We start from the raw sequence: 130,854 nt of genomic DNA, 5'->3' as shown, positions 1-130,854 counted from the left end.
ATAATGCGTGTCACAAGGAACAGTGTGGGAGTGTGGGTATTATGTGAGTCTCAGAGGAGAGGCCAAATTGAGAATGTTATTTGAGTATTTGAGGTCATATTCATATTATTAAATAAATGTAAGGGTACAAAATGGGATATTACATCAGTGTCATAGGACACAGCAAGGATAGTAAATGAGTGTTCAGTGTCACAGTGAGTACATTTGTTAGTTGAAGAGGTCATGCTAAATTATTATGTAATGTCAGAACCCAGTGAGTTATTCTAATAGTTTCAGGGGCCACTGTTATGCAATTATGTGAGTGTCAGAGACCAGAATGAGGGATTTATGTGAGTGCCAGGAGCAACAGTGAGGACTTCAATGCAGTGTCAGATGCCCCAGGTAGGATATTTTGTGCCAGGGGGTGCTGTGAATGTATTGTGTCCATGTCTCAGATCACTCTGAGATAATTATATGAACATCAGAAGTCACAGTAAGGATATGATATCAATTAAAGGACACATTGAGGGTATCAGGTTTGTGTCTCAGGTCACACTAAAGAAATAATATGAGTGAGACATGTCACTGTGATGGTATTATGTCAGTGTCAGGGATCAGAATGAAGGTGTTACATGAATGTCAGAGAACACAGTAGGGTATTATGTAAGTGTCAGCAGGCAAGTGAAGATATTATATGAATGGCATAGGATAAAATGAGGATATTATATGAGTGTCACTGGCCACAGTATTTGAGATCAAGCTGACTATCCTGTGTTCATGTCAGAGGCCACAGTGAGGATATTTTTCAGGTGACAGAGGCAATGTGACAATAATATATGAGTGCCTGAGGCTATAGTGAGAATTTTTTTGTTGTTGTTATCAGAGTCTGCAGCAAGGGTGTTATGTGAGTGACAAAAGAACAGTAAGGATATTATGTCAGTATCAGAGGACAAGCAAGGATATTATGCAAAAGCCAGAGGCCACCTGAAGGTATTAAGGGAGTGTTTGAGTCACAGTGTGTAAATTATATAATTTCAGAGGTCTGGTAAAAATATTGTGAGACTGCAAATTGAGGATATTTTGTAATTGCCAGAGGGCAAAATGAAGGTATTTTGTGTTGGACAATAGAAACAGTGAAGGTATTAATTAGCTGAGTGTCATAAGCCCCAATGAGAATATTCTGAGTGTCAGAGGCCGCATTTTTTGTCTTATGTGTCAGAGAGCATATGCAGGTGTTATATTAGTATCTGAGGTCACACTGAGGGTATTATATGAGTGTGAGAAATCAGCGAGTGCATTTTTTGAGGATCAGAGATCACATTAGGGTATTTTGTCAGTGACAATGGTTATACTTAGGGTATTATTTGAGTGCCTGAGGTCACACAGAGGGTATTATGTGAGTGTGGTCATACTGAGATAATTATGTGTCAGAGGTAACAGAGTATAATATGTGAGAATCAGAGGTCACTGTGAGAATATTATGTCAGTGTCAGAGGCCAAGTTGCTGAGGGGTTCAGTCAGCAGGAAGAGAGGATATTTTGTGTTTTTCAAATCACTTTGATGGTTTTATATCAGAAGTTCCAGTATGGTAATATGTGAGTGTCAGAGATAACAGTGATCAAATTGTATGAGAGTAAGAGGACACAGTGATTTTATTATGTGAGTATAAAATTCAGAATGATATGTCAGTGTCAGATGGCAAGTGAAGATATTATATTAGTGTCATAGGCCACATTTAAGGTATTATGTAAGATTGAAAGACCTGAGTATAATCTGTGTGTAGGAAGCAACAATTCTGGTATTATGTGTGTCTGAGGTCACAACAGGGATATAATGTGTCAGTGGTAACAATAAAGAAATTATATAAGTGTCACAGACTGATTGAGGACATTCTGTGTCACAGGCCACAGCATGGTATTATATCAGTGTTTGATGTCACACTGAGTATATTATGTGATGAACTTATGTAACAGTGAGTATAATATGTGAAAGACATTTTGTAAATGAGAAGATATTTTTTAAATGTCAGAGGGCACAGTGAGGAAAAATTTTCAATCTCAGGGGTTATCCTGAATAAATATATTAATATATGTGAACATTGTAAGTATATTTGAGAGCATCAGATGCCATAGTGAACATATTTTGTGAATGGCAGGGACCATAATGATATATGACTCTCAATGTCACAGTGATAATATTGTATGAATTTCAACGTAAGAGAGAATATTTTGTGAGATTCAGAGGCCAAGTGAGGGTATAATGTGAATGTCAGATATCACATTGAGCATAATATGTGAGAGTGAGAGGCCCAAGTGATGACATTAGTTGAGTGTCAGGAGTCAGTGAAAATGCTATGTGTGATAGGCCATGGTGAGGGTGTTATGTGAGTGCCAAAGGCCAAGTAAGAATATTATGTGAATGTCAGGGGCAACAGTAATGTAGAATAGCAGTGTAAGAGGTCACAGTGAGGGTATTATGTGAGTGTAAGTGATTATATGAATGCATTATGTGAGTGAACCAAGCCATGTCAGGATATTATGTGAGTGTCAAAGGCCACATTGCTCCATTTTGGAAATTGAAAACATGTTTACCTTGAAAGATTGACTAGGAAGTTTAATGCACATACCATGGATTTCATGGATGCCCAGTACACAGCTGTCTTGTCCATGATGATAAGAAAAATGGATGTGTGGTAAGAAGAAATAGAGCCAAGAGGTACAACAGAAAATGCAACATGTTGGCACCAGGAGCCACACATTCCCCCATGAAGTGTAAGCTAATGGTTGCCAGGCATGGTCTTCAGGTCTTGATATGAGAAATGGGCCACTTCCCTAGTTAAGACCATTTTCCAAAAGACCATTTTCCTTGCTAAGCCAAACTTAGACTGGTAAGCAATAAGCCCAAAGACCTTCCAGCCATGGGGCATGCCATGTCCCTCTGGAAGTCACAACTTGAGGTCAGTACACCCTTGGCTAATTGAGATTTAATTTTGCAGCCATTTCTTCTGGGCACATTGGGCTAGGTGGTGAGTTGAAGGCTAGCACAGACTCTTGGCCATGTCTGACATGGTCCACAGTCTCCTACGATTTTCTAGCCAGTGCAAATACAAACCTTAACAAGAAGTAATGACATTAAGGGGACCAGGGCTCTAGTTTCATCCTAGTGGTAACAAGAAGCATATCAACAAATCAACTTCAACAGTGCTGATGAAGGAACTTCCTTGTGGAGTGCTGCTGAGAGGGTTCATGCAGCAGGGAAAGAGAGAAAAAGACTCACAGAACTGCAGCAGTGGCTGACAGCATAGTCTGGCACCCTTGAATTCCCTTAGAATGCTAGAGGACCAGCCAGAAGCAAAAGATTTACTTGTGAATATTCACCCTGGATGGTAAAATCCCTGAGATGAGGGTCAGGTTCAAAGCCCAGACAACACTGTCACATTCAGTCCCATGGAAATGCTCATTTTAATTCTGGATATTTAAGGTAAAACCCTCAAGATGACTTGGATTCTGCAATATCCAGTGCCATTATTCTTGGCATGGCACCTTCCATGGGGTAGGTCAGGTTAGGCACACCTAGATGAGCTTCTTGACATAAGTTACCAGTGGCAGCTGTGTAGGGTTTGCAAGAGAGAGTTGGGTGTCCCAGGCAGCTCTGAGGCTATAAGTGAGGATAGTGAGTCTAATCAGGTCACATATCTCTATATTTCTGCACACTAACCCACAAGTTTACTAGCAGCACTATAGTTGAATATGTTTGAGACCTTTTGCTCAACAAGTACATTATCAGAAGGCACAGTAGTACTCTCATCATACATGCAATTTTCAATTTTTTTATACATTTGAGTATTTTCTGAGATTCTTAAAGAACCATATGTTTAACTATTATTCTTAAGTCTGCATAAGAGTTGTGCAACAAATTTCCAATTGATTCTGCCATATTGCTCCTCTTGAATATTTATGTTCCTCTAGTTTTTAGCTAGTTTGAAAATAATCTGTAAAAATTAAAGATCTTACCCCAAATATAAATCCAGTGTGAGTGTGAAGGATTTTTGGTTGGGGAAGGAATTCTGTTGTCTCCCATTCCTTTCCAACAAGACCTTGGTATCTTGTTTCCTTGGCACAAGCTTGGCCCTTGTATTGTTCAGACCTTTGCCCCTTAGACTGTGTCACTTGCCCGTACTCAAATCTCTTCCTGGTGAAGTTGTGCTGAATCTTGGATGGTGGGAAGCAGCCTCCCCTCTTGGTTATCCCACACCAACTCTGTGAGAGGACCCAGCGATAGCCAGACTAAAGCTCAGTTGTAAAATAGGACTGAGCAAGAGGTAGTGGAGTGGCTGACTGTGAGAAAAAAGGGCACAGGCCACAGCCTGACTATTTAAAGACACAATGACTCCATAGTGCTAAGGAAGATAAAATTTAGTCCATGTGCAGCATCTGGTTTAAGCAGTCACTTAAAACCTTTCCCATTCACAGGATGGAAAGTCTAGGTGTTTTCCGGAGGAGGGTGGGGTGGGGTTGGGCTTTTTAGATATTTTTAGGTGACCCAAGCCTGTGATTTCTATTTCTATAGAATCATTAGAGTCTAGCATATCACATGGTTAACCACCCAGGTGAGAGAATATCATTGTGACTGCATTGTCATATTACACAAACTAGATTTTTCTAGAGTGAAGGGTTAATAATCTGTCCATTGGGTAAAAGCCCAATGTAATTTGTGGTGGAAATTTTTTCAGTTGAATAAATGATAAACATGTGCCAGGAGTCAGAGTACATTGATTCAAAATAGCTGTGCCCCAGCTGGTTGTGCAATATGGGGACACAAAAGTCCTCAGTGCTGGCTTGCTTCTCTGTACACTGAGACTATTTTCATGCATGCTCTCACAGGCCTTTTTTCCTTTGGTGGCTCCTCTGTTTTTCCATGGAGATTGGTCTCTGGCAGACATTTTAGAAGCAGATGGACAGAACAGTGGGAAAAGATGTGACTGCTGAGCCTAGTACTGCCAGATTTCCTAGGGACAATGTGCAAACATGGTTTCTTCTTCTTAGAGCTCTTAGCAAGAAATAAACAGAATAATTAAATTGTGAATTATGACATGACTCAATAGTCAGAAAAGAAGGTGCTGGAAAGAACCATGGCTGCTGAATTAGATCACATGGGTATGTGTTTTGAAACTAAGGATGCAGTGACCAGAACCAGGAACCTGGTTTTGAAGTGTGTGAGCTTGACATCACTTGGGGTAGGATATCTTCCTGGCCTCCTGGCTGAGAGAAGTAGGGACTTCCCTCACCTTGCACTCAGAGTAAAATGGAGATTAAAGGAGTGCCTGGATGACTGCATGTGGCACAAGAGCACAGTGGTCATTTGTGTTCTGGTGTGACCCAGTAGCTCCAATTCTCCAAGCTCAGTCTGAAGACCCTGCCTCAGATGAATGATTTTGAATGTTGCATATCTGACTAGTAATTAATTGTAGTTCTATGGGATTTTGGAGTTAATTTTTATTTGGGGCAAATGGTACTCATTTTTATTAAAAATTGTCATAAACTACTGAGGTTTTAAATTCATTTTTGTAGGTAAAACAGGCAAGGTGATTTAAGAAAAATAGGTAAGCAAAAAATAATTCAAGTGCAAAAATTACAACAGCAATGTGGAAATTAATATTTGTGGAAACAACTAGAAGATGTGAGCAGACAGGAAGTCTTCCAAACTCAGCAACAAACTGCCTGATGTGGGGCCTCCATGAGGTGCTATCAGGGAGTTTTCATCCATTCTGATTCCCCTCTTCCTTCTCAAGATACATGATAATATTTCTATAACACAGGGAGACTATTAGTGAACTGTAGACAAAGAATGATTTAAAACACACCTTTGGAGACTGGATTTATTTTTATGTTCTGATCTTTCCACTTTCAAGGCCAGTGGCCTTGAGAAGGAAGTTTAACACCCTCTGAGCCCTGATCTCCTCATCTCTGAAGTGGGGATGTTCTGATACCTGGGTTCTTCAACAGTGCCATAGCTGACATAGAGGCTTCCCAGCTCTGTGGTGTAGTCAGCTATTCCCTGTAGATCAGAGGGGAGTGTGGAAAGTGGTGGCAGAGAATGGGAGAGCAGTGATTGAGACTGGGTGTCTCTGATGACCTCATGGTTGTGGCATGCTTGGATGTTCAGCAGCTGCTGTGGCAATGCCCTGCATGAGAAGGATCTATGTAAAATCCTATCAACTTGCTTCTTGATCTCAGGCTTTTACTCCTGGGAAGGAAGAAATTTTTATGCTAGACAATGACAATATTTCACCAGCTCCACTTCTCATGTGTCTGCACACTGTGGAGTAAGTTTTAACAATGGACTTTCTTGAGAGATCCACAAAGCTTCTAACATTAAACTTTGCCACTGTGGGTTGCAACTGTGGAAAAGCTACGCAGATGTCCTAATTTCTGTGACTTTCCTGAATACAGATAATAATGATTTCATAGTCTTTAACATGATAATGGGACATATATAAATAAGAATTACTTGTATAACTCTTCAGAGATCCATTTCCATCAAAGAATAGAGCTCCACCTGATCCCAGTGCAATCTTAAAAATCTGTGTGAATCTTCATTTTATAATCCCCTTTTGCCTCTCACTGAAACTGAAAGTTTGGGCACACTGTTCACAGCAAGGGAATCTGGAGTGATTTTATCTGTCTCCAGTGTATGTTTTTTCTTCTTCCAGAAGTAACTTCTAATTTTTCCTGTGATCCTTCCTCTGCATTTCACCATATGTGGGGCAAGGTGGGAAGATAACCAAGACTGAGAAAGCAGAGCATGGAAACCCCCTGAAAAAGGAAACACAGCCTGCCATGTTGGCTTGAACAGGTCCAGACAGACTGTTTCAGAGATCCACAAATGACTGGTAGGAGATGAGCAAGGAAAGCTTAGTGACATCTTGTGGCTACAGGGGAGGCCAGAAAGCGGGATGGAAAGTAAGAATAAAAGACAAAAAAAAAAAAAAAAAAAAAAAAAAAGGCATCACTGAAACCAGCTGTGCCTGCAGTCAGAACTACCTCCAGGGTTTTCACTTGTAAAAGAAAACACTGCCCCCACCTTTGTCTATGTTTGAGTTGATTTTCTTTCACTTGAAAACAAGTGTGCTTACTGACCTACTGTTTTTCTCAATTCCCTTTCATTTGTAGTAATAAAGGAACAAGAGAATGGTAACAAGGAACAAAAGAAGCTTAAGTATCCAAAAAAAATTCAATTACCTAATTAACAAATAGGCAAGTGCACTAAACAGACACTGCTCAAAAGAAGAAATATAAAGGGCAAAAAATATATATGGAAAAATGTTCAACATCATTACTAATTAGGAAAATGTAAATCAAAACTACACTGATTTTGTTGAGAATTTTTGCGTCGATGTTCATTAAGGATATTGGTCTGAAATTTTCTTTCCTTGATGAGTCTCTGTCTGGTTTAGGTATCAGTGTGATATTGGCTTCATAGAATGAGTTTGGGAGGGTTCCCTCCTCTTCTATTTTATGGAATACTTTGAGAAGTATTGGAATGAGCTCTTCCTTAAAGGTTTTGTAGAACTCGGCTGAGAACCCATCTGGTCCCAGACTTTTCTTTGTTGGTAGGCTTTTGATGACTTCTTCTATTTCAGTACTTGAAATTGGTCTATTTAAATTGTTTATGTCCTCCTCATTCAGTTTAGGCAATTCATATGTCTCTAGAAACCTGTTGATGTCTTCGAAATTTTCTATTTTGTTGGAGTATAGATTTTCAAAATAGCTTCTAATTATGTTTTGTATTTCCATCCTGTCTGTTGTGATATTTCCTTGTTCATTCCGAATTTTAGTGATTTGGGTTTTCTCTCGTCTTCTCCTTGTTAGTGTGGCTAAAGGTTTATCAATTTTGTTTATTTTTTCGAAGAACCAACTATTTATTTTGTCAATTTTTTGTATTGTTTCTTTTGTTTCAATTTCATTGATTTCAGCTCTGAGTTTAACTATTTCCTGTCTTCTACTACTTTTGGTGCTGTTCTGTTCTTCTTTTTCTAGGGTTTTGAGCTGTAGTGTTAGGTTGTTTATTTGTTGAGTTTTACTTCTTTTATTAAAGGCGCTCCATGAAATAAATTTCCCTCTAAGTACTGCTTTCATAGTGTCTCAGAGCAAATCGCATACAAAAACATATTAAAAAGATAGTGCACCATGATCAAGTGGGTTTCATCCCAGGGATGCAAGGTTGGTTCAACATCAGGAAATCAATAAACGTAATTCACCATATTAATAGACTTAAAGTCAAGAATCACATGATTATTTCAATAGATGCAGAAAAAGCATTTGATAAAATACAGCACCCCTTCATGCTCAAAACACTAGAAAAAATAGGGATAGTGGGAACATTCCTTAACATTGTAAAGGCCATTTATGCTAAGCCCATGGCTAATATCATTCTAAATGGTGAAAAACTGAAAGCATTCCCCCTAAAAACTGGAACAAGGCAGGGATGCCCTCTTTCACCACTTCTATTCAACATCGTTCTTGAGACTCTGGCCAGAGCAATTAGACAAACCAAAGAAATTAAAGGGATACGAATTGGAAAAGAAGAACTCAAACTATCCCTGTTCGCTGATGACATGATTATATATTTAGAGGAACCTGGAAATTCCATCAGAAAACTCTTAGAACTCATAAGTGATTTCAGTAAGGTAGCAGGTTACAAGATCAATGCCCATAAATCCAACGCATTTTTATACATAAGTGAGGAATCTTCAGAAAGAGAAATTAGGAAAACTACCCCATTCACAATAGCCTCGAAAAAAATAAAATACTTGGGAATCAATCTCACAAAAGAGGTGAAATACCTCTACAATGAGAACTATACAACACTAAAGAAAGAAATTAAAGAACACCTTAGAAGATGGAAAGATCTTCCATGTTCTTGGATAGGAAGAATTAATATTGTCAAAATGGCCATACTACGTAAAGTGCTATGCAAATTCAATGCAATTCCAATTAAAATCCCAATTGTGTACCTTATAGAAATAGAGCAAGCAACTATGAAATTCATCTGGAAGAATAAGAAACCCAGAATAGCTAAAGCAATCCTTAGCAGGAAGAGTGAAACAGGGGGTTTTGCAATACCAGATCTTCAACTCTACTACAAAGCAATAGTAACAAAAACGGCATGGTATTGGTACCAAAATAGAAAGGTAGATCAGTGGTACAGAATAGAGGACACGGACACAAACCCAAATAAATACAATTTTCTCATACTAGACAAAGGTGCCAAAAATATGCAATGGAGAAAAGATAGCCTCTTCAACAAATGGTGCTGGGAGAATTGGAAATCCATATGCAACAGAATGAAACTAAACCCATATCTCTCACCATGCACGAAACTAAACTCAAAATGGATTAAGGCCCTCGGAATCAGACCAGAGACCCTGCAGATTATAGAAGAAAAAGTAGGTCCAAATCTTCACCTTGTTGGTCTAGGAGCAGACTTCCTTAACAGGACTCCCATAGCACAAGAAATAAAAGCTAGAATCAACCACTGGGATAGATTCAAACTAAAAAGCTTTCTCTCAGCAAAGGAAACTATCAGCAATGCGAAGAAAGAGCCTACAGAGTGGGAGAATATCTTTGCCAATCATACTTCAGATAGAGCACTAATCTCCAGAATCTATAAAGAACTCAAAAAACTCTACTCCAAGAATTCAAATAGTCCAGTCAACAAATGGGCTAAGGAAATGAATAGACACTTCACAGAAGAAGATCTACAAGCAATCAACAAACATATGGAAAAATGTTCAACATCTCTAGTAATAAGAGAAATGCAAATCAAAACCACCCTAAGATTCCATCTCACCCCAATTAGAATGGCGATTATCAAGAATACGAGCAACAACAGGTGTTGGCGAGGATGTGGGGAGAAAGGTACACTCATACACTGCTGGTGGGGCTGCAAATTAGTGCAGCCACTCTGGAAAGCAGTGTGGAGATTCCTTAGAAAACTTGGAATGGAACCACCATTTGACCCAGCTATCCCACTCCTTGGCCTATACCCAAAGGACTTAAAATCTGCATACTACAGAGATACAGCCACATCAATGTTCATAGCTGCTCAATTCACAATAGCCAGACTGTGGAACCAACCTAGATGCCCTTCAATTGATGAGTGGATAAAGAAACTGTGGTATATATATACAATGGAATATTACTCAGCCATAAAGAATGATAAAATTATGACATTTGCAGGCAAATGGATGAAATTGGAGAATATCATGCTAAGTGAGAGAGGCCGATCTCAAAAAGCCAAAGGACGAATGATATCGCTGATAAGTGGAGGATGACACATAATGGGGGGGAGGGAAGGGTTAGAGTTAGGATTAGGGAGGGGGGCAAGTATGGAGGAAGGAACTACTCTATAGAGGGTAAAGAGGGGTGGGAGGGGTGGGGGGAAGGGAAAAAATAACAGAATGAATCAAACAACATTGCTCTATGTAAATTTATGATTACACAAATGGTATGCCTTTACGCCATGTACAAACAGAGAAACAACATGTATCCCATTTGTTTACAATAAAAAAAAAAAACAAAAAAAAACTACACTGATATTTCATCTCACATCAGTCAGAATGGCATTCATCAAGAACACAAATAATAGATGCTGGAGAGAATATGAAGTAAAAGGAAAATTCTTACACTAATAGGACAGAAAATTAATGTAAGTATAATGGAAATCCGTATCGAGGCTCCTCAAAAGACTAGGCATGGAATGACCATATGACCCAGTTATACCACTCTTTGGTATTTATCTTGAAGAATTAGAGTCATCATACTACAGGGATACATGCTTATCCATATTTATAGGGGCACAATTCACCATTGCTAAACTATGGAACTGGCCTATGTGTCCATCAATTGATGAATGGATAAAGAAAATGTGGTACAGATACACAATTGATTTTTATTCAGCCATAAAGAAAAATGAAATTGTGTCCTTTGCAGGAAAATGCATGTAACTAGAGAAAACCACCTTAAGTGAAATAAGTCAAACTGAAAAGGTTGAAGGATATATGTCTCCCTAGGGAAGCTAGAGAGAGGAAAAAAGAAAAACAAACCTGGGGGTGGATCTCCTAAAAATCAAAGGGAGATCAGTTAAAAAAATGGAACCAAGGGGTGGGGAGGGAGGGGGGAAGAACTAGGAAACCATATTGGTTAAATAATATTGTTTGAGTGTGCATGTACAAATATGTACCAAATCTGAGCACTATGTACAACTATAAAACACTAATAAAAATGTGGGGAAAAGAAATTCAATCCATAGAAGTCTTGAGAATGACCCAATTCTGGCCACGTTTTGGACCACAATTTTCAAGAGTCCTAGAGACTTGTTTCTGTCTTCACATGCCCTTCCCTATGCAAAGAAGGTTAAAATTTACATTGCTCTAGTGGCTTCTATGAAGATGAATATAAACCAGGACATATTAAATTCATTTATTTTTCTTTAGATTTTAAAATAAAACATTTCTATGGGATGTATGCACTGTGCCTATTTTGTCCAATGGAAAAATTGATTCTGAAAGTCCTTGCTTTTATTCTGTATTATATGTAGCAGTTTCTCGGTAGGCTTGTTTGTAAACAACTATTTTTTCTATTTTCAAGAAAATTATATTTTAATAAATCTACAATGCATATTAAGAACTACATCAACTGAGGCATCCACTGTGTGGAGGAGAAAGACAGTCCTGGTGTTCAGCTCTATATTATACTTTCTCCCTTTGAGTTTTCCTGGAGAGATGGAATAGCCAGAAAGCTTGACAAAGTAGCTGAAATAATATCAATGTAGATCTTGAGAACTCTCTAAAATATTTAGTGCTTACAGGACTGGTGACTTCTGAGAAACTGATGCAGTGCAAAGATCTACCTTCAAATTCTGATTCTTGCCATCAAATTAGAAAGATTTCAGTCATGTCACTCAAAGTAACAGACCTGAGTTTATTGAAGTGATAGTACAAGGGAAAGGGGACACTCCCAAAAGAGCAAATTATCTCAGAGAGGAGAGACAAGTTTTCCTCTCCTGCACTCTAGTTTTATTGGAGGATCTCAGGGAAGTTTCAAGAGAGTCCTGCCTAGGTCTGCATTTGACTTTTGATTGACAGCTGGATGACATCAGACTGTCATGACCACACTGCCAATGACAAGTTTAGGTCACCTTGGCCAAATCTGTTTCTAATTGGATTCTTAACCATAAATTCTGATAGATTATCTTTATCACCCCTAGTTTCATAATCTGGTCTGTGGAAAGAGTCAAAATTTGCCCTCTTCAGTGTAACTTAAATTCCTCTTATCAACATTATTTCAGGCCTACATTTTTCCTGCAGAATATAGGTAATTTCTAACGAATGTGCCATAGCCCATCCACTTAGTCCAGGCAGGGATGCAGGTAAATTGTTTCTTGGAAAATAAAGCATGTGGGGATCATCACCGTGGGCCCACTTTATAAAATAATTATCTTAATTGGACTGGGGTTCTCACCACTCAAATCTGTCTGTCCCTTCTTGATATGGGAAATCAGGATTGGGTCCCCAGGTGTTGAAGATTGACACCTGAGTGAGCCAAGACATGCACAGAAAACAAGTTTTATTTAAAAGTCATAACAGAGATAGCAGACATCTCAAGAGAGGAGCTGGGACCCCGACCTGGTGCTCCTGGGTGTGGGAATACCTTGCTTTTTGATAGACCCTCACCTCCCTTATGTCTGTGGATATTCCCAAAGGCAGAAAAGGGTAACCACAGGGGGTAATTACTTGTGTTGAAACGTGTGATCCTTCTAACCTAGATGTATTAGCTATCGGTTGAGTTTGAGCTTGAGTAAGTGCTATCCAGAGGTTAGTTCTTAGCAACTCATTTTCTTTTCTTTGATAAACATTTAAAGGTCCTTTGCTCTTGCACTTTAGCAGCCCCATCTAAGTCACATTATGGTTAAGGATGTGGGCCCCTAACCAGCATCTGTTTCATCAGAATAATTGACAGCAATGCAGATACTCAGGCCACAACCCAGACCTGCAGTATCTAATTCAGGGTGGCTCGGGTATCCTAAATTTTATAATCCTTCCAGGTGCACACTTGGGGCTAAATACCTATGCCTTGCTTTGGTATCTTCTCCAAGAAAAGAATCTTTTTCACCACTTTGAAAAAGTGATTTTTATGAAAACCACTCTCAACCATGAAAGACAGGCATCCAGTATTAGCCAATTACAACCAAGATACACAGACCCTGACATACAAGGGGCTAGACTCATGGTTCCTTAGTGCTCAGGAATCCAGGGAATATTGTTCCCATGTTCCCCTTAAGACCTTCAAACACAGCTAAGACTAATAGTCAAAACCCTGTAAATGTTTTGAATTTACTTCTCTGGAGACGGGGGCAAAAACCAATTAATTGTTTAGTAAGTTCTGGAAACCATGTCGCTGTTCTATGACCACTATTGAGAGGACTAGTTTGGGAGGACCACATCTATTTTATATGGAAAATCCTGGGTCGTGGTGCACAGATCCCCGCCATTGCCACTCATGACCACTAGATGGCGGGGATGCACTTAACCTGCCAACACCTAGAGGATCTCCGCAGTCAGTCTCCCTGTTTCTCTGAGTCCCATCATAGTCCCTGAAATGTCAGTGTGCTGAGTTCAATTGTAGTGAGGTGTCCAGGAAGTGATATGCATCCAGGGGCTTTGATTAGAGGGAGCAATGGCCATGATACTATGGCCGAAAAGTCCTTTAGAATTTTACAGTCTTCCTACCCATGCGGGGCAAGCTGATTATTTTCTCACAGTCCTGAGTCCTGAGAGATGACAGAGCTCTGGTCACAAGCTTTAATACCAATCAGGTGAAGGAGAGCTCATAAAGTGGTGACAGGCCATTTTCTTCTCATAGGAAGTCTAATCTGTTTGTAAAGAGAAAAACGACCTGTTTTGTTGATGCCTTCCACTGGTAAGGTAATTGAGGAGGTGGAAAGAAAACTAGCATTTGAATCTTGAGTTCAAGTCAGGCTCTACTCCTGACTATATGTAGGGGGGTTTTGACCTGCTCCATTTCCAACCTGGGCCGGTTCACTCCTCCTTAGGCATCCTGGTAGCCCCCTGCTCCCAGGAGGTCACCATATTTATGCCGAACTTAGTGTGGACACCCAATCGGCATAGCACACTACAGCACAGACCTCCTGGACTCAAACAATCTTCCCACATCAGCCTCCCAAGTAGCTGGGACTACTTGGCACCCACATGCCTCATTACTCATCGTTTCTTGGGATTGGCGAGGCCCCCCAGGTTCCTGATTTGGTAAGAGCCTCTTCATATTCTGTGTGCTGACAGTCTTGTGAGGGTAATCATAGGACCTCTTTCTTCTTTGTTCATCCTAATTGTCCTAATCCCCAAGAAAAGGCACACACTGCTGCTGACTCGAGTTACATGCCCCCCCTGCCAGCGGCTGTACCTTCCCCTTTGGTTCTCTTGGTGAATTCATATAAGGGATTGATCCTCCCAAATTCAGAATCAGGTCTCCCTCTGTGAAGATTTTTACGTGAGACACCATGCAGGACAAATGGCTGTGATGTAACAACTCACAGAATTTCCCCCGTGAAGAACTAAAATATATTGGATCCTAAACACCTCTTTGTTTGTCATAAGATAGACTCCCTTTGTCCTCCCATGGGGCCCCTATCTTAGGCTTAGGGATACTCATTGCAAGTTACTTTACAGTCCTTCCCTTTGTTCTTGAAAGATTTGTTTACTCCAATCTCCCCCCTAGGCAGAGAGCTCCGCAGCTCACAGCTGTAGAGGCACATCTCTCACAGAGTGGGCTTAAGGTGGAACCAAAACACAAGAAAATACCCCCCCAGGTCTTCACTTCAAGCATTATAACTTCTGAGGATGAGGAGACAGACACCAATAATAACAAAGGGCTTCCACTATCTGCTCCTCCCCCTCTATACCCTTGGAGTGAATTGCCCTCTCTCGCTCCCTCTGGAGTTTCCTCCATAAAGCACGGAGCTTTAAAAGGGTCTTCTTTTTCTCCTGAGAATCCATTTGCAGTGTACCCCATCAATTTGGTCCCTGATGGGGTGGAAGGTCTTGGATTCCCCACCCCACTCCAAGACATGGCCCCCCTTAAGAAGGCAGAAGGGTTTAGTGCCACCAGCACCCTTTATCCTATACTAACAGTGATGTATGCCTGTTTAAAGGGAGTTCCAACAGAGAATGTAGATCCAAAAAGTTTACTCTCTCAGACTATAGAAGAAAGTGAAACAAACCCTGTAGTTCCCCCCACCCTGGGGAAAATGGTGAAGAAAATATGGCAGAGATAGCAAAAGGTGATACCTCTCCAGCTACTTCTCGTTCTCTGTAAGTAACTGGAGAAAAGGACATTCCTCAGCAATAAATATAGGTGGAGAAACCTAATCATACTCCTCATGGCCTCTTCCCCACCCTAAATGACCCTAAACAGCCCAACAGCCTGTGGCCTGTTGCAGTAAGGGGTATAATATAGCATCCCCATTCCTCAAAAGTAGTGGCAAATAATGTTTCATGATTTTCTACATTCAAACTTAACCTGATTTCTCAACCAGGAAAGAGGGTTAAAAGGTCCTAGGAAATTTCCCCTGCCTGCCCTTGCAGAAGACTTCATTGGAATATAAACTGCAGCAGTCTCAGCATGGGACCAACCTGAGAATGAAGAAAAAAGTGTCCATTTTAAACTTCTTCTGGGCTGCAACACAGAACTAACTCACTTTCTCTCTCCCACTCCCTTCCTCTCATCCCTTCTCTCTGCTTTCCTCTTCCTCACTCTTTTATGCTACAATTGATGGTCATTGTTATTTTTTCTAGGATTCTTATTTTGTATTTTTCTTAAATGCTATATTTTTGAGCTCATAGATTTGATCCTACATACCTAGGTTAATAATTTTTTGATCAGTTTTATTTCCATCCAACTCAAGTAATTTTTAAACCTCTGTTACATTGCAATGGAGATAAATGTTACAAAAGCTTTGCTTTTGTGTTATGTGTATATGTTATTGTCTAATATTGTATTGTCTATGTATTTACCTGAAAAATTGATATGAATAATAAGTGTGCATAAAATTAAAATTTAAAAAATGGATCCAAATACTTTTAATTTACATGATTTAAAAAGGTTCAATTTAATATGGGTAAACTAATAAAAGTTAAATGTATTTGAAATTAACTTTCAAATCTCTAGGTGGTCAAACTAAGAAAATGTTGATGTGTATAAATGTCTAACACCAGTTGTTTCTAGGACTTTTCTTCAACAGGAAAGAGCCAGCAAATATTGTTCAATACTCTTCTGATACATTGGTCTTACAGTAAAATAAGTAAATTAGGCTTAACATATATAAGATTACTAAAATGTGCTTGTTAGCGACATCTGATTAATTTGCAAAGTTAAAATGCTAATTGTTAAATAACATCAAGTACTCTTAACTCCTTTAATTCCATGGGTATCGTACTTAAACATTGTTGGTGTTTTCAAAGATTGGTGAATAAAAAAGGTTTAAAATTGTTTGTGTTAACACTATAAACAATGTAACTGAGAGTTAAGTCCCAACAGGTGCAATTCTGTATACAAAGAACTCCAAAAGTTTCAACTATGTTTCAATTAGAGTACTACAAACAACAAAGTGTTTAATATTGTTCAAATGGAGTAATTTAGCTAAATTCAGAAATTTCAGGATCACCTTTCTTTTAACATCAGGCCCCTGACCCTTGCTCCCTTTGTTTTTCCTCTTACCATCACTGTGGAGCCAGCACTTGTTTTGAATCTTGGTCTGAAATGGCCAGGAGCAGAAGCATCTCTGGTTGCCAAGGGAACCGTGACACCACTGCACTGTCTGTGGTGCAGCCACAAGGTCATAGAATCCACTCCTCAACCAGGTGGCTGGCCTAAGGCCTGGAGAAAGCCTCTGGGGAGACAGAGAAAGTATTTTCTCCAACGGGACCCTCAGGGCCCTTCGCATCCACCATGCCCAAACCCTGCCCCATCCACTTCAAAGAGAGTCACTCTCCCATCTTTTGCTTTCATGGCACAGGATCACTGGAAATCTACTGAGACCATTTTCAGAGTGGAACGGATTGAAGTTTAATGATTGAGAGACCCCAGATATGACTCTCAGCCACTTATCTCACTCCATTTAATCATGAGAGAAAGAGCTGCAAACGTAACTAGCAGCAGATGGACATTGGATGAGGATTTTTTTTTTTTTCCTACCAGCAAATATCAGTCCTGGGACCCCAGACCCCTTGAGCCATCACCACTTCCCTTTGCCTGTTTTGATTTATTGAAAGCATCTGGCTGAGTTGCTGAGGCATTCCCTATTTTAGGAAAAAAGCTTTGCCAAGGAGAAACACCTTCCTCTACCTCCTCCATCAGTGAGATGGTAGGCAAGATCCAGCACTTCTAATGGGTTGTGGCTTTTGCCCAGATATCTCCTGCTTAGAAATTTTCCAACGAAAATGACAGGAGGAAACAGGACTGAGGAAGGAATCAGCAGATTGTGATTGAAATGACTAGGGATCCATGTGCAAATGATCCCAGAATTCCCCCTTCCTACTCACCACCTAAGCATATTCTGTTTCCCAAATATGCCTGCCTCTCCTCCTGCCTCCTGGCCTCCATGCTCACTGTCATCATTTTCTGCTCAGTGATGAGCTGCAAGTCTTTTCCACTTTCAACAGACAGGGGTAAACTTTTCCCCTCACGACGTACCCCTAGATTGTGGGTCCTGACGTGCACAAAAGGTTTCTTGCAGGATTGCTGTGAAAATGAAGATGAAGAATTTCTTAGAAATTTGTTGTTTTGTCTGGGGATGGGTTTTCTGCAGAGAATTTGACAGAGTCAGACCAGTAGATGATCTATAGGGTAGCTAAAAGGGGTTCCACTGAAGCTGAAGAAGTAGCTCCTTTTGGAGAGGCTCACCTAGTATGTGCAAGGTCCATGGTTCAAATCCCTGGCCCCTTAGAGGGGGGAAAAAGTCTTATTTGTAGGCTAACCCTCCTTCATCTCAACTGTTTCTCCTCTTTTCATCAACTCAATCAGGACGTTTGAAAAAGTACCAGTTGAAAAAGTACCAGATGCAAGTCTTTTCCTATCAAACTTTCAGCATGGAGCTGTGGTGAAAGTTAGTAGTGCTTCCCAGATCACCTGCAGTTCTTAAGAGGAGGTGTTCCTTGAGGTGAGTCAACTCGCAGGAACTGATAGGTCAGATCGATCTTATGAGTGTCCTCATGGGGGTATATCCTCAGCAAGTTCTCGAAGATGATGATGCTCACCAGGTTGCAATGGCAGAAACTTCCAATGACAACCACACTTGTCTTTGTCAATGACCAGTCTTCTTGGGCACACTCCACACTCTGTGCAAGTGAAGTGAACTTGCACACCTCAGCACTTTCCACGTGAAACTCAATGTCATCTGAAAAAGCAAGAGGTGAGGACCAAAGATAGCTGCCCTTGGCCCTGGCTTTTCCCAGTAAGTTTTTCTTTGCATTGGGTTGCAAATGACTTGAAGTCAAATTCTATGATTTGGGGATAAATTTGTGTTACATCTTGCTGATAGAAACGGGGACTTTGCAACCTAGTCTCCCAGTATTATTGGAGGTCCAGTGTCAACAGGAATGAAGCCCTTTCACAGACTGTTTTTAATTTTGATGGAGATTCTCAAGAGATGCAGTGTAGAACTGGGTGAAGGATATGGTGTTCTCACGTGCACCATGATTCTGGGAATGAGTGGATTGTGCTTTGCAGGGTCAGGAATGACACAAGAAGTCCTATTTGAAAGAAGTCACACTGAAAGAAGGCAAGCAGAGACATTTGGCCTGTGGTGTATTGGTGGTGGATATAAAGAAGTCCATAAAATAATAAGGACATGAAAATTTGAAAAAGCTTGATGATACACACTTTCTGCTCACTAAATCTATCACACTTTTGGATGTTCTTTAATGTATTCTGTTTTGATATTCAGGTTTTGCCTGCAAATATCGATCCTAGGACCCCAGACCCTGTGAGCCATCAGCAGTTTCCTTGGCATATTTTGATTTATGGACAGCATCTGGCTGAGTTTCTGAGGCATTTCCTTATTTAGGGAAAAGGCTTTTCCCAGGAGAAACACTTTCCTCTACTTTGCCTGTAGGAGGAGCAGCTAGCTCTGGTGCAGGTAAGTCCTCCTGAGTGAAGACCCCCAGACTCTGGGAGTTAGGGGGGAAGCAGGTTGGTGGCGAGCACCCTGCAAACTAGTTTATTGCAAGTTTCTTGCCCATCCACAATGTGCCATGGGGGATCAGACCACTAGGATCTTATACAGTTTCCCTTGGCAAAACTAGGTCAAATTGGGGCAGTTTGATACACTCCTAGGTTGGAGAATTGGAATGCTCCTCTCTGTAAGTTTACACACTTCAGACCTTAACTGCTTTTAGACAAGGATTTCTCCCAACATTGCATGACATTTCATTGAAGAAAAACTAAAAATTCTTCCAATAAAGAATAGTGGTGGCACAGACACATACAGTGCTTCCTGATGTTTCCACAGATGAAGTCACACTGACTGGAGTATGGCTGCATGTGAAAATAGGGGCTGGGGGACTCAGTGGAGAGTCAGCACAAAGAGTCTGCTGCCAGATAAAACCCAGAAATACTGGATTTTAGAATGAGAAAAACATCCACAAAGGAAGAGCACAAAGATATGGCAATGAAATCTGGCTGAGTGGAATATAAAAATCTCCAATCTAGTCAGCTGTGAAGAATCCCACCAAACCAATTAGTCAATTCAGAAAAGAAGTGGGCCATGAGCCATGCATGTTGGTCAAGTTCAGTGGGGATCTGACATGGAGACCTCACCACTGCTGAAGCATATCACACAGAGGAAGCTATACCCCAAAAGGACCCACACCAAAGAGGGTATCCTTCTAAATGCATGCAAAATTTCAGCCTATTAACACACACAACATGAGAAAACAATAAGACCCCTACAAAATTTTCATAGTTCCCCATTAACTGCATCTAAGGACACTTTTTTTCGAACATCCACTAAGGAAATGAAATGGAAAATTACTGATTATACCCTAACCACAAAGGTCCCATTCTAGAAGGTAGCTATTTGGTTAAAAGTTAAATATAAGACTCATTTGAGACTATTATCTGCCTCAATATAGACAATGATTTCAAGGGATGATGGAAGCTTTATCCTGGCATTAATGACTGGTACTATGAAAACAGAATTTTGCACCATTGGGAATAACCACTCTTGGACATAAATGATATCAGTGGCAATCTCACTTACATATGTTCATAATTTTAACTGTTTCTTTATACATCTTATAGTCAATGTTCTCATAAGTGAGGTTTTACCAATGAAATCATAAACAATATTCAGAAAAAAAATGCTTTGGAGGAGATCCAAGATGGCAGACTAGAGGGCGACTGAATCTCCCATCACTCCAGAACCCAGGATTCAAGAAGAGGAGGCAATGAGAGACTCGGAATAACATAGAGCTGTGGGGTGAGTCTCTCCCACCAGGTGAAGCTTGGTCCAGGTGGCAGGCCCAGACAGGGACAGATTCTCTGAGCAGGACAGGGCAGGTAAAGTCTTCCCCAGGCAGCCCTACACCCTCTGATGGCAGGCTCCTTCCACCACAAGCTTCTTGGAGCAGGCAGCCCAGTGAGAGCCTTTCTGCACAGAGCCAGCTCCAAGCCCCAGACCCAGTGGTGGGCCCAGGCCCGCAGGGGCTTCTGGGACCAGGGCAGGACATCAAGAGATTTCCCCAAGCAGCCCTGCTTCCTCCCACAGCAGGCTCCTTCCACCACCAGCTTCTTGGAGCAGGCAGCCCAGTGAGAGCTTTTCCACACAGAGCCAGCTCCAAGCCCCGGACCCAGCGGTGGGCCCCAGCCTGCAGGTGGCTTCTGGGATGAAGGCAGGACAGGGAAAGGATTTCCCCTAGCACCCTGGCTCCCCCAGGCAGGGAAGACCCTGTCTATAGCCAGCTTCTAGGAGCAGGACTGTCAAGTGAGAGGATTCCCATGCAGAACCATACCCCAGCCATGGACCCAGTAGCGAGCTAGAGGCAGCTTTCTTTGGAAACACTGCATTATCAAGTTCCTCCAAGACTTCAGGCTACTGAAGGCTGGGAGGTGATATGCTGGAAATCTACAGGGATACTATAAGCCTAAGAGGAAATCTGCAATATCTCAGAGTCCCACTGATATCTGACCAATATGAGAAAACAAGGGAAGAAAATATTCCAAACAAACCTAGGTACTATATCAATAAAACCCAAAGACAGCACAGCAGAAGAAATGTCAGAAAGGGAGTTCAGAATTAAAACAATCAGGGAAGTAAACGAGGAGATGAAAGAGCAAATGCAGGCATTGAAGGAAGACATGAAAAAGCAAATGCAGGCATTAAATGACTGCAACAATGAACAGTTAAAAGACCAAATATGGGAAGCAAAACATCATTTCAATAAAGAGTTAGAGATACTGAGAAAAAAAAAAAACAAGCAGAAATCCTTGAAATGAAGGAAACAATAAACCAAGTTAAAAACTCCATAGAAAGCATAAAAAATACGATATAACACCTGGAAGACAGAACCTCAGACATTGACGACAAAATATTTAATCTTGAAAACAAAGTTGACCAAATAGAGAAGATGGTAAGAAATCATGAACACAATCTACAAGAATTATTGGATATTATGAAAAGGCCTAATTTAAGAATTATTGGTATTGAGGAAGGCTTAGGGAAACAAACCAAAGTAATGAACAATCTGTTCAATGAAATAATATCAGAACATTTCCCGGATCTGAAGAATGAAATGGAAAACAAGGTACAAGAGGCTTATAGGACTCCAAACAAACAAAATTACAACAGACCCACACCAAGGCACATTATTATCAAAATGCCCAACATACAAAATAAAGACAGAATATTAAAGACCATGAGAGAAAATAATCAAATTACATTCTGTGGGAAACCAATAAGAATATCAGGAGATTTTTCAATCCAGACCCTAAAAGTTAAAAGGGCCTGGAACAACATATACCAAGCCCTGAAAGAAAATGGATGCCAACCAAGAATTTTATACCCAGCAAATCTTACTTTCAGATTTTATGAGATAATATCCTTCCATGACAAACAAAAGCTAAAAGAATTTACAAAAAGAAAGGCAGCATTACAGAACATTCTCAGCAAAATATTCCATGAGGAAGAGATAAAAAACAATGGTGCAAATCAGCAATGGGGGAAACTAGTCTATAACCAAATAAAGGAGAAACCAAATCATGTGAAAAAACAATAATGAGTCAAATGACTGGGAATATAAATCATATCAAAATAATAACCCTGAATGTTAATGGCCTAAAATCATCAATCAAAATATATAGACTGGCAGATTGGATTAAAAACAAAAATCCAATATGCTGCCTGCAAGAGACTCATCTCATAGAAGGAGATACCAACAGACTAAAGGTGAACGGGTGGGAAAAAACATGCCATTCACATGGACACAGCAAAAAAGTTGGAGCATCCATCCTCCTATCAGATAATGTGGACTTCCAGTCAAAACTAGTCAGAAGGAATAAAGAAAGACATTACATACTGCTTAAGGATAGCATAAATCAGCAAGACATAACAATCATAAATATCTATGCCTCAAACATTGCCTAATCCATGTACGTCAAACAAATCCTTCTCAATTCCAGAAATCAAATAGAACACAACGGAATTATACTAGGCTATTTCAACACAACTCTCTCACGACTGGATAGATCTTCCATCAAAAAACTGAACAAAGAAACCATAGATCTCAATAACACAATCAACAATTTAGACTTAATGGACATATATAGAATGTAAATCCAATAAAGAAAGAATATACTTTCTTATAAGCAGCACATGGATCCTTCTATAAAATAGACCATATTTTTTGCCACAAAGCTACTGTTAGCAAATACAAGAAGATAGAGATACTACCTTGTATTCTATCAGATCATAATGGATTGAAATTAGAAACAAATGACAGAATAAGAAACAGAAACTTCTCCAATACCTGGAGATTAAATAATATGCTATTATATGTTGAATGGCTTACAGAAGACTTCAGGAGGGTAAAAAAATTCTTAAAAGTAATCGAGAAACAAGACACATAATATCAAAATCTCTGGGACCCTACGAAAGCAGTACTTATAGGAAGATTTATTTCATGGGGCACATTCAACAAAATAAGTACAAATCAATAAATAAATGACTTAAAACTACAGCTCAAAGCCATAGAAAAAGAAGAGCAGACCAACACCAAAAGTAGAAGACAGGAAATAGTTAAATCAGAGCCAAAATCAACAAAACTGAAACAAAAGACACAATCGGAAAAATTAACAAAAAAATGGTTGGTTCTTTGAAAAAAAAATTGATAAACCCTTACCCACACTAACAAAGAGAAAGAGGGAGAAAACTCAAATTATGAAAATCCTGAATGAACAAGGAATTATCACAAGAGACACAAGTGAAATACAAAACATAATTAGGAGCTATTTTGAAAATCTATATTCCAACAAAACAGAAAACCTTGAAGACATCAACAAGTTTCTAGAGACATATGAATTACCTAAACTTAACCAGGAGGACATACACAACTTAAATAAATCAATTTCAAGCAATGAAATACAGGAAGTAATCAAAAGCCTACCAACAAAGAAAAGCCCAGGTCCAGATGGGTTCTCAACCGAGTTCTACAAAACCTTTAAAGAAGAGCTCATTCCAATACTCCTCAAATTGTTCCATGAAATAGAAGAGGAGGGAACCCTCCCAAACTCATTCTATGAAGCCAATATCACCCTGATACCTAAACCAGACAGAGACACATTGGGGAAAGAAAATTTCAGACCAATATCCTTAATGAACATCGACGCAAAAATTCTCAATCAAATTTTAGCAAATCGCATACAAAAATATATTTAATAGATAGTGCACCACAATCATGTGGGTTTTATCCCAGGGATGCAAGGTTGGTTCAACATCTGGAAATCTGTAAATGTCATTCACCATATCAACAGGCTTAAAGTCAAGAATCACATGATTATTTCAGTAGATGCAGAGAAATGATTTGATTAAATACAGCATCCCTTCATGCTCAAAACACTAGAAAAAAGAGGGATAGTGGGAACATTCCTTAATATTGTAAAGGCCATCTACGCTAAGCCCATGGCCAATATCATTCTAAATCATGAAAAACTGAAAGCATTCCTGGAACAAGGAACAAAAACTGGAACAAGGCAGGGATCTCCTCTTTCACCACTTCTATTCAACCTCGTCCTTGAAACTCTAGCCAGAGAACTTAGACAAACCAAAGAAATTAAAGGGATACAAATAGGAAAGAAGAACTCAAACTATCCCTGTTCACTGATTACACGATTATATATTTAGAGGAACCTGGAAATTCCACCAGAAAACTTTTAGAACTCATAAATGAATTCAGTAAAGTAGCAGATTACAAGATCAGTGCTCATAAATCTAATGCATTTTTATGCATAAGTGATGAATCTTCAAAAAGAGAAGTTAGGAAAACTGTCCCATTCACAATAGCTTCAACAAAAAATAAAATACTTGGGAATCAATGTGACAAAAGAGGTGAAAGACCTCTACAATGAGAACTACAGAACACTAAAGAAAGAAATTAAAGAAATATTAGAAGATGGAAAGATTTCCCATGTTCTTGGATAGGCAGAATGAATATTGTCAAAATGGCCACACTACCACAAGTGCTATACAGATTCAATGCAAGTTCAATTAAATCCAAATGACATACCTTACCAAAATAGAGCAAGCAATTATGAAATTCATCTGGAAAAATAAGAAACCCAGAATAACTAAAGCAATCCTTAGCAGAAAGAGCAAAGCAGGGGATATTGCAATACCAGATCTTCAACTCTACTACAAAGGGATAGTAACAAATATGGCATGGTATTGGTACCAAAATAGACGTAGATCAATGGTACAGAGTAGAGGACATGGACACAAACCCAAATATATACAATTTTCTCATACTAGACAAAGATGCCAAAAATATGCAATGGAGGAAAGATAGCCTCTTCAACAAATGGTGCTGGGAAATCTGGAAATCCATATACAACAGAATGAAATTAAACCCCTATCTCTCACCTTGCACAAAAATCAACTCAAAATGAATCAAGGACCTCAGAATCAGACCAGAGACCCTGCATCCAATTGAAGAAAAATTAGGTCCAAATCTTCAACTTCTTGGCTTAGGATCAGACTTCCTTAACAGGACTCCCATAGCACAAGAAATAAAAGCAAGAATCAACAACTGTGATAGATTCAAACTAAAAAGCTTTCTCTCAGCAAAGGAAACTATAAGCAATGCGAAAAGAGAGCTTACATAGTGGGAGAAAATCTTTGCCACTCATACTTCAGATAAAGCGCTAACTTCCAGAATCCATAAAGAACTCAAAAAACTCTACACCAAGAATACAAATAATCCAATCAACAAATGGGCTAAGGAAATGAACAGGCACTTCACAGAAGAAGATGTGCAAGCAATCAATAGATATATGAAAAAATGTTCAACATCTCTAGTAATAAGAGAAATGTAAATCAAAAGTACCCCAAGATTCCATCTCACCCTGATTAGAATGGTGATTATCAAAACACAAGCAACAATAGGTGTTGGCGAGGATGTGGGGAAAAAGGTACACTCATACATTGCTGGTGTGTTTGAAAATTAGTGCAGCCACTCTGGAAAGCAGTATGGAGATTCCTCAGAAATGTTGGAAAAGAACCAATATTTGACCCAGCTTTCCCATTCCTTGGCCTATACCCAAAGGACTTAAAATGAGCATACTACAGAGATACAGCCACATCAATGTACATAGCTGCGCAATTCACAATAGCTAGATTGTGGAACCTACCTAGATGCCCTTCAATTTATGTATGGATAAAGAATCTGTGGCATATATATATACAATGGAATATTACTCCACCATAAAGAATAATAAAATTATGGCATTTGCAGGCAAATGGATGAAATTGGATAATATCATGCTAAGTGAGATAAGCCAAGCTCAAAACACCAAAGGACAAATTATCTCACTGATTAGCAAATGATGACACATAATGGGGGGTGTGAGGGGTTATTGTTAGGGTCAGGGTTAGGTTTAGGGTGAGGGTTAGGGAGGGAGGCAAGTATGGAAGAAGGAAGGATCATATAGAGCTAGAAGAGAGGTGGGATGGTGGGGGGAAGTGAGAAAAATAACACAATGAATCAAACAACGTTCCCCTATGTAAATTTATGATTACACAAATGGTAGGCCTTTACTCCATGTACAAACAGAGAAACAACATGTATCCCACTTGTTTACAATTAAAAAAAAAACACTGAAAAAATAGAACCATAAAAACAGGAATAAAATTAAGCAGTGAATTGGCACTAGCCTTCTCTCAATCACCTGTGAGGCTCCAGAGGACTCCCATGTGATTCCTGCAACATTCTGCTTTTGTGTTCCGGTTTTTTGTTTTTATCTCTTTCCTGGAATTCATCCCCATATATACACCCAATTTATAAAAATATTATGCTATGGCATCATGTTATGAAAATGAACAGCCAAAGCCTCAACAAAAGATGCTTTTGGGAAAGTAAGCCCAGCTAAAATATTACATACAAAAGTAAAGAACATGGCAGAGCTTCCTCCTCAACACATAGAATAGTAGATGACAGCCTTTCCCTCATTCTTCCTCACTTCCTCAGATGCACTTTGGTTATCCTGAAGACACAGTGACATCTCACATGTAGGTACCAAGGAGACGTGGTCTCCAGGTGCTCCCAGTAAAGGCATCTATCTCCCTCTATGAGTCTCAAGGAGGAGGAGGCTTTTGTCACCAGAGTCATAGCCTCAAAGTGTCCTCAGTCTTAGTTTCTTTCCCCTGTGGGCACAGGACATCCATCCCTGGCAGGCAGATGATTTGAGAGGATCAGGAAAAGTCACACTGAGAACCACTTGCTGGTCACTGTGGGCAAAACAGGACACTTGAGGCTCACTGTTTACCGGTGCCCCTGCACCCCCTTGTGGCAGTTTGATAAAGCTCTGAAATTCATGGTTTTGATTTTTCTAGGCCATGATTTTGGTAACTTGGGGATAGGAACGACAGTAGAGTAAAACAGACATTCCTTACCTACATTTATGACTGCGATGACCAATGTGATCCTACAATATGTACAATCAGAAAAATAAGAAATTATATTCCATTTTTGTATGATTTACCAAAATGCATAAATGCATTCTACTGCCATGTGTAAATAATTAGAAGAAATTTTAAAAATTTAAAGAAAACAGCAATAAAGCCCACCATTCCATGTTTGATGAGAAAGTATGGTGATATTAAAAAGCAAAACATATGGTAGACAGACCAAAGTTCATTGATTTCTAATATTTCAGCAATAGTTTTTTGAAAAAATTGGAATTTGAAACTAGATTTAGAAATAATTATAAACAGTAACATTTATAACACCCCCAAAATTGAAAATTTTAAATAAGTTATAAATTAGAATTATGCTTTCAGATAACTAAGAAATGAAATTAAAAAAAAAAAACAAAGCAAAATATAAATAATTTTAGAGATATTCCTTGTTCAAGTCTCTACATAGGATGATATTTACTCAAATTTGATTAATGAATAGGTGCAATCACTCTCAAATATCCAGTGAACTCTTTCTGAATTTAGAATAGATGGCCAGACTGCAGAAGGATCAAAAATGAACTTCCACATCTGGATCCCAATGGCTGTTAGAAAGCTGAAGCAGTGACACATGCCTGTAGTTCCAGTGGCTCAGGAAGTTGAGGTGGAAGGATTGAGAATTCCAAGCCAGAATCAGCAAAAGCAAGATTTTAAGCAACTCAGTAAGACTCTGTATCTAAGTAAAACACAAAATAAGACTGGGAATGTGACTCAGTAGTTGAGTGACCCTGAATTTAAACCCTGGTATGAAAAGAAAAAAAAAAAAAAAAAAAAACAGAAAACAAAAACAAAAACAAAAAACTAAAATAACAACCACAAATACCCCACAGCTTGGATATAATGCTGCCCAAAACAGAATGGACTTTGTCTGGGAAATAAAACACAGAAAGAGTTTGCTGAACCCCAGGAGAGGGGTGAACCCTGAGCACCTGCCAAAGAACACGATGCTCAAATCTGCACTGGTGTTTGGTACATTCTTCTCTTTGAGGGTAAAACTGCATACTTTAGGCCAGGTACACTAGTGAACACATATAATCCCACCAAATGTGAGGCTGAGGCAGGAGGATGGAAATTTCAAGGCCAGTCTCAGTGACCTTGTCTCAAAATAAAAAAATAGAGGGTTGGACATATAGCTCAGTGGAAAAGTGCCCTTGGACAGATACTGAAACCCCAGTACCAAAAGAAAAAAGAAAAGCAGTGCTGTTTTTAGAGATGCAGTCTGGAGGCAATATTACTGTTCTTAGAAATCCATAGGACAGGCCTTGACTGGCAAAATCTGAGGTAGTGGATCTGTAAACCAGGCACTGCCCTACTTTGTGGCCTACACACAGCACCATACAATCCAAGTGGCTCTTGGGGCTTACCTCTCCAGGAGGAAAGGTTCAGGAACCTATGGTGGGGTCTGTGCCACCAGGAAGCTGCCTATCTCTGCTGACACAACACTTGCACATAGACCTTCCTCCAGGTACAATTCTGGGGACTGCTGCTCAGGTGGGTTGGTAAAGCCTGCAAGTAAAGAAAGTCCAGAACCCACTGGTGGGATCAGGAGTGTGGTCCATGTGTGACACCACACAGCCTCAAGTGGGGAGGCAGACACAGCATCCAGCCCACTATCCTGGGCCCCTAGAGACAGAATCAGCATGTTAGGCCTCCACCTACCTCTCTGGAAGGATCTGTACCAACATTGATTCCAAAAGTTTTCTCAGGTTTCCAGAGGCCAAGTGATCATGGGATCCACTGACTTCAAACTGTGTTCTGCCATCCCAGTCTCTCTCCACCAAGTGCCACTGAGCCAGAATCTGCTGTGCACTCCCTTCCACCACCATGAGGATGTGCAGTACATTCTGCATCCTTCTTTGGCAGGTGCACAGGAACCTGACCACCAGCCACTGATGTTTCCTTTTTCTCCACTCATACTTGGTCTCTCTGAGGTAAAAATATCACTACCTCACCCTACCTCAACCTGTCTTTCTCTCCCTATAAGATGTGACTGAGAATATCTCAGAATTTGCTTCACTATTAAAGATTATCTGTCATAGCTTAGTCAGCTCTAAGTGTACATAGGTGTAAGAGGAAAGGGCTGGAGAAGGCAGGTTTCTCTCTGTCCTGAGCATATAAGGCAGGACAACCACCTTTGATCTTGTGGCCTCAGATACAGAACCCAGATCTTGGGTGGAGATTGTGCTGGCCTCTCTCCTGCCACAACTGTGAAAAGATTCCCCTGTGTCCAGCTGCCCAAGCCCTGTCTGACCACCTTGTATGTGACTCTGCTCCTGCTTTTTCTGCCTCCTCATTCATCAGAACTTGGAGAGTACTCTGAGAGACAGAAGCAGCCTGTAGTTTGGAAGCAGAGACAGGCCCACAGCCTTAGGGCAGCTGAATGGGAACAGTACAAAAAGACACCCAGGGATTATAGGTGACTTAGTTCTGTAAACTGAAAGGTGTAACAAGAAGAAAATTCAAAAGTCCAAGCCAGGACCACCAGTGTGAAGATTCAGAACAGCAAGAAGAGTAGAAACCCAAAAGTTCTGAGCAGGCAAAGCAGGCAAAGGCAGGCTGTCTGTCAAGAACTGAACACCTTGCTCAACCACACCAACTTCTTTTAAAAGGTGACTTTTTTTTTTTTTAACATTTCTGAAGGGAAGTGTTTCCAGCTCAGAATTCTGCCCCTGGCAATTGGTTAGTCAGGTTGAAGGGTTAATTTCAGACATTTTTAAGACATTTAACAATTCAGAAAATTTACCTTCTTGGTGTTTTGTTGTAAAAGCTAATTAAGGATGTTCTCTAAGAAAACAAGGGAGTCAAGGAAAAAAGAACAAGATTTCCATTCAGGAAGCACTGGAGTCAACCAGCAAAGCAGGGATGAAAGCTCCAGCCATGGCAATGCCACCACACTCAAACCTGGAAGCTACTCCTTGCAATGGCAACAGGAAGAGGAAGCCCTATGCAGAGAATTCTCAGATGGGGTTCTTGAAACCCTGGGAGATGTAATGGGTGTGATAAAAGCAGATGTGCAAAAAAAAAAAAAAAAAGAAAGAAAAAGGCATATAGAAGGTATGCCTGATGGTGTGCACCCATAATCCCAGTGTCTGGGAATGCAGATGCAGAAGAATCTTGAGTTCAAAGTCATCCTCAACATTTTAGAGATATCTTTAGCAACTCAGGCTGACAGCACATGCTCAAAAAGTATCTTTTGGTGCCATTGGTAATAGGCAAAACAGCTGTACACCTGCTTAGTGGTTAAGCTTGTCTCTGAAGGAAAATTCTCCTGCCCAACAATACTTCTAGCTCTGGGATACAGAAAGGCACAGAGCTGGCTGGGGCAACTCATGTCCACCAAGTAAGTGGTGTAAGCCCTGCTAAGCTTTCCAAGGACTGCAGAGCAATAGGCCATGCAGTTTCTCACTGGAGAGTGGGCTGAGTTTTGAGCATGTGCTGGGGAGGGAGAGCAGGTCCATGTGGACAGAACACATGGGCCCCAATTTCTGTGCTGACCCCACTCCCAGTCAGATGTAGAACCTGCCTCTCAAGCTGACCCCAACCCCTCCCATAGCACCCAAAAGACTAGGTGTGGAACATCCTGCACCCCTGGAAGGGCAGGGCCTGCAGATGCTCCTGGCCAGGCCACTTCTTTGCCTGTAATGACCATAGGCCTAGTTTTCTAAGGCTCATCTCATCTCTGGGAACCCCTGCAGATTAGCCAGAGTGAGAAGTGGGCACATGCCATGTGAGAAAGCAACCCTGGGGGGAAGAATTCAAGGGGACATGGTACCAGTAGCAGGGGGACTGATAATTGGAAGGGACTGAGGGACAGGGGACGGTACCCAGGACAGAGAAAAGAATGGACCAAGGTGAGGGAGCCACTGGTGGAGTGGGGGCATTCGAGGAGAGGAGCAGACACCTGGGGGAGAGAAAGTACAGGAAGGAGTTTAGGGAGCCCCCTTGGGATTGAAGAAGCCACAGTGGGAAGAGCCACCTTTTGCTAGGAGGAGCACCTGTGGAGTGGGAGAAGTAACCTGAGTGGAGGAGGGGAGAGCCTGTGCGGGTAGAGGTAACTGCTTGGGGCTGGGGAGAGTTGCCAAGGGGGAGATGGGGAGCCATCTGCTGGTCAATGTACCTGCCTGAGGTGTGAGAAAAGCCCCCTATGGTGCTTGGGGAACTTTTGAGGGTGCCAGTGGATTCACCTGGGGTGGCCAGTAAACTTTACCTGCTGAACCTTGCTGCGTTTGGTGGTCATGGATAATGCAAAGTCCTCTAGCCTCTGGTACACCTCTCTGGGATAGTGCCAGCTCTTGAGTCCTTTGGAGCAGATGGAGTAGGGTGGTGGGTTCCTGGATGAAGACAATGAGGATGGTGGTTTCGGACCAGGATCCTCCACATTTTTCCTGATCAGGACCAGCTCTCTGAGGATGATGGCACTTGTCACCCTGAAACCCCATACTCAAACCTCCTTCTAGGGGACATCTCTCCTATCCACAGCCTTTCCCACAGGAATGCACATTCCCTGACACATAAGCACAGAGCGCTGCAAGGAGTCTGCCTGAGGAGTCCGCTGGGCCATGCACCCTACTGACCCACCACTCTTCCCAAATCCAGAATTCCTCCTCAAGCCCAGACCTGATGCCGTCCATCAGAGTCAATTTGTCAAACAAATAGCGAGGCTCTTGAATTCAGAACGGTTTATTGTTGATTAAGGAAACCGGGGAACCCTGGCATTCGAGAAGAGCCAGTTTATATCCCCTCCAGGAGGCAAAGGGTAGGGCTGATGTCAATTATTAGGCAAGGAGCTAGCCATCCAATGACAGAAAAGGTCAAAATGAGCAGTCACAATCAGGAGCACTCGGGAACACATGTGCATGCATTGTGTGCATGGTCTTAATTGAATATGGCCAATGAAAAATCACCTGGGTGTGCTTATGTTAATCAACCTCCTCACCACTGATATGATCAAAACAACTTCTGACTGGCTGCCAGGCGCCATCTTGGCATAGTCCATATGGCATAGCTCCCAGCACAGACCTGTGGGACACAGTGGTTCACAAAACACTGCCTGAGACTCATTTCCTGTTCACCCAACTGCAACTTGTCTTGCCTTCTCATTGCCTCCCAGTACTTCCTTCCATGATTTACTCCTGTTCATTCCTTGCCACACTTCCATTCCTATCACCCTGAGAGGCTCCCTGAGGACTAGATATGAGATACACTTGCCATCAGGTCCACTGTCACTAACCACAGGTTCTATCATCCACCCAGGCTCAGGTGGCAGATGGGAGGAGATGGTCATGAACATGACCTCAGCCACCTACTCCTGAGGATGCAGGGGGAGTGCAGCTTGGGCCTGGCTCACAGCCAGCAAGAAACACTGAGGCCATACTGCTTATGGTGTTGTGGCTGTAAACTCTTGCTCTTCCCACCAGTTCCTCACTGGGGCCTTGGTGGTACATGCAACCCCTTGGAAACACTGGTGGAACCAGTGCAGACATATGCCCACAGAACCTCTTATGCAGCAGTAGCTCTACAGGTTGGTCAGCACCACCACACTCAGCATCCTCCCATCCATGCTGTAGTGGATGTCATTCCAGAGCTGCACCAGCTCCTTGCTGCCTCCTGGCACATGGCAATTCTGGAAGAACATGCTGAGTCCTGGATGCTCTAAGCTCCCTGGCACATAACCCTGCAAACCAACCTTGATGAAGGGATTAATATCTGGGATTGAACACAATGATCATCACATCCACAGTGTGGTGAAGCAGGGCAGGTACTACAGTGCCCACAAGTCTCTGAGGAATTTCCCTGAACACCCAGGCACTTTTCAAGTCATGCTGAGAACCTCACCTCACTCTTCAAGTAGCTAGATCTGTCAACCCACCTTGACACCCTTCACCTTTCCCAACAGAGGATGGTTCTCAGCTGCAGAGGTGAAGAAGTTAAGGCATAAAGAGAGAGGCCTGACAACCCATCTTTGGGTGCACAACTAGGGTGACACCACTGTCAGTTCCACAGGTTTTGGACCCAAGGGGCCAGTATTGACCCACAACTTAAGTGAATGACTACCCAATAGGGCCAAGCCTTTAGATGCTAGAAATGTTCAAAGTTGAGTAGGATAAAGGGGACTCTATCCTTGTCCAGTAACAGCTCACTCATCCTGAGTCAGATTTGACCAACAACTAAGGATGACCAGGCTGGCACTTCTAGTACCCTGTGTGGTCCCTCCATTTACTAAACCCTGACAGCCCACCCTGTTGCTCTGGTACCATGTTCACAGAACTGGCAGAAAGTACTGGAAATTACATGCCCTGGCTTTCTGAGGTTGTGATTTCATGGACCCCTGCCATCTCAGAACACTATTGGCAGCCCTGACCCAGATGCAGGACTTGGCTCTGGTAAAGAGTCCCTGCACAGGACAGGTTCTGCCCTGTGCTAGGTGAAGTGGTCATGTTCCCTCAGATCTCAGATACATGTTACATCATCAAACATACCTGTGAGCCATCATGACTGAGGTTATAATCCTCTATGGGGCTTCTCCTCAGCAAGATGAGGTAAGGCAGGCCACAGACTCTGGCAGAGGGAGAAAAATATCAACAGGTCCTAGAAAGAAATATCTTGGGAGTTCTAGGATGAGGAAGATATCACTTATCCTTTAAGGGACCTGGGGGCTCAGACAAAGGACTGAAAAGTAGGTAGGCCCAGAGACAATCCCTGGGGATCCTGCCAGATGTACACCTTCTCTTTACAGATCCCTCTGGCTGTTGGTTGGACTTAACAAGGCCATAAGCAACTTAGTGAGTTCCTGTCTCAAAATTAAAATAAAATAAATGAATAAAAATTTTGGGACGTGACTCAGTGGTTGAGTGTCCCTGAGTTCAATCCCTGGTACCAAAAATATCCCCTTTGGGCAAGATATATCACTATTTGGAAACTGCCCAGCATCACCTGGATACACTTTAATCATATACACCACTGTTTAGAGAGGAGCTTGAAGCACAATCCTCATAGTAGATGGGCAAATAAAGATTACAAGTGGCTCTCTATCAATAAGGTCAGGTTGTGATCTCAAAAATGCTGAGATCCAAGGTACCACCAGATGACTGGAGAGACACTTCTGGTCTTCATAGTGTGAGCAATAGAAGGTCTGGTAGTTTATTTTCAGAATCTAGTATTCAGCCTTAAGATCCAATTGTAACCCTTCTCTTTTTCCTGCCCTAATTGTAAAATTAGTCAATTAAGTAGACTATAACGAACCACAAACTCCTCAAGTCAGAGTGAAGTGCAGCACTGCATTAGGTTAGAGATAAAAGCAGGTGGACAGCCTACCCAGACACTTACTAGGCAGGTTCTGGTAGCATAGCCTACCCGAAGTAAAGGTTTGCCTTGCCTACTCCCTTTTGGGCATGGTATCATTTTGTGTGCCACCTCCTTATTTCTAACAAGACTTACTGCAGATGGAGATCCTGGGTTTACAAGACAAGGACATAGCTCTCCAAAGGTGGATCATGTCTCATGATTTGATTTTTTTTTTTCATTATTTAGCACAGTGCAGCACAGGATGACCACTGAACATGGACTTATTGATTAGGAACTTTTACTTCCTGTTTCCAAGCCAGTTAAAATTGATCCAGTGAGGGTAGGTCACCCTGACTGAGCTCATGTCCTTCTGGGTATAGTGGAAGCAGTCTTCACCTCCCTCTGCATCCTGCCTCACCACCCAGGCTTAACACTATAAGCCAGCAGGCTGCTTGCAGTTCTCCTGCTAGACCTGGACACATGCACACATGAGGACCACATCCACATTGACCAGGAGGTGCAGGTGGAGTTGGCTTTCCAGAATGGCAGCAACCAATGGCTGTGACTTGGCAAGGTCATCCTGGATGTCTTAGCACAGCATGCCTGCCAGGATCACCAGCTCTGTTGGGGGCTATAAGCAGCCCTCACACTCCTTCAGTTGTGTCAGGAATTTCTGCATCCTCTCCATCACAGAGCTTCTTCTTTCCATCTATCTATCTTCAGAACAAGTCTGTGTGATATGTGACCCTGAGGACAGCAACACCTGCATAGAACAGTAAGAGCAAACCTTAGAGAGGAGACCTACATCACACACCTTCTAGAATTTTCTTCTAAAAACCCTAATGGTTGATAGAGCAAAGCACTGACCTGGGTGCTGTGTAGAGCCATCCACCTGAGGTCTGAGCTTCTCATCTGTCCCTTGCACTTATCAACAGGTCCACTGGCCTGGCCATCTCCTTTCTTTTGACCTCTTCTCCTCCAAGGGCTAAACCTTTCCTCTAACTCCTGGTGTGGCTTCTGGCTCACCAGAGGCCCTGGGCTGCCAGATGGGCAGCAAGGGTCCACCTGACTTCACATGCCTACACCCTATTCACAGCAGAGACACAGCTGTTGCCAGCACCAGTCCCACTAGTATGATAAACACATTTCCTGGATCAAACTCTCTTACTGCAGAGCACCCCACCAAGGGGGGATATCTCCATCTGGGGGTTGGAGGAGTTTGCTGGTGATGAATTTTGAACATAAGATCTTATTCACTGCCTAATTTGCTTCTGGGGAATACTCTCCTGAAAGTGATGATTGAATGTGCCTTCTGGAGGCAGGGAATTCTGCCTGTTTGTGATCCCTGGCCATGGGACTGGCTTGGTGAGGTTGTCCCTAGCAGGGACTGGGCACACTCTCATTTAATCTTTGTACCCCAGTCCCTTGACTGAAGGAAGCTCCAAAGGTTCTAGGATGGGGTGCAGAGCCCTCTCAGGATACAGGTTTCCTCCAGCACACCATCGTCAGCTGTTGGGGAAGACAGGGCTGGGTGCAGATTGAATGGGACCCTTAATTGAGAAAAGAAATCAGTTTTTTCTAAGAGAAAGTGCACAAAAGAGGGACTTGGTGGAGACGGGAAGGTTGGCTTCCTGACTGCAACAGACCCTGCCATGTGCTCCTGACTTTTGTGATGCATTATACTGGGAAGCAAGGCCAGGCACCAGTACCACGTGAACACATGGGGAAGGTTCTGCTCTTCACACCTTAGGCCCAACTCCCAAGCCCTTGGAGACTCCCACCCAGCTGCTCTTTTGAGGCTCCTGATGCAAAGTCCCCTTGGCCCCACCCCACATGACAGACTACCCCTACATCCATGGAGCCACCAGAAACCCAACCCCCACCTGCCTCCATTGGCAAGTCCATTCAGACACACCCTGCAGGGAAAGAGGCACCAGATGGGCAGCACAGGGCTTGGATGCTACCAAGATGCAGCCAATCCACACAGGCCTGAAGATCTAAGGCCAATCTCAAAAAGGAGGGACAACCAACAATACTGGGTGTGATGTTTCCCAATTCAAGAAGCAGCTAAGCCAGGGAGCTGCACTGCATGCACCCTGGCCCTGAGCTGCCAGCAGTCATCATGCCATGTGGTTGCTAGGGCCCAATGCCAGTTACCAGACTTGGCCAAAGCCCACGTGTGCCCAGACCTGGAGGAGCAGTTTTGGAGGGCAATGTCACTGAGCCAGTGCTAAGCTGGTGACCAACATGTCCTCATGCAACTCTTCATCCCTTGCTTGTCCCCTAGACCTTGGGGGTGCTCACTACCCTCAGCAGAACCTAGGTGATCAGGCTGTCATGATGCCCAGGGTGGCCAAAGCAGCCCAGCACCACCTAGAAGTCCTGGAGGGTAGTGTGAGCTGTCAGGCTTTAGTGGGGTCCCCTGTCCTGCCTGGACATGGAGCAATCCATGGCCTGCTAGGCTGTGCCCTGCACACACCATTGACCTTCAACTGGGTCAAAAGGTTAGGATCCCATTTCTTGAAACATCAGGCCCCGGTCCTTTCTCCCTTTGTATTTCTTCTTACCATCATCACAGAGCCTGCACTTGTTTTGAATCTCAGTCTCAAGCAGCCAGGACCAGAAGCGTCTCCAGTTGCCATGGGAAACGTGAAGCCACTGCACTATCAAGCCGCCCATCTGTGGCATTAGGCGCTGTCTGCGGTGCAGGCACAAGGTCATGGAAGCCACTCCTCAATATCCAGGTGTCCCAAGGTACAGAGAAAGCCTCTGGGGAGAGAGAAAAAGTGTGTGCTCCTACCAGAGCCTGAAACCTCCACACCCGTCACTCTCGCCATGCTGGAAGCCAGCCCCTTCCATTTGGAATACATTTGCTCTCCCATCTTTTGCTCTCATGGCACAGGGGTACTGGAAACCAAATGAGGCCATTTTCAGAGTGGAATGTATTGCAGTTGAATGATTGAGAGATTCCAGATATTACTTTCAGCCACTTTTCTCACTCCATTGAATCTTGAGAGATATAGCTGCAAACGTAGCTAGCAGCAGATGGACATTAAATGAGGAATTTTTTTTTCTTGCCAGCAATTATTGGTCCTGGGACCCCAGACCCCATGATCCATCACCTCTTCCCTTGGCCTGTATAGATTTACTGACAGCATCTGACTGAGTTGCTGAGGCATTCCTTAATTTAGGGAATAAATCTTTGCCCAGGAGAAACACTTTTCTCTTCCTCACCTGCCAGGCTAGTTCTGGTGCAGGTTAGCCCCACTGAGTGAAGACTCACAGACTCAGGGAGTTCAGTGGAAGCAAGCTGGTGGCAAGAAGCCTGCAAACTCATTTATTGCAGGAAAAGGTATACACTTTATATTTCTTGTCCAATCACAATGTGCCACAGGGGATCAGGCTCCTATACTGTTTCCCTTGGTAACACTTGGTCAACTTGGAGCAGATATTTATATTCCTCAGTCAGAGAATTGGAATGCTCCTCTCTGCAAGTTTACACACTTGAGACATTAACTGGTGCGAGCCAAGAACTAGGATTTCTCCCAAGATTGCATGACATTTCATTGAAGAAAAACTAAAAATTCTTCCAATAAAGAATAGTGGCAACACAGATACATATAGTGCTTCCTGATGTTTCCACAGATGAAGTCAGCCTGAGTGGAGTGTGGCTGCATGATAAAAAATGGGCTGGGGGACTCAGTGGAGAGTACTGCTGCGAGATAAAACCCAGAAATACTGGCTTTTGAATGATGAAAGAATACACAGGAGGAAGAGTCCACAGCTGTGCCAGGGAAACCTGGCTGAGTGGAAGATTAAAAGCTGCCCTCCAGTCGACTGAGAAAAAATACCACCAAACCAATAAATCAATGCAGAAAAGAAGCAGATCACCAGCCATGCATGTTGGTCAAGTTCAGTGAGGATCTGACACTGAAACCTCACCACTGCCTAGGCACATCACATGGAGGAAGCTATACTCCAAAAGGACCCATACCTAAGAGTGGATCCTTCTAAATGCATGCAAAATTTCAGCTTATTAACACACACAGCATGAGAAAACAATAAGACCCCTACAAAATTTTCATAGTTCCCCAATAACTGCATCCAAGGATTTTATTTTCTAATATCCACTAAGGAAATGAGATGGAAAATTACTGATTGTACCCTAACCACAAAGGTCCCATCCTAGATTGTTGCTATTTGGTCAAAAGTTACATGTGAGACTCATTTGAGACTATTATCTGCCTCAACATAGACAATGATTTCAAGGGATGATGAAAACTTTAACCTTGTCATTAGTGACTGGTCTTGTGAATTTAAAATTTTGCACCATTGGGAATAACTGTTCTTGGACTGTTCTGAGATCAGTAGCAATCACAGTTATGTATGTTCATAATTTTAACTGTTTATTCATATGTTTTATATTATTTTCATCAGTGAGGTTTTACCAATGAAAACACAAACAATATACAGAAAAAAAATGCTTCAATTACTAGAATAAACCTCATGTTTATGTTGCCATGATTTCTAACATTATTTTCATACTCATTAGATTGCTTTAGATCTAAATATTAATTTATGACATTTAAATTCCTAAAGAGTATTGTAAAAGGTCATTTCATTTGAACTAATTTAAATTCTGGATGTGAGAAAAAAGGATGAAACTATGAATTCAACTTCCCATGTTTACATACCTGTGACTGCTTATTTTCAGTGCCACTAAGCCTTTCCTCCTCTTCCTCTGATGTTACATCTAACAGTAGCCTGTTGACAAATGAATAGTTTACTTAAGTTACTTAGTACTCCTGGATAGAGTAACAGCCTATCAAATTAAAAACTAATAATAGGCTTTATACTAGATCATCATTTACTTTAGAAACAATCTTACTCTGCTGTGTGTGTTTCTGTGTGCTTGTGTGTGTGTGTGTGTGTGTGTGTGTGTGTGTGTGTCTATATTCATGTTTTGTGATTTTATCCAGGGACTTTGGCAATCCTAGCAATTACTCTACAAATGAGTAGTTTTGCCAAACTCATTTTTCTTTGAAACAGAGCCACTCTTATTTGTTCAGAGTGTCATCAATCATGCCATTCACCCCTCTCAGCCTCCTAAGAAGCTATGTTTATCTGTGACCAGCTAACCCAGCAAATATTTACTATGTTATGCATACTTTTCCTGTTCAAGAACTTTAAAACTCATCAGGGAAAAACTACATGTGAACAGGTTTAATGCATAAAAAAAAAAACACAAAGATTTATCCTTCCAGAAAAATTAAAAGTTCCCTAAAATAAATTTATAAAAATATCCACAAAATATCCAAATTTACAGTTTGCTACTCTTTTCATAATAATGACTTTCAACATGCTCTGTTCATCAGAATTGTTTTCCTAATACTGATACTTCTTACTCATTTGTCAATGAATGCCTTCATATCTAAAATGTATTTTCCACTATTCTTATGAATTGATTTTCTTCCTTTAGAAGGCAAACTATTTGTTCAGTCCTTCAGGACTATGGTTATCCTTCCTGATATAGTGTTTTCCTCTCTTGGGGCTACCTTAGTTAACCAGCAACTATTTTACTTAGGACCTAACAAATTTATCTATAAAAATTTTCTGTACAAATCTAATAAATTTACTCCCAGATTGTTGGGGATAATTTTTATATCACCATGGTGTCCACAGTTCTAGTTATTTGAACCAATAACTGAATAAGTTTTTGGTAAGAGGTAGTTGAGAAAAAAGGTACCATTTCTGGAGAATGGTATGAAGAGCAGCTTAAGGAGTGAGACTATCATCCAGAGGCAGAAAATGGGAAGAACAGGGAAGGCTGTAGCATGACACAGAAAAGCACCAAATTGATCTGTATGTGTATGACAATATAGGGATAGGTGAGAAGTAATGAAAGAGGACATCACAGGTAGAAAAAGGGATAAAGGCTGATGGCTACATATGCAGTATAACTAGACCAATATCAATGCTGTGAGTGGTAGACATGAAGGGTCTTTGTGAGAATACAGATGAATAATGAAAAGGCAACAGTGCAGTGTGACATTCATGCAGGCCTGAATGGAGGGAGTGTTTCCAGAAATACAGAGGATAGACAATTTTCAGTGACCTGTGAAGAATAAAGTTTAATTAAATGAACAAGTTTTAAGAAGCTGGACCAGCTGAGATGCTTCCTCTTGTTTCCTTTGCATTTCTTTCCAGAGTTACCTAGTTCATTTCCCTTTCCTGTGAGCTATTCAAAAGCAATTTCTAGAGTTTGGTCTTCAATTATTCCTATTACAATTTCTTCCTTTCCAGTAGTTGTATATTAAAATACATATATTTGATACCAGATATATACCCCAGGAGACCTATATGACTGAGCCTCATCTTCAGCATTATTTACTTTCTTAATAACTGACTGACATTTATTTATTTATTTCTGAGATAACATCTTGTTAAATTGCTATGGCTTCACTCTTTGCTGAGGCTGGCCTAGAATCTGTGATCCTCCTATACCAGTCTCTTGGTTCACTGTGATTTCAGGTGTGTCAATGTACTTCGTTGCCTAGGAATATAATTTTTGTATCCTTCTTGTTTTTATCCTTTTCCTCTCCCCAGAGATATGCTCAGAATAAAAAAAAAATATTGTGCTTTCACTGGATCTGGTTATGACTGAATTAACATGCAACAGCTCTTCATTTGGACTTCCTCAAGGCAGTTACCTCCCTTGCAAATCAGAATGCAGTCTGTGGATCAGGATCATTGGAAACATCTTTACATGTTTTAGAAATGTGGATGCAAAAACCTGTTGAGTAAAATGTGCATTTTGAACATGGTCACCAAAATTGGATTCAGTAAAGTTTGAGCATTCTTGGGTATAACTACTCGTCTACCAGTTCCTCTAACATAATTTGCCTATTTGAAATCCTCATATTTTGTTTCCCAAATTGTAGGTGTATTAGTATTTATTATCTTTCAGTGAACATTTTATCAGGGTAGACTTTACTGATCCTTTCATAATAGTCCTACCTTTTTTCATTTCCAGATTATATTATCCTGCACCATATTTACATTTCTAGGAAATCAGAAACTTTCACATAGCAATAAATTACATACATCTCTGGTGGATCATTGTGTTCATATTTATTATTGCAAACCAAATATAGCACTGCAATATGTGGCATGCATTTTTTAATTACTTTCCATTGTTGAAAAAGGAAAGAACTGTTGGAAATTTTTACTCTGTCTCTCAGACCTGTGTTATTACAGGAAACTCACTTTTTCTAATCCTGTGCTCTTCCACTTTCTAAAGTTTAATCTGTTTTTACCTCCCTTCACAATGTATGCCCACTTCTTTTGCTTTCTTTTGTTGTCTGTTATATTTAACTTTCTTATTCTTTGTTCTCTCTTCTTCTCTCCACTTTTTTATTTACCAACTATCCTCTGATATAAGCTATGGGAAGCAATCCTTATTTAGCAGAATCAAACTAGGCTGAGCCATGGGATGCAGAGATCTGATTTCTAGGAACTAACAGGCACAAAGGTCTGTCCTAGATTACCAGGCAACATGTTGTTCTGCATGCCAGTGGTTCCCTGTCTCCTTCAGGAGTATCTCCCCTAAGAGGATGGCTTCCTAACTCCACTCTATCTTATTGATCACAGAAGAAACTCCTCCATGTCTTAACACCATTTACTTGTGAATTAAAAATAAAAGAGATTTCCACAATCCCACAGTGCTGGGGACTCAAACCCAGGCCTCCAGCATGAGAAGCAGGCACCCTATGAGATATTCTTGCCAGTAATACTTCAGATAGAGTGCTAAATTCCAGAATCCATAAAGAAATCAAAAAAATCTACACCAAGAATACAAATAATCCAATCAACAAATGGGCTAAGGAAATGAACAGGCACTTCACAGAAGAAGATGTACAAGCAATCAACAGATATATGAAAAAATGTTCAACATCTCTAGTAATAAGAGAAATGCGAATCAAAACCACCCTAAGATCTCATCTCATCCCAATTAGAATGGCGATTATCAAGAACACAAAAAATAGATGTTGGCGAGGATGTGGGGGAAAACGTACACTCATACGTTGCTGTTGGGGTTTCAAATTAGTGCAGCCACTCTGGAAAGCAGTATGGAGATTCCTCAGAAAGCTTGGAATGGAACCACCATTTGACCCAGCTATCCCACTCCCCGGCCTCTACCCAAAGGACTTAAAACCAGCATACTACAGAGATACAGCCACATCAATGTTCATAGCTGCTCAATTCACCATAGCCAGATTGTGAAACCAACCTAGATGCCCTTCAGTTGATGAATGGATAAACTGTGGCGTATATATACAATGGGATATTACTCTGCCATGAAGAATGATAAAATTATGGCATTTGCAGGCAAATGGATGAAATTGGAGAATATCATGTTAAGTGAGATAAGCCAGTCTCAAAAAACTAAAGGATGAATGATCTTGCTGATAAGTGGATGATGACATATAATGGGGGGTAGGAGGGTTTAGCATTAGGGTTCGGGTTAAGTTTAGGGTTAGGGATAAGGAGGGTGGTAAGAATGGAGGAAGGAAGGACTGTATAGAGGAAAAAGAGGGGTGGAGGGGTGGGGGGAAGGGAAAAATAACAGTATGAATCAAACAACATTGCCCTATGTAAATTTATGATTACACAAATGGTATGCTTTGATTACATATACAAATAGAGAAAGAACATGTATCCCATTTGTTTAAAAAAAAAGACCTTTGATTTTAAAAACAGAAAATTTTAAAGGAAAAAAAATGAAAGAGAGTTGGGTGAGTAGTTGTTGTTAGAGGCCAGAGAATGTAAGGCCAGACCCATCATGCCTCCTCTCATTTAAAAAGATTATTGGCTCTTTTGTGTTTCTTAAGTGCATAAGTTTTTGGTAAATACACTGAAAAACAGCCAACATCCTCCTCCACCAGTTAAACCTTTCCTTATCCATATGGGACATGGCAGAGAGGACTTCCACACTAAGGAGATCCTGAAATGTAATTCAACTCCTTTATTGACATTCTCAACTAAATCAGTCACTGAAACTTAATAAGGTAGGCCACTTATTACCATTTCACTCTTTTTAATTTCTATATGTTTCTTATGTTTAATTCTCCAACTATTAGATCTACTAGTATCCATGTTTTAAATAAACATTATAGCCAATGTGATTTTATAATATGTGGTTCTTACCTTCTATAGGTCCTGTTATGCCATCTTTTTCTCTTTGATATGCATCACAATATAAATGACCAGTGCACTTCTGAGGAAGACTCAGAGAGATGCCCTGGCAAAATAAACATTAATAATGACGTGCATAAAGGTTTATTAATCACTAAGGTAACACCTAATTTTCCAGTTTTGAAATAAATTAAACTTAAAAACTAGAAAATTACACTTTGAAATCTGACACAATTTGATTTCATAAGGTTGTATATCTTCTGCAAATAAATTAAACTTTACCTTCTTTTCTTCAGCTGGTAAGGGTTCCATAACACATCCTGGTAGGCAAGGATGAGTTTTTCACATTAAAGTCTCCAGATGAAGCATTAGCCTGTTTGGGATCAAATTGAGAAGAAAAAAGTAGAAATATTGTTGCTCTGCAGAAACCTCCCCAAGCTGGTACTTTGTACATCTAGAAGTTGTGGGAACAAGTGTTGACATTTTAATGATATCAGGAAGGAGAAAACCATATACTCCTCTTAGTCTTGCAATTTTTAAGTGTCTTCCATATTTTTGCTTATCATTTAGGTTTTTACCTTTCTATTTCTTATGCTCTTTTCATTGTTTGTTTTCTTGGCACTTGTCTTCTTTTCTCTCATCTGTATCTGCTCAATATTCCATTTGTAATATTCATCCACTTTCTCCCTCTTTTTCCCTTCCACCACTTACTTTTTGGTACCAGGGATTGAACCGAGGGGTGCTCAACAAAAATATACAAGAGTTCTGGGACAAGTTTAAAAGACCCAATGGAAGACTCAGATCTTGAGGAAGGAATGGAGATATAGTCCAATTTCATAGAAAACTTATTCAATGAGCATATAACTAAACAGTTTCTTACTTATGGGAACAATGGACATCCAGGCACAGGATGCAGAAATAAAGACAAAGACAAGAATAAACTGAAAAAATTCATTATAAGTAAGTAAACATTATGGAAGATACACAGAGGAATCTGATGTGCTCAAAAAGAAAAGCAAAATCAATCATGAGAGCATAGGAAATGATATATTTTACTAGAATAATAGATAAGCAGATGAGAATTAATAGTGAATCCAATATTTAAAAGCAACATACATATCAAGATTTTAACACTGCATGTAAAATATCTTAATTCTTAATTCTCCACTTAAATCATATAGCCTAAAATACACCCAAATGTATATTGTCAGCAAGAAACAGTGCTAACTTCCAAAGATGTTCACATACTAGAATTGAAAGGATGAAAAATGATATTCCATGCAAACAAAAACCAAAGGCAAGAAAGGGTTGTTATTCTCATACTTGATGAATTCAAGCAATAATTACCCTCAGGTGACAAAGAAGGTAACTACATACTGATAATGGGAAACACCAAAAAAGAAGATAAATGTCTGTAAATATTTGTGCTTGAATAATAGTGCACCCAATTTTATAAAATAAACACTACTTATCCTCTAGGGACAGATAGGCCCCAATGTTGTAAGAGCAGGTGATTTTAATATGACATAATTAGTGAAAAGGTCACCTGAATAAAATAAAGTACCTCAAATTTAATTCAGAATGACTTAACACTTGTCTACAGAATGTTTCATCTGATAGCAGAAGAATACACCTAGTTTTAATTAACACAAGGAACTTTATATTATATCAATTGTTAGAATACAAATCAAGACTTAGTAAATGCAGAAACAATTGAAATAAAGAAAAGCAAAATCAATCCTGAGACTGGACATATTACAATGGAATAATAATAGAAAGCCACACACAGTCCTGGGAAAACCATGTATCCATATGAAGATGAATGAAGTTTGATCCCTAACTCTTTCCTTTCACATAAGTCAACTGAAAATATTCAAGCCCTATATTGCATTCTGAGATCCCAAATTTTAAAACTTATTTGCTTAGTTTTGTAACTATTACTTTATAGCTTTTGATTTTTAATGAGCTTTTCAAAGTTAACAAATATATTTTAATATTTTTTGGAGCAGCTACAAAAAGGTTTCAAATGTAAAAAAACTTCTTAATTTTTTGAAAATGAATAAATTTGTAGAAAAAATTGCTATATAATGAAGTGTTCTAAATAACATACATGAAATGACTGTTAACTCTACTGAATTCTAAAAATTATTCTTTAAGTTTGTATTCACTTTTGATTGCTGGGATATATAAATTCAGGTGAGTTTTCTTGAATTTGTGCCATAAAAAGAAGCAAACACGTTAAAGAAATGTCATAAATATGAAAGTAGGAACCAGAATATCCTCCAAGCATCCTCTAATGATGAAGCATATATTTGGACTTAAGATGAAGATTTGCTTATTTTTTTAAATGATTTACTCCAAGACTCAGTATTTCCTTGCAGAAAACATCTCTCCAATGTCTGTTCTTTGAGCCCTCTCTGTCACCATTCTTTGGTAATTTAGTAAATCCTTTCTTTTAATAACTGAATATGGTTTCCATTCACTGCCCCCACAAGATTGTGGCATTCCACTCTGGAAAGCAGTGTGGAGATTCCTTAGAAAAGTTGGAATGAACCCACCATTTGACCCAGCTATCCCACTCTTCCGCCTATACCCAAAGGACTTAAAGTCAGAATACTACAGAGATACAGCCACATCAATATTCATAGCTGCTCAATTCACAATAGCCAGATTGTGGAACCAACCTAGATGTCCTTCAATTGATGAATGGATAAAGACACTGTGGTGTATATATATATAGTGGAATATTACTCAGCTATAAAGAAGATTAAAATTATGGTGTTTGCAGGCAAATGCATGAAATTGGAGAATATCATGCTAAGGGAGATAAGCCAATCTCAAAAATCCAAAAGATGAATGATCTCACTGATAAGTGGATAATGACACATAATGGGGGGTCGGAGGGGGGAAAGAATGGAGGAATGAGGGACTGTATAGAGGAAAAAGAGGGGTGGGAGGGGAGGAGGGAAGGAAAAAAATAACAGAATGAATCAAACCTCATTAACCTATGTGAATGTATGATTACAAAAATTGTATGATGTCACTCCATATACAAACAGAAATAAAATGTATCCCATTTGTTTACAATAAAAATAAATTAAAAAAAACTATGCAGAGGATAAGGCATATATTATCTCATTAATATAGATTAGGAAGCTCATGATTAGGGAAATTAGGTAATTCAATCAGGTAAACCAAAGAGCCAAGAGTTAAATTCATGACTACTGATTCTAGAATTTGTGCTTTCTTGACCATATGACATTGCACAGGGACGAGCACCCTTAAGTCATGATTTAGACTCATCTTCTCCATTTCTTGGCATCATAAAGACTGAGGCACACTCCCTGTCCCATTTGTTATACATATACAGTGCACCATGAGAGCATCCTCTGTCACTGCCTGAGGGTACGTGACATCACCACTAACATATTTGATGGATGTTGAGTCTGGGTCATTGTAACCCAGTTAGGAAGCACTCTCATCTTCCCCATCCTCAAGGTCCTCAGACTCACTCTTCTCAAAGGGCAAGCAGAAGGACTGGTAATTGTTGGTCTCCCGCCAAGCCATCCTTTAACTCAACAGAGAGAAAAGAAAATTAACCTCTCCTCAGAGCACATTTTGCACTGCTATTCACAAAAAATAACTACCAAGTAAAATGTAATTAAAAACTCACACTGATTGAAGTTTTGCCATGTCTATTTCCTGCCACTCCAACATTTGATATGGCTCTGTTGGAGTAGAGGATCCAACACTTGACATGGTCTGTTTGAATAGAGGACTCAACACTTGACATGATTCTGCTGACCATCCACCCTCTTGGGGGCCATAGGCATGGCATGTCTCCATCTGTAGTTGCTTTTTATTATTAATAATCAATATATCATTAGAAACTTATTGGAAAACATCGAGAAGTTTTTACTGTATTGGGACACAAAATAGTGTGCACTGAAATTTTATCAGTAATACATAGATAAATATAAGAAAATAAACAATTGTATCTGTGCTTGAGATTAAAGGAGACTGTGATTGCTTTAGTATAATAATAGATGGATAAAGAGGCATTCCTCTGAGCTTGGATGCGTGTTTGGCCTTTGTCGCTTTCCTAGTTTTAATAATTGATTCCAGAGATACTTTACATAATAAAAACATTCAGGTTAGTCATAAATATAACTTGTGCTTTTCCTATGTTTAATCTAATTCTTTGAGAATGAGAATAAGATTGTAGTCTGCCATTATATAAAATTAGAATAGACTAAATATTAACCATAAATTGATTTCTTTGCCCTTCAATAATAGTAAAAACTTTTCACTATTAAACACTGGAATTCATGGTGGGGGTGGTTTCTCAGAAAATATAGTGATGTGTTTGTTCCGAAGATTGAAGGCTGGCACATCATGGTACCCTCAGTTTAGCTGGGATACAAGTTTGTTTCAGTTTAGCTGGGAGACAGATTGTTTTAATCTAGCTGGGAAATAAGGTTGTTTTGGTCTGACTGTCATAGAGAGAGAATGTGTACTTTGAAAAGAAGCATAGATTGTAGTTTTGAAGGTTTTCCTTATTTTAAACTAACCATAAAATGATATAATCATTACTAAAGAAAAATATCTATAAAAAGACTGGCAGAAAAATAAAGATTCAGATTCAGCCTCAGAACACTTGGTGTCTCTGTGTGCTGTTTCTCCACTGTGCTGAAGCCTCCTATCCACCTAGGATCCCCGACCCCTGCTAGGGCTGGACTCTGGCAAAGATTTTTGCTCATTTGTAAATAAACAAGTTTTACTGATTAGCCTATCTCCTACACTTCAATTATGAGCATCCACCAAATGTCCCTGTTTTTAAGAGCATGACTAAAAGGGACTGTTCAAATAAATAGTTCCTCATTGGCTACAATAAAACCTTTAAAATTTCTTGTTTAAATAGAATGCATCTTCTCTGCTTTAGGCACTCAAGACTTCTCACTAAAGTAGACTAAATGTTAAAGGTGAATCATTTAAAAAAGTGTTATGTGGAGCTGGGTATGGTGGTGCAAACTTGCGATCCTAGCTACTCAGGAGGCTAAGGCAGGAAGATCACAAGTTGGAGGCCAGGTAAACAACTTAGTGAGACCCTGTTCTAAATAAAAAATGAAAAGGACTGGGGACATAGATCAGTGGTAGGGTGCCCCTGGGTTCAAACACTAGTCCAAAAAAAAAAAAAAGTATTCTGTTACCAACAGGAACTAGCAGATTGATAGTTTTTGAATTTTTAAGTGATTCTAGTGGGGAAGACCAAAATATCTATGTCACTGGAAATGACAGTTCTCTCTAGACATACTTTTTCTTATGTTCAGCTTCTTCCTTTTCCCTATTCTTTTCCTCTATTAGTCTCTTTCTCTTGGCTGCTGCTTCTTGTCTTTTTTTCTGTCTTTCCTCCATTTCTTCTGGGCTCAGAATACTCTTCCTTTTGTTAGACTCCTCCAAGAGGCCTGGGATAAGAACCTTTAGGAAGGACAAGATCCAAATCCAGGAACATCAGGAACTTCCTGTTCCTCTATGAGTTTCATTCATCCCCAAAGCAGACTCTCTACAGAGACAACATACTTAGGCTTTCACAAAAACTGCATCCCTGTGTGGTGGACACTGGCAGCAAGACACTTCAATTTACTGTTCATATTACGAATTTCATTGGCATGGTGGTCACTGTGTTCTAAGTTCAGCCAAAGTACTGGCATGGATAGTACAGTCATTTTGATTCATTTCATGAGCAATAAGGTAATTCAAAATAGATATTTTTTTCCTCGATTGAAAGCATACACTGTAGGATACCATTTAAAGTTTAAACAATTTTAACATAAAACTTTCTATAAATGTATAATTTATTTTAATACAGAGTATTTTAGCATGATTATCTTAATGATAGATAACATTTAGAAAGTACATTTTAAGCACCAAACACTGTGAACATTACATATATCATTTTCAATTATCATCATCCCTTAATGAAACAGAATCAGGATTATCAAAAACAGGATATGGTATTTTGATTTAATATGGTGATCCCTTTAGGGGTGGCTTAGAAGAGGGACAGGGCTGCTTTTACCTACTCTAAATTGTATAATATACTCACCTTATTAATGTTTTTATGCTAGATTTTTACATAACTTTTATACTAGTGTTCAGTTAATTTGTTACATTTCAAGAGACACTTATTTCTTAAATCATTCTAAGAGAAAAAAATGATACTGGATCATGTTTGGTTCTTTTATAGAAAGAAAATTTGAAAGAATTTATGATCTCACCCAAATTAACAGCACTTACACTGCTTTTATTTTGGAGTAACCAGCCCTCTTGACTTTTTTTTTTTTTTTCAAAAGAATTTTCCAAAGATTCACCAGTAGTTCAAAGGATTTTCTGTCTTCCTTACTGGGCTCTTTAGAATAATCTTTACCATCAAATAAATACATATAGTTCTCTAAGAATATAAAACACAAAGTGAGAAATATTAAGACATTGAAAAATAGGTTAATGCTATTCAAAGCAATGACTAGGTGAATAAGAGAATAGCCCATACTCTAAATGGGTGAAGACCAGCTTGTGGTGAAGGCATTTCATTTCCTGATGCACCAATACTGATGAGTTTGAGTTTTATACATGTTCACTTTTCAAAGGACAGAGTATTGGCTTAAACCCTTTTGGTACACCCTACATGATGTGGGAATCTTTGCTGAATCCCTCTATACTGCTGAGTCTCAAATCATTCATTCATTCCACAAATATTCCCAGTGCAAATCTCACTGACTTTTAAGGTCCCCCAATAAAATCTCTACATTTTTAGTCCAAACACACTTTTAATACTCAACTCTTTTTCCCTTTTTCTATAATAGTAAAGGAACAAGGGGCAAATCTATGGTAATATATTTAAAAATCACAAAAATTGATTCCTTACATTTATAATATTCTCTGTAGATCTCAAAAAGAATCTTCATGTTTCTTACCTCAATCCTGGTATAACTAACCCAACATATGAAAGAGGAAACTGAGATTCACACAAGGATTACAGGGTTCCTTAATTCTCTCTGCTACAAAATGAACAAGGTAGGTTTGTCTGATTCTAAGATCAGTATGTTCTTTTCAGTAGATTAGTGTGTATAGAAAAGTAGAGAGAAAACAGTCTTGCAATTAATTATGGTGAAACAACAAGGACAATAGTATGATTTTTTCCTTAATTTTTGCAGTACTTGGGATCAAACCCAGGGACTCACACTTGCTAGGTAAGAGCTCCACCACTGAGTGACACCGCCAGCTGATATAGTACTCTTAAGTAGCACTTTGTGCTTTCAGAGCAATTTCACATCTATTACCACATTTGATTTTTGCAGCTGTGTAAAAGATTAAAGAAGACATTAATAGCACTATTTTACAGATGAAGACACAAAGTCCCAATGAGGTTGGATGATCTGCCAAAATAATGAATCAAGTGATAAACAACCAAGACCAGTAACCAAAGATAGGTAAGATAATGATTCAAAAGTGAAGTGTATTTAATAGTACATGTTACCAAATAATGTACTTTCACAGCATTATGAAATAAACTCTAAGTATGTTTTCCCTGGAGAGTATGAAAGCAAAATATTTTCATTCTCAAGAGATCAATTGCTTCACACTTGTACCAAATCTAATCAGTTGTAATTCTAATTGGCATTTGCTACTTAAATCAACAGGGGGCTTTTAGTGAGGCACTCTATCAACAAGTGGAAAAAATAAAGAGCTGATATGTGTCAAATATGATCAACATATATAGCATCAAACTGCATGAAATTCTCAATTTACCATGTAAATGTTCTTTTTAAAAAAATTTAGCATTAAGGATAAAGCAACCTTACATTTTACTTAAATTTTATTGGGCTGCTCTAATTACTATGCTTTAATGTTTATTTACATTATTTTTAATGATGCTCCATGTCTTCAGTCTCTTTCTATTAGGCAGCTGGAGCCCACTGGTCTAGACCCTCATCTGTATCCTGCCAGAGGAACCATTTATCACAAAGAGAACCAAGACATGGTCATTGAAGACAGCATTCCAGATTTTAATCAAACTGGATAATTTTTTGGCAATTAGATTGTCTGGAAAAATACCTCTTTTTAGGCAGGTGAAGATATGCAATCATCTTTTAAAAACACTGCAATTTTATTTTGTTCTAGCAAATAAAATTAAATTAATATAGATGATTACAGAAAAGGGTGTAAACTTGATACTAAGGTCATCAAATATCACTTAAAAATATGACCACACACATTTATTTTTTTCTCTCACCTGAAACAGTTAAATGACAATAAATGGATTACTAAAACACAATATGAGTAATGGTGTGTTAAAATGTTCACAAACTCTTTGGAAAATAAAAACAGTTTAAGAAGAGCTGTGGAACCGAAACACAGGTATCCAGCTGGGACTAGCTAGAGAAATAGAAACCCTCTCAATACTCCAAAAGCCTAGGACTCATGGTCCTTACAGGGTACCACAATGTGGGGGAACTGAAGGGATCCACACATCAAATAATGAGAGCACCATGAGCTTTTGGATCTCTGTCTTTACAATTTAAACAACTTTGCCATAATGGTTTATCTTCCAAGGATGATAAAAGAGGACTCTTCTAAGGATAAAATGAGTTGTCTAGTGATGTCTTCAAATATGGGTGTCTGGAAAGACTCCCCCAGTGCAAAACATGACTTGCCAACCAGTGCTGTTGGCATGAGGCCCAAAGGCTGTCCACCTGCTCACAACAGTGCTATCTGTCAGCTTTGAGGCATTTCACCAGCACCCTGATCAGACAGTCACAGGACATCAGATGTTTCAGGAAAACTGCTAATAAGAACAAGGGATTCTTTCTGAAAAAAGAAGAGGAAGAAGAAGAAGCAAATAGAGGAAGGAGGAGAAGCACATGGAGCAAAAGAGACAATACAGTGGGCAGGGCAACATTTTTGAAAAGACATAATAAATATTCTCCCTGGGATATATTTTAAAAAGCTATAATAAATGTCCTCAGTGAGGATTTAACATCCTTGAAATGAGAACAGGATACAAACAATAAGCAGAGAACAAGAAAGAGTTCTTGAATACAAATATGATACTATTGTAAGAATTTTTAAAGACAAAGCACAAGAAAATGTAAATAAACAGTGTTCTCTAAAATAATGCCAGTCACCTGAATTTTGAGTTCTTCATATATCCTATAAAAATCACACCAATTAACAAGGATAATGAACCCACCCCTTATCTAAGCCTTCAACAAAATTAGGAATCAGAAACTACTCTAAACTTCCATTTGCAGGTAAAAAGAGACATGAACATCCCAAACAAAATGAGCCATCTCTGAAGTGCTCACTCATCTCGGTAGACATACAGAGATTGCATAGGAGAAAGGACAGTGGGGTTCTAGTAGTGCCAGACAGAGAAAATTTATTCTCCAAAATGAGGATCACACTCCAAATGGGAAAACAATGAGGATGGTTCTGCATCCTTGTAGATCACAGCATTGGCTACTAAGGAATCAAAAGGGAAGGGCCAGAAAGTAGATGCAGTCAAAAATTTGAGGAAGAACTGCTTTTAGGTGAGAAAGAGGTAGTTTAGAAAGGGAGGCATCCTTTGACAATTTTATGGCAAAGAGAAAGAAAGGAGCAAGTAGTAAAAATTGAGAATGACAAAACCAAAAGCCTTTCTCAGCCCACTCCCTACCAGTAAAGGAAGCACCACCTACTGAAACCATGGTGCTTCTCTGTATTGGTTGGAGAAGGAACTCGTTTTTGGGGGGTTGGGTTCTGGGATTGAAATCAGGGGCACTCAGCCTCTGAGTCAAATCTCTAGCCCTATTTTGTATTTTACTTAGAGAAAGGGTCTCACTGAGTAGTTTAGTGCCTTGCTTTTGCTGAGTCTGGCTTTGAATTTAGATCTTTCTGCCTCTGTCTTCTGAGCCACTGGGATTACAGGCATGTATCACCATGCTCAGCTAGAAGAAACTCTTGAATTAAGAAGCTCAGTAAGAACCCTCTCACTCCAGACCATATTGACTCCCTATTGCTGCTGATACAGGAAAACAGTCATTTTAAAAATTAAAATCATGCAATATTAGGAAGCATGATACAATGCTGCTATGTGAAAAGAAGAAACAAATACCAAAAGTCCCTTCAAATCCAAATTTCAAAAATTTCAGAATAGAAAAGGATAAAAAGATAAATATTGGGGTTAGGGCTCTAGCTTAGTAGCCAAGCATTTGCCTAGCATGTGTGAGGCATTGGTTTTGATCCTCAGCACTGCATTAAAAACATAAATAAACAAAACTAAAACATACTGTCCATCTACAACTACAAAAAATACTTTAAAAAAAAGATAAATATTTTAACCAAATTTGGAGAGAAAAGAAAAAGGAAGACAAAATGCTCTACACCTCATGGGTCTTATGAAGGTTAAATGGAAAGAAGATATAAAGACATTACATAGTTGGTGGCTCTGTTGATGAACCCCCAATAAATGCCCATAAATATTAGCTACAATTTAAAAAAAAACTACTATCAAGAAAAGGAATCACTGTGCAAAGTGTCATCATAAAGATGACATGTTTCTCCAATACACACCAGATAAGATGTCTGCATCGAGAGAGAAAAGCTACAAATTTAACCCTTGATGACAGGACCATAAGCATACATATCATGACTTGGATTCAAAGTTTATCCACAAGAGAACAGACAGATATATTTTCAATTTCTTGGATAAGAAGCCTAAAGAATGTGCTCAAGATGACAATAGGGCTGGGTAGGAAAAAGAGGTCCCAGGGAGTAGGATGCAGGACTTCCTATGGTAATGCATATCACTCATGCACTAGCTTGAGGTGACTGTGCCATTTGCTCACCCTAACCCCCAACTCACTTCCTTCCCCCTGCTCTCTTCTCTCTCCTCCAGCTGCAGGCAAGGCACCAGAGACCCACTGGCCATTTTTTGTCTCTCCCAGAATGGACTCCAGGTCTATCTCACCCATGGTGCTCCCTTCAGAACACAGCAGTTTATCGAAGCCAAATTTGAGCATTTCACTCAAATTGAATGGAGAAAAAAAATCCAATTACTTCTCATAAAAACAAAGATCAGGATGTGGTAATCTATTGAGTGTCTAACTGACCCCAAGAACATTCCTTCCTTTGTGAACTTTCTTCTGTCCCATGGACGATGACTTCAACCAATCTATTATGGGGTTAGATGAGCAATAAGCAGAAAGTTGATAAATGACAACCAGAGCTATTGATTTTGATAATTATCTATAACTGCAATAAAAAAAAATTTAGCCTCTAATTTCTTTTATTTTAGGGTGACAGTAAGAATAAAATGATTTACTGCATCTTCTATAGCACCTCTCACCAGCATTTTTTTACAGGTACTTCCAGCAGTCCTGAGAAAAATCAGAGACCCTGTTAGCTACCTTTCTACCTCTCCCACTGTCAAACTTCTTAGAAAGAGAAGGTGTCACTCAGTACCTTGCCTCACAATAAGCTGACATCTTTCCTTTGCCAAGTTGCTTTTCTACCACAGTACTTTATGGAACCCACTTGGAAAAACCATAACAATCCTGATGACCAAGGATCTTTCTGAATTTAAATCTCCTTGGATAGTCCTGTGCACTCCGTATCCTGCCTTTTCCTCTCATTCCTCTCTAGAGGATGCTTCACCTATTTCCTAAGGCTACAAGAACCACCCAGAAAGCTTAGATAATACTATCTGGCTTTCACTTGCTACTTCCAACTTTACACCTCTCTAAGCACTATCTCTTAAGAATTCTGAAACAATTGTGATCCACATGATGGGCCCTCATTTGTATTTTGCCCTTTTAGTTTATTTAGTTATCTCTATACTGTCTATCTAGTAACTTGGAAACTTAAAGGTATTCTGTAGCTTGAAAACACCTGAGATCAAAACTACGCAAGAACATACTTGGATATATTTATATTTAGCCTTGGTAGGTATGTGTGTGTGTGTGTGTGTGTGTGTATATATATATATATATATATATATATATATATATGCACATACACAGACATATACATAAATATGTATATAGATTACTTACATTAATATATATACCTGTATATAAACATAAAATATATAAATAAATATATATTTATATATAAATATAAATATATAATAAAATATAAATATATAAATGAATATTATATATATGTAAATATATATATATATAAATAAAAAAAATATATATATATACATAAATCAAGGCAAACACCTTTGGCATTTAGTAACCAAAGCAGAAGAAAGCCAAGTATTTATGATGAAGCTCAGTTCATACTGGGGTCCTCCCTTCCACTCCCTTGGACTTAAGTCTTCTGGCTTTCCTTGCTATTGAGTACTCACAATGTGTTCTTAAGGAACTACTTTTTTTAAAAAATGAAAAACAGTATATTATAGTAATTAAGAGCATGTAATTGGAAGTTACAGGGTGCTTGGATTAGAGTCATGAATCTGAATGATGTTTGAAAATTTTCTTAAAATGGGGATAAAGACAGTATCTACATCATTCTTCTGTTACTCTTCATTATGAAACAACTGGAAAAAGTACACCTCAGACAATGCTTAGTACACAGTAAGCATTCAATAAATGTTCACTACATCTATATCTGTCCCTCTCTTTCTGTTGTGTACTCCTTGCAGGATAAGGAACCTGCTTTCCTTTGTCAGGACTTCACAACTCTACACTGCTTAGATTTATCAAACCAGAACCATGGCTTTTACTATTAGATTCTTTAATAATTTAAAAATAACCTGCTTTCTTTTGAGACAAGGCAGTGTGTTATTATCCTTGTCCTTGGCAACCATAAATAACTCACTGACTAGATGGGGAGGAAAACAATCATACAGAACCAGAATGAGATCTTTTGCCCCTGGCCTGGGCAGGTAGTCCCAAAATAGTCCTCTCCAACAGCCAGTAGTCTATATTGGGTTCTAATTTTAACTCAAAAGCTGCTGCTATAGAATAACTTTAAGTCTTTTTCTAAAAGGGAGCTTTCTCTAGAATCTTCCAAGTCAGCATTTGACTCCTATCTAATTTTTGTTTCCTCAAGAAAATTAACCCTATATCTTTCATCTATATATCCTATAGTATAATTTTGAATTCCCAGTCTTATTCACCCTCCTCTGGGTATGGAATCAGTACTGTAAGCCATTGCACAAAGGGTCTGGGATTAGGGAGGAAGTATGGAATTAATCATTACTGATTAAGTCAAGTTCTTTAAAAACTAACAAACAAACAAACAAACAAAAAACCCAAACAAATTGTCTCTGAGAAAACTAGTGGCATACTTATTTTTAGAAACCCCAAAGAGATTATATCCCTGATGTTAGGTTACCTGCTTAAAGTCATATATCCAGTAAGTGATAAGGTATAAATCTGATTCCAAGTTTGATGGTTTAAAGTCCATTCTCATTATTCTATTTTCTCTGCCTTTTAAGTGCCACACTCATTTAGCTTCTATGGCACCTTGCATGTAGTATGTACTGAGTGTGTATAAATTAGGCTAATGAACTAATGTGTAACTGGGGACAAAGGGTGGTTAATGATGGTACTTTTTATTTGCATTCACATCCACAGAGAGTACTGATTATAAATTATTTGACTTTAAAGAAAAGAACATATTTTACCCGGAGGTCAGCATCAGTGAAAAGTTCCTGGCCTCAAGAGTAAAATGGCCTCCTTCTATGATTATGTTGGAGAGCTGCAGTTTGGAGGCTGCTCTCCTATAAACTACTTCTTCCACAGTGTCTCAGGCAATCAGTCAAATAACTTTTACAGCCCTGTACATAAGTCAAATGAGACCGTAGACCATATTCAGGAAACAATTCAAAGGACATTGCTCATTTGGACCTGAGCATTTCTTAGAGAGATCTGGCCTCAACTACTCTCTGAACCTATTACAGAAGAGTCAGGGAAAGGATGATGAAGTGACCACAGTTGGAACTTCATCTATAGCCAAGGACAACCCCTGGCAGGCATGTTATTCTGAGGCAAAAGGGTAGTTCTACAACCCATGAACACATTTTTTTTTCCTTTCATGGTACTGGGAAACAAATCCAGGGGAGCTTTACCAATGAGCTATATCCCTAGCCTTATATAAAAAAAAAGTTTTATTTTTATTTATTTATTTAATTTTTTTTTTGTAGATGTTGATGGACCTTTATTTTATTCATTTATTTATATGTGGTGCTAAGAATTCAACCCAGTGCCTCACACATGCTAGACAAATGCTCTGCCACTGAGCCACAACTCAAAATATTTTGAGACAGGGTTTTGGTAAGTTGCCAAAGCTGACCTTGAAATGGCAGTTCTCCTGCCTCAGACACCCAACTTGCTATGATTACAGGTATGTGCCACCATACCAGCTTTCACTCCATTTTTAAACTGTTAGGTTCTAACTAAAGCCTAAAAGTTTCTTCTAATCATTTTGCAATTTAACTGTTATTTATAACAAAGTGAGACTGAATTGATTATGTGATCCACTGAACACAACTCTGCAAGTCAGTGCCAAAATGGGGTTAAAACCCAGAGGTTCTCAACTCCCAGTATGACACTGTTGTCAGAACTACATTCTTCACCTTGCTTCCCAATCCAGAACTACAAGCCAAAAGAACAGGAAAATGAAGATGTCTAACTCACTCACTTGATGTGGCCAATTTGGTGAACTCTGGCAGCTGCTTGTAAGTAATTTTGAGGATTAAAATCACTGTCAACAAAAATAACAGTATCTGCTGCTGTTAAGTTCATGCAAATTCCACCGGAAAAACATGCAAAAAAGAAGCATGATCAGCAACACACAAATAAGGAACTGGAAAACAGACACAAGGCTAGACTGGGTCATACTGAACACCTGAAAGGAGGAGTGGTTTCCTCCTTCAGCCTGACATCTTTGCCCCCAACTCCAGAGCCCTGGAGTGGTCAAAGGTGCCACCTCATGTTATGTTGCCTGACCCAGAAAAATTTAATTATCAAATATAACAGAATGAGAGGTAAGGGGCAGAAAAGAATGCCTAATTTAATGCTGTGAAGCCATGTTTGAAATGTTTGATTGGATTTTGCTTAGAAAAATCTGTGAATAAGGACACATAGTCTTTCAGAAAACAGCTCCAAAAATGAGAGGTCTGGGAGCTGCCGTTATAGCTCAGTGACAGAGTGCTCACCTAGCATGTGTGAGGCAATGAGATCAATCCTCAGCACCACATAAAAATAAACAAAATATAGATATTGTCTGTTATGGTTTAGATGTGGTGTCCCCCAAAAGCTCACATGTGAGACAATGCAAGTTTTGGAGGAGAAATGATTGGATTATAGCTTTGGCCTAAAAAGTGAATAAATCCCTAATGGGATTAACCAAATGATTATTAGAGGCAGGTGTCATGTGGATGAAGGAACTGGTTCATTGGGGCATAGATATGGGATATATAGTCTATATATGGAGAGTGGAGTCTCCCTCTGCTTCCTGATCATGATGTGAGTTGCTTCCCTCTGCCACACACTCTCATCATGATATTCAGCCTCACCTTGAGTCCCAAGGAATGAAACCAGTCTTCTATGGACTAAGACCTCTGAAACCCTGAGCCCTCAAACTTTTCTCCTCTAAATTTGTTTGGGTCAGGTCTTTTGTCACATTGGCAAAAAAGCTGAATAAAACAGTGTCCATCTACTACTAAAATATGTAAGCAAAAAAAGGAGAGGTCTGCAATACACATTAAGAAAAGTACTTAAACACACTTGCAAGCAACAAGATAGGAAGATGCTGACACTAGTTAATGAGAAGAGGGAATGATACATGCCTCTGACTAGAGAACACTTCAATGCATCTTCCTGAATTGGTTTCCACATTAATCAAAGACAATGTCATAAAATGAATTTAAGACAAGAACACTAAATGCAACAACTTTCTGGTCTTTTTTCAGTGGTGCAGAAAAGGGGTCAAGGAAGTACCTTGGGTTACAGGAATTTAGACTACTATGAAGGCAAATTACAGCATTCTCTTTGATTAATGTGAAAACTAGTATAGAAGAGATTCATTCTTCCAAGGGTTGTTACAGCTCATTGCTGAAACAAGTCTAAAAGGACTTGTTCCAAGAGTTGAATGAAGGGTTCCTTTTCATAAGGACTACTGACTCCCAGCTGAATCTCAAGACAAGTCAGGAAGAAACATTCTCAAAGCCTTCATATAAAATTAAAGTTGCGTTAAAGAAATAATAATGACTGATTTCTCAGATGCTAAATTACATCCAATAATGACAGTTATACTTCTACTTTACTATTCACCAACCATTGTTCAAAAAGGTTTACATAAATTAACTCTTTTAACCCTCAGAACCCTGCATCCTTGCTGGTATAATTCTCATTTTGCAGATGCTGAAATGGAAACACAGCTAGATTAAGGGACTTATTTGAAGTTGCACCACTAGAAGATGAAAGAGTCAGGACTCCATCCCATATTCCAGAATCTGTTGTAATTACTCCTGGGTTTGAGACAGGGTTCTGCTGTGTTGCCCTCACTGGCCTTGAACTCCTGGTCTCACACCATCCTTCTGCCTCAGCCTCCTGAGTAACTGGGACTGTAGTCATGTACTACTGCCTCTGGCTCCAGAAACATTTTATCCACTTTATCTTACTACTATCTAGGCAATCATTTCATTTAAAAATGTGTTCCATAAAAATTATCGTCCTCTTTGGTTGAAGTTGGCTAGTGCAGCCCTTCTTTACTAGGGAATATTTTAAGCTGTATCTAGTTGTTTGGGACATAGTCATAAGCTATCACTGCCACCTGCTGGCAATATGTGGTAATAACCTCAACTCTTGAAATTTGGAAGGAAACCCATTAAATGAAAATGCTGCAGAACTATAGCAAAAACATGATAGCAAATATGACAATCAGTGTTTGGAAAGGTTAACATCCAGGACTGCTTCAGATCCTAGATAATCTACTAAGGTCTCCAGGGAGATGAATGTAAAAGAAGAGGTTTCTTTCTTGCTAATTTAGGTGATTCAAACATCTGCCCTCTAATAATAAATAATAAAATCTTGAATAATAAAATCTTTAAAACACAAATGGAATTTCTCTGCCAACCTGACAATGCATTTGACCACATCCTTCAAGTTTTCCCTAAGACTAACCATGAGACAATTGAATGAATGTCTCTGATGCAGGGTGTGGCACATGACCTTGGAAGAGACTGAGGCCAAAGTAGTCTGATTATATCTTATTATTGAGTTTATTAAACAGATAAGATATGCTGGAGAAATAGTCTCCTTATACTCAAGGATTATATCTAACACTTTTTTTATATACCCATATCATGAAAAGCACTTAATAAATGCTTTCTAAATAAGTCTGAACTTTCTTTTCATAAAGGTATTAATCTCTCCGTTATCAAGGACACATGTCCTTTTTGTATTTCTATATGTATTCCATACAAATTAAGATCTATAAAAAATAGAATAATGAAACTCAGATTATGAATTCAAAATTAATTTAAGGTCTTTTTTATTCAGTATGTAAGGATAATTCCATCTCCCAAAACTGATTTCAAATTATTTAATAGTATATGAGAGCATTCCATAACTGACAAAACACCACAGATGTCATATGATATTTATGGTTTAAGTCATATGGACAATTCCATAATAATTACAAATAGCTGGCAGTTTCACTATTATCACATTTTAAATAACAAAATGTTTGTTAAACTTTACAACACTATTCCAGGGGTACTTGTGGAGGAGGGGCAACTATAGAAGAGATTATCTTATTTTCCAAATTCACGGCTGGGAAGGAGAGCTGCCTCCACTGAACATAAATAAAACTTCCTCAAAATTACAAAAAAAAAAAAAAAAAAAATCCAGGTCATTTCCAGGTCAGAGATCAAAGCAGATCAGAATTACTTTCCAATAAGCTCAGGTTCCAGCCTCACTTCTTTGTTAAATCACAGCTTAGATAGATTGGACAGAAAAGAGCTCCAATGTAGAAGTCCAGTACTATGCTATGTCAACTGCCTTGATTTATTATACTCCTTTGTAATAACCTCACCTTTCAGAAAATTATGAAAAAATGTACCAATGGATGTAAGAGTACTACACCACTCCTTCTTGGTCTGCTTTCATCAATAACTATGTGGCTTACCTGCCCTGGTATTCAGGAGATAAATAAAACTGGTATGCTGTCCAAAGTTCTTTATAGCCAGGTGTCTCTCTTCTCTCATGTAACCATCCACATGCTCAAAGCTCTAGCCTTTACATAGAGAAGAACAACAACAAATGAACAGATCTTAACTCTTTTCAAGGACTCTTCAGAAAATAAAAAAGTCAAGTCATTCCTAAACCAAATGCCTATATTGTCCTTTCCATATCCAGGCATGGCCCTACTTTAAATAAATCCTATGGGAAAAATCTAAATTTAAGGGACAATACATCACTTTACATAAAAATTCACCATAACACTTTATCCTGGATTTTTAAAACACATGCAGCCAAAGTTTTGGCACTTAAAACAGAGTTAACATTCAGTTTTGACTATTCCTAGACAACCCTAAATATCCACCCTCTATGTCAGTTTCCATTTGCTGAGACACAATCCTTACTTAGGCAAGCAGTAAGACAACACTTAGGAACCTGATTTCCCAGCATCTGCTTTTCAATGAAGCTTTCGGGCTCTCCACTTACCACCATGCATCAGGTCAGGAAGGGGAATTATAAACTCATCATGTTTTGGCAGTGGAGATTCCTCAATGTGTCAATTGCATTTCTGCATGTATCCATACTACTGCAGTACTTAGAGGGCATCAAGTGGATCTGAGAGACCACTCTGGACTAAATTTTAAAACTCTTAGTTCTGCAGCTGATAATCTACCAAAGGCTCAATAATCATCCACTGTTTAAACTTTTTCCCATTATCCCACATCAAATTTGTTACATATGAAACAGAGTTCTCAGGTAATTGCCTACATTCCCTATTTTCCATAGAAATAATTGGTCCTACCTTCCCCTGCTTGATTTGTGGGATCTCTATACTATTGATAATATTCATTTTCTTACTTATCCTTAATAAGTACACAAGTTTTGAGCTAAATGTTGTAAGACACTGAAAGTTTCTGTCACTGAAACTTGACTTATCATACATTTTTGAAGATACTCAACATTTTTACATGTGCTTCACATAGTGCTGTCCCCTCTCCTCATCTTCTTTTGGTTCTGAATAATGTTTATGAACTTTTTTCCTATGTAACATTCCCACACCCCTTATTAGTCTTCATGGACATATTTGATTAATAAATCTAAACAAAGGCTTCAGTAATATGGTGCCACAGGGGAGTCACCTCTGTAATCCATATAGTCTTGGAGAATATCCAACATCTGGGTCATTTGGGAGAAAAGTAAACCCAATGGCCCCTGGCAAGGAAAATAAAAGGAGAAACTCTAGTAGTATTTAGGATGACTTACCATCACACAAAATATATCAAAGAATACAATTTTGTAAGTAAGTCAATTAAAGTAGAAATATAAATATCACATAACTTTCTCAGAAACTCTACATATTTAACACAAGAATACAAAATGCCTCCACATGTAGCTGCATCCTTCAGAGCAGTTTTAAAACCACAGCAGAGATATAATCAGGGCATGTGTCAATTCGCCAGGAACTATGAAAGCCCTAGAGCAACCAAGGAGCCTATTTCTGGAATGTCACTTCACTCAATAAAAAAATATAAACTTTCACTTTAATAGTGAAATAAATAAACATGTGAAGAGTAAAGGGCAAGAGTTGTTTATATGTGTATCCCTTCCCCAAGATCCTAAAGAGCTGTGGTCAGCTACCTACTGCTCTTCCCCACTTGGGGGTGTAAGTCATTATCATCTTGAAAAGTCTGAGGAGCATCACTTTAGAGAAGCAATCCCCTATGATACATGAGGAAACTTACATATAGATAGTGAAGAGAGGAAATCATTCAAAATAATGCATTAAGAACAAAATCAAGCTGAGAGCTCTTTGTTATCAAATATTGTTTTAAAACTTGCCTAAACAAAGAAGTACAGTGTTGACAAAACAATATTCTTTTTAAGAAAATGAACGTAATTTAATCTTACCACAAAGATAAGATCAAGAGTTAGGGAGAACACCTGACAGATTCTAGCCCAAAGCTTGGGGAAAGCATTGAGCTTGAAGGTGAGTACCTCAATTCTTATCTCATCTATGACATTTGCTAACTATATGATTTTGGACAAGAACTTTCTTGGTCTGTGACATAAAAAAACTTGGATGGAAGGTATTTATGAGCTCTTCTACATCTCTAACACACCCATAGTAGATATGTCAAAGAAAATTAAGCACAGTAATACATGCAATTATTTAACTTGCAAAAGATTGGAAAATTTCACCAAATCTGAAGTTTTAGGTTAGTTCAGGCCACACTTGGGGCAGTCATCCTAAAGGGACAATTTTGAAATTCTGGTCTTCTGATGCCCAGCTCACATTTCTGGGAAAGATTATTCCAAGTACCCCTTGAGTTTAAATCAAACCCCACAGATTAACAAGAATGAATGCTTGCTGTGCCTTTATTATGTGTCAATTCAACACAAGGTACCAGCAGGCAATTATAAAAGAAATGCTCAATGCTGACTCTGTCCTTGTGGCTCTAAGCAATATAACTGGACTGATGAGGTGAACATACACTGATAAATCAGGCAGTAGATTAAGGTAGGGCTTACCAAGGACTGGAGTGGGATCCTAAATGCTATAGGAATTCAGGAAAGAAAGGATAATGGTGGGGAAGAGTGGGGAGGGACGAGATGTAATGGAGTGGGTGTATAATTTCAGAAAAAGTAGACCCTGAGTTAGAGTCTTGTAAAAGAGAAAAACTTGAATCAATCTCACAAAATAGGTAAGTTCCTCATTAATTAGGTTTTAACCAGTCACTAGCTCAGAGCAGTACATATGCCTGTACCTGGAATGCAGGAAGTCCAGCAGGTTATCCAGCAGGTGAAGTTTCCCAGTAGCCTCAATCAGATGGTCTTTAACTTCAAAAGGCTCTGGCTCTACACCTGGAATAGAAAGGGCCTATTTCCAATCATGTGCCCTGACTCAGGGCAAAGTTCTTGAATAGGAAAGTCAATTGGTAGGCAACAGCAAGAGAACCGTTGCTCCTTTTAATCAATTATGTCCCTTAGTCACATCTATTTGAGGCATTTTATAACTATTTGCTTACATCACTATCTCAGTGCAGCTTAACACCACTTGTAGAGCCTGGCACATCCAAAAAGCCTAATAAATACTTGCCTAGGAATCAAACACACTCTTTAGGAAACTGAGGCAAAGGGAGATGCCAAAGGTCAGAAAGATCCAAAAATAAAATTCTAAGGCTCTCACTCTACAAAAGGAATCAAGAAATAGGCTTAGGTGTATATAAATGATTCTTAAGGTATGCGGTGGCAGTCAGAATATTCTGGATGGAGTCATTACCTGGAGGTTTTCTCTTAGTTGGGGCACAACTGCCCCTGAGGCCAATGCCCCAGATAACTGGATGTGTTTTCTCTGGGTGCTACTGCTGCACATGCTGCTTCCGCACACCAGAGTTCTTTTCTCTGGGCACACCTGCTGTTAACACTGCTGCCACTGACATTCCTGCTGCCAAAGCTGCTGCTGCTCCCCAGAGGTTACCTGGAGGTCTTCTCTCTGGTTGCCACTGCAGCTGCAGTCACAGCTGCCACCACTGCAGCTAATCCCCCACCACTGCCAACACTGACAACTGGGCTGCTGCTGAGCACCTGCCTGCTGCCACCAACCCCCTGTCACTTATCGCTTCTACCACTGCCCAGAGGTTCACTGCCAGGGAACTCCAGGTTTGGTTGCACATGATTGCATCCATTTTGAGACACCAGTCAGAGCCTGAAGTATGAGATACTGGCAGGTTTTCTGCTACTGCCATTTGGGGAGACAAGGTACCCCTGTCTGGGGACACCCACCAGGACCTGGAGGTTCAGCGTCAGGTGCCTGTGGGTTTGGCTGTACCTGGGGTCTTCCTCCTGGGGGTGCTGGTTGCTGCCATCTAGCTATTGTCTCTCAGGATTGCTTATCCCTGCTGGTCTATTTCCAAATTGCAGTATCATTGAGATCTTGGGACTGCAACATGTTTGAACCTAAGACATCTGAGATCCAGATTGGTGGGATAGTGACTGGGTCTGTCAGGGCCTGTCTGGGTCAGGCAGTCTTGTGGGAAGTCAGAGGCAGTTCTGAGAAGTTTTTGGATGCTGGCAGAGACAGTTGTTCAATTTTCCACTGAGATTTATTTTACTTTTTCCTCTGGCATCTCTATCCACCATATTTGGAGCATGGTGTTTTTCATGCACCAGTCTGTTGAGGATGGAGATATATGCATGGTGTTTTGCAGTTCTGCCATATATTCTTATATTTTTAACTTTTTTCTCTTTATATGTATACAGTTCCGCTTTCTTGTCTGTTTCTCTGGATTCCTTTCTAAATTTTCTCCCCCTAATACTCAATCTCTGTTGGTTCCTCTTCCACTCTTCCTATGGAATTTTGCTCCTGGTTTCTCTCTTTCTCCTTCATGAACATCATGTCCTGCACAATTTCTGATTTCTCAGTGTCCAATATTTGAGATTGTAAATTCTTTTGGCAAATTTTCTGTTCATATTCTGGACTGTGATTGAACTCATCATTGCTATTTATAGCTAGAGGGCAGTAGACACCTTGGTGGAAGCTATTAGATTTGAGACTGTGTATTGTTTGCACTGGATGCTGTTGATGTTGGTCTTCCTCTTAAAGGTGGGATACTAGAAAACTTCAGGGACAATATAGTTCTCCAGGGTTGAGTCTGCAGTACCTCAGATTAATACAAGTAGATGGGGAAACATATAATCAACATGAAAAAACAAGAGAACAAAGTGTCCCAAACAAATAAAGATGCCCCAATATGAGAATCAACTGACATCACATAGAAGAAATGCCCACAAAGGAGAATGTACATAAACTGATCTATGAAGTAAAGGATGGTATAAAGAGTGAAATCAAAGTGAAATTACAGGAAGTTAAAGATCACTTCAATAAAGAGAGATTGTGGGGAGAAAAAGCAGAAATCCTTGAAATGAAGGTATGAATAAACCAAATTGTACTTGCAATGGAAAGCATCACCAATAGACTAAACCATTTGGAAGACAGAACCTCAGACAATAAAGACAATATTATTTACTATTGAAAATCAAGTTGATCATGCAGAGAAGAGGCAAAAATCCATGAACAGACCTTCCAAGAATTATAGGAAAACATGGAAAGAACAAATTTAGGAGTTATCTGTATAGAAGAAGGAACAGAGGTATAAACCAAGGGAATGCACAATCTTTTCAATGATATATTATCAGAAAATTTCCCAAACCTAAAGAATACAATGGGAAATCAAATACAGGAGGTTTATAGGACTCGAAATGTACAAAATTACAGCAGACCCACACAAAGACACATTAAAATGAGAATGACTAAAATACAGAAAAAGGGCAAATTCTAAAGGCTGTGAGAAAAAAAGCAAATTATGTATAGGAGAAAACCAATTCAGATCTCAAATGATTTCTCAACCCAGACCCACAAATCTAGGAGGTCATGGAACAAAATATGTCAAGCTTGGAAAGAAAATGGATGCCAACCAAAAATTTTAAATCCAGCAAAATTATGTTTCAGATTTGAAGATGAAATAAAAACCTTCCATGAAAAACAAAAGTTAAAATAATTCACAATTAGAAAGCCTGCACAGAACATTCTCAACAAAATATTTCATGATGATGAAGAGGAAAAAAAAAAAAGTGCAAACCAGCAAAGGGAGGAACTACACTAAAGGAATAGTCAAGGAAGAAACTACATCAAATTAAAAGCCAGAAATAAACCAAATGACTGTGAATGCAAATCACATCTCAGTAATAACTTTGAATTTTAATGGTCCAAATTCATCAAGCAAAAGATATAGACTTGCAGATTTGATTAAAAAAAAAATTCAACAACATGGTGTCTCCATGAGACTCACTTCATAGGCAAAGACATCCACTGACTGAAGGTGAAAGTATGGGAAAAAATATACAAATTGTGGAAACAAGCAAGGGTTTCCATCCTCACATCAGATAAGGTGAAATTCTAGCCAAAGTTAATCAGAAGGGACAAAAAAAGTCATTTCATCTACTGAAGGGATTTATATATCAGCAAGACATACAATTATAAATACTTATTCCCCAAACAATGGAGCATCTATGTATATCAAACAAACCCTTCACAAATTCAAGAATCAAATAGACCACAGCACAATAATACTGGGTGACTTTAACACATCTCTGTCACTACTGGACAGATCTAAATAAAATCTAAATAAAGAAACTATAGAACTCAATAATACAATAAATAACTTAGACTTAACAGATATATATACAATATTTCATCAATAAATGAGCAAATACACATTTTTTCTCAGCAGGACATGGATCCTTCTCTAAAGCAAAACCACATCTTATGACACAAAGTAGCTCTTAGTAAATACAAAAAAATGGAAATAATACCCTACAGTCTATCAGATCATAATGGACTGAAATTAGAAATCAATGATAAGGTAAAAATAGAAGCTATTCTGCATATGGAGACTAATACGTTATTGAATGACAAATGGATAGAAGAAATCAAGGATGAAATGAAAAAAAAATACCTAGAGTAAATGAGAATATAGACACAACAAACCAAAATCTCTGGGACACAGAGATTTGAAGGGAGTACTAAGAGGAAATTTCACTGCATTGAGCTCATTTATCAAAAGAATGAAAAGTCAACAAATAAATGACCTAACATTATATCTCAAAGCCCTAGAAAAAGAGGAACAAATCAACACCAAAAACAGTAGAAGATAGGAAATAATTAAAATCAGAACTGAAATCAATGAAACTGAAACAAAAGAAACAACTGAAAAAATTGACAAAACAAAAAGTTGGTTCTTTGAAAAAAATCAATAAAATTGATAAATCCCTAGCCACACTAATGAAGAGAAAAGGAGAGAAAACCTGAATTACTAAAATACAAGATGAAAAAGGAAATATAACAATAGATCCAACTGAAATACAAAATAATTAGAAACTATTTTGAAAATTTATACTCCAATTAAAGAAAATACAGCAGACATGGACAAATTTCTAGAGATATATTACCTATCTAATCTGAATCATATCATACAAGATCTAAGCAGAATAATTTTAAATAATGAAAATAGAAAATGCCATCAAAAGGCTACCAATTAAGAAAAGCCCAGAACCAGAAGGATTCTCAGCTGAGTTCTACAAGATCTTCCAAGAAGAATTAAAACAAATGTTCCTCAAATTATTCCATGAAATAGAAGGAGGGAACCTTTCCAACTCATTCTATGAAGCTAATATCACCTTGATACTAAAATCAGACAAAGACACTAAGGAAAGAAAACTTCAGACCAATATCCCTGATAAACATAGATGCAAAAATTCTCAATAAAATCCTGGAACATTGTACCAAAAATATTAAAAAGAGAGTAAACCACTATCAAGTGTGGTTCATCCCAGGGATGCAGAACTGGTTCAACATATGGAAAAAAATAAATATAATTCATCATATCAATATACATAAAAACAAGAATAATTATCTCAATAGATGCAGAAAAAGCATTTGACAAAATACAGGACTACTTCATGTTTAAAAAACTAGAAAAAACTTAGGAATAGTAGGAACATACCTCAACATTGTAAAAGCCATATATGCTAAACCCAACGCCAACATAATTCTAAATGGAGAAAAATTGGAAAGCATTCCCTCTAAAATCTGGAACAAAACAAGGATGCCCTTTCATCACTTTTATGCAACAATGTCCTTGAAACTCTAGCCAGAGCAATTAGAATACAGAAAGAATTTAAAGGTATACAAATAGGTAAAGAAGAACTCAAACTATCACTATTTGCCAATAACATGATTCTTTATTTAGAAGATCTAAAAATTTTCACCAGAAAAATTCTAGAACTAATAAGTAAATTCAGCAAAGTAGCAGGATATGAAATCAATACCCATAAATTAAATGCATTCCTATACATTAGTAATAAATTAACTAAAAAGAGAAATAAAGAAAATTATGTCCCTCCCCTCAAAAAGAGAGTAAAGTATCCCATTCACAGTAGCCTCAAAAAATAGGTATCAATCTAACAAAAGAGGTGAAAGATGTCTACAATGAAAACTACAGAACACTAAAGAAAGAAATTGAAGATGACATTAGAGGATGGAAAGACCTCCCATGCTCCTGGATAGGCAGAATTAATACTATCAAAATGGCCATACTACCAAAAGTGTTAAACAAATTTAATGCAATTCCTATTAAAATCCCAATAACATTCTTCATGGAACTAGAAAAAAAATCATGAAATTCATTTGGAAAAATTAGAGATCCAGAATAGCCAAAGCAACCCTTAGCAAGAATAGTGAAGGCGACATCAAAATACCAGATCTTAAACTATAGTACAGAGCTATAGTAATAAAAACAGCATGGTTTGGTGCCAAAATAGACATGTGGAGCAATAGTACAGAATAGAAGGCACAGAGACAAACCTACAAAAAAACAGGTATCTCATAGTAGACAAGGGTGCCAAAAGTATTCACTGGAGAAAAGATATTTTACAAACGGTGCTGGGAAAAATGGAAAGAACATGTAACAAAATGAAATTAAACCTTTATCTCTCACACTGCATGAAACTCAACTCAAAGTTGATCAAAGACTAAGGTCTAATAGAAGAAAAACTAGACCCAAATCTATACCATGTCAGCCTAGAATCTGATTTTCTTAACAAGACCTCTAAAATGCAATATGTTAAATCAAGAATCAATAAATGCAATGGGATCAAACTAAAAAGCTTCTTCTCAGCAAAAGAAACAAAAAATAATGTGAAGAGAGAGCCTACAGAGTGGGAGAAAATCTTTACCACAAGCACCTCAGATAAAGCAATAAACTCTAGGATATATAAAGAACTCAAAAAACTTAACACCAAAAACAAATAACCCAATCAATAAATGGACTAACAGACACATCACAGAAGTTATCAAATCGATCAACAAAGACATGAAAAAATGTTCAACATTGCTAGCAATTAGAGAAATACAAATCAAAACTACTCTAAGATTTCTTCTCACTGTAATCACAATGACAATTATCAAGAATACAAGCAACAATAAATGTTGACAAAAATATGGGGAAAAAGTTATACTCATACATTGCTGCTTAGAATGCAAATTGGTGCAACCATTATGGAAAGCAGTATGAAGATTCCTCAGAAAACTTGGAATGAAACTACCATTTGACCAAGCTATCTCACTCATTGGTTTATACTGAAAGGACTTTAAATCAGCATACTACAGTGATGCAGCCACAACAATGTTTATAGCAGCTCAAGTCACAATAGCTAAACTATTGAACCAACCTAGATGCCCTTCAACAGATGAATGTATAAAGAAAATGTGTTATGTATATATGATGGAATACTACTTAGCTTAAAAAAGAATGAAATTATGGCATTTGCTGGTAAATGGATGGAGTTAGAGAATGTCATGCTAAGTGAAATAAGCCAAAGACCCAAAATTAAAGGCCAAATGTTTTCTCTGATATGCAAATATTTATTCACAATAAGGCGGGGTAGAGGAAGAATAGAGTTACTTAAAATTAGGTAGAGGGAGTGAATAGGAGGGAAGGGGTATGAGGGTAAGAAAGATAGTTGAGTGAAATAGACATTTTTACCTTGTGTACATGTATAACTGCATGATCGATATGATCCTACATGTATAATCAGAAAAATGAGAAATTGTACTTCATTTATGTATGATCTATCAAAATGTATGAATGCATTCTACTATCACATACAACTAATTAGAACAAATCTAAAAAATTTAAAGAAAGAATATCCTTGATGTTTTCCTTCAAAATCTATATTCCTAATGCCTCTTCTTCCTTAAAAAAAAATCTAATGTGAATTTGATTAAGATCCTGCTAAACTTTTAAATAGTTCATGGTGATACTTGGCAAAAAGTATTTGAAAGAAGTACAGCAAACCTTTCCCATTCTTTCTATACTGGAGCCTCCATGGCCAGAGAATTGCCTATCAGAGTGTTTAAAAAAAAACATTACTTGAGTGAAAATGAAAACACTACACATCAATTTTGTAGGCAAGCACTAAAGCAGTGCTTAGAGAGAAATGTACAGAAGTCTGTAAGATGAAGGGGAAGCAGCAAAGGATACTAATGAGCATGTGGGCAGGAGGAAAAGCAAGAGAGAGTTCTACTCCAGAAGCTGAATGAAGAGTATTTCAAGGAAAAATTGATCTACTGTATCAAGGGTTTCTGAGAGGTTAAACGAAATGTGAATTGATGATCACTGGGCATCACAGAGATCACTGGTGAACTTGGCATAGTGGTTCAGTAAGTTCAAGACTAGAGACAATCTAATCATGAAGACATTGTCAGATGAATCCAGATGATGACACATTCTGTAAAACTACCAGTTTTATTCTCCATAACTGTCAACATCATGAAAGACAAAAGTCCCCTTCCCACCCCCACAAGAAAGCTTAAAAACATTTCTAGATTGCAGAAAAATAGAGGCATGGTAAATGCAATACAGAATTGATGAATATTGGATTAAGGGAGAAAAAGAAAAACAGAGCCATAAGGGATATTACAGGAACATTTGAAGAAATCTGAGTAACATTAGATAATATTAATATAGAGAAATGAGAATAAGCAAAATACACACAGTAAATACAGGTAGTTTTTTTTTTTTTTTTAAGAATTCTGCTATGATTTTGGACACAGAACTACTAAAGAAATATAATGTGGGGAAAAATTACAGTACCTCACCATCAAATATAGGTGATCCACACATTTTTGAAGCTGGGATAAGATATTCTGAAGTTTAAATTTCTTTGCCATCTCATTTCCAAATGCATCTGTAATTTTGAAGACAGAAATAAAAATGGACTAACAAATCAAAAACAAAAACAAAAATCAAACCCAAATCTTTATAAATAACCTTACTCACTTTATTGGACATTCCTCAAATTTATACTAACACACAATGGCTCATCTGCACCAAGAATTAACAGCATATCCACGTGGAACTTTCTTATACATCACTTTGTTTTGGGGAAAAAGTCTATAAATTGAACTTGGTGGTGGTTTGTTATAATGACTGGAAATTTCTGAAATTTTCTTCTTTAACTGCTATTGTGGATTTAAGAGGGGGGAAAAAACAAATCGAGGACAAAAGGCATGAATGGACATTTAAAAGTGTTTGCTTCATTGTAGGGAATAAGAAAAAACTAGGCAAGGGAAAAAAAGGATATTTCATCAAACAACAACTAAGTCTGATACACTTAACACTGCCATTGTCTCACTGCAGCTAACCTGACTATCATTCAGAATATAAAATCCTACCATACTCTTGTTATACAAAGTGAGTGTAGTTATAAAATATTTCCCTGCCCCAAAATCACATTCTCATTTAGTTTCTAAATGGATCAAGTGCCCTCTGATTACCTAGGTCTTTCATCAAAATAGCCTTGTAGTATATTTTCTGCAAAGTCAATGTGTTATGGTATATCACTATTTCTGTCTTCTTGGGAAGCTCTGTAGCTACCTCAGCTTTTACTCTCCTCAGCAGAAATGGCTGCAAGAGGTTGTGTAGTTCACTTGCTGTATAAGGAAAAAAATACAAGAGAGTGGGTCAGAAATACAACAAAAGCACTGAATTACTAGAGAACATATAGCAATTTACTTCCCTCATTTTCAAGCTAATTCTGCATTCTTGGTTAGTATAGCAATTTTCATAGTACAGACACTCCTGGATTTACAAAGTGGTTGCATTCTTATAAAGCCATCATGAGTTGAAAGTATCATGTAATAAAAAAATGTATTTAACAGACCTAACAAACCAAACATCACAGCTTAGCCCACCCTAACTTAAATGTGCTTAAAATGCTTATAACAGTCAACTCAGGCAAAATAATCTAATAAAATAATATTTTATGAAAAACTGTTGAATACTTCATGTAATTTATTGAGTACCTGCATCTAAACAACACTGACAACACAGAATACTGTGGAGTATCAGGTATTTACCTTCATGATCACCTGGGGGACTGGGGAGTTGTGACTTGCTGCTCCCACCCACCCTCACAGGACAGTAATTTACAACCTATCTCTAGCCTGGAAAAGACTGAAACTCATGTTGTATTATGGCTGAATAGTATCCCATTGTGTACATACACCACATTTTCTTTTTTCATCTACTAATGGACATTTAGGTTAGTTCCAAATTCTGGGTAATGTGAATAGTGCTGCAATAAACACAGGAGTAGGGATATCTCTGTGACATGTTGATGTCCCTTCCATTGATGGGACTGCTGAATATTACAGCAGTTCTAGTTTTAGTTTTTGAGGAAACTCCATCTTGTTTTCCATTATGGTTGGACCAATTTACTCCTGCCAGGAGTATATCAGAGTTCCCCTTTTACCACATCTTTGCTAGCATTTGTGAGTTTTTCTTTGTCTTTTTGTAATAACCATTCTCACTGACATGAGTTATTTTCTCATTGTGGTCTTCATTTGCATTTCCCTGATGATTAATGACATTGAACATTTTAATATAACTAACAATAATGCATTATATATCTCAAACCAGTTAGAATTCAGACACAATTTTGAATATACTCAATATAAAGAAGTTTGAGTATATGGTATGCTAATTATCTAAATTGATCACTACCGAATGTATACATGAATCAGAACACCAATACCACATATCTCAAAAACAAGCACAAATATGTACATCAATAAAAATTCAAAATCCAAAGTACTGTTTCTGTTGAATGTGTAATGATTTTGTAGAATTGTAAAGTCAAAAAATTGTAAGCTGAACAAGCATAATTAGAGGACCATCTGATTTCTGCCTTCACTGGGTCCTTCCCTCTTTCTTCTGGACTTGTTCCTGGCTTTTGACCCCCAAAATACTAACACTCAAAGAGCTTGATTCTTCTTACTAATAATCTCAATTCAAGAAACTATTTTCCAGGGTATTCTTGCATTTTAATCCCACTGAGCAGCATAACAGACTAGAAATGTACAGCAAGTAATGCTGTTACCATTTTTACAACAGTTAAGTGAGGCTCAGAGGAATTAAGTAACTTAACCAAGGATACACAGGTGAATGTGAATATTGCCAGTATTCAAGCTTGAGTTTTTGACTTCTAATCCCTTGTGCCTTGACCAGGTATTCTGATCTTCAAAAATTATGCAAAATTATAATTATAATTAACATAGGATTATCAGAAACAGAAAATAAAAATACAAGAAACCAGTTAAATTTGAAATTCAGATAAACAATTAATAGTTTTTATATACAAGTTTGTCCCATGTCACATGTAATTGGATGTCCTATTTTTAATCTGGCAACTCTAAACATGGGAGAAATCAATCAGAGCAGGTTCTTGAGGTAATCTTTATCCTGTGGTATGGGAATTTTTGCTATAAGAAGTCTTTGCAACTCATACCTAACCACAACATACATAATCACTAGTTGGCCTCCTGCAATTTGTTTTGGACAATCAGCCTAGGATATTCAGATATTACAGGAATATTCAGAAAATTCCACAAGGCAGAGGAGCAAAGGTGTAAGAGAAAGTTACTGGTTATATGGATGAAGGCTTACCTTTTCACTTCCACTCCCCACTCATCTCAGACTTTTGGTTTCTGTGAAGTGTTACAGAAAGAAACCAGTGTTGCAGAATTACTAAGGTCAGTTTGGGACTACAGCATGCACTTACTTTTCTACACTGGGAAGTGGCATGGAAAGTAAAAGTCTGTAAAAATTTACAATTTGAAGCCAGGCATGGTAACATATACTCAGGAAAGGAGGATGGCAAGTTGAAAGCTAGCCTAAAAAATTTAGCAAGTCACTGTCTCCAAATTTTCACTAAAGCACTGGAAATGTATCTCAGGGGTAAAGCACCCCTGGGTTCAAACTCCAATACCACAAAAAGAAAAAAGTTTAAAAAGAAATTACAAGCTGTTTTTTTTATGAAAGCATGCAGATCAGTAAATACTTTCTATCTTCTTCCAAAAATGAACCAAGTGAGCTCTATTGTAGAATCATGTAACAAACAAATAAGAATCATGAATAGCAGACAACTGGACACAACACGAGGGACCCAACATCTGCCTTGTGTTTGTGATTCTTTGAAGAACTGCAGGTATTCCCTGGTTATCCACTCTCTTTCTTTTCTATCTGTAACTGTTATTCATTAGGGAAGTTTGTGTGTCAATATCACCTAGGGATGATTTGTTAAATGGGAATTAGCCTTATTTGGACTTTTTCAATATCCTGGTAACATTAAACAAAATCTTCCATTTGTTCCTTGGAAAACAGATCAGGTTCCACAAAACTGAGGAGAGAGTAGAACTCCTGGAGTCTGTTTTGGAAAGGAGTTCCAGTCAACAAGAGACTGAAGACCACTGAAACTAGAATATGTAAATAAACACAATTAAAAATCTCTAACATTGGGAAGCAAAACTGAGTTACTCATGACAACATTTATTGAAACACAGAGTGGCATGATTTAATGGAATGAATTAAGGCCATGAAATCAGGAGTCTCAAGTTCAAGTGGTACACTCTGTTTAATGTAGGAGATATTATCTCTTCAGTTTCAACTAAAATAAAGTGATAATAATCTGTAAAAAAGACTCTGTCATAGGAATGTAAGTAACATTACTTTGTGAACTCTGAGTATTACACAATTATCCACTATGGTTATTGTTATTCAATCTATATAAGGATTCAAACTATGTAATGACCCACAAGGGGGAGTTAACTGGGGCATCTGAGTAAACACGTACACTCAAGAAGTTTGAAAAGCCAGAGCTATAGCATCAGGTCTCTCTGTTACAAGCAAGAAACAAGATATACACTAACAAAATAACTGTTTATAAAACTTTGCAGTACATCAGATGCAAGACAACAAGATTTCTCAATGTTTCTGGACATTCTGCCATAAGAAGTACAATACAGAAAGGATTTCTTTAAATTTTTGAGAAACAGGGCAGGAAATGTGGCTCACTGGCAGATCACTTGACTAGCATGCGTGAAGCTCTTGGTCAATCAGCAGCAGCACCAAAAAAAAAAAAAAAAAAAAAAAAAAGAAAAACACTGAGAATAGGAGAGACTAATGAAGAAAGAAAAACAACAATAACAATATTAGGCCAAATAAGGTCAACCTCTAAACTGACACAAGAGCTTATTCCAGGAGAAATAAATAATACAGCAAAGTGGAAAAGTCATATCCTATTTATGTATATTATTTTAAATATTAAAGTACAAACTTATGGCAAAGAGACACAATCAAGAATTCCTACAAAGAAGACAAAGAGGACACCAGAGAGAGAGAGGATGTTCTATCAGGCAGGGGATAAAAATATTTGAAATTAATAAAAACTGATAACATCTTCAGTAAAACTCTAAAAACTGCAACTTCTAGGCCATTAAATATAGAATTCAGATCTAAAATTTTTCAATAAATGAACTCAAAGTTAATTGATTATAGGATGAGGACCAAATTTCAATTATCATCTCAGAAATTACCAAGTGTGGTCTCCTGTGTGAACGAACTTTCACCAGGACAACAAGGAGAAGGTAGTTCACATTCCATTGGCTTCTCAGAAAGAAAAGGGCAGCACTAGGTTACAATTATATTTCTCACCTACTTTACCAGAATGATATAAGAGATTGAGATAAGGGAATGAAATCAAGGGTATCATAACAAAAATTATGACAGATGAGAGATTGGAGGCAATGTTCTCTAAGAAATTGTTCTTTTCATGAGTCCATGTGAATGGTCAAAGTTTTTAAATAGATTAATGGGGGGGCAGTAAGGTATGTCCAATATGTCTGTGACTGCAGGCAGAACTATAGGATCATTTTTGCCAAGAAATTAAAGACACTCAAAAGAGAGTAGAAACATCTCCAAAAATACAATGTATTTTATTGGAGTAGGTTCTTGCTCATTTGATAACTGGATTTTAGTAAATATTTTCTCCTATATAAAAGAGAAAGGAAAAGTAATTAGCCATGTTCAATACTACTTTTGTCACTACCCCAACCCCCCAAAAAATTCTTTAGCCCTGAGAAATATATCTAAAAACATATCAATTTAATTGACTATGTACAGGCCTAAACTACGTGTTTTCAAAGGGGAGTTAGAGAGGAGAAGAAATGAAGAATAGATTGAATATAGGATTTTTAGGCCTGCAAAACCATTCTGTGTGATACTATAATGGTGGTTACGTGTCACTACCTGTTTGTCCAAACTCAAAAAATGTGCAATAGCAAGAGTGAATCTATAAATTATGGACTCTGAGTATTCTGATGTTGTCAATGCAGGTTCATTAGTTTTAACATCTCTGTTCAGAGAGATGCTGAGAATGGGGGAGCATGTTTGTAAAGGGGCAGGGGACATATCGGAATTCTCTGTACCTTCTACTCAATTTTTTTGGAAATAACTTGCTCTAAAAAATAAAGTCAATTAAAAAATAAAGGAGGGTTTTATTAAAAGCTAAGACTATCCTTTGAGTTTACCTTTGAAAGTGTCTTATGCAGCAGAGAACTTTGGTTTTTCAATCTGTGAGCTTCATCCACAACAAGGATACTCCATGTAAAGCTGTGAGAGAAAATCCAAACTTTCATTTTCAGGTAGCTCAAACACATGTCTCACAATCACAACTTACTACAAAATTGTGAATTGTTAGAAAGACTAACAGTAAGCCCACTCTGTTAGAAATATACCTGGAATCATGGCTTTCCCATTTCAGAGGTTACCAAGTGATTTTTTTTTCTTTTGTCAATATGAGAAAGACCTATACAAGAAGTAAGTGGCCAGAGAAAGAAAAGAAAAGGATACATTTATAATCTTGTACTATGTACCAGACATTGTGCTTGTGGCTACATGTGTTATTTAACCTAAAAGAATAAGATAAGTGACCATAACTTTGCCAAGAAAGAGACTAAAACTCAGAAAGTTTAGGTAAATAGGTCAAAATCATAAATGTAGAGCTAAGATTCAATCCCATAAAAAAATAAAGAGACTTTAAAATGGGGGAGTGGTGAACAGGATCACAGAGATGTTCAGGAAGATGCTGCCACTGGACTTGTTAACATGGAGGTCATCCCTGGCTGTTGTCAGAGCATGTTTTGTAGTATAACAGGTTATGACAAAAATGTCTCAAGAAGTTCAGTCATAAAATCATATTTTAAACAGATGCTATTGGTGGAAAGCTGTTAAAAGCAATCCAAAATATGGTAAATGATTGGATGATATTCTAAAGTGCAATATTTATAATATAAAACAAAACTGAAAAATAAACTAAATATCCAATAATATGTGATTAGATAATAAATACTATGCTGCAAAAATACTTGTATAACTAAAAAGATATAAATATTGAGTATTCTTTCTAAAAATGTGAAATCATGCAAAAGACAGTAAAATATAAGTTATATAATTTATAACTTTCAATTTTTTATGTAACATTATGTAATCCCATTGCATTGTTTTTGTACTTGTAAAACTAAGTGGATCAAGCAAAACAGTAAATAAAGAAGGACAATTCCTGAAAGATTAAAAGAAAGATCTGTGTAGAGGCTGGCCTACAAAAAGGAAAGCTTCTTCCTCTGAGGCTACAGAGAAAATTCAGAGTAATAGAGGTGCCTACTGCCATTCACCTAATGAGAGTGGTATAGGTGAAGAGTGATATGAGGATCCAAAGAGAGGGCAGAAGTCCAAGGAGAGTACTGGGCAGCGGAAGCAGAGGATGAATTTAAGAATTTAAAGGAGATAGGGTCCCAGCGAGGTTGGATGTTGCTTATGAAATAGGTGCTGAGTGTCCATACTACAGTATCATTCAAAATAGATTAGATCTTATTCCATTGGAAAAACTAGACACAGGCTTGTATATACACAAACATCTAAAAATGCTTATTCAATGCAGAAGGCCAAGTGAGGTGGATTTGCTTCAATGAATGAAAGTGGCTGAATCACTGATCAAAGGAAATGATTTTCAGAATGTACATATAGTAATGGAGAAATATAACCTTAAATATACTGAAAAAAATATATGTATGTTGTTGGGATTCTTAATATGAGTAAACATTATAAATATCCCTTTGTTAGTAAGGTTCTTTACTCCACTCAGAAATGCATTCAAAAAGACTGAGATATAAAAATGTATTTCTGCTGAATAAGGTGACACTCAAGTACTTCTAGATACTTAGAGAAGCTCTCTTAGAAAGAAGGACCATGGCAGCAAGTGATGGGTTTGAATGTCTGCTCAAATGTCTGCTCTGCCTTACTGGGATAACTGATCTGTTAATTTACTCCTTTGTAAAATGAATGATAATACCTGCCTACAGGGTTTTCATGAAATCTAAATGGGACAATTTATATAAAGTACTCAACAACATTTATGTACCAATTTTATTATCTTTTGAGACTTGCCACATATTACCTTGTATCATGGATATCTTTATAATTCTTATCCCTCTACTGGCTCATGGTATAGCTCAATGATTTACTTTCCTGGTTATTACCAGTAACTCAACAGTTCCTTTCCATGGAGAGAATTTGAAAAAGTTAAATTGGATATTAAGAATATAAACTAGAGCTGGGGGAATAACTAGTGGTAGAGCAGTTGCATACCATATGGGAGCCCGAGGTTCAAAGCCCAGCACCACAAAATGAAATGACATATAATTAACATGACATGACATTAAAGAAATAAAGTAAAAGAATGAAAAAGAGGAAAAGCATATACTCTTCTAAAGGAAAGATAATATACTCATTTAAATGTAAATTAAATAAAATACTGGACAAAGTCATAAAATCTATGACCTAGTCTTTAGCACTTCAAAATAAGATTACAACAGAAATCCATGCACAATAACCTGGATGAGCAAAAATATATTTAAAATATTGATGAGGCACTCTGAAAACAAAACCTTCTGAGTGGCAAAGCAGCACAAAGGGCAGGATGGTGCACATCAATAATGACAACTACTTGTGAAGCTGGAGGATGGCAAATTTAAGGACAGCATCAATAACTTTAATGAGACTATCTCAAACTAAACAATGAAAAGGACCAGGCATGCAGCTCAGTGGTAAAGTGCCCCTGGGTTCAATCCCTGCTACAAAAATGTAATTTAAAAGGATGAACTAGAAGTATACTTCAAATATCCTTTCTAAAATGTTAATTCTACAACACTACTACTTTGTTATTTCTTTTTTTAAAGGTCTTTTTAAAAAATTTTATAGACTGCATTTTAATTTATTGTACACAAATAAATGGGGTACAAATTTTGTTTATATGATTGTACACAATATAGATTCACACCATTAGTGTAATTATACGTGTACACAGAGTAATGATGTCTATCTCAATCCCCCATCTTTCATATTCCCACCCCCCCTCTCATTTCTCTCTACATAATCTAAAGTTCCTCCCTTCTTCTCTTACCCCCCACCCCCCACCCCTATTCTGTATTATCATCCACTGATCAGGGAAAATATTTGACCTTTGGTTTTAGGGGATTGGTTTATTTTATTTAACATGATATTCTCCAATTCCATTCATTTACCTGCAAATGCCATAATTTTATTTTTCTTAATGGCTGAATAATATTCCATCATGTATATATACCACAGAACTTTGTTATTTCCAGGGAAAGCCTCCTATATTACAGTAAAATCACCAAATAGCAGTCCTGAAAGATGTCTATGAAAGTTACAAGGTAATGGATCTAGTGTCTAGGCAGGATGCAGTGGAACCCACCTGTAATCCTGGAGATTCTGGGAACTGAGGCAGGAGGATTACAAATTCAAGGCCATCCTTGGCAACTCACAGATACCCTTTCTGAACATGTTAAAATAAAAGAAATAGGAGTAGAGATGTAGCTCAGTGGTAGAGAACTCCTTCATTCAGTCCCCAGTACCAAAATGAAAACTAACAACAAAAAAAAAAAAGAAAAAACTAGGAATCTACTAAACACCAACCATGTAGATGTAATCTCAGTTCTCACAATAGTCATCCAAAGACTGTTATCCCCCTCTTTACCATTGAGGACACAGAAGTTCAAGGACACATAGCTAATGAGTAGAGATTAGAATGCAAGACTTCCACTATGCCTGCCTATGAATAAACATGACCCAAAGAAGACAGACCAGACATATCATGAAAGTGGCAAAGTACCAAACAATGTAAGAAGAGAAGACTTCCACACACAGCAGTTTCTTTTTTTTTTTTTTGGTTGAGTTGTGAGAGGTTTTATTTTATTTTATTTTTTTATTGTAAACAAATGGGATACATGTTGTTTCTCTGTTTGTACATGGCGTAAAGGCATACCATTTGTGTAATCATAAATTTACATAGAGTAATGTTGTTTGATTCATTCTGTTATTTTTTCCTTCCCCCCACCCCTCCCACCCCTCTTTACCCTCTATACAGTACTTCCTTCCTCCATACTTGCCCCCCTCCCTAACCCTAACTCTAACCCTAACACTAACCCTTCCCTCCCCCCCCATTATGTGTCATCCTCCACTTAGCGATATCATTCGTCCTTTGGCTTTTTGAGATTGGCTTATCTCACTTAGCATGATATTCTCCAATTTCATTCATTTGCCTGCAAATGCCATAATTTTATCATTCTTTATGGCTGAGTAATATTCCATTGTATATATATATATATATATATATATATATATATATATATATATATATACCACAGTTTCTTTATCCACTCATCAATTGAAGGGCATCTAGGTTGGTTCCACAGTCTGGCTATTGTGAATTGAGCAGCTATGAACATTGATGTGGCTGTGTCTCTGTAGTATGCTGATTTTAAGTCCTTTGGGTATAGGCCAAGGAGTGGGATAGCTGGGTCAAATGGCAGGTCCATTCCAAGTTTTCTAAGGAATCTCCACACTGCTTTCCAGAGTGGCTGCACTAATTTGCAGCCCCACCAGCAATGTCAGTTTCTGATACAGTAAAATATACTCACGATTTTAGAAATGGTGCATTTTTTAAGCAAATCTGAAAAATAAAGGAAGACACATTAAAAAGACTGGTATTGTTGGGAATGGTGGTGCATACCTACAATCCCAATGACTTTGGGACACTGAGGCAAGAGTATGACCAGTGCAAAGCAAGCCTCAGAAACTTAAATGAGGCCCTAATAAACTTGGTGAGACCTGGTCCTATATGAAAAATAAAAAGGATTTGGAGATGTGGCTTACTGGTTAAACACCCTTGGGCTCAATCCCTGGTTCTAAAAAAATAAGAAATTAAAATAATAAAAACACTGGAATTGATAAATTCTGATAATAATAAGCTAGATTTTTATTTCTTCTTAACTCTCATAAACCACAGGATCTAAGTCTTTTAACTTGTTAATTCTGTTAAAAAAAAAAAGTAAGCCCAATTCCTAAAGCAGCACTATCATATGAACAGAAGGGAGGTATGGTTAAGTGGAAAGTCTTACAGTTACCCAGTCTTAGTTTAAACAAGGATATAAAATGAGACTGGAATTAAAAATCCTCCATTCCTATCATCCCATTATAAGACATGATGCCTCTATATACAAAACCCTCTCACCTGCCTCCCTGTCTCCTGCTAGACATCAGCAGAGGAAGCTAAAGTGTCACTTTCCAAGGAAGTTTTCCCCCTTGATCAACCAGAGGAAAATGTATCCAGCTAAATTGAAGCACGGTGATCCTTCACTTTGTTTGGTAATAGTCCATCTTTTATAATGTGATGTAGGTAGACTGTCCCCCTAGAAAAATGTGTTCTATTAAAAAATTTAAATATAATTTCAGTAGATTTTACAACTTCTAAGGATCCAGGTTAGGAATTCTTGTTTTACAGAAACAAATGAATACCTCATAGGTAGTCAGCAGCACATGAAAATGTGACTCCTGCTTTAGGTCTTGCTGAAGATGTGCTCTTTCCTCCTTGTCCCCTGCATATGTTACACAGGAAAGAAATGGCACAATTTTAAATCCAAGAAAAGAGGCAGACGAATCCAAATGCTAAAGCCATGAGATGGTGTGTGCATGTCATGAAAGGACTTCAATGTGCAGACATCATTCATTAAGTGCTGATACCATAAAGAATACTGGGAGTCTGAATTGTTATCTAGAATAATTATTAAAACTCAGGGGAAGTTCTGTGGTAAGCAGGGAGAAGGATCAGGTCTAAGATGCTCTTGTGCTAACTGAAAATGCAATGATGTTTCACATTTTAGTTACTATGTTTCTATGGGAAGGATAGTTTCTCCTTTTGATAAGTAAAATTTATTTGATACATAAAGATGCAATTTATATGACAATAAGAGCACTAAGAAGGGAGAGAGAAAACTATATTGAAGCAAAGCTTTGTATACTATTGAAATTGTTGCCATCAATCTGTACAAAATGTTATTAAGTGAAGATGTTTATTATAATCACTAGGGCAACAATTAAGAAAATATTTTTAAAATATATAAAAGAAAGGAAACAAAGATATCAATTGGTATGCCAGAGGATATCTCTTTATCTCAAAATCAGGCAGTAATGAATAAATAAAGGAACAAAAAAAGTGAGTACTAGCCTTGAAATTTCAGAATGGTAACAGTAACAACCATTAGGTCCTCCCCCATCAGATACTGTGTCTTAACCTATGCTGTTTTGGTTCAAACATTCTGGAATAAAAACGTTGACTATGACAAGATTTTGATCTATGCTATTTTACACTTCATCTAGAAAAATATCAAGATAAATAATACAAGTCCAAGTACATCTACTCTGTACTTTTTCATATCTTCTTTCCACTTGTTCAAAACAGATAGGGGACAGAGAATCATAAATGGTCCTTCATCTTCTTCCTGCCAAATAAATGATGAGAGCAATTGTCTGGAACAAAGCAAGAAGGCAGTTTTTGTCACATTTTCCCATAAGAAACAACAAAGTTCCCACAGCTGTGGGTTGAAAACACAAACTCTTATATATGACTTGCTTCATAAAGAAATTATGTACAATCTTTCACACATTAGGACACTAGTATGTTCCTAGAGCAAAATCAGGTACGACTCAGTGGACTTCCCAAGGGAATTGATGGCGTTAGATTACTTCAGGAGTTAACAATGAATAAGGCTCAATATTTATGAAATTGAACCTCTAACACAAACAAAAGTCAGGAAAAACAGAAATCAATGAAACCAACACAACTGTTGGAAAAGAGAAGGCATACTTGGAAACATCAAGCCAGAAGTACTAAGACCTGACTATAAACAGGACTCACACATTGTGGCCTCTGTCAATGGCCTAGCTGCCCTGATGAAAGTGCTTTCCTTCCTTCCCAACTGTCTCCCACCTTCTGGGTTTTCCTTCCTTCTGTAAAAATTTATAGAGTATCTTCTATTGGCTCAAGTTCTATGTGAACAATACAGATAAAGCCCTTGATCTTTTTTAGTTGGTGCCTTATGATTATACTGAAGAGGGGAATTTGTTATGCCATATTTGTATATGCTATATCTAGAAGACACATTCAAATGGGGAAAGTAGAATTTATTATCATTCTCATAAGAATTAAGGGTATAAAATGTAACTTTGTAAAGTCAAGTGGGCATACTTCAGGAGATGCCTGAAGGCACTTATGACTCTAAAGTTGTTGTGATATACAAGAAAAAAGAATACTATCAATAAACAAAAGCACTTGAAGAGCTTGCATCCCCAAATACTGTGCTATTTCTGAGGAAAAAAATATGCCTTAAGGATCATATTCAAAATCCTGTGAAAACTGTAGCTCAAAGATGTTCACCTCAAAATTAACTTAAGTAACCCCCTAAAAAGGGGGAACTCATGTTTCCTCATCAATAGAACATTTAGGTAAATAATATATTCTCCTAATGTCATTTTATGCAGCCAGTTGAAACTGATCGTGAATATAATAATATGCAACATTACAGTGGTAGTGGTACATTACCAAATAGAAATCATATGAGCTATAAGTGCACTATAATTTCATTGATATAAAACATTCCTTGATGCTTGCAGGTGGTTAGACTGCTGTGATGAGAGAATGGCAGTTCACTTTTTTTTATATATGATCATATTAATTTTATAAAGGACATGATTTTCTTGTAACTATCCCAGCCCCAAGTGTACCAAGAGCAACCCTGTATTAAGTACCCTGTATTTAACTGTATTAAAATCATTCTGTTTAGCATTCCCTGAGAATACAATTTAGAAAAAGGTTTACCTTTTATTACCAAAAATCAGATGTATCTACAAAATAAATTTGGAGTCATTAGTGAATTCTATCAAACATCTAAAAAAGAAACAGTAACAATTCTACATAACTCTTCCTGATAATTGAGGAGGAATACTTTTCAATTTTTTCTATGAGGCCAGATTTACCCTAATACTAAAACCAGACAACAACATATAAGAAGGGAAAAATGCAAACTAATATGTTTCATAATGTAGATTCAAAAATTCTAAACACATTTTTACCAAAACAGATTGGGAGTTGGTATATATTTAAAGAATTTAAACTACAGCTGGAAAAGCAAAAGACAAGTGGAATTTTCTGGCTCTCAGTGCAGTCAGTAGGACAATTTCAATGACTGAGACAAAAGAGATTATAGGGAGGACATCTCTGGGAATCTGAGATTTATTCTAGTTTCATATTTCTCAGTACAGGAATAAACCAGGAACATTTTCTTTGCCCAAGAATTCTAAGAGGAATCACTGATAAATCTCAGGGGACCTTACTGAGAGGTCATATTGTGTTCTGAATAATGCCAAGATTGATGAGGTACACCTGGCCTAAGTAAAGTAGCCTTCAACATATGGTCAGAGAAGCCTCCATATAGCACTGCTCAAGCTCAAACTTTATATATGTAAGGTGAGCATTGAAGGGGACATTGAACTTCTAAAAAGATGAGACCCTTGCTCATTTCCACCAGTGACCAATGGTGAAACTTTCTTGGGATTAGGAAGTTTTCATCTTCCTAATTTCTGATCAAGATGCCTGTGACCTATATCATAATTACACCAGGATATCTTTGCAATCCTTCAGGTAAGTAATCCTTGTGTGATTGACACAAGGGGTGTTGTGACTGATTTTCCATCAATCCAAGCCCAAATACATCAACCCAGGGCAGTATTGCTGATTATCCTGACAGAAGCATCAATTTCAACACACCACCTACTGATCAATGCCCAAGGGGGCCACATATGATTGTCCAGGTTTCTAGGCTGTAACTCACCTGCAACACTTTATTTAAAAAAAATTTCAGTTTTCAATGGATCTTTATTTTATTTATTTATATATGGTGCTAAGAACTGAACAAGTTTCCTCACACATGCTAAGCAAGTGCTGTAATGGAGACAAAACCCCAGAACCATACCTCACCCCCTTTTAAGGCCATTAGATGGCTAAGTTGTATTTTGGAAAACAGTGTACTTCCTCTTCATTTCTCTATCACAGTATAAAAAGGGGAAGCAGCCCCACCCCAACCCACTCCCACTCAGGAAGGGAGATTAAAATTAGAAGCAATAGAGTTAAGTCCATAAAGTGTTACTAAGGAGGTTAGAGTCAATTTGATCCTTGGGTAAGTATACATGCTTAACACAGAGAAAAGTCCTAAACCTGGGCCCATTAACTGCACTTCTAACTCAAGTAATTAACTCTTTTCACAGATACATGTCAAAGCTCAGATAAAATAAGGGTAATGACATGATTCTTAACCACTCTTACAACTGGAAAAATCAATTTCAAGTTTGTGATCTCTTAATAAAAGTAAGACATTTCACATCCTAGTGTAAAAATAGATCTTGTAGCTAACAGCTAAGATGGTAATGAAGTGTGAGGAGGTATTTCAGTGGAGGTGAAAAGTGCTTGTTCAATACTAACATACTTGGCAGGTCTTAGCAAGGCCCATCTCATCTCCCAGGATGCAGCCATTCTGACAGAGGAAGTATTAGGCCAGCCAGTTGACTCCCTCCAGTTGATAAGGGCATAGATGAATTTCTAAAAATAAAAAATACAGCAAAACCAGAGAGTAGACATATATGTGGGCTAAACTCTAAGAATTTGAATGAACAACATGGCTTACATTCTCTTAATCTCAAACTTAAATCTCAAACTGCCCATATCATTTACTGGGAAATTCTATGTATAAAACCAGCTGATTTCCAAATTACTTTATGTGCAGATTGGGTCACCAATGAAAGACCTAAAATAGTCTGTCAGTGTTATATAATCAGTGTTAATTGATAGATGAGAAACTCAGCTTGGGATTTGTTCTCTAATACCCAGCTCATGCCATTGTCCTTTTCTGGAAATGAAGTGCTCCCAGTAATGATGCAACTTAACAAACAACACATGGATTGTTTACGTGATTGCTTAATGGCACCCATTTTAATTTTCCATTTGTGCTGTGTTGTTACTAAAGAAAAGGAGAAGAGTAAAACACTATGACCCCAAATGTTCCCTTTCTGTTTCCATAAACCTACCAAAAGTAAGAGAAGAATGAGAGCAAGCCTGATCTGGAAAGTCCAGAAACATACTATCTTGAAGAACACTGAATTTCTCTCATGCACACTCGGAACTAGGGCAAGTTAGTGTTATGTGTAAAAAGCTAGTTTCTTGCATGTACACTCGGTCAGTTGCTCCTTGGAATGCTGATCAAACAAGCAAACTAATACTTTTGTCACTGCTTCTTCAGTCTAACATTTAAACCCCCCTGAATGGGGATGAACAAAGAACTGAGGACATTGGGTAAAGGATACATGTCACTCATTTGGCCAGTGCCACTAGGCAAAACACCACAAGAAAGAAAGGTACTGCTTGGAGAAACACCTTAAGGGACACAGATGCTCTCAGTCAGTCTGTTGCCATGGAACTAAACCTGGAGCTGCCACTGATCTGCTATAAGATTTCCCCAAAGAATCATGTCTCCCATGCTGTCCTCAAGCACCTTCTCTGGACTTTCCACAACCTAGCACAACTGGGCTGTGGAGTGACACATGCTAAAGGACAACATGAAAATAGGACTGTATGCTTCAAAAGAGAAGCAGAGATAAGAATGGAAATGTGGGAGTCACGAAGACTTCTGGGACTGTTCGCTCGCCTTTGGTTTGCGTAGGCGTGGCCCTCCGAGTGGACATTTTGGTCTTTGTCCACGGGTCAGTACGGTGTCTTGATCCACGTGGCGCCAAAATAGGAGGCAGGACTATCACTAAAGTAGATTTCTCCAAGTGGAATTGCCCAGTGGGTGATAAAGAGACCAAACTATATGATCCTCCATTGAAGCAAGAAGATCCACTGGATGGTGGAGAAAAAAGTGGAAGTCTTGTCAGAAGAAGACAGAAGATGATGAGCAGATAGAGAACCAACAAGACTTGGGAGGCAAGTTGTATCCATTGAAGTACAGACTGAGGAAAAAAAGGACGTGAATATAAGAAAACTGGAAAAATCCTTTATTTGTTCACAGATCTTGTTTCTTTTAAGGAAACATATTTTTGAAGTTTTGAGTTTGAAAACATTTAAACTTAACCATGAGGGAAGGTGTGTAGTACAGTCACTGATTTTTTACTAGCTCTAAGTCTTCTATCACTGCTTATTTCTTATGGTAATATTCCCCATAAGTGTAAATCAGTGTGGAAATGCCTTCAGTATAAAAAGTGTGTCTCATCTGATAGTAGAGGAGTCATACTGGAGAAAAACCCTATGAATTTATTGAATGTGGGAAAATTTTACCTACACATCCCATTTCACTGAATGTAGAAGTCATGCTGAAGGGAAACATTGTGCTTCTAAAGAATATTGAAAAGCCTTTAGCTAGATGACAGATCTCATCAAGCAGCAAATTCATGCTGGAGCAAATCCAGTGAACATAGCAGAATATCTTTGAATATTAGAAAGTTTGTATTGGCGAGAAAACTGAATGAACTGAGTACGATTAAATTTTCTAACAAACTTTATCCCTTCCTCTGCATTTGAGAGGTCATACAGAGAAGCCTTGTAAATATAAGAAATGTGGAAATATCCTCAGGCAAAAGTAAATTCTCGTCTGTCAAAAACTTCATAGTGGAAAGAAACCTTGTGAATGTGGAAAAGCTTCCATTCAGATGTCACACCTCAGCCAGCAGAGAATTTATAGTGGGCAAAGCCTCTTTGCCTGTAAGGTATGTGGGAAAGTCTTCAGCCACAAATCCAATCTTACTGAGCATGAACATTTTCATAATAGAGAGAAACCTTTTGAATGTAATGAATGTGGGAAGGCCTTCAGCCAAAAGCAGTATGTCATTAAACATCAGAACACTCATACTGGAGAGAAGCTTTTTGAATGTAATGATTGTGGAAAATCCTTTAGTCAGAAGGAAAATCTTCTTACCCATCAGAAAATCCACACTGGAGAGAAACCTTCTGCGTGCAAAGATTGTGGGAAAGCTTTCATTCAGAAGTCCAACCTCATTAGACACCAGAGAACTCACACAGGAGAGAAGCCCTTTATATGTAAGGAGTGTGGGAAAACCTTTAGTGGGAAATCAAATCTTACTGAGCATGAGAAAATTCATATTGGAGAGAAACCTTTTAAATGTAATGAGTGTGGAACAGCTTTTGGCCAGAAGAAGTACCTCATAAAGCATCAAAACATTCACACTGGAGAGAAACTCTATGAATGTAATGAATGTGGAAAAGCCTTCTCTCAACGAACATCACTTATTGTGCATGTGAGAATTCATTCAGGTGATAAACCTTATGAATGCAAAGTATGTGGAAAAGCCTTCTCTCAGAGTTCATCTCTCACTGTCCATGTGAGAAGCCATACATGTGAGAAACCCTATGGATGTAATGAATGTGGGAAAGCTTTCTCTCAATTCTCAACCCTAGCTCTGCATTTGAGAATACATACAGGTAAGAAGCCTTATCAGTGCAGTGAATGTGGGAAAGCTTTCAGCCAGAAGTCACACCATATTAGACACCAGAAAGTTCATACTCATTAAAGACCCTATGAATATGAATATATTCAAAATGGGAATGCATACATCAGAAATTATATCTCACAGTGCATTGGAAAGTCATTCTGAAACCATGCACCACAAATGAGGTGAACTTATACAAGTGCTCACGATTTTCAGGACACTGAAAATTCATATAGAAGAGGAAGCCATTGAGGAAAAGACTGTCAAAAACAAAAATCCTGCAGTCAACCATAAGGGTAATGCTGAAACTATAAATGAATTTCCACTAAAATTGAACAAAAAACAGACCTGTTACTCCATCAACATAGATGTGAAGTTGTTCACCAGTTTAATAAAAGAATAAGTTGTGTTAAAAAGGAAGAGAAAACATGGTACGATCATCTATAAGTAATAAAACTGTTGGTTTCATTCAGCAGAGGGAAAGAGATTTTAGAAAGAGACCTATGCATTTAGTAGAACATGCAGTATTAAAAAAATCCATCAGATGAAGAAATATGGAACAATTAAAAAAATTTTTTTGAAAGTGATTGTTCTCTGAAGGGGAAAGGAAATAGACCATGAACACACAAGCAAAATTCATGGGTATTGAAGATAGATATACAAAAAAGCCACGTACTAAAAAATGGCTGTGACCTTGGGAGTAGGGAAACATTTCTTCATCTTAACGAATTTAAAAATATTTAACAGTTTTACTTGTGAGTGTGTATGCTCAGGAGATAAGTACCAGGAAATTTACTGTAGCTTGATTTGTAGTAACCAGATGTTGGAAACAAATGTCCATCAGGAACAAAAAGAAAAGTTCTCATGGCGGGATACTTTACATCTATAAAATGCAACAAATGAGATTCACATGTTAATGGAAGAATGGAAGGATCTAAAAACAATTGCATTGAGGGGGAAAAAGGATTTGCAGAATTATGCATATTAGTATAGTGACTTTTTGTAAATTTGAGTTAAAATTCATGAAATTCAGTTCTTTATATTGGTAATGAATACTTCTGCATATGTAAATGTTTTTGAAATGGAGAAATACAGAGCAAACCCTTGATAGCTATGGCCTATGAAGAGTGAGAGGGGAAGGGAATGAGTAGGGGTGGCAGGGTGGGGAGGGGGCTTCAGCTTTTATATATAAACATCCATTTCTCTTGAAGACTGCAAGCAAATATATGAAGATACTGGCTAATTCTGGATGTGGTATATGGATATCTTTTCTTATTTTTTGTACTTTTCTGTATTTTTAAGATTTCTCAAAAGTTAAGAATGGGGGTGAGGATGGGAACTCTGTATGTGTAGAAATGTTATAATGAACTAATTCCCAAACAAATACTAAACTTTTATAGAAGATATTTCTAAAATTTTATCAACAATGAGTGTGGATGGACTTGCTCTCTATGTAATATGAAATTATCGATTTTATTAAAATTAAAATAACAGCAAAAAAAAGAATGGAAATGTATGAGCATCTATCTATTTATCAATAAATAGTGTAAAAGTAAAAGGTCGGAGTGGTAGATAAAGAGTGGCCTTCAAAACGTTCATGTGTAGACCCTAAAAACAATGAGTATGTTACTTTATTTGGCAAAAGAGACTCCACAGACAAATCTAAGGTTCAGGGTCTTGAGATGGAAAGATTGTACTGAATTATCCTGGACTACCCAATCTAATCACATACATCTTTAGTAAAGGGAAACTTTACCAGTTGTGATTAGAAGGAGGTGACTATAGTGAAGTAGAGTAGGTATCCCCACCCAAAAGACCCTTGCCATAATTAAGCTTCTCCTCTTGTCAGATCAGCAGGATGTCTTGGGGTTTGAAGCTTCCTCTTTCTTGTAAATGCCAGGTTTGTACACAAAAGGTGTGACAGAGTTAGTCTGCAAGCTTATGTACAAAAAGATATTATCTCTGTTTTCTTGATAAAAACTTATGAAACCTAGTCTAGGGGATGGATCAGAAAGCAATAGTCATGTAAAACCTCCAACTCTCTCCTCCCACTGGATATAAAGTTCAAAAATTTTCCAAAATCTTTGTTCAGAGGAACAATTCTTAGGCAAGAGCCACCCTGGACCCTGTAGTCAATTAATCTTCTTCCTGAAAACTCCTCAGGTGTCCAGTCTCTCCTGTCCTACATCAACAAAAGGATTCAATATATGCATGTTGCAAGATCTAAAAAAGGAGGATAGAGGCCCTGGCATGTTTTTCATAATTACCTTTTATGTTTAGTTTTATGGAAGAGTGGTCACACCTGATCTGTTGTATCTTCAGAATTAGGCCTCTGTCCCAGGACTCCAGTAACAGAAATGGTCTGGCTCTTGATTATATCAAGTAAATGTCTGGGCTATAATATTCTAAATAGTTTTGTAAGATATTACCATTGGAGAAACTAAGTTAGGTTACATGGGATCTCTATTATGTTTTTTAAACACAATGTGAATCTGTAATTACCATAAAAGACATTTAATTAAAATATGAAACTATATCCATAAAGATAACAGTATTTAATACTTGAGACAACTGCAAAAATATAAAAAAATCAAGAAAGTTAGGCAGGAAAGAATTTAATATAGGAAATTAGGTCACCAAAAAATTGTTGGAAGGGCTAGAAGAGTAGCCTCCAGGTTTAACTTCCTGGTACCACCACTGAATAACTACCATAGAACTGGCTTATTAAGGTATCATCATGACCAGGAATCAAGGAAACAACCTGAAAGCACTGGCACAAAAATATAGATTATTTCCCCAAATGCTTTACAAAGAACACAAACTACTTCTGGAATTAGGAAAATAAAAAAAATTTAACTCACAAAGATTAATTTCCCAAAATGTTAACTTATTTTGGCAAATAGGAATTAAAAGTTACAATATTCAATAATTATGCCTTGTGCTATTTCTACTTTCTGTTTCTTTCCCTACACTATCAGTTTATAAACATCAGTTGATAAATGCCCCCACTAATTTTCCTATATACTTCTGCTTTTACTCATTCTATCTCATCCTCTTCATCTTCAAACCACTTGTCTACTCAATTTCATTACCTCATATCCACATGTGGGCTTCTCTGTAGCTGGATATCAAAGTGCACACACTGTTGATAGCAAGCAATTAGCTATTTACACTTTAGTCGAGATACGCTGAACACAAAGGCCAGTCCAAAAATTCATACTTAGATTGGATAAACACTCTGACAGACGCCTACTCTTCAAACATGCACCCTCTCCATACATCTGCATCTATCACTTTGCTTTTTTTTTCTTTTTTCTTTTATTGTAAACAAATGGGATACATGTTGTTTCTGTTTGTATATGGTGTAAGGCATACCATTTGTGTAATCATAAATTTACATAGGGTAATGTTATTTGATTCATTCTGTTATTTTTTCCCTTCCCCCCACCCCTCCCACCCCTCTTTTCCCTCTATACAGTCCTTCCTTCCTCCATTCTTGCCCCCCTCCCTAACCCTAACACTAATCCCTCCCTCCCCCCATTATGTGTCCTCATCCACTTTTAGCGATATCATTCGACCTTTGGTTTTTTGAGATTGGCTTATCTCACTTAGCATGATATTCTCCAATTTCATCCATCTGCCTGCAAATGTCATAATTTTATCACTTTATGGCTGAGTAATATTCCATTTCAAACAGAACACAGAACTGCACCTTTAGTTTCCTTCAGAGAACAACAAAACCTCACACTCCCATGGTATTTAGTGCATAAGTATGAGTTGAATGAATGCTTTCTTTCATACTTTGAAAAGCATTGTTCACTAATCTAGAAACTCGGTGGACAGGGACCATCTTGGCTTTGTTGTCTCCCGCACACAACACCCAATCCCATGTTCTCACTAGCATTTCAATAAAATGATGACTAAATGGTTATATTATTATTGAGCACAATTCTGTCACTCTGCTAAGGCACCACCACATTCCTGGTCTGATAAATAAGGACCAGGAGGTTGAGAGAGGCTGGATGGAGGGTGGGCACTGGGGGTCGCTCCCTGCACTCTCCAGGTTAGAAGACTAAAAGGAGGGCTGGTGGACCTTAAATTGACAACATGTGTGATAAGGAGCCTACAAACTTTTGCTTGTTTGCATTTGTCAAAATACAACTTTGAGGGTGATTTATCAGTGGCAAATCATCAACTGCGCCTGCACAGTCAATGGAGAAGAAATCAAAAGTGGAACATGTGTTTTCAGAGTTTTACCTAAGCAACCATACAGGCCAGGCCTCCAAAGCACCAAAACCTGAAGGGCAATCACACAGCCTGGGGAGCCAGGATGCAGTCTCTGCTCTGAGACCTATGCTTCCCGCCATTCCTTTGCAAGTTTCCCCTCCCACCGGCCGGGCCACCGGGATGGGGCCTAGGCCCAGCTCCGCCCTCTGTGCCTACGGCTCAGCCTTGGCACCTTCTGCACCCACCCACTGCCGGCAGACCAAAGACCCGGGCTCCCGGGAAAGCTGCCCTCATGACCCGGCCAGCAAAAGGCCAATGCCATGAGTTGGCAGGTGTGAGCATTCGTTAGCCTGGAGCCCACTTACCCATCAGGCTGCACTGGCGTAAGTCCTGCTCTTCCACGTCCGCACTGCCTCAGGTCTGCCCTTTGCCTGATGAGCTAGTAAGAAGCCCCGCAGGTCGCCCTCCATTTGGACTCGAGAGACTCCGCCCACGAGCCCTGAACATGTGGCCTTTCAGCTGTGCCAGAAAGGACCAGGCGGGCACCGCGCAGCCATCAGGGGGTGCAGGCTGAGGAAGTCTCAGAGCTGGAGCTTTGAGTCAGCCTCATGGTTAATCCGGGAATTCTTAGGTAGAGTGCTGGAATGGCTACTAGGTTCTCAGGAGCATGCTCAATTCTGTTGACTCTAGTGATAAATTGGTTTAGACTCTGAAATCCCCTGACCTGTACCCTGTTAGCTGTAGGCCAGGTGAAAGCCTATGAATGTAGTGAATTGAAATCACTGAAGATGTTATGCCACAAAGGATGTTTCAAGGAAACCATTGGGAGTAGTTTAACCAATGTGTTAACTTAAGGGTGACTCAACTCCAGTTTTGAGTGATTTTATGATGGAGTATACCACTAATGCAAATATTATGATAATAACAAAATAACTGCATTTATTTATGTAGTTCTAGGTGCTACCCTAGGGAGTTTTCACATATTTTCTTATTTAACACTCACAAAAACCTATAAATATGTCCTATTTACTATGACTTTGAATGGTAATTGGCAAAACAGGGAACACAAAATGTATTATTTTCTTGTTTTATTGTTTGTTCTATTTAGTTATACACCACAGCAGAATGTATTTTGATTCATTGTACCAAATAGAGTCCAACTTTTCATTGCTCTCTTTCTATACCATGTAGATTCACACCATTCATGTAATCATACATGTACATTGGGTAATGATTTGTCACATTCCATCATTTTCCTTCCTCCTGCCCCCTCCATTCCCTCATTTTCTGCTACATAATCCAAAGTTCCTCCTTTTTCCTAACCTCCCCCACATGTGTCAGCATCCACTTATGGCAGAAAACATTTGACCTTTAGTTTTTTGGTTTTGACTTATCTCATTTAGCATTATATTCTCCAACTCCATCCATTTATCTACAAATGCATAATTTTATTCATCTTTTATGACTGAATAATAATCCATTGTGAATATATACCATAATTTCTTTATTTATTTATCTATTGAAAGGCATCTAGGTTGGTTCCACAATCTAGCTATTGTGAATTGAACTGCTATAAACATTGTCATGGCTGTGTCACTGTAGTATGCTGATTTTATAGGCCAAGGAGTGGGATAGCTGGGTCAAATGGTGGTTCCTTTCCAAGTTTTTGAAGGAATCTCTATACTGCTTTCCAGAGTGGTTACACCAAATTTCAAACCCACCAGCAATGTATGAATGTACCTTTTTCCCCACATTCTCACCAACATATGTTGTTGCTTGTGTTGATAATTGCCATTCAGATTGAGGTGAGATCAATCTTTAAGTAGTTTTGATTTGCATTTCTATTATTGCTAGAGATTTTGAACATTTTTTCATATATTTGTTGATCAATTGTATATCTTCTTCTGTGAAGTGCCTGCTCAGTTCCTTAGCCCATTTATTGATTGAGTTATTTTTTTTTTTTGGTGTTATGTTTTTGAGTTCTTTAAAATTCTGCAGATTAGTGATCTATCTGAAGCATGTATGGTAAAGATTTTCTGTAGACTCTGTCTTCACATTATTGATTGTTTACTTTGCTGAGAAAAAGCTTTTTAGTTTGAATTCATCCCATTTACTGAATCTTGTTTTATTTCTTGTACTTTGGGAGTATTGCTAAGAAAGTCTGGTCCCAAGCTGACATGATGAAGATTTGGACCTACTGTCAGAAACTATTATTTTCTAAGAAACATGATCAGAATATTATTTCCATGTAAGTTAATCTTGGTGCTTCCATTTTAGACGTGCACCCCCTTCATTAAATTTATTTTTAATTACAAAATAGTTCAATTTAGGTTGCTTTTTCATAGAAACTCCAACAAAGTACAGTTTTATGAAGTTTATTTTGTGTCTTGAGTCTTTGTGAATACTGACTGAGCCACCTTCTTTATGTGCCAAGCACTCCTTATGATACTAGAGATAGAGGCTACTAATATCATGGAGCTTATATTTGAAAAGGAAAAGACAAACAATAAAAATCCAGTAGTAATCAAAGCTAAGATCAATGCTGAGACAGAAAATCTGTGTCACGGCATATGGCCACATTGATTTTGTGCAGTACCTTTCCTGTTACCCAAGTCCTAGGCCAGAGGCCTAATGCTGGGGGTCCTAACAAATTTGAAATGCCCCAAAACCAAATGGAAAAAATAATGGGGAAAAGAAAGAAAGGAACTTTATTCAGTGTAGCTGAATTGGAAAGACAAGTGATGTCAAGCATCTCAGTCTTGTCTTTCAGGTTTGATGTGAGCTTTGGCTTAAATAGAGAAAGATCTGGGGTAGGAGACAAGAGGTATGGGTCACAAGCAGGCTTGGTCATACTGTGGTGTGGTTTATCATTCTCTTGAGTTCCAATCACACCAATTCTTACTGGTGTTGAGGAAATTGCAGCAGTTCCAGGGGAAATTTCCTCTTGCTTCATAGATTATATATCTATTAGATCTATGAGCCAGGAATGTGGGACAATTCAGTTCCCATGGGACTATACTGCACCTGATGAGGGAGGGCATCCTCTTCATGGTTGATCTGGCTGCAAGACCCACTGTGGGAAATTTAGTGTAATGACTGAAGACTTTTAGGCACTACTCCATGGCCATGGAACAGGACACAGTAAAAGCAGGTGGTTTGTGGAAAATACCTTAGTTTTTCTGACCTTAATGTCTTCAGCCTTGAAGGAAGCACATTATCAAATTTCAATGAATACTCCTTTAATGATTAACATGCTTATGCTTATATAAACTAGAATAGCCATTATGAAAATGCTGTGGGGTTCCTCAAAACAACAACTAAAAATAGAAATATCATATGATCCAGAGTTGAGCAGGAATCTGACACAAATTTTAATAAGGTAATAAAAGAGAAACACTAAATGAAGACAGAGGTGCCAAACTTTATCCTGCTTTTAGTTACCCATTTGGTGGGCATCAGCAAGTCCAAAAGAAGAGACAGGGCTTTTAGCAAAGGCAGCCTAAGTCCCTGTTTTACTCCCCTATTTGGGTGTTTTCTCAAAAGCTTATGATTTATATCCTTTGGTGGCTTCTGTGGAAGATCCTCTCTTCTATGAAACTGCTACTGGGTGTTTTTTTGCATCCCATTCTCTGTTTGACTTATTTCCTCCCATCCAGATTCTCATGCACTATATTTATCTAGCTGGTAAAGCAATGATATCAACCACCTGCCACTTAAACAAGAGGATGCTGATTATTTTTAACTTAAACATTTCAGAGATGGGGTTCTATCTATAAGCTAAGTAGAGCATTGATATATTGAGTCTGGCATTTAAAATACAGTTGAGAAAAGCTAGCTGAGAGACTCCAGGTGTGCAAGTCACAGAAAACATTTAGAAGTTTTACTCTGAATGCTGTATGAAATGAGCCTAAAGGGGAGAAGCAGAGACTTCAGTTAGGAGTAAATTGCAATAGTCTGGGAAAAAGATGATAATTTGGGGGCCAGCGTGGTAATAGTGGTGTGGTGAATAGATATATTGAACAGGTAATGCCTAGAAGATTCACAAATTGAGAATTGGGGAGAAATAGGAGAATAAAAGTTGATTTCAAGGATTTGACATTAGCATGTGGTATAATGGAGTTGCCATATGGAAGGAGGAAGACAGAATGAAGATTTTGGGGAACATCATGGGTTCCTTTTTGTGCTGACAAGTATGCAGACATAGAAGAACTCTCATACATTGCTGGTGGGAATTTAAATTAGTACAGCCATTATGAAAAAATCTATAGGGCTCCTCAAAAAAAAAAAAAAAACTAACAAAAACTAAAAATAGAACTACCATATGATCCAGAAACTCCATTACTGAGTGTATATCCAAAGGAAATTAAATCAGTACGTCAAAGAGATATCAGTTCCATGGTTAGTACAGCACTATTTATAATAGCCAAGATATGGAATCAATGTAGGTGCCATTTTGTGAATGAATGAATAAAGAAAATGTGGCACATATATACAATGGAATATTTTTCAGCTAAAAATGGTGAAATTCTATCATTTAGAGCAACATTGATGAGCCTATGGGACATTAAGTGAAATAAGTCATGCACAAAAAAACACTGCATATTTTCATTTAAATGTGGAAATTGAAAAAGTTGATATCATAAAAGTGGAGAGTAGAATAATGATTACCAGAGTCTAGGAAGAGAGAGAAGAAGAAGGGAATGGAGAACAGATGGATAATGGGCACAGAGGTGCAGCTGGATAGGAGGAATAACTTCTAATACTCTCTAGCACAATGGAGTTCTTATGGCTGATGATAATTGAATATTTCAAAATAGTATAGAGGATAGTGAATATTTCTAACAATATAATGATAAATATTTGAGGTGATCAATAAATCAATTACCTGGATCTGGTTATTTCACATTGTATACACATAATGAAATGTCACTGTACCCCATAAATATGTACAATTATTATGTCCAATAAAATTTGTAAAATATATATATTGAAAGTTTTTTTCAAAAGGAATTCATATTGAGAAAAAACAATTCAATTTTGGACAGAGTATAATGAGACAGAAATACAGATCCAAGTACAGGTTTTGTATAGTTAACTGGATAGACTATTCTAGGGTTCAGGGGAAAGGGTTAGAACTAAGCACAGATAAAGAATTTATAATTTTAGGATGAAGCTTAAGTTATAATATCCCCAAGACCATGACTGGAACTATAAAAAAAATACTAATCCTTGGTCAACTCATATTTAGAAATTGAGAGAAGGCAGCATAAGAGACTAAGATCAGACAAAGAAACAGTATGAGAACTAAGAATACAATACTTCTAAGTCCAAATTAAATAGGGTTTCAAGAGTGATGGTCTGCATCAAATGCAGTTAAGCTGTGGAGTAAAGATAGAATAAAAAATAAGCACTAAATTGGTCAACATTATGGTTTTCAATGGTCTTGGCAAGGAGTCCAGTGCCTGACTGGAGTGATTACATAAAGAGAATGAGAGGAAAGAAGGTGGAGAAAGCCTATCTCACCATTTTTGAAGAGTTTTGATGTAAAAGGAAGCAAAAAATTGGCAGCAGTAACTACCAGGTCAAGGGCAGTTTATTTTGTTTTAAGATGGTGATGTTAGAGCATATTGAATGCTGATGAAAATGATCCAGTGGAGATAAAATCTAATGATACCAAGGTATCTTGAGTGAGAGGAGGTGGGATCTAATAATGCACAAGTAGAGGATTTGGTCTAGACAGTAAAAGGCACAGTATGAAAACAGATTGGTAGTGACAGCACCTGATTTCTCCTGCCTCTATTGACTAAATAAGAAAAAATGGCATCTGGTGAGCTTGTGTGGGAGGGGTACTGGGGGTTTGAGGACATAAAGATGTGAAATAGTTGTCTAGGAAAGTGGAGAGTGAAAGTACGAGAGGAATATGGTACCATTGCCAAGCAGCAGTGAGGACCACTTGAAGTTGATGTTCAGGAGAGCAGGCAGCATGGTGTGTGTTGGGGAAGAGTTAGGGAATTGAGTCTTACCAGGGTTGGATATTTGCCAGATGAATACAATAGAGAGTGATAATAAAGTTGGTCATATCCCCAGTGTCTAGAATAGAGGTGAACATGATAGATAAGGTCCCTGCAATTGTGGAGCTCAGGTTCTAGTGATGAAGAAATATAAAAAGTAAAGAAAGTACAAATGAACTTTCAGGTAGAATAGTGCTAAGAAGGTATGATATTGAGAATAGGACTGGGGAGGAGCTGAGTAGAGTGGGTTGAAGAGGATGTCACTAGAAAAATGACATTCAAATTAAGGTCTGAATGATGGGAAGTCAGCTTTGTAAAATCAGAGGAGAAAAGTTTAGGTCAGAGGGATCACAAAGGCAAAGCCATTGAGACAATATTTGTCAGGGATAATAAATATATTTAAAAATTGGTGACAGATCTGGGTACAATGGAGCATACCTGTAATCTCAGCTACTTGGGAAGCTGAGATAGGAGGATGGCAAGTTCTGGGTAACCCCAGGAAACTTAATGAGACAGTCTCAAAGTAAAAATGACTGTAAAATGAAATAAAAGGTATGTAAAATGAAAAGCTATGTAGCTCAATGGTAGAACAATTACCTAGCATGTGTAGGGCCCTGGGTTCAATCTCTAATGCTGAAAGAAAAAAAAAATAGTGAAGATGCATTTGAAGGTATTTGGTCATTGAGAAGCACATGCTTGAAGGTGAGAGAAGCAGATTCCAGGGGGATTCCCACAGGTGTTTACCCTGGGATATGGATGTCTTTGCTACCACTGAGGGATTATAAGAGAGAAAATCTGGTTTGAGGGAAGGAAGATAATAAATTTGCCTTAAGGATGTATTTGATTTGTACCTAGAACAGTGTCTGGCCCATAGGTAGAACTGAGAAAGTATTCGTAAATACTTGTGTGAGGGGCCTTTAGAACAGTTTGAATATATAGGACCTGTGATTGTTATAACCCTGAGGAAAAGAGAGGACATTTAACAAATGGGCAAACTAAGGCACAGAAAGTTTAGGAAACTTGTTCAGTATTTTCTAGTGAGTCAGTATTAACTGCCAGAATGAAGTCTAGCTCAATTTCTTTTTCACTCATTGCTCAGGCTATATAGTCATAATGCTTTTATTAATTCTGTTTTATTCCTCCACAAAAGGGAATGCCCTCTGACAACAGCAACCCAGTAACATTAACAGTAAAAAATCATGCCTTTGATAGACCTCAGCATCAACCCCAACCAAAACAAGCATGATTAAAGCACATGTTAGTGTACAGGTTATATTTGCTGTCCACTATGTCCTTGACATACTGGGTTACAATAAGATACTAGTTGGCAGCTCTAGTGATTCAGATATGGAGCTTCAGTAAAAGATGTGAACATAGGGGAAATTTTTTCAGACCTCTTCTTGCATTCATGAACTTGGATTTTTGGGCTAAGGTTAGGATTAGGTCAGTGCCCTACACTGAGTTGAAAGCAATTTGGGTTTTCTTTCTCCCAAGCAAGGAAAAACTACACTTGACTTTGATTTAATTATATATGTCAGGCATCATATTTATATAATAAATGTGAAACCAAAAGAGCCCAAGAGCCTGAGAAGATATACCAATGAGACTGTGCATTTAAGTATAGCAGGAAGTGCTTTACAGAAATCTTGCCCAGTCACCTTTGAAAATTGTCACTCCCTTTCAATATCAAAGGTAAGGGCACACACTAAAAAATTATCAAAAATTTATTGAGAACACAGGTCAGAGATTGTAGATGGCTTTGCACTGAAACTTGTCTGTGTGTCTTTTGTTTGACAGAGCAGTTCTTGTTCTCCTATTTCATTTGTTTAAAGTACTGGAATTGAACCCAAGGTTTTATGTGTGTTAGGCAAGCACTGTCCTACTGAGCTACATCCCAATTCCTTTTTATTTTATTTTGTTTTATTTGGGGCATGGGTAGTCTGTTTCAGGCTGGTCTCATACTGTGACCTTCCTGCATTAGCCTCCTGAGTAGTTATGATGACAAGCTTGTGCCATTTTTGCCAAACTTTTTTTTTTCATTCTAATTTAATACTTTTTTTCAAATTGGTTACAAGTAATTTCACTCCTTTTGGTCCAGCATGAAAACATTTATGTGACCGACCTAGCTAGTTCCTGAATGCTTTGAGTCTACTACTACTGGAGTTTAACTTTTCTGACAGATTTTCATGTGAGGAGCAGATCATCTCAGCAGTAAAATTGCATAAAGCCAAATGTTCCTCCTGATTCACCCTACACTAAAATTCTTTTTTTTTATTGTAAACAAATGGGATACATGTTGTTTCTCTGTTTGTACATGGCGTAAAGGCATACCATTTGTGTAATCATAAATTTACATAGAGTAATGTTGTTTGATTCATTCTGTTATTTTTCCCTTCCCCCCACCCCTCCCACCCCTCTTTACCCTCTATACAGTAGTTCCTTCCTCCATACTTGCCCCTCTCCCTAACCCTAACTCTAACCCTAACAATAACCCTTCCCTCCCCCCCATTATGTGTCATCCTCCACTTATTAGTGATATCATTCGTCCTTTGGCTTTTTGAGATTGACTTATCTCACTTAGCATGATATTCTCCAATTTCATCCATTTGCCTGCAAATGCCATAATTTTATCATTCTTTATGGCTGAGTAATATTCCATTGTATATATATACCACAGTTTCTTTATCCACTCATCAATTGAAGGACATCTAGGTTGGTTCCACAGTCTGGCTATTGTGAATTGAGCAGCTATGAACATTGATGTGGCTGCATCTCTGTAGTATGCAGATTTTAAGTCCTTTGGGTATAGGCCAAGGAGTGGGATAGCTGGGTCAAATGGAGGGTCCATTCCAAGTTTTCTAAGGAATCTCCACACTGCTTTCCAGAGTGGCTGCACTAATTTGCAGCCCCACCAGCAGTGTATGAGTGTACCTTTCTCCCCACATCCTCCCCAACACCTGTTGTTGCTCGTATTCTTGATAATCGCCATTCTAATTGGGGTGAGGTGGAATCTTAGGGTGGTTTTGATTTGCATTTCTCTTATTACTAGAGATGTTGAATCAATCTCACAAAAGAGATGAAAGACCTCTACAATGAGAACTATACAACACTAAAGAAAGAAATTAAAGAACACCTTAAAAGATGGAAAGATCTTCCATGTTCATGGATAGGAAGAATTAATATTGTCAAAATGGCCATACTACCTAAAGTGCTATACAAATTCAATGCAATTCCAATTAAAATCCCAATGACGTACCTTACAGAAATAGAGCAAGCAATTATGAAATTCATCTGGAAGAATAAGAAACCCAGAATAGCTAAAGCAATCCTTAGCAGGAAGAGTGAAACAGGGGGTTTTGCAATACCAGATCTTCAACTCTACTACAAAGCAATAGTAACAAAAACGGCATGGTATTGGTACCAAAACAGAAAGGTAGACCAATGGTACAGAATAGAGGACACGGACACAAACCCAAATAAATACAATTTTCTCATACTAGACAAAGGGGCCAAAAATATGCAATGGAGAAAAGATAGCCTCTTCAACAAATGGTGCTGGGAGAATTGGAAATCCATATGTAACAGAATGAATCTAAACCCATATCTCTCACCATGCACGAAACTAAACTCAAAATGGATTAAGGACCTCGGAATCAGACCAGACACCCGCAGATTATAGAAGAAAAAGTAGGTCCAAATCTTCACCTTGTTGGTCTAGGAGCAGACTTCCTTAACAGGACTCCCATAGCACAAGAAATAAAAGCTAGAATCAACCACTGGGATAGATTCAAACTAAAAAGATTTCTCTCAGCAAAGGAAACTATCAGCAATGCGAAGAAAGAGCCTACAGAGTGGGAGAATATCTTTGCCAATCATACTTCAGATAGAGCACTAATCTCCAGAATCTATAAAGAACTCAAAAAACTCTACTCCAAGAATTCAAATAATCCAGTTAACAAATGGGCTAAGGAAATGAATAGACACTTCACAGAAGAAGATCTACAAGCAATCAACAAACATATGGAAAAATGTTCTACACTAAAATTCTAAGAAAACTCTGTGACCTTCCTCTTCCACTGGATTGATAAGATCCCAAAGCCATCTTATACCCTAACTGCACAAAGCCTTGGTCTTAGGTTTGAAAAATGAACATACATGTTGCACATATATCTGTATTCCTGAGGTACAGTTGTAACATTTAGCCAAGGAAGTTTCCCATTTTGATACCCCATAATGCTCAAAAATGGAATGGAAAATAATCTTCAACCTCAGAGTACTTAAATAATCTGAGAGTGCTTCCAAAAGGCCCATGATGCATAGCAATTCATAGTGAGGACAATAATAGTAGTCCTATAACATTGTAGAGAACTAAATAGAATTTTTAAAAATACTTTTTTAGATGTTGATAGACCTTTATTTTATTCACTTACTTATATACTGTGCTGAGAAATGAACCCAGTGGCTCACACATGCTAGGCAAGTGCTCTACCAGGGAGCCATAACCCCAGTCCCAACGTTTTTTAAAAAATAAGAAACAAAACACAAAATTGAATTTCCAGGGTATTGTAAAAGACCAAAATAATTTAGCTGGAAATAAATCTGGAGATCACCCAACTGTCTGCATCTCACCAGTAAAGACTCAAGAGATCAGGAGTTATCATTTATGGTTGAGGTTCCATAGTAATCTCATTAGCTTGTGAAGTCCACAGGCATAGTGTTTTCCCCATTTTCATGACCCATAGATGTGGTCTCTGAAAGCAAACAGAATTACAGAGTTTTTAGAAAATGTAGAGTGATTGCTTTTGATATGTCTTAAAGGTAAATGAGCTAGAATTACCTGATAACAACTCCTTCCAGGAATACCCACCTCTAATCTTCAACATTACTTTTTCTATTAAAACTTCATGTATTCTTCTGACATGTCTTATCCTTGAATAAGGTATAAAATTTGATAGTATTGTTTGCTGTAAACTTCTTGCTTTGAGAAGTTCAAAGTCCTTTGTCTTCCAGAAGAGGGTGGAGGGCACCTGCAAATGGTTTTTCGTGTCCTTACACATACTCAGTTTTAAAGTTAAGTTGTTTAAATATGTACATCCAACCTTGCAACTTGTTAGTAACCATTTACAATATCATCTATTTAAATGGTATGCTTATTAAGTGCCAAAAAGTATGAGTCACCTTCATTGATCTCTAACTTGGTTTACTTTTAAACTCATGTTTTAAACAAGTGAATGGAATTGAGGTGTGACGGGTATATTTCACATCATAAAAACTAACACAGTGTTGGTCTGCTACTTAAAAGTGGCCTTATGACATTTCTTAGTTGAACAAATGTGTTGTTTCTTGACCCCATTTTGGGAACTAATTCGGACTATAGTCTTATTCAGATATAAAATGAATCCCCTTAGCCAATCCATATACCTTTATCATAATCAGATGTGGGCTGAAAACCCTGTTAATTTGTTTTTAGTAAAAGAAAATTCTACTCTTGAAACGAGTCACACCCTAGTGCAGAGGATAAGAGCATGGTTTTAGATTCAAAGACTGTCATTTACAAGAAATATGGCCTTGGGCAAATCTTTAAATCTCTTGGCCCACTGTTTTTTGATCTTTAGGAAGGGATAATAGTAATACCCCCTTTTTACAGTGATCATAGCGAGTAAGTAAAAGAAAAAATACATCAATCACTTATAAAAGTGACAGCTCTGCATATGATTACATGTCACTTATTATTCATGCCTAGAGTGAGACCCCCACATTTTGAGTCTCCTTAAGCATCCTAGCCAGGTTTGGCCATTACTGAACAGTAGTGAAATCAATTGAGGCAGGGATGATTTGGGGAGGGTAGCCATTACTCTGCCTGATTATCAGTTTTGTGGTTTTTAAACTCTAAATGGATTTGAAATTAAAATCTGCTGAATATACAGCATGGGGGTTTCTTTTTTGTTATCCTCTGGGCAAAATTTCAACACCTTATGAATGGCTTCCATAAAAAAATAAACTTTCATCATAATGCTCTGACTTCTCTGACTTTTCTTAACATAGACATACCTATATGGTTCACTATTATATTCTAGAACCAAGAATGATGCCTGGCATATATTTCCTACCCAATATTTTTGTTTAACAATTAGATTTCTCAGAAAGCTGTCCTGAGTGTCTGCTAAGAATCGTTATGGAGCTATAGACCCTCCTTTTCTCATTTTTCAGTTACATAGCTGTGGAGAATAAAATATTATAAACATCCTTTAATGGACTGAACATATTTTGCATGTTGCTGATGGATACCTTGAGAACTTTATCCTGAGATGTACTTCTCTATCAGTCCCATGATCATTATTTGGAGTCTAGTTGTCCTTCCATCCCACAAAGCTTTTTTTATTACTTGTTAGAGATTTCATATGTAGAATTGATTTAAGTTCCTTGAAATTCCACCTCCACTGGTAGGTGTCCAATAAGAACACTGAGAATTCAGGGTTCCTATTTTCTCATTTTTTGTGACAATTTCCTGGTTTTCAGTATATTTTTGTTTTCTTCTCAGGTAGTACCACTTGCACTTTCCTATCATGATTCCTCTTTCATTTTTCTATCTGCCAAACAAGTGTTTTCTCAGACACCACCATTTCTATTTTCTGATCAACTTCCACCTACCAAACTGGTGTTGTCTCCTCCTTGTACAGCTGAAAACTTTCTAATAATAATTATATTAGCTCTCAAGACATTAATTTAAATCAATTCTTGATCACTTCATTAACATTAAGTAAGACTGATGGTAAAAGTCAGTTTATTTTGATGTTACCTTATGAATGAAATTACTTGAAAAGTTAATAAATTTCTTTCAAAATGCTAAGAATTTAATAAGTACTCAATGCTATAAAATAATCTTGATATTTTTTAGTCAAACTGCATTTCTAAAATTTATTAAAGCATATTAAATTGTGCTTTTCAAACTTTAATGTACACATGAATTACTGGAGATTCTCATGAATTAATTTGGATTATACCAAAATTCTCCACAAGCACTAAGTGATATTTATACTGATGATCAGATAACTATTTCACATAGTGAAGTTTTAAAGTATAGACAGGTATACAAATAGATGTCATGTGGGCACAAAATATAAAATGTTACTGTTACTCTTTAATCAGAAAATTAAATAATATACACCCTTTAATGAAATATGTTTTTAAAAAAACATAAGTTTCATAACTCTTCCTTTCTCAAAAAATGGCATAAAAGAGAATAAGACAATAAATGGATTAAAAAACACTTAAAGGTGTGTAGTTGTCCACTTTTGCTACATATTTAAGAATTAACCACTGGGAGAACATTAACAAAAAATGATGACAGCCCATTTATGAGATTCTGGTTGTGTTGATCTGGAGTCCTAGTAAACTTCTCTGGTAGGTAATATAGAAAATGTAAACAGCTAAAATGTTAATTAGGGCAGAGATATAGTCACAACCACACCTTAAATGAATACTTTGGTTGAAATAGGTAAAATAAATATGAGAAGACTTGAAAGGAGACTCCTGAAAGTCTTATTGCCAGTCACAAAGAAATAATTTTAGGGCAGACAAATGATTATGATCAATTTTGGATTCCTAGACTAAATAATTGTTTAATAAGAATTTGGAGGAAAATAAACCTGAATGTGGACAAATCCAACACTCTGTTTTGTGGATATTTAATGTTTTGTAATACCCACTCTCCTAATATTTATTCATTTCTGTAATACAAAGGAAGGAGAGGGTCTAAATTGGTTAAGGTGATTTTATATAATCAAAAAGAATTTAAATGTAATAGATTTGAAAACCTGTGGTTTCTGATGTTTCAGTGACAGAATAATAGGCTGGATTCATATTGCATTATTTTATTGGATTACCACATTAACCCCTTGAAGTAATTAACTGGAAATTTTTGAGGAAGCAAAAAGCTTGTTGTAGGAAGGAAGACACTGAATTAGGGGTTAATGTCATCTGAACCAGTGCTTCTCAATTTTCATGTGTTTCTGAATCAGTTGAGGATTTTGTTATGTTAGTTCTGATACAGTAAGTCTAGGGAGGGACCTAAAATTCTGCATTTCTAACAATGCCCCTAGTGATCCCCTTTGTGGTGGTCCACAGACCACACTTTGGGTAGCAAGGATCTATAACGGTAGCTCTCAAATTTCAGTTATTTTTTCTTAAGCATTTAACTTGTTTTCTTTTTATTTTATGAATAATGTTGACGGTAACATCCTTTAACAATGATCTTTGTTTGGAAGTCTGAATATTTCTTTAAAAGACCATGTGAATTTCAAGAATTTTTATATACATTGCAAAATTACTCAGAAAATATTATAGTAACATATACGCTCCTTAGTATGTTTTGATCTAACCCATTTTTACTCATTTAAATGACTGTTATGCAACAATAGTAACAATGGGGTAAATAACAACTTATACTGGAAAGAGACTTAGTAGTACATTTTCTTGAGAGCAATGTCTCAATATATATGAAAATTCTTGAGACTTAATCATTCAGCTGTGAATTTCTCACTTGGAATTTCTTGTGATTGCCATCCAATGAGTGCTAAGACTAAATTTGATGTGACTACTTTGTTCACATGTTTAGAACTTTAGGTGGGATAGCTAGAATTTCTGGGGGGCTATTTGAATAGTTCTCTATCATAGATATTTTCCTCCATGTGCCTAGGTTGGGCTTTCTAACAGTATTGTGGTCTCAATGTAGTTGGAGATTTTATAGTAAAGATTTAGTATATCCCCAAAAAGCTCAGGTGTTCAAGTCTTGGTATCCAATGCAGCATTATCCAAAGGTGGATCTTTTGGAAAGTGATTTATTCATTAGGGTTCTGACATCATCAATGGATTGATTCATTGACAGCTGAATGGATTACTAGACAGTGGTAGAAACTGCTGGCAGGTGGGACATGGTTGAAAAGCAGATCACAGGTTCGGGGGGGCTACCCTTGGGGACTATATCTTGTCCTGGGCCTCTTCCCCCAACCCCTGCTTTCTGGCTACCATGAGCTGAGAAGCTTTCCTCTGCCATACCCTTCTACCATGATTTTCTGCCTTGCCAGAAGCCAAAAGCGGTGTCACTGAAAACTCTGAATCCATGAGCCAAAAGAATTCTTTCTCATTGTCAGGTATTTGGGTGACAGCTACAAAAGTTAACTTCTTACATGGCTGCTGGGTTCCACCAAAGTGAGCCTTCTAAGACATTCAGGTGGAAGCTTCAAGGCTACTTTTTACTTAGTATCAAAAGTCATTCAGTGCAATTTCAACTGTATACTGTTGGTTGAAAGCAAGCCATAAAGATACTGACATTCAAGGGGAAGGAACTACACAGAGGCACAAGTACTGGGAGGTGTGTGGAAGTGGTGTATGTGTGTAATTTGTTTGTGAATTGTCATTTATTTTAGGAGATTTTTCAACTGTTCACTGGCTATTTGTAAATCATGAAATTAGTTCTTAAGTTGCCATGAATACTTCTAATTTACGACAGGAAAATTCTGAGGAAGGGAAAGTCAGTATTTACAAATTGGTCATCATCAACACTTCAAAGGAGATGATGTGCTTCAGTGACTACACCATCACAGATCATTATCTTAACTTCATGCACAATTCCCAGGTTCTCGAGTATTTCAGGATGTATGCCAAAGACTTCAACCTTTTAAAGTATATCCAGTTCAAGGTAGGCAGTTTTGTGGGTGTCTTTGTGTTTGAAGTTCTTCATGAAGTAAATGCATAATGTGGCCTCATTTACCAGTGCTTATGTACAAATATTAGCTTGATATGCTCAAGTACAAAATCTCCACTCTTTGTTCCCTCTCTAAAATACCCCTGGGAAAGTCTCATATATTAAGGCTACAGATACAGAAAGATACCTGCCATCAGTATTTTCATTGTCTTCATTTCACACTCTGCTTATAATAAAGGAAATAAGGGGAATGAGTAGGTATTGGAACTTTAAATATTTCTGGTTCCACAACTTTTCCACAATTTCTTTGTTCTTTTATACTTTCTGAGGCACTTTTCAACATATTATTTCATGTGATCACGAAAACAACCTGGTGAAGAACTTAGTGACTGGGAACTTACTGAGGAAGCAAAGAAATTAAGTCTGATGGAGAGAGTAGAACACTGAATTAGGAAACAAAACCCTGAGTTCTGTCCCTATTCTTACAGGGACTAATTAACTTCTGACCTGAGATGAGTTAGCTTCTCAACTTGAATTTATCATAATTTTCTTTTTATGTAAAAGAAGATGACTTTTGGTTTCTTCCTTCTTTGGTATGACTTTTGGTATGACTTTGGTTTCTTCCTTCTCTAAATTCTGCTCTGATTTTCCCATAATTTATAATCATGACCATAAGAAGATATATCACCTGGCTTAAAGTCCAAACCTTCCACCTTTTTCTGTTTAGCAACAATAATAAAATGGTAATATCTGGTGATAATTTCAAAAGCCAGTCACTTACAGCCCAGTGATACATCTCTGACCTGTTTAAATGACAGTTCTTGAACAAGTTTATTACTCTACTAAGCAGTGATGAGGCAAACACACACACAAAAAAAACATAAGTAACTTAACTAACTGTGCTTAAAGATACAGAAAAATGAAGAAAATTATTATTATACATATAATAAATAAACCAAGTGATAAGTGCTATAGAAATCTATACATTGCAGCTCAGAAGAGGGATGTTTAACCCATCAGGGAAGAGAAATCAAGTTGCAGGAAGGATTTTTAGAGAATATAGTGTCCAAGCTGAGTCTTGAGTAGATAGGAGTCTACCAATTGAAGAAGGAATAAAAGGATGTTCCAAGTAGAAGCACCAGCTTGTGTTAAAACACGTAACAGGAAATATAAATAATATAGGATGGTTAAGGCTTAGTGTCTCTATTATTCAACCAAGACATTATAGACCTAGACGGTCATTGGAATATATTCTTGATGTTTCCTTAGGCTGGCAGAGTAACCCATATTTATTGCTTTTTTTTGAAAAACTAAAAATTATACTACTCACAGACTCTTTCTCTATAATTACTTGTAAAGTGGGCATATGTAAAAAGCAAAGAGAGATTCATTTAAAAAAATAAGAGCCACTGAAATATTTTCCTGCTTTAACATGAAAGGGAGCCTCATATTCACATGTTTGAGGTTAGTCAAATAGAACAGGATTTGGATGTCAGAAGACATCAGAGAGTTTGAGGATATCTGGGGTTAGTGGAGGAATAGGTGTTAGTGCACAGAGTGTCAAAAAAGTACAGGATAAATTCAGGAGTTATTCAGGTGCTACAATGCCTTAAGGCAGAGACTAAAAATCCTCGCAAATCCTATTTTTGTAGAGGCACAAGAGAATACATTAGTCTGTCAACTCCATTTTACTTTATGTGCCTTATGGAAGTCTCATTTGGACCACAACCTCAAATAAAACTGTTCTTTTTGGACTATGAAAATCAAATAATCTTGCAAGGATCCTAATGATGTGATGGTACCTGTGGTATCAAACTTTTGTGTAACATTTTGAAGGATAAGTCATGTCTGGGAAGATATACACTGTACTGGTTATGGTTACAGTCCCCTGTGTATGTTACTTTTCTTTCAGACCACTGTGTACAGTGTGAAGAAGAGGCTGATTTCTCTACTTCAGGCCAGTGTGAGGTAGTCACTGTGTGTGAAGTGAAAAGAAGGTTAATATCTTTGATGGAGTCATGGTTTGCACTGGCCATCACACAAATGCTCACCCCTGGTAAGCTTTCCAGGTGAGTGACCTGCGAGGAAGGAGGTTGACCCTTAAGCCATACCTTTGACACTGAGGAATAGAAGGTTGTGATCTGAGTGATTTTTAATTTGGGGTGAAATAAGTCTTACCCTAATTGTGCATGTTCCCTTGAAAATGGGATAATTTGTATTATTCCCATTTGGGCAATGGTAATTTTAGAGTTTAGAGGTCTGTGAACAATCATGCCACCACATAATGCCATTTCAGTCAAGGCTGGATTACATATAGAATGGTGATCCCATAAGATTATAATGAAGACTGAAAAATTCCTATTGGCTAAGTAGTATCATAGCCTTATAATATCATGGTGTTGTTGATGTACAAACCCATCTGCACTGTCAATTCTATAAAATTATACCTCACACAATTATGTATGTGATACATGATAATAATAAACAACCATGTTACTGGTTTATGTATTTATTGTACATTTAGTGTAGAGTATACTGCTTCTACTTATAGAAGCATTTACTGTAAAGTAGATTGCCATATTACACCAACTAGCCTCGCATGTCTCATGTTTACTGTGGGTATTGATTGCATCAGAAGGCTACACTGAGTGACTGGCCTAAACAATCTATGCTTATGTAAGTACTTCTGTGATGTTTTCACAATAATGAAACCAATTTATATCAAATTTTTGAGAATGAATGAATTTATGACAAGTAGAACATGATTGTATTTAGTTTCGCAATGACTTTGGTCTTCTTAAGGATCAAAAAGGAAGACTGTGGAACTCTAACACAGCATTGGTTCAGATGTGGAATTTTTCAGTGATTGAGGAAACAAATAAATATTGAATTTCTAAGGGTTAAATGAAAGCTTGAACAATTTAGTTTCAGTTTGGGGCCTGAAATTTCTTTTTTTAAAAAATGCACTTTACGTATATCCTAGTGTATATAGAAACATATATACTCTAATTGAAATGGGAGTATGTAATAAGGGAATGGAAAGACAAAAAAGAATGGCAGTTTTCTGAGGCAGTTTGGATTTGTGAGTCTGCAAATACAAAATTCAAACTACTTATGATAAAGGAATCACAAGTTACTATTCTGGGACTATGCAAGAAAAAAATAGCAATAGTATTCAGAATGACAAGAATAGCTGAAAAAGGGGAGATCATATGGAGAATATGTGCTTCAACTTTAAATTCTACCAAAGAATGATTTTACAAATGATATCCATCATATAAACTATTATCCAAAAATTATTTTCTGTTCTCTTGCAGGAATTGAGAAGTCCAAAGGACGGTACTTCCATAGTCTAAACTATAAAAACCCAGAGACATTGGCTGGAAAAAGAGTCTTTATAATTGTTAGGAACTCTGGAGGAGATCTGGCTGTAGAGATTACCTACATAGTCAGGCAGGTTTGAGTCAATGATTTACTTTGCTTCATTCTATCTTCAGTCTTCTCAAGAAGAAAGACCTGGGCTCCTGCCATTTTGAGAAACAGCCAGGCCCTGTAGAACCCCTGGCAGGACTGACTGAGCCCTGCCATCAGGATCCCTCAGTCCAACCGATCACTCCCTGCCTCCATGGCCCTCATATTAACTGACTTCTCCCTGCCAATAGAACCCTCAGACCAACTGATTGCACCCTATCACCAGGACCCCAGATCAACTGATTGCACCCCACCTCCAGGATCCTGCAACCACACCAAACACACCTAACATCTAGGACCCCTGCCTGACCAACAGCACCCTACCTCCAGGACCTCCACCTGACCACATTCACACCCCGAGATGCAGCTCCCCATTTGTCAAAACATTTGGATGCCAGAGTGGTCAACTTGGATAATCCTGGAAGCCATAGTTCCCATATGTATGAGGGGGCAAATCCCATCCTAAGATGCCTGCTGGAGACTTGAAGCTCATTGTCTGGTACCTCTCATGCATCAGGCTACTGAAGTCTGGGAGGTTTGAATACTATATGACTGTTATAGTGTAGATTTTCTTTTTTCTCCTAATTGAACAATTTTAAGTTTTTATTTCTTTGCTTTTCTTCTTCTCTTTTCCTTTTGTTTACCTGTTCTCTCAGTCTCTTTCTACATTTTGCATGCTAACAACAAAATTCTTTTGATTATACTCTCACCCTTTCTATTATCTAGAACTTCTGTATATTCTTTTCTTATCCCATTAGCAGCTACATCCTACATCCATCTGCATCCTCTTTGTCCTCCATTAGAAAGTGCAAACCTTATTACAAATATGTTTGTTAAACTGAAGATAATAATTAAACTCATGCTGTTTATTATGACAATATTATTAGTGTCCTCATAGGGGCTATCTTGTCTAGGATTGCATATTGTCTGAATTGGGCACTGCTAATATTGATCTCCCCTTAAAGAAAAGGTTTTGGAAACGTACAGGGCAATGATAAGCCTATAGGGGGGAAACTGCAACACCAAAGATCTGCACTACTAGAGGGGAAGGTACATGAACAACATGAGAAAACAAGAGGTGAAAGTGATCCAAACAAATCTAGATTCTATATTAATAGAATCCAATGACAGTATGGTAGAAGAAATGTCAGAAAAGGACTTCAGATATACATGATTAAGATGATTATGAAGCAAAGGATGAGATAAGAGAGCAAATGCAGGCAAAGAACAATACCAATAAGTAGTTGAAAGAGCAACTGAAGGAAGCAAAGATCATTTCAACAACGAGATAGAGATTCTCAAAAAACAAAACAAAACAAAAAAAACAGAAATCCTTGAAATGAAGGAAAAAATAAACCAAATAAAAAACTCAATGGAAAGCATCACCATAAGAGAGACCACTTGGAAGACAGAACCTCAGACAATGAAAACAAAATATTTAATCTTGAAAATAAAGTTGCCCAAAGAGAGAAGGTGGTAAGAAATCATGAACAGAATCTCCAAGAACTATGGAACATCATGAAAAGCCCAAATTTAAGAATTATTGGGATTGAGGAAGGCACACAGATATAAACCAAAGGAATAAACAACCTATTCAATGAAATAATATCAGAAAATTTCCCAAAGCAGAAGAATGAATTGGAAAGTCAAATACAAGAGGCTTACAGGGCTGGGGATGTGGCTCAGTTGGTAGAGTGCCTGCCTCACAAGCACAAGGCCCTGGGTTCAATCTCCAGCACTTCAAAAAAAAAAAAAAAAAAAAAAAAGGCTTACAGAACACCAAATCACAAAATCACAACAGAGGCACACAAAGGCATATTATAATGGAAATGCCTAACATTCAAAATGAAGATAGGATTTTGAAGGCCATGAGAAAAAAGCATCAGATTACATATAGGGGGAGACCACTATGGATAGCAGCTGAATTCTCAACCAAGACTCTAAAAGCTGGAAGGGACTGGAACAGCATATTACAAGTTCTGAAAGAACATGGTTGCCAACCAAGAATCCTATAACCAAAAAGCTAACCTTTGATTTGAAGATAAATAAAATCCTTCCATAATAAACAAAAGTTAAAAGAATTTACACATAGAAAGCCTGCGCTACAGAGTGTTCTCAACAAAATATTCCATGAGGAGGAAATGAAAAACAACAAAGGAGTTCAGCAAAGGGACAAATCCACTCAAAGGAGAAACTAAGCCAAATTAAAAACCCAAAATAAGCCCAAATGACTGGGAATACAATTTTTATCTCAATAATAACCATGAACATTAATGGCCTAAACTCTTCAATCAAAAGACATAGACTGGCAGACTGGATTAAAAAGAAAGACTCAACAATATTCTGCCTATAAGAGACTCATGTCATAGAAAAAGTTATCTGCAAACTAAAGGTGAAATGATGGGAAAAAACACAACACACACATATTGACTCAGTAAAAAAGCAGGGGTTTCCATCCTTATATCAGATAAAGTGGACTTCAAACCAAAGTTATTCAGAAGGGGTAAAGAAGGACATTTCATAATGCTTAAGGGAATCATAAATCAGGAAGATATAATGATGGTAAATATTTATGCCCCAAACAATGGTGTATCACTGTACATTAAACAAACGCTTCTCAATTTTAGAAATCAAATAGACCACAACACAATAATTCTGAGCAAATTTAACACACTGCTGTCACCACTGGATAGATCTTCCAACCGAAAACCAAACAAAGAAACCATAGAACTCAATATCACAATCAATAACCTAGACTTAATAGACATATATAGAATATTCCATCCATCAATGAGTGAATTCAAATTCTTCTCAGTAGCACATAAAATCTTCTCTAAAATAGACCATATGTTATGCCACAAAGCAGCCCTTAGTACAAGGAAAAAAAGAGTTACTGCCTTGTGTTTTATCAGATCATAATTGAATGAAATTAGAAATCAATGACAAAATAAAAAACAGAAATTACCCCAACACCTGGAGACTAAATAATATGCTATTGAATGAAACATGGATAACAGAAAACATCAGGGAGGAGATAAAAATTTCTCAGAGGTCAATGAGAAAGATGATACAACATATCAAAATCTCTGGGACACTATGAAAGCGGTACAAAGGAAAATTTATTGTATGGAGCACATTCAAGAAAGGAATGAAAAGTCAATAACTAAATGATCTAACATCACAGTTCAAAGCCCTAGAAAAAGAACAAAATAACAGCAAAAGTAGTATAATACTGGAAATAATTAAAATCAGAGCTGATATCAAAGAAATTGAAATAAAAGAAAAAATTCAAAAAAATGAGAAAACAAAAAGTTGGTTCTTTGAAAAAGTAAACAAAAGAGAAAAACACTTAGCCACACTAACAAAGAGAGGAAGAGAGAAAACTCAAATTAGTAAATTTGTGATGTAAAAGAAAATATCATGAGAGACACCAGTGAGAAACATAACACAATGAGAAGCTACTTTGAAAATCTGTATTCCAAATAGAAACTACCAAAGACATTGACGAATTTCTAGAAACATATGCTCCTATCAAACTAAACCAGGAGGACATACACAATGTCAAGAGATCAATATCAAGCAATGAAATAGAAGAAGCCATTAAAAAAAAATACCATCCAAGAAAAGCCCAAAGCCAGATGGATTCTCAGCCATGTTCTACAAGACCTTCAAAGAAGAACTCATTTCAATACTTCTCAAAGTATTCCAGGAAATAGAAAATGAGGGTACCCTACCAAACTCATTCTATGAATTTAATGTCAAACTCATATCCAAACCAGGAAAAGACACATCAAGGAAAGAAAATTTTAGACCAATATTCTTGATGAATATAGATGCTAAGATCCTTAACAAAATACTGGTAAACCGTATCCAAAAACATATTAAGAAAATTGTGCACCACGATCGAGTGGGGTTCATCCCTGGAATGCATGGATGGTTTAACATCCATATATCAATAAACGTAATCCATCATGTCAATAGACTTAAGGATAAGAATCATATGGTTATTTCCTTTGATGCAGAAAAAGCATTTGATAAAATACAACATCCCTTCATGCTTAAAACACTAGAAAAAATAGGGATAGTAGGAACATACCTGAACATTTTAAAGGCTATTTATGCTAAGCCCATGGCCAACATCATCTTAATGGGGAAAAATTGAAAGCATTCCCTTTAGAAATGGGAAAAAGACAGGGATATCCTCTCCCACTGCTTCTATTCACATCATTCATGAAATACTAGCCAGACAATTAGACAGACTAAAGAAATTAAAGGGAAATGAACAGGAAAAGAGGAACTTAAGCTGTCTCTATTTGCTGATGGCATGATTCTATATTTAGAGGATCCAGAAAAGTCCTCCAGAAAATTTTTAGACCTCATGCATGAATTCAGCTAAATATCAGCAAAATAAAATCAACATGCATAAATCTAAAGCATTTTTATACACAACTGATGAAACATCTCAAAGGAAAATGAGGAAAACAACTTCATTTGCAATAGCCTCAAAAAAATAAAATACTTGTTTATCAATCTAACCAAAGAGGTAAAAGATCTGTACAATGAAAACTACAAAACATTGAAGAAAGAAATTGAGGAAGACTTTAGAAGATAGAAAGATCACCATTATCTTGGATAGGCAGAATTAATATTGTCAAAATGGCCATACTTCCAAAGGCACTTACCAGATTTAATGCAATTCCAATTAAAATTCCTATAACATTTCTCATGGAAACAGAAAAAGTAATCATGAAATTCATCTGGAAGAACAAAAGACCCAGAATAGCCAAAGTAAGCCTGGGCAGGAAGAGTGATGCTGGAGGTATTACTATATCAGATCTTAAACTCTACTATAGGGCAATAGTAACCAAAATGGCATGGTATTGGCACCAATATAGACAGTTAGACGAATGGTACAGATTATAAGACACAGAGACATACCCACATAAGTACAGTAACCTCATACTAGACAAGGGTGCCAAAAACTTACAATTGAGAAAAGATAGTCTTTTTAACAAGTGGTGCTGTGAAAACTGGAAATCCATATGCAGTAAAATAAAACTAAACCCCTATCTCTCACATTGTAAAAAACTCAATTCAAAATGGATCAAGGATATAGGAATTAGACCTGAGACCCTTCACCAAGTAGAAGAAAATGTAGGCCCGAATCTCCATCATGTTGGTTTAAGATCAGACTTCCTTATCGAGACCTCTGTAGTGCAGGAATATTTACTCTGATAAGTGCATGAAAATATATAACAATGGGGGGTAGCAGGGGGAAGAGAAGACTGAAGATACTTTGGAGGGTGTAGAGGAAAAGTGGATAGGAGGAGGAGGGGATTGAAAAACAGTATAATGAAACAGTATTATCCTATATATATATGTATGATTACATGAATGGTGTGAATATACATTGCGTGCAAGCATAGGAATAAAAAGTTGTACCCGATTTGTGTACAATGAATCCAAGTGTGTCTGTAAAAATTAAAAAAAATAATAAATATATAAAAGAGTAAAGTTATAGTCAGAAGATTCGTTCTTGTTGTGGAATTACTGTGATCTCAAAAGGGGTTATATTGTAGAGCCAAAATGCTCAGCCAAAATTCAAGATAACTATTATACAAGCTGAATATATTTTTACTCTTGATAATTTCATTTTGTAAAACTGTTACCAGTTAATATTTGCAGAGGTACTGCTTCAAGAACACACAACCTAGGTAACTTGTGATAATAAGCCATCACCTTCAGTATAGTATTTAATGGTAAATTCCAGTACTAATACAGACTCCAGTTTAAAAAAAAAGGTAAATAACTGTAGTGTTATAGACACTGACGTTAAACCCCACTACTCTTACTTTATGACTTACTTGTGAGACTGGCTTGCTCGATATTTAAGATCAAACTTAGAGATTGACATTAAATACAGAGGCCAAGAAAAAACAGTATTTGGCTCTTGCCCTCAAAGTCAGCCTGAATCCAGGGAAGAATAGGACTTCTCTGTGGGGCTTTTCAACTCTGGGTCACATGACCTCCCAATCAAGGAAATTGGTGAGACCACTGGAGAATGGAAAGCCAATCAGTGCACTTGGTGCAGAGGAGGGTCATTGGAAAATGAATACATCCCTGATGCTTCCAAGGGAATCCATCTCATCAAGGAGACCCTATCTAGCAAATGGCAATAAAGGATCTAAGAAGCTGCTCTCAAGTTCCCCATGAGTGACCCCTGTGGGAGCTCAGCTGATTCATGACAATTCAGGATCAAGTCAATTTGATCAGCTTTATCTAAACATCTAGAAAAACAGTTAAAACCAAAACATTCTTGGACATTTAAAAGAAACAATAGTTAAATGTAACTTATAAAATACACTTGTGTTAGCCCACTAGAATAAGTAAAGTTTGGAAGTTACAAAAGAGAGATTCTTAGGCAAATGTGCCTGATAACTATCAAGAGAAAATGCCAGTCAGAAATTTTAAGTCAGTTTAAGGCCTACAGATCTTCTTAAGCTATACAGGTAGGCTTAATTTATGTGTGCTAGTATGATTATCCAGCCATAAGTAACTGAAATAGAGATCTCCACTAAACACAGGCTATACAAATAAAAAGATATTTTACAAAATCGATGACACAAATTAGTTTAGTTATATTTTCTGGTATATCAATGACATTTGGGGTTAAATGTGGTGTTTACATTCCTGATAACTTGGACAATGTTAACAATGATAACAAGACCACATAAAGACCTTGCTCTCTGTGGCCTTTGTTAGGGCTTGTTATGGAAACAATTTCTCAGTTCTTCCACCTCCTAGTGAGGGATTATTGACTTCTGTTATCTTCATGGCATGTTCCAGATGCTGCAATATTTATTTTATATTAATCTCATTTCAATACTCACATAGTTTGTTTCTCTCTCATAGAAGCACCCACTGCCAGATGACATTGCAACCTGCTCTTCCCCAACCAGACTTCTACCATGGACTCCTCCATTGACCCAGTTTCTAAAAGGGAACTCCAAACTGCTTGCCCCAGATTGCCCCCTTTCAGCACAAAGGAGCCAGAGCAGTCATCACTCCCTTTCCTTACAGCAGTAAAGAGTTTCTAAAGTGAAAGGGAGAAATGAAGCCAGAATTGTGGACAGGCAGTTAATGTAGAAATAGGGGATCAAGTCAAATGGAGGAAATGGAGTCCATGAAAGCCATCTGCCTCTGGAAGTTGGAGACTGCCCCTGGAAGAATGGAATGTCAAGAATCTGCAGAGCCCATTGATTACCAGACTTACCTGACTGAATCACTTTTCCCTTCCCCTGCCCAATTTCTTCTCTCTTTATGCATCTTCCTGCACAATCAGGCCTAGTCACATAGACAGGAAGGGGAGACAAGGGGGAAAGTACTGGAGAACAAAAGAGACCTTAACCTATAAAGGATGTAGTGCGTGCTCAATTGTTGGGACTTTAGAACATCAGCCATGGCCCCCTTCTCCCTCCTGGGAGAAGTCTTATGTTATTACCTTTAAATAGATCCTGCTTAATATGCTAAATCCCAACTTAATGTTAGGATTACTCGGCATAATCTTTCTTCTAATACTTGCAGTTATAAAATGTTTGTGGTCCACTATCAACAAAAGAATCACAAAAGTTCAGGTCAATTATGTCCTCCTGAAGGAATCCTATGTCCAAATTAATAAAAACGGGGGAAATGTTGGGAGAAATCCTAGTTCTTGACTGGCAGCAGTGAATGTCCTAAGTGTGTAAGGAAAAGTTGCAGGGAGGTGCGTTCCACGTTTCATACCTAGGAAAGTATAAAACTGCCCCAAGTTGACTGAGTGTTACCGAGGGAACTCATATGGGAACCTGGTGGTTTGATCTCCCATGGCACATTGTGATTGGGCTAGAAGCCTATAAAATGTATTGCTGTTCCCACAATTATTGAGTTTGCAGGCTGCTCACCACAGACCTGCTTCCACCCAACTCCCTGAGCCTGGGGTCTTGACTTCACATCCTTACCAACTTTAGAGCTAGTCTGCCACCACTACACTAGGTGTCTATGGAGGGAGTTCTTTCTACCAATGAAATTTGCCTAGAAACTTAAAAAAGAAAGAAAAAAGGTATTTGTTTTGTGAAAGGGCAAGTTGAAGAAACTGTTCAACTCAGTTAATTCTATAGAGAACTATACAAAAGCAACTATTTAAAAGCAATTCTTATTATTTGAATTGGACCAGTGCTTTTTTCTTCCATTTAGTACTTACCTAACATTTTAAAAAGCATTCATTAAACAGATAAACATATAAATGTGTACATGAACACATTTTCATGAATTTTATATACAGTTATATATACTACATAAATAATATAAAATACCAGTTTATATCTGTACATATATATAATTTATATTGTGTAATAAAACACAAGTATGTATTTTTACATTTGTTTTTATGGTGATCATCATCATCTGTGGATCCTGGTTTATAACAGAGAATATCAGTGTATTGCTGTAAAACTGGTAGAATTAAACATCTACACTCTAATCTACTTGGTATGGATGATAAATTGCACAGTCTCCTCATTTTGGGAAACTAATCACCTCATACTAGATTTTACTTAGTTTCACTTTGGTTCATTTCAGGGTGTTATGTCATAGTTACATTAAACTTTGTTTTTCTGGTTGACATAAATGTGCTAAAGGATAATTTTAAGGAATCACCAGGAAAATCAGTCATATACATTTATATATAGTAATTATCTTACTTTATTACTTTATTTCTCATGAAAAAATAATATTCGATAAATAATAAAAACAAAAAATTAAGAATCTTATTCACAAAAGTATGGAAATAAAAGTGGCAAGATTTTATATCTTACTGATAACAAAAACTGTAATTATGATTCAATAAAATCTTATTATATTTCAGTCAAATAAATTTTTATGTGTTAATAAATATTTGTGCTTATCAGATTGACCAAATTTCAAGGACTCCCTGTGCATAATAATTAAGGGCTGATTTTATTAGTCCAGTAAATCACTCATTTTAAATAAATGTGTTGATTCACATTTTTAGACTAGAATTTATCAAACAACTTCATTAATTCAAAATATATATAATTATATGAAATTATTCTGTGTTTTGCTTTGTTTTTCTCTATGGTAAGACCATCATAACCTTTCATTCACCTTCAATTTCTCTAATCACAACAAAACTTTTAATACTAAATTTAGTCAAATTGTGCAGATTATTGCTTAAATCACACTTGTCAAGTTATCATACACAGTAAAAAATAAAGTTTTTATGTTTATAATTAAAGGACTTATCTTTTATATTTAAAGTCTACTGTAGCTTTCTACTTTCCCTATCATTAACACTACCTAATATGTAAAGTTATCTAATGTAAAATTAATTTTAAAAATTCACAAGCAGCAGAAATCCTAGTAGAAATAAAGTGGCCGCACCTACAATAGTGATAAAAGTATGTCATTGTTAGAGTAAGTGACAAATGGAAATGAAAGAAAATAGGGAATTTAATGAGAATGTGTTTGTCCATACTAACAAAAGCATTTATTGAATGTTGCCATTTCTCTTAATAGCTTCTAAATTTTTTATGATCAACCTCGGTAATTTTTAGAATATCACACGTAGTAGATATAGACACTATCTTGCTTTACATTTTCAGCATGAGTAACTCACTTCATATTGACAGAAGTAAAATACAGATTATTAGATTTTAATACAGTTAGAAAATTAGCTGTATAGTTACTAACCCTAGCCAGGTCAGAAATGAATATTGTCAAGGAAGTCACTTATTTGAATATATATCCTTGTGACTTTCTCTAAATTAAATATATTTGTTTCATCAGTAGAATTGCTTACATACCTTTTTTTATTTCATGAAAATCTCTAAAACTATATCCAAATTTTAAAATCCACTTGGGTGCTTATAGAATTAGTTGAATTGGGAAATAATTAATTATTAATTAAATTATTAATTATATAAATAATGACCAAACTATGTTATGTAAGAACACAGAAAATGCTACAAATGTTCCATCTGTTTTTTCCAATATCCTATAAATTGAGGACATTCTGTTACACCATAGAATCTTGTCGTGCATACCTCACTATTGCAAGACCCATACACTCCATAAATCAGGCCTATTTGCACAATAATATTAACTTTATTTGCTATAAGCTAGGCTATTTTATTTCTTGTACACTAATTTTGGCAGAACTGAAAGCAGAAGCAGCCTCTCTCCTGGTCTTCCAAAAGGATGGACTCAAACAAGACATTATCCTAGTGCCCTACCTGCTCCTTCAGTGCACATGAAATGTGTCTCTGAGACAAAATAACCTGAGTAGAATGCGCTTGTGGGAATGAAAGAAAGAAATGTGACTTTCTGCTCTACAAGCTGTAAAGATTGTCTCTTTCTCTTGTCCAGGAATGTGGAAGTTTCTCAGAGTATAAGGTTCTGAGATATTTCTAGGAAGCCAGAGTCCTTGCAGCCTGCTGATTCTTACACTTAAAATTCCAGTGTTCCATATTTAGAATGTGAATACCAAATACGTAGGGGCTTTGGACAAAAAAGGATGGAACAAATCAATTTCAACAGCAAAAATATGGTTCCCTGAACAAAAGTGTAATGTCAAATACCTTGGATGTTTACAAAATCTAAGGTAAGCCATCAAGGTACTGTTGCCAAAATAACAATAAATAAGTAAATTTGAGTTTAGAGTCAGCTTGGAAAGAGAAATTGGAAAGTAATATCAAGGTGATTTTATAAAAGTTGAAGTTAAATGGTGTTTTCAGCTGAGTCAGTTTGAAATGCACATCCTGTGTAATTGTAAGAAATAAATGGATTGATGTTTTCTGAAATAGAAGTTTTAGTCTAAAGTTGAGGACAGAATCTGTAACTGATATGGCAACATCTTTAGAGTCTGACTCTTGTTCATCAGTTTTATTCTACCACCTCATTAGAATATCATTTTGTCTTCAAACAAGCCCTATTTCTTCTATCCATTTTCTTTTTCCATGTCATCTGTTCTTGCCTCCTTTATATAATAATATTCCTATTTTTTCGTTCAAAAAATTCTGCCAACATTCTTGTTATCCATTCAAATTGCTGCAAAGAATTTCAGCTTGATTCAGCTCATCATTTTTGAGAAAAATCTTGGTCCTAGGTTTTGGGTCACTAAACAATATGTTTTTTAAAAGGTGCTGTCAAAGGTACCCAAATCTGATCGATCACAGAGAGTAAGGAATTTACATAGTTGAAACACTTATTCATGCACACAAACAAGCAAACAAATAATTATTAAAATTTTCTGTCAGTTGTGTGTACAGGCAATAAAATAGTAAAGCAAAACCAAAATATTTCAATGTCTCCATGAAGCATAAATTAGAACCCAAAAAATCATATAAAATAAATATATTGAAATTTATGTGGTAGGGGTTACAGAAAAATATTTGATAAAGTACAGGCATTATAATTGTAAATAGAATAGAATGGGAAATGTTTATTGGAAAGCTAATATTTATAGGAATAAATAATTATAGGAAGCAAGCAAGCAAGTCATGGAAATACAAGGCAGAAGAGCCTTCAAGGAAGAGGTAACATGAGTATATAAGTTTCTGATAGAACATTGCCAATGTTCAGAAAACAGAAGTCTTTGGTGGCTAAAGGAAGCTGAACCTTCATGTGGTACACAAGATCAATAGTTTGTAAACTATCATGGGCTTTTTGTTGTGCTTTTAATCTGAGTCATATAAACAACAATTTGGATTACTTTTATTAGAGGAATGAATAATTTGTGTTTGGTTTTAGTAGATTTCTACTATAAATACTCTACTGTAAATGAAATACATAGGTTTTAGATACAAAGGATAAAAGAATTCTGTTGATTGCAGTAATTTAGGTGGGAGATTGAGTGACCAGGTCAGAAAAATGAGAATTGTTTAAACATGTTTTGAAGTCATATTTTGCTTATGAATACATACATATATCATGTCAAAGAAAGAAGATACTAAAAGATTCCCTTAAGAAGGATGTTGGCCCCTGTGATTTATAGATAAGTGTTGCTATGAACTTCATTTGCAGAGACTTGAGAGAAGCAGGTTTGGAGGCAAAAGGATCAGAAAACCCAGTTTTATTCAGTATATATTTCAAAAATTCAAATGCATATTTAAGAGGGTTTCCATTCAGACTTCATATAGTAGTTTCATGTAGGAAAAAGAAATTTGGAAGCAATTCTTATATGAATTCAGTTTAAGGTCACACAGACTGAAAGTGACAAAAGGAAGGCCAGGAAGCAAAGAGAATAGGCCCAGTGATTTTATAGGCCTGCATGGGCAGAAAGCACCAGATTGTGGGGTTCTTCTCAGAAAAATAAGAGTAGGGTACATACAGAGATATCACAGGCCAGTGTTCTTCATAGCATTAGATTATTATTCCCTTAACCCTGTTTATCTCTTTTGAAATACTGCATAGATACTTTCAGAATCATCATTTAGCTCAAATGAAAAACCTAGTAGAGAGATGATTTGTCATTTCTCTTACTATATCTTCCCAATATATTTGTGTCCAAATGACTCATCTCCATCAATCATTCATCCATGGACTATTCTTAATATCTACTGAAATATCACTTAGTAGCCCTTGTTATTTCTTTCTTTTTTAATTTTTATGTTTTATTTTTATTGTAATCAAATGGGATACATGTTGGTTCTCTGTACATGGAGTAAAGGCATACCATTTGTGTAATCATACATTTACATAGGGTAATGTGGTTTGATTATTTTGCTATTTTCCCCCTACCCTCCCACTCCTCCCAAACTTCTTTTTCCTCTATACAGTTCCTCCTTTCTCCATTCTTGCCCCCACCATTATGAGTCATCATCCACTTATCAGCGAGATTATTCTTCCTTTGATTTTTGATATTGGCTTATCTCACTTATCATGATATTCTCCAGTTTCATCCATTTGCCTGCAAATGCCATAATTTTATTATTCTTCATGGTTGAGTAATATTCCATTGTATAAATATACAACAATTTCTTTATCCTTTCATCAAACAAAGGGCATCTAGATTGCTTCCACAATATGGCAATTGTGAATTGAGCAGCTATGAACATTAAAGTGGCTATATCTCTGTAATATGCTGATTTTAAGTCCTCTGGGTATAGACCAAGGAGTGGAATAGCTGGGTCAAGTGGTGGTTCCATTCCTAGTTTTCTGAGGAATCTCCACACTGCTTTCCAGAGTGGCTGTACTAATTTGCAAATCCACCAACAATTTATGAGTGCACCTTTCTCCCCACATTTTAACCAACACCTATTGTTGTTTGTATTCTTGATAATCACCACTCTAATTGGGGTGAGATGGAATCTTAGGGTAGTTTTGACTTGCATCGCTCTTACTACTAGAGAAGTTGAACATTTTTTCATCTATCTATTGATTGCTAGTAGATCTTCTTCTGTGAAGTATCTGTTCATTTCTTTAGCCCATCTGTTGATTGGATTATTTGTATTCTTGGCATAGATTTTTTTATTGTAAACAAATGATATACATGTTGTTTCTCTGTTTGTACATGGCGTAAAGGCATACCATTTGTGTAAACATAAATTTATATAGGGTAATATTTGATTCATTCTGTTATTTTTTCCCTTCCCCCACCCCTCCCACTCTTTTCCCTCTATACAATCCTTCCTTCCTCCATTCTTCCCCCATCCCTTACCCTTACTCTAACCCTAACACTAACCCTACCCTCCCCCATTATGTGTCCTCATCCACTTATTAGCTATATCATTCAACCTTTGATTTTTTGAGATTGGCTTATCTCACTTAGCATGATATTCTCCAATTTCATCCATATGCCTGCAAATGCCATGATTTTATCATTCTTTATCACTGAGTAATATTGCATTGTATATATATAAAACAGTTTCTTTATCCATTCATCAATTGAAGGACATCTAGGTTGGTTCCACAATCTGGCTATTGTGAATTGAGCAGCTATGAACATTGATGTGGCTGTATCCCTGTAGTATGCTGATTTTAAGTCCTTTAGGTATAGGCCAAGGAGTGGGATAGCTGGATCAAATGGTGGTTCCATTCCAAGTTTTCTAAGGAATCTCCACACTGCTTTCCAGAGTGGCTGCACTAATTTGCTACCCCACTAGCAATGTATGAGTGTACCTTTTTCCCCACATCCTCGCCAACACCTGTTGTTGCTTGTATTCTTGATAATTGCCATTCTAATTGGGGTGAGATGGAATCTTAGTGTGGTTTTGATTTGCATTTCTCTTATTACTAGAGATGTTGAACTTTTTTGATATGTTTGTTGATTGCTTGTAGATCTTCTTCTGTGAAGTGTCTATTCATTTCCTTAGCCCATTTATTGATTGGATTATTTGCATTCTTGGTGTAGAGTTTTTTGAGTTCTTTATAGATTCTGGAGATTAGTGCTCTATCTGAAGTATGATTGGCAAAGATTTTCTCCCACTCTGTAGGCTCTTTCTTCGCATTGCTGATAGTTTCTTTTGCTGAGAGAAAGCTATTTAGTTTGAATCTATCCCAGTTATTGATTCTTGCTCTTATTTCTTGTGCTATGAGAGTCCTGTTGAGGAAGTCTGGTCCTAAGCCGACATGTTGAAGATCTGGACCTACTTTTTCTTCTATAATTTGCAGGGTCTCTGGTCTGATTCCAAGGTCCCTAACCCATTTTGTGTTTAGTTTCATGCATGGTGAGAGATATGGGTATAGTTTCATTCTATTGCATATGGATTTCCAATTATCCCAACACCATTTGTTGAAGAGGCTATCTTTACTCCATTGCATATTTTTGGCCCCTTTGTCTAGTATGAGAAGGTTGTATTTATTTGGGTTTGTGTCCGTGTCCTCTATTCGTACCATTGATCTACCTTTCTCCTTTGGTACCAATACCATGCCGTTTTTGTTACTATTGTTTTGTAGGAAAGTCGAAGATCTGGTATTGCGATACCCCCTGTATCGCTCCTCCTGCTAAGGATTGCTTTAGCTATTCTGGGTTTCTTATTCTTCCAGATGAATTTCATAATTGCTTGCTCTATTTCTGTAAGGTACGTCATTGAGATTTTAATTGGAATTGCATTGAATCTGTATAGCACTTTAGGTAGAATGGCCATTTTGACAATATTAATTCTTCCTATCCAAGAACATGGGAGATCTCTGCATCTTCTAAGGTTTTCTTTAATTTCTTTCTTTAGTGTACTGTAGTTCTCATTGTGGAAGTCTTTTACCTCTTTTGTGAGATTGATTCCCACATTTTTTATGTTTTTCGAGGCTATTCTGAATGGGCTAGATTTCCTGAATATTCTTTTCAAAGATGCATCACTTATGTATAAAAATGCACTAGATTTATGTGCATTGATCTTATATCCTGCTACTTTACTGAATTCACTTATGAGTTCTAAAAGTTTTCTGGTGGAATTTCATGGTTCCTCTAAGTATATAATCATATCATCAGCAAATAGTGATAGTTTTAGTTCTTCTTTTCCTATTCGTATCCCTTGAATTTCTTTGGTGTGTCTCTTGCTCTGACTAGAGTTTCAAGGAAGATATTGAATACAAGTAGTGAAAGAGGGCATCCATGCCTTGTTCCAGTTTTTAGGGGGAATGCTTTCAGTTTTTCACCATTTAGAATGATATTAGTCATGGGCTTAGCATAGATGGCCTTTACAATGTTAAGGAATGATCCCACTATCCCTATTTTTTCTATTGTTGTGAGCATGAAGGGATGCAGTATTTTATCAAATGTTTTTTCTGCATCTATTGAAATAATCATGTGATTCTTGACTTTAAGTCTATTAATATGGTGAATTAAATTTATTGATTTCCTGATGTTGAAGCAACCTTGCATCCCTGGGATGAAACCCACTTGATCATGGTGCACTATCTTTTTAATATGTTTTTGTATGCGATTTGCTGAAATTTTGTTGAGAATTTTTCGTTGCTGGTCATTAACGTTATTGGTCTGAAATTTTCTTTCCTCGATGTGTCTCTGGTTTAGGAAACAGGGTGATATTGGCTTCATAGAATGAGTTTGGGAGGGTTCCCTCCTCTTCTATTTTATGGAATACTTTGAGAAGTATTGGAATGAGCTCTTCTTTAAAGGTTTTGTGGAACTCGGCTGGGAACCCATTTGGTCCTGGACTTTTTTTTTGTTGGTAGGCTTTTGATGACCTCTTCTATATCATTACTTGAAATTGGTGTATTTAAATTATTTATGTCCTCCTCGTTCAGTTTAGGCAGTTCATATGTCTCTAGAAACCTGCTGATATCTTTGAAATTTTCTATTTTGTTGGAGTATAGATTTTCAAAATAGCTTCTAATTATGTTTTCTATTTCAATCGTGTCTTTTTTGATATTTTCTTGTTCACTACTAATTTTAGTGATTTAATTTTTCTCTCGTCTTCTCTTTGTTTCTGTGGCTAAAGATTTATCAATTTCGTTTATTTTTTTAAAGAATCAACTATTTATTTTGTCAATTTTTTGTATTGTTTCTTTTGTTTCAATTTCATTGATTTCAGCTCTGAGTTTAACTATTTCCTGTCTTCTAC

General features: G+C 37.5%; 2 pseudogenes across 2 annotated transcripts; one reads left to right on the top strand and one right to left on the bottom strand.

Annotated features, from left to right (window-relative positions):
- Positions 1 to 18,181: 18,181 nt before the first annotated feature.
- LOC306652682 (chromodomain-helicase-DNA-binding protein 1-like) lies at positions 18,182 to 95,559 on the bottom strand (annotated as a pseudogene). The gene is made up of 19 exons: positions 95,455 to 95,559; positions 87,850 to 87,962; positions 84,730 to 84,838; positions 83,828 to 83,935; positions 82,951 to 82,982; positions 78,481 to 78,562; positions 76,207 to 76,368; positions 73,390 to 73,545; positions 72,712 to 72,800; positions 64,760 to 64,860; positions 63,123 to 63,206; positions 61,942 to 62,044; positions 58,450 to 58,564; positions 57,434 to 57,586; positions 54,645 to 54,822; positions 50,056 to 50,207; positions 49,073 to 49,236; positions 47,127 to 47,326; positions 18,182 to 18,453 (listed from the first exon to the last, which is right to left on the bottom strand). The product of its transcript is annotated as a chromodomain-helicase-DNA-binding protein 1-like (transcript).
- Positions 95,560 to 110,587: 15,028 nt separating this feature from the next.
- On the top strand, positions 110,588 to 114,269 carry LOC306652681 (flavin-containing monooxygenase 5-like; annotated as a pseudogene). Its single transcript has 3 exons — positions 110,588 to 110,800; positions 112,719 to 112,875; positions 114,124 to 114,269. The product of its transcript is annotated as a flavin-containing monooxygenase 5-like (transcript).
- Positions 114,270 to 130,854: the final 16,585 nt, after the last annotated feature.

This window comes from Sciurus vulgaris, assembly GCF_902686455.1.
Source record: "Sciurus vulgaris genome assembly, contig: HiC_scaffold_442_arrow_ctg1, whole genome shotgun sequence".
In the NCBI taxonomy this organism is placed as follows: domain Eukaryota; kingdom Metazoa; phylum Chordata; class Mammalia; order Rodentia; family Sciuridae; genus Sciurus; species Sciurus vulgaris.
Note: the sequence above shows the minus strand (reverse complement) of the source record. Positions and strands in the feature narration are given on the sequence as shown.